At 40.6% G+C, this 144,179-nt stretch overlaps 1 protein-coding gene and 1 pseudogene across 1 annotated transcript; one reads left to right on the forward strand and one right to left on the reverse strand.

Moving 5' to 3' along the window:
- Positions 1–6,078: 6,078 nt before the first annotated feature.
- MSN (moesin) lies at positions 6,079–70,924 on the forward strand. Its single transcript, XM_007094653.3, has 13 exons — positions 6,079–6,305; positions 47,058–47,141; positions 55,554–55,649; positions 57,030–57,304; positions 59,110–59,193; positions 59,677–59,823; positions 60,847–60,943; positions 62,693–62,856; positions 65,668–65,798; positions 66,058–66,218; positions 67,529–67,621; positions 67,971–68,195; positions 68,714–70,924. The coding sequence occupies exons 1-13, from the start codon at positions 6,294–6,296 to the stop codon at positions 68,876–68,878; spliced, it is 1,734 nt and encodes a 577-aa protein (XP_007094715.1). The 5' UTR covers positions 6,079–6,293; the 3' UTR covers positions 68,879–70,924.
- Positions 70,925–125,705: 54,781 nt separating this feature from the next.
- Positions 125,706–126,161, reverse strand: LOC102965352 (annotated as a pseudogene).
- Between the last annotated feature and the right edge of the window lie 18,018 nt (positions 126,162–144,179).

Genomic DNA, 144,179 nt, shown 5'->3' on the forward strand with positions numbered 1-144,179 from the left:
TTTTGTCTCCTAACAGAAGAATTTGAGACAGTGTAAGTGGAAACTTGGGACCTTCCAAATCTGGACATAATACAACTTGATAGACCAACAGTGCTGGACATGAGAATGGTAGATCCCTCTCTTCCTCTGGCTTAGCTGAGCAATTTGTCCTGAGCTCCAAAGATATGCCTGGAAGTGTGCTGAGCTCCTTCTGCATGGATCACAAAATTTTATCACTTTTCAGGAACAACTACAGCCAGCCTGGAATGGAGGAAAAGAAAAAAAAAGGCAGCAGTTGACAAGACAAAGCAAGATGTGTGTGTGGTGGGGGGATACATGAGCACTGCAGACCTTGGGCACTGCAGGAGCTGGGGATAAGCAGAGAGCACAAGGAGGGCAGGAGAGATCAAGGGAGGGATTTGTACAGAGATAAGAATGAGCATGCTCTACTGTGTACATGTAGTGGGAATAGCCTGGCTCCAGGGGAAGGGCTGTGCTGGGGAGCTGTGGGAGAAAGAGAAGGCTACAAAGGTTAAGTGTGCATGTTGGGCACAGGAGGTCACCTGACGACTCTATGCACAGGTGATGGCTTCACTTCTAAAGATCACCATGATGCCTGTGATCCACAGATCCTAGATGGCCATGTGGAAGATAGCGTAGGTGGGGCATCTTGAGGGCAGGGAGACCAGGGAGCCACTGAAGGTTTACCTAGGGCACTGAATGTGAAGATGACAGGGAGAGAAGCCATGAAAGACAGACAAAAATCAGGGTCTGGTGGCTGGATGGTAGGAGTTGGGCAGAGGGGAGATAAAGATGATGATAGTGTGCACATAAAGGACGGTGCAAACAGCAAAACCACCAACAGACACAGAGCCAACAGGAAGGAGAGCTTCTGGAGAGAAAGAGGATCAATATCCCTTGTAGAGCCTCATATAGAACCAGGCACCTGGTCACTGCTGAAGGCATAGATGGAGTGGACAAATAGTTTCCTTCTAGGGGTATTTAGTTTGTGAACTGTGGGTCGTTCATGGAGGTTGCCATATGTTCAGCAGGCTATTTGACCACATATGGTCTCTGGTCACTGGGGGTAGGACTGGGAGCTAGTGACTCTACTGGGAGACCCTTTCTGCAGGGCTAATTTCGTATTCCAAGAGGACACTGGCTCAAACTGAACTGATATTAGCTGGCTGTGAGAAGCTCTTAAAAAGTTTCCAGGCTTTTGGGGGGAAAGGCCAGAGAAAAATTTGCTGTGGTCCTTTGATATGGTTAATAATAAATATTCCCAGGCACTTGATCTTGGCAAGATGCTGTATCATCACTGTTTATTATTGCCCACCTGCTATCTCAAGCTGTCTAGTCTGTCCACTGAAGTGCAGGGGTGAGATGAATCTTAAAATACATCTCCCTCCTCAAGTTTGCCTGGTCACAGGTCAGCTTGTGGAAAGGTTGTGGGAAGAATGTGGACTTTGGACTCACAAAACATGTGCCCAGATCCTTGTCCCATGATCAACAAACTGTGTGACTTTTGGATAAGTTGCTTCACTTCTCAAAGCTTCAAACTCTTCATTTGAACTTCTAAAGTTCCTTATTAGATATTGAAGTGCCCTCCCCACTGCTCAGCACTTGATAGGTACCTCATTAATGTTATCATGTCCCCTTTCACCTAGGTGCCTCATTAATGTTATTGTGTCACCTTTCACCCAAATCCTAGCTTTTGCTTCCAAGAAGTGGGTAGAAGTTTAAGGATGATTAAAAGCAGTATTTCTCGACTGTGGAAGTTTGTATTCTCAGCCATATTGTACCAGAAGGACCTATTTTCTTTGGGGAGACAGGAGTATATTCTTTTGCTTATTCTGTATTTGTTTAAAGGGTACAGCTAGCCTAGTGCTTAGGCTACTGACTCAGCAGAAGGAAGAGAGAGAGAGAGAAGGCTCCAGAGTTTGTGGCCTCAAGCTAATGTTTGCTGTTGTCTCTGTCATATTTCTCTTCTATGAATAGGGGAGAAGATCAGCTTCAGAGGCTTGGTTAATTCCTTCCCTAACAATCAGCCAAGAGCAATTGTGCTGAGTGAAACAGAAAAGATCTAATTTAGATGTAAAGAAGGACTTTCCAACAGTGATGAAAATGAAAAGCAGCCCTCAGAATGTTCTAAGTGATGGGGATCTTTCAACTATCCAATAAATGGGAGGGGGTTGCTTCTTTATTCAAAATATCACTGGATTCAGGACTCTTTCCTACCCAGTTCCTCTCTGGTATTGTCTCTCCTGCACTATTGTGTCCTCTGAAGGAGAAATACCATTTAGAGTGTAGGCTTCTTTATTGAAGTGAGTTTAAGTCTTGGGTAGGAGGTGATTGAAAGTCCAATCTCATTTTTCTCTTTAGCTTGGCATAGGCTTTCACACAAATCTGCATTATGCAATTCCTGCTTTCAGTTTCCTTGACTTTAGTATCCAGACTTGCCGCTACTCCAGAATGGTCTCGGCCTCTCAGGAATGCTGAGCCTTTCCATCTGGACCCCTTTCTGGCCCTAAGCCTCAGTTAAATTTTTCCCTTTGAATCTTTTATCCCTTGATTCAGATGCTCCCAGTTTCCTTGGACTCCAGCTCCAGAAATTTTCTGTGCCACCTTCTGTTCATACTAGCCCTTACCTACCTTTACTGTTTGAAAAATACTTCCCTATTCCTCACTGAACCTTTTGAATTCAGCTTTTCTGAAAATTCAAGTGTCTTTATACCTTTTACTTTCCTCACCCAGGGTAACCAATATGTTAGCCCTTATTCACATGTCTTCTCTCTGCAAACAGTGGCATATGTCTCATCATATCTAAACCTAAGTGTGGAGATTACTCTGATCCCAGGAAGATTGAACTAACTCTCAATTCACATGGGATCATTACAGGGAATGGGGTGGGGGAGATCAGAAGTTCTGACCATATAGGTAAAAAGTGTTTTACAAAGAGGTAAGAAACAAAGGTGTGTTTCTCTGACCATCTTGAAGAACAAGAGAGCACCTCAGCTGCCTCTACTTTGCTTTGGAGATGGGGGGATAGCTGAGATGGGTCCCTTCTAGACATAGGGTTTTGAATGTAACCTTCAAGTATGTCCAGATGCTTGACCATAATCGCCATACCCAGCTTCTGTCTGGTGAAGGTGGAGGGGTGTGGTTGGGACTACTTCCCTTGTTCTAGCTTTCAAAATTTCTTGCTTGTATTATCACAACAGCTTAACTGAGCTCTTTGTCCTCCCTATTATCCCTGAATCTGTCCTCTATGCTTGTTGCCCAATCTTGGGTAAGTTCTTTCCTCTTTTTGATCCTCAGTTTCCTCAACATGCATTGGGGCTGAACTAAACAGTTTCTGATCATCTATGCTTTCCTCCCTTTCCCATCCTTCTCCTCCTTAGTTTCTCCACTCTCTGACCTCCCTTTTTCCATTTAGACTCCTGTGCCCCTTTTCCCTTTTAATAGTGTGTTCAGCTGCTTGACATTCCCCAACCAGATTTCTCTTGTGTATTACAGGGAGTGTTGACATGGGACATGGGGAATGACACACAGGGGGTTTCCACTCTCCAGAATGGATAATGAAAGTTGAAGTCTCCAATCAACTTCCCCTCCTTTTGGCACTTAGCCTAGTTCAAGGCCCTAGTGGGCTTTAGGAGAACATAAATGAGTGAGTCAGTGAGTTCCTTGAACTTCTGGGGGAAAAGAGGCATGGTAATGTCAAGGAATGTGATTGGCCATTATTGCTATCCTTGCTACTAAGGCTTTCTGGGAAGTGCTGCTCTTCCTTGGAGGGTCAACTGCTCAGCTCAAGGAAATAGTTTGGGTAGATAACTTTTTTTTTTCAATTCTTTAATACATCTAAAATACTTTTATTTTTTAAATTTTATTTTAAATTCCAGTATAGTTAATGCACAGTGTTCTATTACTTTCAGGTATACAATATAGTGATTCAACAATTCCATACATCACCCAGTGCTTCTCACAAGTGCATTCTTTAATCCTCATCACTTGTTTAACCCATTTCCTCCATCCCCCTTCTCTCTGGTAACTATCAGTGTGTTCTCTATAGTTATGAGTCTGTTTCATGGTATGACTCTTTTTTTCACATATGATCATTTGTTTGTTTCTTAAATTCCACATATGCATGAAATTATATGGTATTTGACTTTCTCTGACTGACTTATTTCACTTAGCATTATACTTTCTAACTCCATCCATGTCATTGCAAATGGCAAGATTTAATTCCCTCTTATGAATGAATAATGTTCCATTGTGTATATATATATCACATCCTTTTTAACCATTCATCTATTGATGGACATGGGCTGCTTCCATAATTTGGCTATTGTAAATAATGCTGCTATAAATATAAGGGTGCATGTATCCCTTTGAATTAGTGTTTTTGTATTTTTTTTTTTTTGGTAAACATACAGTAGTGCAATTACTGGATCATAGGGTAGTTGTATTTTTAACTTTTTGAGGAAGCTTCATACTGTTTTCAAGAGTAGCTGCACGTTTGCATTCCCACCCCCAGTGCAAGAAGTTTCCTTTTTCTCCACATCTTCACCAACACTTGTTGTTTATTGTGCTTTTCATTTAGCCAATTTCTGACAGGTGTGAGGTGATATCTCCTTGTAGTTTTGATTTGCACTTCCCTGATGATGAGTTGGGCAGGGAACTTTGTATACCCTAGCACACATCAATGAATCTTGACAGCAGTGAGAGAAACTGAGGCACACTGATTCATTAACATTGGTGAGTTGGGAAAGCAGAGGAGCAGGGAATAGGACTGCTGATTCCTGAATGAAAATGCAAGGCCAGTCTTTATACAACCCTGCTAGATTCATCTATTGTCCTAGGGAATCTACTTCTTTTCTCATCCTTTTATAATGTCAGAGTGGGAAAGGAACTTGGAAGCCCAGAACCCAGTCATTTCTTGCTCCAGAAGAGAAAACTCAAGCTCAGATGGGGAAGGGAGTTACACAAGCCCATATAGTGGTCACAGAGTGAATTAATGGCAAAGCTACAACTAGAGGCCAAGTGTCCTGACTACCCCTCTCAAATATCCATTCCACTGTTCCAAGTTGGCTCATCATCCTTGAGGTATGTGATGCCCTCCTTTGTAAAAGATACTCAGACTATACTTTCACATGGTTGCCTGTGGATAGGAGAAAAAATAATTATGATCAGTCACTTTCAAAGTAAAAGACTTATCCAGATAACAGCTGTAGTCTTGAACTCTGTTGTCCTGGGATTCTGTGGCCTTAAGAAGTAGAATGAGTGCTGGCAGACAGACACATCTCAAAGGAGTGGACTGGGGGTGCATCCAACTTGAGCAATGATAGCCTTATTAGAAAGTAAACACATAAATCATGAATATGTTGGGGGAGAGGATGAAGCATCAAGGCATTGATCTGAAGAAGGTGAAGGCTGTGATTTGAAGGAAGGAAAATGAGTAGGGGACAGATATAGAAAAGAAGCCCAATTCTGTTGAAAATGAGGATTGAACAAGAATGGGGAGGAAATATGATGGGAAAAGGGATATAGAAACCTACAGAAGAGAATGAATGAAGTGTAGGAGGAGCTGAGGTAGTGTAGCCAAGAGAAGAGAAGTTTGGGGGGGGGGTGGCATGTAATCTTCAGACTTCTAAGGAATTATTAAGGACAGTAGATGATTTGTGTGGCCACAGGGAGCAAAGCTGAGATCCACAGGAGAAAAGGAGTTTGGCTACACACAAGGACTTTCTGAGAATCAGAGCTGTCCTCAGAGGGCACAGACAGTTTTGGTAGGTAGTAAGCTCCCCATTAGTGGACACTTACTGTCAAGGGCTCTAATCCTCTGCCAAGATTCAGCCCAGGGCCAGTCTCTGCTTGGGGGTGGGGCCAGATGGCCTGGATTCAAAGAGGTAGGGGCTGTGAAAGGGACGGGAGAAAGAGTGGGGCTGGGTCAGGGGTAGGAATCCCCTTTGGAGCTCCCAGGCCCAGCCTGAGCCCCACGTGGCTGCTGTGACCAGGCTGGGTTGGGCTGGGCGGGGCGGGGCCAGCGGCCGGCAAGAAGGCGGGCGCGAGGGCGGGGAGCAGCACGGAAGCCCGGCCACAGAAAGAAGCGGGCGACGCGACAGGGGCGGCTCTTTCCTGGGTGGGGTTTCTGAAGTCGTGGCCCGTTAGCAGGAAGCCGAGCAGTTGCCCTGACGCTAGCGAGGGACCCAATCCGAAACCCCAGTCCCGAGTCCGTGCTGTGTGTACTGTGTGCTCAGCGCTGCCCGACAGCTCCTAGCCGAACTTCCATCAACTCTGCCACTTTTGCAGCCACCATGCCTAAGACGGTGAGTCCTGAGGATGTACGCTGCCACCTTGGGGGCTCTAGCTGACTCTAGTAGCCCCTTGCTGGTGGCTAGGAGCTTGGCCAGCCAACCGCCCACTCAGAACGCCGAGCCCTCCGCCAAGACCTGGGTTAGGGAGGGGCGAGAATGGAGTCCTGGTCTGGTGCGTCCTCGGGTGTGAGTGGGTGCTGGGCAAGAAGTGTGGACTAGGTGGGACCTGCCTCTTTCTCAGATTACAGTTTCCTCCGTGTGGGATGAGGCAGTAAGGAGGGTTCCTTGGGAGCCCGAGGTCTCTTCTTGCCCCTGATGTGCTATGGGGGCAGGGGAAAGGAACACTTTTCTCCAGTTCATGAATTGGTGCCTTTCTGAGGGGCAAAGCTGCCATGGTCCAGGAGGGGTCAGGGGAACTGAGAAAGAAGGAGGGGGTAGGGAGCTGCAATGGGCTGATCCCCCACCCCCACTCACCTTTCTCATAGCTTCCCCTGGCAGCTCCAGCTGTTTCTCACTAATAGGGGAAGAAAGAGTTGGTGGAAGAGAGAGTTGTGGAGGGACATATCAGAAGCTGTTTGCTTTTACCCAGGATCACTAATACTTAACTGGGCACCAGTCTGAGGAGAGGTCTGCTTTACTTCTAGGGTAGAAGACTGGTTTCTTCCTCCTCTCCACCGACAGATCCTTGCCCTTCCCATTGCTTAATGGGTCTCTATCTCCCCCTATCCCCTCCAGACTTTTCTGTGAGGTGTGGATTCTCCCTTGTGGGGCTGCACCTTTCTAAAATGGTGGTAGCTTCTAGGATTTGGTCTCCACCCTGCTGGCTGTTATGAGAAGAGCAGAAGCGTCCTGGGAGTGGGGCCTAGGGAGGCCGGATGCCCAGAAGGGAGGGGTAGGGGAGGGGTGTGCCTGAATAATGAGTCCTGCTTGCTTTTGTGCAAGTCATGCCAAAAAGCTACTAGGGCCCTTTTCTTGTTCGGGAAGGCCTGGTGACCACACTGACAAGCAGCTTGTTGTGCTTACAGACCCCTCTCCTTAGAGGACTGTCTGAGCCTTGTAGAGCTGAGATAGTGACTAGTAGCCTTGAGAAGGGCCAAGGGTCCCTGGAGGAGAGGAGTGGGGTGCCTGATTCTTTGGGTGTATGCTGAATTTGGTTGCCACGTTGCTGTATTCCAGCCTTTCTGTCAAGTCATTCTTGACTTTCCAGAACGCTGTCCATCAAAACCACCAAGTTTTCAACAAGTATGTCCTTTTACCTTCTCTCCTTTAAATTGCTGTGGTGGTTTTATGACACGGGGTTTTCCCACACTTGGCTTCCCTTCCCCAACACACATAAAGTGAGAGAGAATGGTTTTGAAAAGAAAAACATGGAAAAAAAGCCCACTGTCTCTGCCAACACAGAGGATTATAAAGATCCTTTCAGGAGCCTCTTCTTGAGTTTAGCTCTCTGTGGGTGTTTTTACCTAAATAGATGGGTGGATCTCTGGGAACAGACTTTACCCTATGACCTCTCTTCACTAGTGGCATATTTCATAGTCAGTTCTAAGGTAGCTCACCTTTAAATGTAACTCGATGGGCCTAGAAATTGCCTCAGAGTTGCCTTAACCATCCCATCTCAGTCAGAAATGGCAAAGAAGATAGCGTGGTGATCCTTTTCCTGGGCATGGAGAGAGACTGGAGAATGAGCTGTTTGAGGTTCAGGCTAGGGTACTGAAGTTACCTAATACTGAAGGTATTTTTATGCAGATTGACAGAAACTTAAATCAGATTGGAAGAAGAGGGCTGAATTTTGATAGCCTGAAAACTTTGGAGAATTTTCCATGTTGTTCTGTTCAAGTAATGGTCAAATTTAGGAGAAACAACTATATCATGCTTATTAAGACCATAGAATCTTGACCTGAAAGGGACCTCTGAGACTGTCTAGTACAACTTTCTCCCCCTCCCCACCCAAATATTTCTTTTTTTAACTAATGAGGATATTAGGCTAACAGAAAGGAACCTACCTAAGGGCACATGGTGACAAAACCAAGATTGGGGTCCAAGGTTTTTGATGCTTATCCCATTGACCCTCTGTTCTGACTCAGTGATTGGGTTCTTGAAATTGAATCCCCTCTCCTGCCCAAAGCAAACTGCCCTCTGTTCTTAGGACTTCCTGGTCCTCAGATAAAAGAAAGTGGATAATTTAGGCAAAGTAACACTGGAATTTGTGTGTTCTCCTGGTGAGAGTTGAGGGTTTCACAAGGTGCCTCCTGTTACTTTTCTCATTCCTCATCACAATTCTGAGGCATCCAGGGACTTACACTAGTTCACTGCATGCCAGCTAGTAACTTTAGTGAAGGGAGAAAATTCCCTGTTTTCTGCTACTTCTTTACTAGTTAGGCTATTAGGCTATTTCTGGAGTATGACAGATAGGGAAGGGTAATGGAAAAATCAAATCTGTTCATTCATATGAACCATGTCTGCAGTCTGTCAAGGCTGGGTTTCATTTTTACAGCCAATTGTCTCCCTTAGCCCAACTTCCGTTAAATCTGTTAAAACATGCTCCTCTGTATCCTCTTTCTTCCAATTCTTGGATTATGCTTCTAGTTGCCAGTTTCCTAAGTCTGCTTTAGCAGCCAGAATGAAGAAGCTTATTAACTTGCTATCTACACTTTCTGCTGATAAGACAGTTGTAAAAACAAAGTATTTCTCCTTCCCTGCCCTCTTTAATTTTTTTTTGGTCACAAAGTCTTTAGGACTCCCTAAAAAGAGATTGTTTTTAATTTTCAAGGTTTTCTTGAGTTTTTGGTTTGTTAGAGTTGAAAAGGCTCTTCACAACTATCAAGTCTAACCCTTCTCATTGTATATATGGGAAAACTGAGACCACAGATAGGGAGGGGCTGACCTAGAATGATGTAGCATGTCAGTAGTAAAGCCAGGACTTGAATCTAGGTCTTGAACCAGTCTTGGTAAAACCTTTTTATTTTGCTGGATTTTTAGCCCTAGCTCAATAGGTCAGGGGAAAGGTGATCAAGTGGTCATTAATGTGACCATCCATGTGAGCAGATATAGAGTCCAGCTTCTTGAAGTATTTGAAGGCTTCTGGATCTGCATTCAGCTAAACTTTAACAGGGACTGTGTGGACTATTTATTCTTCTGCCATTCCTAGCATTGCTTGAGCCACTCGAGTGGCACTAAAATGGTACTTCATGAATAGGAGGCAGAATATCAATTTTTCAACCATTGAACCAGCCCTGCATACAGACTTTAGGGAAAGGAAAGGGATCAGGAATGGAAGTTATACATGAGAGCAGGTGATTCTTTGGATCCTGCATCTCTCCACTTTTTATTTCCCCAGTTTACTCTACCATTTGTGAAAGTGTAGATGATAGAGCAAGAACTATCTTGGGGATTTCCTTTAGACTTCTCCTTGAATAGCTTTCTGGACGGAGAGGGGCTGGTTAGGCAAGAGGATCCTTGAAGGCAACAAATAATCTATACTTAGGCTTGGAGCGGGGAAGGTTGTTCTCTGAGGGGGTTGACAGGTGGTATTGACCACTAGTCTGCTAACTCTCCATTATTCTCTAGCTTCCCATAATAGTAGCTTGTTTTAAGGGTGTTATTTTTACTTTTCCTTCTTTCTGCTCTCAAGAGAATGCTTTACTGGATGCTGAAGGGATATTTAGAGGTCATCTGGTCTATCTCTCTAGCTCCACATCCAATTCTATGGATGAGATAAGATGACAGCTACATTTATTCTGAACTCTGTTCTAATAGTGTTGCTTGGCAACTGTCTGTCTAGGTTCCTTTGTGTCTTCCTGGGAGTCCCCCTTACTTGAATTTTCAGAGTCAAGATCCCCAGAGGGGAGAATATCTGGTTACCAACATGACCATGGTTGGGCCTTTATGGCTAGAAGTTGCTGGAAATTGGCATTATTACAGGTTGGGAACAGTGTGTTTCTGATTTTTCAGAGATACAATTGAATTTATCATGTACATCTTTCCTAATTCACAATCTTTTCTTGCTGCTACCATACCCACTCTTCTGCCCCAAAAGAAAAAAAACAAAAAACAAAAAACAAAAACAGAGTACAAAGATGGTCTCCTTTGGGACAGTTTAGTGGTCAAGTAGAGAGGTGGTCTTATCATGATTGGCTGGCTTTGCTGTTCATCCTTCCCATTTCATGCTTGATAGAGCTGAAAAACTTTTCAATTCCAGGTTCTGATTTGTGTCATAGGAGCAGTCACTTGAAGGGTAGCTCAGGACTCCATTGGTTTGGAAAGTGGCAAGTAACACTAACTGGAGAATTTTTCTTCTCTTTTCATGTAAGAAAAACATCTTCCCTGCACTGGGTGTTGTATGGAAACCAATTTGACAGTAAATTTCATATATTAAAAAATAAAAAAAAAATAAAAAAAAGAATCAAAGTAAAAAAAAAAAAAGAAAAGAAAAACATCTTCCCTGTCCTTAATTAAGTGGTCCAAATGAAGTGAATAGTTAGGCAAGTCCTTTATTCAGTCTCTCAGTCTCTCCAATTTGTCATGAGGGTACTGCATTAGTAATAAATACACTCTAGGGATCTTGATGTCCTTGAGAGCCTTGATGATACAGCTTAAAGCCTCCCATTTATATGTTTTTTATTTCCTTAAGACATTTTTTCCCTCAAAATTTGAGTGCCTTCTTTGTACCAGGCAGTGTGCTAGAATTTTCTGGATGTAAAAAGTTCAGCAGCACTTGCTAAAATGTACTTTTTTGTCCCCTTACACCTCTGGGGGGAATGTGTTTTCCTGGGTACTGAGTTCAGAATGGAGAATTTTTAGCTTGGGAGTTGGTTTGTTTCATTAGTAGCTCTGACAAGAACACTGGTAAGAGTGTTCTTGGCTGCTTCTTCTTAAGTCTATGGAGGGAAAAGGACTATGTCCTTCCTTACGGAGGAACAAGAAACCAAATGACACTATATTGTGAAGGCTATGAGTTGACTGAAGAGCCTCAGACAAACACTGAAAATTGCATGGGTTTCCTTCTCACTCTCCAGTAGCATATACTCCCTGTAGTTCTGCTGAAATGCCAGGAAGCTGTTAGGTTATGTTTCAAATGTACTTTTAACCTTATGAGTGTGGTAGTTAGATATTGGTAAACTTTGAGGAACTGGTGGGCATAAACTAACCTCTCAAGATAACTACCACCAGTGAGCTGAGAGCTAGCTGTTGTGGGGTACAACATTTCAAATGCATCTCTATTTAGGATGACCCAGAGCTTCCTCATCCTTAACCTTCACTTCAGCTGATTGTTCTGGATTGTCTGGGTATCTCACAGGAGTGTTTTAAACCACAGAGCAAATGACCTCATCTTAAACTTTTTAGTTCTACCTTTATGTTTTGGATGAGGATAGCAAAGTCCAGAAAAGGGAAGTGATATGAGTGAACTGATAATAAGGCTGGGACTAAACCAAAATTGCCTAGCCCCAGTGTAGAGGAGGAACTTTTGTCTGCCTTCTAAATGGCACTTGGTGCAGGGTACTCAGTGTTTTCTCCCTCTGTGCTGGGGTGATTTGACCATAGTGTTATTATGGTCATGGGAAGAGCAAGTCCTTCTGAATGTGTAGAACTGACCTCAGAGGTTACTTTATTTGGAGATGATTAAGGCTCTGACAGTGCCTTTGGGACTCTGTAGCACTTCCCAGGAAGGTAAATGTTTTTTGCTTTGTCTGCAAAGGGTGGTAGAAAACAGATGCATGTGTGTTGAAGGGAGGTAAAGAAAGGAAACTAGCCACATTTTCCTGCTTGAGATTGGGCCTCAACTGCACTAAGAGTTTTTATGGACCAGAATTCTTTTCTGTACTCATAACTAGAGGAGTTATCCAGCTTGCTCAGGATCACATAAAGTTGGTAATAGTATTGAATGGAGAACTTGGCTTTCTTGATTACCAAGTTAGTGGTCTCTCACTGGACTTGCCTATCTTGGAAGAATGACTCTTTTCACCAAGGGGACACAGACTTCCAGAGAATTGGCTCTGTGGTGATTACATTAACAAGATGGCTGCAGTGGAGTTCCCCTAAATAGCTTCTGCTGTAGCAGATTTCAGTCAGTGGGCGACTCAGTTCTTCTGGGGCACCAGAATGACGTTTCTCTTTTCCTGCCCCCCTTCACCCAAATCCCTGCTTTCACTTTGCCTTTTTAAATTTATGACCTAGCAATAGTACTGCTAGGAATTTACCCAAGGGATACAGGAGTGCTGATGCACAGGAGCACTTGTACCCCAATGTTTATAGCAGCACTTTCAACAACAGTCAGATTATGGAAAGAGACTAAATGTCCATCAACTGACGAAGGGATAAAGAAGATGTGGTTTATATACACAATGGAATACTACTTGGCAATGAGAAAGAATGAAATCTGGCCATTTGCAGCAACATGGATAGAACTGGAAGGTATCATGCTAAGTGAAATAAGTCAGGCAGAGAAAGATACCATATGTTTTCACTCATATGAGGATCCTGAGAATCTTAACAGAAGGTCATGGGGGAGGGGAAGGGGGAAAAAAGTTACAGAGAGGGAGGGAGACAAGCCATAAGAGACTCTTAAATACTGAGAACAAACTGAGGGTTGATGGGGGTGGGGGAGAGGGGAAAGTGGGTGATGGGCATTGAAAGGCACCTGTTGGGATGAGCACCGGGTGTTATATGGAAACCAGTTTAACAATAAATTATATTTAATATAAAAAAACTAGAGTGTACTAAATTTAAAAAAAATAATAAATTTTGAGTTCTTCTCTTTCTGTATCTGACTCAGTCCTCAAGCTTGACCCGTTTCTTGAGATAGGGGAACGTTATGGTATTTTCATTAGTATTTTGGTGGAAGTATTTGCTGTTGTCACAACCATTTGAATTCAGAATAGTCTCTTGGCCTCAACCCTCACTACTCACTTCTAATTGTTGCAGGCCAAACCTGGGGCAGGTGGATAACCGAAACCAGACCAAACCAAACCAAAAGACTTTTAAGGCCTTCATAGAAAGCTAACATAGAGCAGTGGGGAAAAGCACAGACTCTGGAACCAGACTGCTTGGGCTCAAATCCTAGCTCTGTGACCAATTATTTGTATACCCTTGGGCAAGTTACTTAACTTCTGTGTCTCATTTTCTTCAACTGTAAAGTGAAGACAATAATAGTACCCATCTCATAGGGTTGTTTGAGGACTGAATGGGCCAATTTGTGTAAAGTGCTTAGAACTGTGCCTAGCATCTAATAAGTTAGATGCAAATGTCAGTTATTATAACTACTTATGGAACTGAACTACTATATGCCCAACCCTGTGCTAGGTAAAATGGTAAGAAAGAAGGCAGGCAGTTACATTCTCACCATTTATTGAGTGGTTACTAAGTACTCTTTACTATAAGGGATAGAAATAAATGAACTGAGTATATAGTTCCTGCATTTATAGATGTCCCATTTAATTGGAGATTTAGAGCTAACTCACTTAAAAACATTTTAAGAAAAAGAAATACTTCACATGACATTCTCTATAGATTTTGAGAAGAAGGGGGTTTAATGAACAGAACTTTGAAGGAAGTGTACACTTGGGAGCAGTAGCTGTTCTCGGTGGGTGAGTGACATGCTTTTGGTACATGGGCATAAACCCTAGGCCAGTGCTCTCTTGAAAGTGAGTTTGTCTAAAATGAAGGAAGCCTTGAGGTGCTAATTGTTTCAGGGGGAGCCACAAAGTACATGTGAGCATAGACCAAGTTACTCTTTCTAGGGTCAGTGACAGCCAATAATCCTGTCTCAAATGCCAAATGTTCTGAAGGGGTTTGTTGGGGAAGAACTGAACCTTGGGTTTTATATAATTGGGTTAGTTAACTGAAATAAGTTTTACTGTCTTTGTTGCCCATGTAGGTATGTAAGAGACTTCTTCCTTCACATTTCCGTATAAACTAAATCAAGGAATGGAGCTTAGTAATTACTTTTTAGGCCAGCAGCCTACAAACAGCTTTCAGTTTTCCCAATGGCTTTACTATGAGATAGGTATTTGGGAAAGATGGAAATGAGGGGATAATTTTTTAGTGTGTGATTGGAATAGGTTAAGGAGCATGTTATTTTCTGGCTAGGTCCCAGCTGCAGCATTTGGGCCTTAAACTTCAAGGAAAGACTTTTTGGGTGACTTTTAAAGCACAGTTCTTTGTGCCTGATGACAAAACCAGATCTGATGTTCCTTTCAGTGGACTTTTTGTGGCATAAGGTAAGTGTTAACATAACTCCTAGGCCACAGGTATGGTCATTTACCACTGAGCATGCTTAGTAGTAATGTTTTGTCAGGTAGGTCCTATAATTGGTGACTTTAATTTTTTTAACATTTATTCATTTTTGAGGGACATAGAGAGACAGAGCATGAGTGGGGGGAGGGGAGGAGAGTGAGGGAGACACAGAATCAGAAGTAGGCTTCAGCCTCTGAGCTGTCAGCACAGAGCCTGACTTGGGGTTCGAAACCATGAACTGTGAGATCATGACCTGAGCTGAAGCTGGATGCTCAACTGACTGAACCACCCAGGCGCCCCTATAACTGGTGACTTTAAAGGCCAAATATTCTTTCTGTGTTTGGTGACCCTTCTACTTTGTGAGAATTTGGTATTTTGTGTGGCAGAGTATCAAGCAGGTCCTAGTGATAGAGAAAAATTGAGGTGTGGGCATTTGGTCTCACAAAACAAGGAATAATCCAAAGAAATCCATTCTTGGATATGTATTTGGGAGGTGACAGGGGTCAGGGCCTAGTAGGGGGAACAATGCATACCTATCAGGCTTGGTCAGCATTTCCTTCCCTCTCTTTTAGTCTGGGACTCTCTTAAATAACTGGGAAGGATCAGGCTTTATTTTTCTCCAGTGTAGTGTGTTTAAATAAGATTCCTGATTTTGCTGTCTTGGTCTAATCTGCCCCCTACCACTCCCTGCCACACTCCCCAACTCCTTGTCCTTTTTCAGACATCTCAGCCTGCAAGTTGGATGAAGTACACCAAGATGTTCTTACCTGTTGTAATCTTTGACTGTGGTTGACTATTCTGTGGAATGAAGGTGTAGGGTAGGGGTCAAGGTAATAGCCAATTTGAGTGTCATCAGTTAAGTTGTACAAATCTTTGCTGTCTTCAAGGGTTTTAAATGAGCAAAACTCCTCTCCAAACATCCTTGCTGATCTCTTGGGAGATTAATAACTCAGAAATTCCCTTGCTGAGAACAAAAGCCACTTAGCCTGTTTGCCTTTGAAATTTTCTTTCTTCTAACATGAAACTATCAGCAATATCAGAAATATGTAACCAGAGTAGATCAAATCTGTCTTCCCCAGGTTTCTTACTCCTTCTGGAACCTGGGCAATGGTATGTCTAGCATATGCTTAGTGAGAACATCTGACATTTTTCTTCAGAATTACGCTATACCTCTCTGCTGGTACTTGGAGAGCTGTTCCAGCAGAGCCTGCGTTGGGCCTGGGGAAAATGTCTTTTGGTTGTCTTTCTGTCTGCCATAGCCTGGGCATTTTCCTAAGGTTGGGAGTTTGTCTCCTGGCCTTAGGCCAGTTGCCAGAGGAAACCAATGACTAAAAGCTTCCTCCCTCTGACGTCAGCTTTGGGAACCTTTCCTGATGATTCCCTACCAGTCAAGTATGCCTTATTTGGCTATTTTCTCCCCCCTCAAATGCCCTTTACCACCTCAACTAGTTCCCTGTTCTTCTTTTGGTACAGGGAACACATTTCTCAAGTTTATATAGTGCTACCTGCAAATTTTTCTTTTTTCCTAGTAGAGGGCTTGCTTAGAACAGGTGGTGAGGCTCTTTGATAGAGGTAGGGGAGAAGTGGGAGAGGAGAGAGAAAGATGCAAATGCTCTGGAATTACCATAATTTCTCCATCCTTCTTTCATTTCTCCCCCTTCTTTCTTTTTTTTTAAAGTTTTTAAATGTTTATTTATTTATTTTTGAGAGATACAGAGACAGAATGCGAGTGGGTTAGGGACAGAGAGAGAGGGAGACCAGAATCTGAAGCAGGCTCCAGGCTCCCAGCTGTCAGCACAGAGCCCGATGCGGGGCTTGAACTCACGAGTTATGAGATCATAACCTGAGCCGAAGTTGGATGCTCAGCCAACTGAGCCACCCAGGCGCCCCACTCTCCCCCTTCTCTCTTATCTCTCCTTGTCCTCTTGACTCAGCCTGGCCACCCCCCCCCCAGCTTCTTACTTAGATCTCTGATAACCTAGGGGTACTCTTGCTTGACCTAAAAAGGCTCAGAGTGTGGGGGTGGGCAAGGTGGTGCTGGGGCTTTCAACATCTTAAACTATTCCTTTGGAGTAAGTAAAACACTCCAGTTGGTAAATTCTTTGTGTGTGCCTTTTGTACGCCTAAACTTCTCACTTGGCTTTCCTGAATGGAATTGGTCCAATGTCTGTCTGCTTCCAATCCTCAGTCCTGAGCTGTCTAGCCCTAGGTTAGAAGACCTGAGCTTTTTGACATTTAAAGCTTGAAGCACCTGTCTGGATGTTTTTTTTTTTTTTTCCTAATGCATTTTAATAGAAATGATGCAATGGAAAGAATAATGTACTTAATCAGGATATCTGGTTATTTAGTCTCTGGCTGTGTGACCTTGGGCAAGTAATTTCTATGGGCCTTAACTTTGATATCTATAAAATGAGAACATTGGCTTTTTCTGTTATTATGATTTTTTTATTCCTATTCTTTAAGAAGATAGTAAGGGCTTCTTAGAAAGAGTGTAACAGAACAGAGAGTAGCAACTATTTGGAGAAGTTACCCTTTCTTTGCAACGGCATTGGGAACATTGTTTCTCCCCCCAGCTATCCATGTATAATTAGCCCTCTTTATTTCAGTGAGTTCTTCTTAGAGATATTGGATCCACCTAACACAGAGATCACTGTGGGCATCCTGGCTTGGAGAGACAACTGTTGACTGAGTGCCTTGGGTGGGGCCTTGGAGTCCAGCCTGCAAACCGCAATTGCTGGTTATTTTGGGTCATTGGTGACTACAGGAAGAATAGAAGACCCTGAATTGGTCATTGTTCAAGCAGGGAAGGGGAAGACTAAGAAATAAACCAAAACTGAATGCGAATGAGATTTGACTTCCTTTACCACCTTCCTCTACAACTCAGCTACCTTAAGCCTGTGAAGTTGCTTTTGGCCAAGTCTTAAATTGCTAATGTCCCCTTCCTCTTCCTCTGTTTGAGTCACTGATGTCTATGTTGCTCTTGGATGGGGAGAGCTAGGTGATGTGGGCTTGGAATAAAGGGGAGGAATTTCCAGTGAGAAAGATTGCCACATGCCTAGTGTTAAGCCTTCAACTGATTTTGCATTTTGTGAATATGGCTTCCTTTGGTGTTAGACCTGCAGATCAAAGGAGAGTGATTTCTGAATTTCCTGTCAAGGCCTAATAGGGTGATGGGGGCACAAGCAGGTTTCTAGAAATGATGTACTCTTGGCTGGATCTGTTTTCACGCATCTTCTTCTTCCTCTTTACTGACATTGTGTAGTTCTACTTGTGAATCAAGGATCCCAGGCTGTATTTCAGCCACCTAGGAGTTGGCCATGAGTTTGATCTTCAACTGCCCTGAGCCCTCTTGAGGGAGGGCATGATATAAGTATTCTTAGTATCTGTCTTCCTTCCTTTGGGAACAAGTTCTTATGGCAGTTTAACCAGAGAAGGCTTAGTTGGGTAGAGCTGGGCAGTGCTTTTGGGTAGAAGATTCTTCCCCAACATTGGGCTAGAATAGCCTCCGGGCCATGTAAGAACTTGCTGCTGGGTGCAGACACCTTGCTGGCAGTCTTTCCCTCCTATGGGCCTCGCATGTGTTATTAAGGATTCCAGCTGAAGGTGGTATATTAGAATGACTGTTGGTGAGGGAGGGTAAGTAAGCAAGTGGATGAGTGAAAAGGGGAGAAGGAAAGAAGAGTAGTAGTTATTTTTGTATTTCCCCTTTTTATAAAACCCAACATGGCATCATATGGCAAAGTTTAGTAAATAGAGGGAGAAATCTTTCATAAATCCACCATTTTAATAGAGCAATTATTATTTATGTATATTTCTTGTCATAGCTCATATGTGTATTATAATTTTCCATTGTGCATAGTGTACATAGTGTACTACATAGTAATAGTGTACTACTTCTTTTTTTAAAAAATAATGTGTATTTATTTATTTTTGAGAGAGTGAGAGAGAGAGAGTAAGTGGGAGGGGCAAGGAGAGAGAGGGAGAGAGAGAATCTCAAGCAGGCTCTGCACTGTCAGCACGGAGCCTGATGTGGGGCTCGAACTCACAAACCGTGAGATCATGACCTGAGCCAAAACCAAGAGTCAGACACTTAACTGACTGAGCCACCCAGGTGCCCCCAAAAAAGTCCTAGTTCTTTATCCTTACTTAATATATCACTAAATCTTAGGTAGATGCTTTTTAGTTTTTAAAATGAACACTTTAATGGCTTTATAAAATTCCATCCAATGGCTGTGCCATAATTTACCATTAACCTTTTGAGAGTCATTTAGATTACTCCCAGCATTTGCCAGTATTTATAACACTGCAGTAAATATGAAGAGGAGAAAATCTAAACTCCTTAGCATGGTATATAGAGAGAGCCCTTTGATACCTGGCTTCTAGCTCACTTTCCAGACATAGCTCCCCACATGTATGCTATACTGTGGCTTTGTGGGATCAAAGTTTTCCAAGTAAACCATACCTTTTATATCTTTCAGCTCTAGCATGTCTTTTCTTTCAGTTTGAAATGTCAAGGGTGTCTTTTTCACCTCTCCCCACTCCATGTTACCTCCACTGGAAACTTTCTTTAATACTCCTAGGTAGTATTAGTTGCACCATCTTCTATGTGCTGACTGTACTTCTCTCATAGGAATTTCTGTTATGATACTTACCACGTGATGTTGCAACTGTCTGGGATCCAAGACTTTCTCCTTCATTAGACTTGTTGTCTTGAAAGTTTATAATCCCCTTTGCTTCAAGAAGGGTCTCTTGTTCAGGCAGACGTGGTTAGGGATGGGTAGGTCTTTGAAGAATGCATAGTCAGTGACAGACATGGAGGGGGAAAAGCAGCAGTAATGTATGCAAGGGATTCAACAGTGTTGGATTAGCACCTGGTGGGATATACTAGGTGCTAGTAATAGAGAAAATATACTTTGGAGTAGGAAAAGGGGCATTAGCACCTGTAGGGATAAGAGGCCCCTGAGAGAGAGTCTTGTTGGTCTTGGCCCACCAGTGTAAGCTTCTTAAATCATTTCAGGTATCAGTTTCCTATCTGTAGTATGGAAAGAATGATAACACCCTACTTCTTAGGGTTATGGTAAACATTCAGGCGCTAATGCATCTGGAAGTCCTCTGAGAGGTATGGAGCACAAAAGAGGGAGGGTAGGCCCAGGACTCTCCAGAATTTTCTAGTTGTTCTATTAAAGTTCTTTCCTATGTGTGTTTCCTATTAAGCCTGTAAGCCCAGAATGCCAGATGCTATAGTTTTCCTGAGCAAGTCCCACAGCTTGGTGTTTTAGTGGAAGGTATGCAGGTAAGTCCCATCTCCCTACTCACCTGAGCAGCATTGCTCCAGGTAGCCTTCTTACAGCCTTCCTCAAGAATGGCCCCAAATGGCTAGAAAGGGAGGTGGCACCTTCCCCTCCCAGCTATTTAGCATCAAATGAATGGTACTACAGTAGAGGGTTTCCTAACAACCCTTCAGCTAGAAGCAGAAGTATTTATTTATTTATTTATTTATTTATTTATTTATTTATTTAAAAGTTTATGCATTTATTTTTGAGAGAGAGAAAGCACAAGTAGGGGAGAGGTGGAGAGAGAAAATCCCAAACAGGCTCTGTGCTGTTAGTGAGGAAGTCCATCACAGGGCTCAAACTCATGAACCATAAGATCATGACCTGAGGGAGATCATAACCTGAGCTGAAATCAAGAGTAGGACATTTGGCCGACTCAGCCACCCAGGCACCTTGGGAGGTGGAAGTATTTATACAAACTGCAGTGAAACTGGGTATCTTTCAGGCCTTGTGGTTAGAAGGACAAGCCTGCCATGGTTAGAAGAACAAGTCTCTGTGTCTGTCACTGACTATATGTTCTTTAGAGACTTGCCCATCCCACCTGTCTTGGGCAATTAGCTCATGGGGAACCATGAACCATGGCCAGATTTAAAGTCTTTGGATGGATATTTTCCTTCATCTAGTGTGCTTTTTGTTTTCTCCCCATACCACAATGGCTTCTTGATGCTGTCCTGGCCATTTGAAAACCCCTAAGCCACCCCAGGATTTTATGTTTTATAAGGGAAGCAAATGGTATGAATCTATGGAATATCCATTAACTATAAAACACAACAAGGAGAATGGACTTGCTCAAGATCCCATAATGAGTCAGGGACAGAATCAAGTCTTAAAGCCATGACTCTCAGGAATATGTTCTCTCCATCCTATCAGCCTATCCCACTAGGAATGTAAACTTCATGAGGACAGGGAAAGTTTCCCACTACTCATTATATCCCCAGTACCTAGCACAGTATCTAACATAGAGGAGGTACTCAACAAATATATGTTGAATAGATACAGTAATAGCTACTGTTTTCAAGTTGTATTGTCTTTCATAGACTTCTTTAGCTAAGTCTACTGGAAAGCCAAACAAAATTCCAGTGGCCCACTGTAAATTAGCTAATGTAGACCCAGCTGGACCCTGGCAGAATGGAGCTGTGTAGTACCAAGGAATGGGGAGGAGTTGTCCCTCTTGTGTACCTTGGAGAGTTTGTTTACCTGTGAGTGGCCAGCTTGTTCACAGCCAATTTCCACTCCCTTTTTCCATGTCTTCACACAATGTAGTAGCATTCACACAAAGGGAGAATATTTGAATCAAAATTTTTAGTGAATTATAACAGGCATTTCTATCTGCCTTTGTGAAGCAACTCACACTTTGGCCATAGAGTACATATTTGAAGCATTACCCAGTTTTTAAATTTATTTTTTTATGTGTGCTGGTAACACAGGTAGGGCTACATGGTGCAATCTAATCCTGAGAGGTATGTGCTCCTGAGGTTTAGGAATTGAGTTGACTCCTATGCTCAGGGATGGGCATGGCCAGGCACAGATCAGGGAGGACAGCAGGGAATCATGTTTGGGAACTCAGCAGCTGTGTTCTTCTACTGTTGCCACTGTTGCCACCACCACTGCCACCACCATCATCCAAGCTGCTTTAGGGCCCAGAGATGCATATCTTTGCAGATTTGGGCAAGTGTTAATCAAGGTAGGCTATGTTGGGAAACAAGAGAAGGTCTTTTTTCTACACATTCCCAAGAATGATGTGTGACCAGTATTTTGGAAGTATAGATTGAAGCCTACTAGATAGAGTTGGGTGCTCCAAAATAGTTAAGCACCTCTGAAGGTCATCTTGTTTTTAAATGCCTTCTCTATCTGTTTCTATACTGCTGAGTTAGACAACATATAGGGTATATTAACAGTCTGTGCTGTTTGGTAGGGCAGGCTTAAAGAAAGATTAATTTATTTTACAATTTGTGATTTGTTTTCTTCATTATAAAACTAAGACATATTTGCTGTAAGAAATGAAACAGTACTGAAAAATATAAAATTTTATGTCTTCTGCCCCTGACTATTCTTCAGAGAGAACCACCATTTACCAGTTATATTAACTTAGACTCCGTTATAAGTACATTTATACACATATATTTTCTTTTATTTCTCTAAAAAACATTTAATGTTTATTTTTGAGACAGAGAGAGGGAGACAGAGTGTGGGTGGGGGAGGGGCAGAGAGAGAGGGAGACAGAATCCAAAGCAGGCTCCAGGTTCCCAGCTGTCAGCACAGAGCCTGATGTGGGGCTGGAACTCATGAACTGTGAGGTCATGACCTAAGCTGAAGTCGGACGCTTAACTGTCTGAGCCACCCAGGTGCCCCTACACATATAATTTTAAACACACACGTAAAACAAATCCATACTGTTCTGCACCTTTTTTTTAACTTATTTTGTGATGACCATCTTCTCATGTCAAATCAGATTTTAATGTCTGTATGGGCTCATTAATAAGCAAGTTATCAAATGGGTGGAACACTTAAAATCTATACAAATGAAAAGGGCCCATATTCTTTTTTGAGTGGAAAATAAAGAAGACATTGTAAGTATTTGCCTTCCTGAGAGAGAAAGGCTTTATGCAGAAGGTGGGAATTGTGGACCCTTTTGTTAGCATGAAGGAAAACTATTTCCTTCATGAAGCATGAAGGGAAAACTATTTCCCTTTTCAAGTCCCACATCTAGAGATTGCTATTATTTCACCAGTGTCTAAATGATGTCAGTGGGATGATTGGCAGTAGGTAAACCACTTTCCTTTGCTTAATATGGACACTTCTCTCTCCTGTGGTTTTGCCAGTTTGGGATAGCTTGATTCCAAACTGAGAGCCCTGTTCACCAGAAGACCTCTGCTACCATAGATGTTTGAGGTTAAGGAAAGAAGCTGGTGTGTGCGTGCGTGTGTGTGTGTGTGTGTGTGTGTGTGTATGTGTGTTTGTGTTGGTGGTAGTGACGGGCATAGGCTTTTCCAGGCTTCTCCAGAGACGAGCAGTGAAGCTGGATTAGAATCCTCATCCACTATCCATACATATCAGGGATCTTGTCCAGGTGACAGGAAAGTAGATTTTTTTAGACTACTCAGCTGTAATTAAGCCATCCAGTTAAAGAGTTGAGGAGGATAGTGATTTGTGAAATACAAACAAATATACAATATATTTTGAAAAAAAATATCTAGCTTCTCCTGGTCTTAGAAACTTGCTAGCTTGAAGATATTGATCATGTTGAAAGGAACCAGGTCCAATGAAGACAAGTAGAATTACCAGAAATGGAGGATTTCTTCTGCCCACTCATGGCATGCCCCTCTCTTCTTGTGTCTCTTAGTTCCCAGACTTTCACAGTGGATGGGACAGAGCTTCTGCTTACTCAGTCTTTAATCCTGGAGCCTCTGCCACCAGAGATTGACCTTGATTGGGCCAGGCCTATAGGCCACTGCAGGCATTATTGCCTTCCTCTTTAGACAAACAGGAAACTGCCTGCAGATTATAAGTAATTGGAGCTTTTTGAATCTTGTAGGGCAAGGAGAGCAAGGCTCTGAGATCAGACTCCAAAAAAGGAAGGGGAATTACATTTTGGGATACTTTAGTCTTTGGGCTGCTTGAATCCAAAGTATCTCCAGGCACTTATTTAGGCCAAGTTTTCCGGAAGAACTGTGTTTTAGCATATTGGCTGTGTGACCTTGTGGGAAGTCCTTTAACCTCCCTGAGCCTCCTGTTCTTCACTGGTAAAGTGAAGATGATAACGCTAGCCTGAGTTGGTGGGAAACTTGGATAAGATAACACTGAAAAATCCTCAAATGTGAGTTCTGTGGAAAATGAACATACAGGCTTCAGGTGCTCAGAGAAGCTTAAGTCATGTTTTAACAGCCTCTGTCAATAAAGGCAGTAGAATGTGCCAGTGGATAAAAGACTTTCACTTCATCATTAAGAATGGTTATGATCCTGGGCACCTGGGTGGCTCAGTCTGTTGAGTGTCTGACTCGTGGTTTCAGCTTGGGTCATGATTTCACAGTTTGTGAATTCTAGCCCCACATCGGGCTCCACAATGCTGGTGTGGAGCCTGCTTGGGATTCTCTCTCTCTCCCTCTCTCTCTGCCCCTCGTGTGTGCTTTCTCTCTCTTTCTCTTAAGAATAAACAAATAAACTTAAAAAAAAAGAATGGTTATGTTCCTTAAAAGGATAAGCCTCAGGGGTGCCTGAGTGGCTCAGTTGGTTAGGTGTCCGACTTCAGCTCAGGTCATGATCTCATGGTTTGTGGGTTTGAGCCCCGCATTGGGCTCTGTGCTGACAGCTCAGAGCCTGGAACCTGCTTCAGGTTCTGTGTCTTCCTCTCTCTCTGCCCCTCCCCCACTCCCACTTTGTCTCACTCTGTCTCTCAAAAATAAATAAATGTAATAATTTTTTTTTAAATGATAAGCCTCAGTTATTAGGAAAAGTTCACTTCTGTGGAATAGCTCATTTATAGACCATTTGGGATCAGTGATGCATTGCCATATAGTTAGCTCTCAACTATCCATAACAACAGTTTCTTCTTCCAGTTACCTGTGTACTGCCTTTCCTAAGCCATCTGAGCCCAGGGAATGCAAATTATCTTGGCTCTTCTGACAGCCCAAACAAGAATAATTAGGGACATATTTTCTAAAAAAAAATTCCCAGACATAAAGTGGTTAGAGTGCTACTGCTGAGTTATCCATAAGGTATTACTCTTATGTTGATGTGGATAACTGACCTTAACTATAAGGAAAACTGAACTTTGGCTTTTGGAGCAAGGAAATAAATAGGCTTCTACTTCCCTGGTCAGAAAAGATGGTCAGTACCATCTTTTCAAGCTGTGAACTCAGGTAGTGGTGACAAATTTATGAGACTGGGATTGAAAGGGAGTCAAGCCTTCAAAGAGTGGAGGGAGGAGAGACCACGTATGAGATCATCCTACATAGACTGTTATTCTAACGGAGGGTTTGACAAGTTATCCCTCCCCCAATGTACTGGGATTTAGCCTTTGTTAGGAAGAGCCAAGACTAAAGAAATATTAAAAGAGCTCTTAGAGACCCCTCTAGGCAATTTCCCCTGGAGCTTCTAAGCTGTTGAGAAGCCCAGAAAATGGAATACTAGGGTTGGGAAGCTGGGAGGGAGTTATAAATTTAGGGGATAGCTGCCTGCTTTCCAAGTATTTCCCTGTTTAAAACAACCTTGAGATATGTGAATTTAAGGAATCCCTTTACAGGTTGGCTGGCATTGTCTTGCAGTCATTTTCCATTGTTCCTAGCTTTCCTTATCCCTTGGCTGGACAAAAAAAACAAACCAAACAAAAAAGTCTCCAACACAAATACTAATAATTCGATATGTTTGTGATATGCATCCTAGCTGTCAGAGCCCTTTCAAACACTATTATGATGTCATTTAATATTCATTAGCTCTCTCCAGTTGGCAGGTTAGGAATTATTATCCCCATATTTGCATATGGGGAAACTGAGGCCCAAAGAGGTTAAGAGACTCTACAAAAATTACTCAGTGAATGAATAAGGAAGACAGGAGTTGAATGGAAAACAGATGTGACTTCAGTTTTAGACTGTGGAGTATTGGAAGGGGAGATGAATGTTGTTTCACAAAGGCTTAGACTTAAGCTCTAGTCATGGTTAAGCCACATTGGAAGTGGTCAACTATCTGGTTTTTGGATGGCAGGACTTCATAGAAAGTCCTAGGAATGTTCAGGAGCATAACTGGGTGGAGAGAACGGCAGGAAGGGTGGCAAGAGTCAGTCTAGGCCTGATATGGGTGAAGAGGGAAGAGGTGCTTTGAAAGGGTAATTCATAGGGAGCCCACCAGAAACAGGTTATAGAATGACATCATGAGGTAGATGGTTTAGTATAATCCCTGGCCAGATAGTCCCTGGTCACAAATAGTTGGTAAGCCCTCAGGAATGTGACACTATCACATGGGAATGTGTCACTAGAGCAGCCAAAGCCTGTGGAAGCAAGAAGAGCAGATCTCCCTTGTCACCATCCCCTCTATGTAGGGTGTGAGCTCCTTAAAGATGGGCCATAGAGACCAGATGTGGCAAATGGAAAAACCTAGTTGATAATGGCAGATAGGCCTGGTCCTTTAGAAGGAAAAGTCATGTTTGCTTGATTTCGAAGCATGTGACATTGAATTTATCAGTTCTAATACATTTGTATGTATGTATGTATTTATTTATTTATTTATTTTTATTTTGTTTTTTTCTTTACAGATCTGAAGCAGAGTTGGGAAAAGGGGGAAATTTGAACTCCTGACTCTAGTAGCTCTAGGGGCCAGAATGAAGGTGGAGTTCAACTGTTAGAGCCGCTGTTCTTATAGTTGGTGACTGAGTTTTACATGGGGCCAGCTAGGTTCCTTACCTTCTGATCCACTGGGAAAGTCTAGCTTGCCTGTGCAGTTGGTCTCGGCCAGCCTGGGGAAGCACATGTAGACTGATTTATTGTTCTGGCTTAGGACTATGGGTGTCAGTATTTTTTTGTAATTTTTAAATATTTATTTATTTTCGACAGAGAGAGACAGAGCATGAGCAGGGGAAGGGCAGAGAGAGAGGGAGACATAGAACCCAAAGCAGGCTCCAGGATCTGAGCTGTCAGCACAGAACCTGACATGGGACTCAAACCCATGAACAGTGAGATAATGAATGGAGCTGAAGTTGGACACTTAACCGACTGGGCCACCTAGATGCCCCAGGCATCAGTATTTTTTAAGAGTTCTTCTAGTTTAATGTTGGGCTAGGGTTGATAACTCATACCTAATCAAAGCCTCTTCATGTTATATCCATAAAAAAGGATTCTGACAAAGGGGAGGCCTATGTCCATGCCCACACAGCGTGAATAGAGCTGAACTGAGTTGTGATTTGTCCAGGGCTCTTTTCACTTCACTCGTGTAGCTGGAGGTAAAAGGTGGCCCTGATAGCTCAATTAGGCTGTCCTTAAACTTAGTCCCTGGGCCTGGATGAGATGGAAATTATGTGACCCCCAAGTGCTGGAGGAAAGAGTGGGATTCAAAGTAACTAAGAGGGGGTATCTTGGTGATGCAGTCAGTTAAGTGTCAGACTCTTGATTTTGTCTCAGGTCATAATCCCAGGGTCATGGGATTGAGCCCAGCATTGGGCTCCATGCTGAGCATGGAGCCTGCTTGGGATTCTCTCTCTCTCTCTCTCTCTCTCTCTCTCTGCCCCTCTCTCCCACTCTCTCTCTAAACAAAAACAAAAACAAAAAACAAAACAAACAAACAAAACCCCACAAAGCAACTAACTGGGCCCAAGGGAAGTAAACAACTCTCTTTAGAGCAGGAATGTGCAGACCAGTTGTGGTAGGGGAGAAAGGACAGGACAGGATGGGAAGTGAATAATGCTGTGGGCTCTAAGGCATTCAGTTAGTGGGAACATCATAGGGAGTTGGTGTGTAAGAGCCCAAGGGCCCTGTGAATTCATTTTTCAGTGCCATTATAGAAGTGCTGGGCTGGGACCCTGCCCTGTGTCCACAGCAAGGTGCTTGGGAACTGGAGACTGCTTGTTGTCTGTTTCCTGCTTCGGCTACATGGCCTTTAGACCTGACTAGGCCCCAGCCTCTGCTGCTTCTATACTTTTAGAGTACATGAAGTTCTCCCGCAAGGCCTGGTACCATATCACAGTGTGCTCTTTAATTATGTTTTAACAGTTTTATATGGGGCATCCCAATTTGAATTGAGCTTTAGCATAAGCTTCTTCTATGGTAGGAAAGGGGTTTTTATTCTAAGACTTCCCTGGGGCACAAGAGAGTGTTTGATGTGGAGAACCAGGCAATTCCAGGAGGATATCTTGATTTCTTTTCAGCCATCAGCCTCCAAAGAAACTTTTTATTTGGAGAGAAAGGTGACTGGGAGCTTTAGGGTAGATGTAGCACATACTGCATTCTGTGGGACCCGATAATTACATCTTTTCACTACTAGATGGGAAACCCTTTGAAGTAAGGGCTTATGATAATCTTTGTATTTTTAGTGCCCAATACCCTGTCCCACACTTTTCAGGTACTCAATAGGTGCTGAATTTTCTTCTCTTGCTTCCTCCTTTGAGTCAGACTAGATTCTTCCCTTCCTGAGGGAAGAATCTGGAAGCTAACTGGGAGAAAAGGGCCACATCTGAGCATTGGCCATCAGTGGTATCCCTGTTTCTAGAAGTCCACAGTTCTTAACAGTAGTTGAATTTTAGGGTACACATGCTTTCACACATACATAGCTTTATTTTCTTTCTTTCTTTTCTTTTTTCTTTTTTTTTCTACAAGAGAGGTAAATGTGAGGAGTCAGGGCATGGAGTGGGAGGTTAGAAGGTGGGCACTCCTGAATGGTTGTTTTTTTTTTTTTTTTCCTCACCACTTCTTTATGAGAGAAGTGCTAACTGGACTCTGAAGATCCTAGACCTAGTCCAGAGGAGTGTTGACCACTAATGGAGATCTTTAGTGTTGGAGCTTTGTGGTTGGCACTAATTTCATTCTTAACTCTCCTTCCCACTGAGTTTGGCATCTCTGACTTTATTTCTTTTTATTATCCACACCTTTTCTAAATACATAAGGAGAGAAGTAAGCTATAGATGCCCCTTTGTTTCTTGAGCCCTTCATAGGCCAGCTGGGAAGGTCCTGTTCTTTTTTCTTCTTCATACATACCTCTTGTTCTTCAAGGCCTGGGGTTTGAGCCAGAAGCTTAGGCGCTAGGCACTCCATGGCTTAGCTCCTGGACTGGAGCATACTACTGAGGAGGGTCAGCATGACCCAGGGCCTTTCTGGTATGTGAATGAGCCTGTGGGAAGATGGCAAGTGCTCTAAACTTATTGCTTATTTTTTCCCAGTGCTTTTACTCAGGAAAGGAGTAGCCTACTGTTTAGGCCAGTTATCTTTAGATAACTTTTGGATCAGACCTTGCTGTCCATCTTCAATGGAAATTAGAATGTGAAGAGAGGTGTTAGACCAGATTTGAGGCCTTGTTGATAGTGGAGTGACTAACTTGACAATATTTGGCTTAGTCTGGCAGTTGACAAACTTGCTTTTGAGTCCTATGTTAGTAAAAATAGACTTCACATTAATTTTTTTAAGTTTATTTATTTTGAGAGAGACAGAGAGAGCAAAAGCAGGGGAGGGGCAGAGAGAGAGGGGGACACAGAATCCGAAGCAGGCTCTGTGCTGACAGCAGAAAGCCTGATATGGGGTCGAACCCATGAACCATGAGATCACGACCTGAACTGAAGTAAGACACTCAACTGACTGAGCCACTCAGGTGCACCTGATTTCACATTTCAAAAAACATTGTTAAAAAGAAAAATGGGAGAATATGCAACAGAGACCTTATGGGCCTCACAGAAACAGATTCCCAATCTTTAATAGTCTATTCTCTATACTACCAATTTATTATATACCAATTTCTTATAAACTCATGATACCTCTTTGCTGAGCTATGCACATGGTAGACCTCTGAATTCTGATTTGTGATAAGGCTGTTTGTAGCCAGCCCTTTCCATGTTAGTTACTAACTAACCAAACCTCTCTGTCTCCTTCTGGGGTACACTTGGGGTCTCAGTCACTGGGGTTAAAATTAAAATTGTATCCTTCTTGGAGTAAAAAGAACCTGGTAGATGATGATTTTCTTCCAGCTCACTGTTCCTATATAAGACTTAACTTTTCATCTCAGATGGCCCCAAATCTTGTAAGTACACAGTTGCTGTTGATCATAATTAAGGAGATTTGAAAATGAAAACACAAAAGTCCAAAGCTACATTCAATAGGGGATTCCAGAGCTGGGGTTCTTCCTTCTTCCTCTTCCTTCCCCCACACTTTATCCTTGGCTTTGCTGAGTCTCCTAAAATCAAGCCTGACTTTTTGAGAAGGTAACTCCTTTGTGTTCTTGCGAGACCATGCCTAAACAGAGGGGATCTTGGTACTTTTGGAGTATGACACCGTAACTGGAGTTATGGGATGGTACTACAATGTAGCTCTAGTGATAGGCTTACACAGACAGGGAAACATTCCAGCTCTATCTGTAGCCCTTACATCCAGTGTTCTGAGGGTTTCTACTATGTTAGCTGTTGTGTGTTTTTCTGGGTACGTGCCTATTCAGGCACCTATGCCCATTCATGATAAGTCTTTGGGAATCCTGGAATGGAGAGAGTGTGGTGTCAAGACTGAGTCACTCTTCTGGAAAGGTCAGAGTTCTAAGAGGAGTTGTATCAGATTTTCTAAGGACTTCTCCCTTCTGCTGTGACTACCCTTCCCCAAACACACCTAGGCTTGCAGATACACACCCAATTCCAGACTACTTGGGAGACTCAGTCACTGACCTTCCTGACCAGAGGTGACCAGGATACAAGGAGGTAAAGAGCACTCACCAGAGCTGCTCCTATTATCCCCTTCCCTAATGTCCTTAATGCCTTGCCTCTAACCCAACAATGTAGAAGACTTTGTGGAATATGCAAAGATGTTTCTGCCTTTAATGGCTGAACCATATTTGTGAATAGTCAGCGAGTAAGATTAGCTTAAATGGTTTTAATGTGACGATTAATAGTGAACATTCCAAGTAGAGTTGCCTCAGGTTTTTCCATGACTTTTTTGGGTGGGGGTCTCATCAGCATTGTTCAAGGTAACATGAGAGAAAGGATGGGTCTCAGCCAGAAGGTAAATAAAGTAGGTCAATTATGTGGCATCATTATCAGCTACTATTTATAGTTGTATGACCTTAGGTAAGGCATTTAACCTTTCTGAACCTTAGTTTTCAATTTTTGAAATGTGGATAATGATACCCACTTCCTTCAGATTTATGAGAGAGAAAATAGCTCACACGTGTAAAAGTACATCTAGAAGGGGACCTGACACATTGAAAGTGCTTGATAAATGCCTGTTTCTCTTAATTTCTTTCATGGTATTTTACTCTCTTTAAATAGTAATTTTAGGACCCTAGTTAGGCTTTGCTTGTAATTTGTAAGTGTGCTCCCTATGATAGTGTAATAGCACTATATCTGTATGATTTTTTTTAAATAAGGAAACTGATATTTGAAACAATGATGCCTAATTTGAAACAATTACTGGCCTACTTTGTGGTGAACCACGCTGTGCCTTCCACTGCAGCATATTGAGGGCGTGGTGAGAATCTGTGTGGGTGTATCTTACTTTGTAAAGAGGAATCCCAGCTCTGGGGAGCCTTGAAAATCCCAGAATGAGGGAGTGGGGGAAAAGAGACCCAGGTTATACTTGATGGGTATGGGGTGGGAAGAAGATAGGATGTGCAGAGAAGAAAATGATGAGAGGAACCCTTACTCAAGAGGGCACAACAGTTTGTGAAACCAGTGGGTCCCCACCTCTTTGCAGAAGCCAGGCAGCTGTGGCTGAGGCCCATCCCAAGCCCTTGCTGTGCTGGTAGCTTTCACTTCCTCTTTGTGAGTGTGTGTGTGTGTGTGTGTGTGTGGTGGGGTGTGAGTGCAGTGGAAATCTCATTCTAGTTGCCTTTCCAGGTCTATTTGTAGGTAGACAAGTTTTCCATATGGACTGAAAGTGGGTTGTGGTAGGCTCCCTTGAGGTCTGCGGAGTGGTTCCTCCCAGGTTTGTGGGAGCTAGGGTAGAGACTATTCATTAGGCTAAGCTGGTGCCTCAGTGGGGCTCTGTGGAACAGAGCCAGCTTCCTATCTATATCTTGTATATTAAGCCATCTTGTCTGGCTTTGTCTTCAGGAATTTCTCTCTCTGCCAGTGGAACACCTCTCCCCCAGATCTGGTGATCTGGTGCCTAATTCTGTGGTGGTGAAATGGTCTGTAATTTATTCTCTTCTGATGGATTCTGGGAGAAGAGTCTTGGAACTGGGATAGGAGGGCTTGATCCTTTGTATCTTAGGGATAGTTTTCACATGTTGGATATTTCACTGCAGCATTTGGAGGACATACATTGTGATTCTTGCCTCTGTGTCCTCATACATGCTATTTCTCTATCCAGAACACCATGAGCTTTCCTTTCCATTTAACATCTTTTTCCTGTGACAGTCTTCTATATCTCAGGACATGTCAGCCCTTCCTCTAAAAACCTTCTGCTTTCCTACTTCCTCCATTATGGCCTGAGTGTCCCTTTATGTTTCCACAGTTCCCTTTGATTACCTCTATTACTGTTCTTGCTGTGTACAGAATGGTAATTACCCACTCACTTGTCTGCAGATCACTGCCTACCTTCACCCCAAATCTCTCACATGCTCATTCACTCACTTTCACACACACATGTGCAAACATTAAAATCATCTCAAGACCTGGTCCATATTGGGCATCTAATAAGTTGGTATATGGAACCAGCATGTATGTCTATGTGCCTGTATCAGGAGTGCAGATCCTTTCTAAAACACCTAAGGTAGGTAAGAGGTGGCCTTATTTGTTTTTCTAACACTTACTAGCATTGTAGGTACAATTTTAAGGTTTACTTTGGATTATGGAATAAGGTCTATTGCCTGGGCCATTAGGGAGGCTGCTGGGTAATTACTGTATAAGTTCTGGTAGGCCTCTTTCCTGCTGCTGCTATCTGAACAAACTAGACCAAAATTAGGGTAGTGGGGAAGGAGACTTCTTACTCTACCCAAAGAACTCGTGTGTGTGTGTGTGTGTGTGTGTGTGTGTGTGTGTGTGTAAGGTGAGTGGTTTCGTGCACGCTCACTTCAGCATTAGGGGCTACAAAGGTTGTATGTTTGTGGTGGAAGGGGTGCTAAAAACCCTAGTGTTGGCCAAATAGGTTAAACAGTTTTTACCAGTCTCAGTAATTTGATAGCTGAGCTTGTAGTTTGAAAGGCAAGATGTGGCTTTATTAACTGAAAAAAAAAATACAAAGCCAGCTTTTAGAGAAGTTATATCAATCTACATAGGGACCAAAACTAATAAGATGGATGTCATGTCCCTGTTTTCTTACTGACCGCCCCTGCTCTGCAACTTCTCCAAAACAATCAGATCCACAGAGCTTGAGGGCATTATTTGGGCTCTTTATACCTCTGCTTCCAGGAAGATGACCATGACAAAAATGAAGACTATAAGCTATGGCAACAGAGATACCTAGCACATGTATGACACTACTCTTCAGCCTTCAGCACATCCACTGGAGGCAGGTTCTGAGAAGTCAGTATTTTCTTAAGGTCTGTGTGATAAACCTTGTTCCTTGATAGGGACAAGAGTCAGATTGGGCTGTAAGATTAGGTGTGGGTAAGTCGCAGGCTGGGTGGGACTGAGGACATCCTGCTTAGGGGCGGTCAGCCAAGGTCCCTCATACAAGCCTGGACAAGGATCATGTTGCACTGAAGGTCTGCACTTAGTAAGGCAGTTCTGTTAATGGTGAAGCCTCCTGACTTCATGCTGATAAATGAGGAGGTTCTCCCTGAATATTCAGATGGAATGTTCAGCCACATTCTTTGCTACTTATAGTTTGGGAAGTGAAGACCAGGGCGAGCCAGGGAGTCAGCTGATCAGAGAGGAGTGAAGGAAAATTGAACAATTAGTGGGTTCAGGCTCTGGTACCCTCTTTCCATCCCTTCCTTTGAGTGTGTTTGGGGAGCTCTTTCTTATGGGTCTGCAGTCATTTTCTTTTTCCTAGTGGCCAAAGCCACTCTAGGCCCATTAAGACTGCCAGCAGATCAAGCTGCTTTAGCAGAAATGTTGATACATCTAAAACTCAGGTATAGTGACTTGAGTAATGTTTGGGATACTTTTTGAAAAATAAGTTTATTGTATTTTTGCAGCTCCTAGTTCATTAATCAAGGGATAGCATTAGTATGTTGTATTCTAGTTTCCAAATGTAGGAAAAGTTAACAATTTGTGTTTTTCCAGAAAATTCATTTTTCCAGACGTACTTTGGATCATCACCATCTGTCTCTAGCATGGATCCTGTAATGTGGAAGGTGCTTTCAGTGTTAGCTTGTCACCCTTCCAGTCCCTGTCGGTAAAACTGGGAGATTTACTGCAGATTACTCAGCCTGATCAGGCAAAGAACTCCAGTTCCCTCCCCAGTCAACCAAAGCCTCCTCCAGGGAGGGGAAGTGTGGTAATGACATTATCTTTCCCCCAGGCAGCCACGTGTTCTCTGAGAACAGGATGTGGGGAAGGCTGGGCCCCAGTTACAGGGTTTGGGGAGGGCACAGGAAAGTGGGCTGGTGGTGTGGCCATGCGGGTTGGTACCTGCCTCCTTGGCTCTGAGAGGCAGGAAGAGCCCCTGTATTCTTAAGGGTTCACTTATGTGTACTTATGTGTATAGTTATGCATGCACATCTGTGTTTTTACTATAAGAAAGAACTGTAATAGCCTATGAATGAGGCCCAACTCTTCAGGTTGGAGAAACTCAGTTGGTAAGGAGTGGGTGGGCCTACGCTTGCCGTGTAACTCCTGCAGCCATATACCATTTTGGCATGGTTTTGTTGGGGAAGCTGGGCCCCAGTAGAGAATGGGGCTGCTTTGTTGCTCTTTCCTGGGGCCCTAGTCACACCTCTCCCCCCAGATGGCTCCCTAGCACACTGTGGCAATTTGCATGTTCAGTTTCCTTTCAAACCTCATCCTCTTCTTCTCCCTGCCCCCACTACTTCTTTTGGGGACCTTTGGAGATGTGCTGCCTGGGGTGGGGAAAAGAGGATGTAGCTAGCTTCCTGTGCAAGGGAGGGTGGGGTGCATGCCTTCCTGCCTGTCTGTCCACCCGCCCTGTTGCCATTTACCCAGTGCTTGAGGAACTAGTTGAAGAGTTCACAGTCACCAGAGGCTGAGGGGCTTTCCAGGGCAAAGGGATGGGGCTTTGCTTTTGTTGGTCTCTCTTCACAGTTCATCACCATGGGGGTTGATGGTCTTTCTTTTCCTGAATCCCAATGCTGAAAGGGCCTTTAGAGACCAATTGGTCCAGCTACCTTAGATGGGGAAACTGAGGCCAAGAGAGTCTTTTAAGTCCTATAAAGAATAGTGGCAGAGTTGAGTAAAATTCTAGAAAGTTATACCTGGAGCTCTCTCACTTTCCCTAAGGTGGTAGTCCAGTGGTTTGTATTTGGTTGAACTGCCTGGGAAGCTGCAGTCCCCCTTTAGCTAGAAAAATTCTACTTTTATGTACTTCAAATTTTGAAGTTTCATGTGGTTTTCTATCTGGAAGTGTGAAGAGGCAAGAAGCTGCTAAAAATAAAATAAAATTGAAAACCACTGAGCAAGACTTATGCAGTACAGTTTGAGACACTCTACCTAGAGGGGTAAGGGATTATCCCAAGGTTACTGGGACAGACCCAGAACCAATTTCTGGCCCACTGTTCTTGGCTGGTTTCTCCTAGATAATGGTGTAGTATCCTCTACCACAAGAAGACTGTTCCTACTCCATTGCTGCCTTGATTTTCTCCCATCTCATGGACAGTTCCTCTCATAGCAATCTGAGACAGAGCCAGAGACCAGAGGCCAGAGGCCACTAGATTTCTTGGATGAATTAAATGGCAATAAGTAAGCCATTGGACTCTCTTGTAACCTTAAATAGGATAAACTTGTAAGGGTAAAGAACAGTGTACTAGTAGCTAGGGACACCTGGGTTTTAGTCCTCTCTCCTTCACACTTGAGCAAATTGCTGTTTACTTCACTGAGCTTCCATTTCTCCCTGCTGTAAAATGGGGCTTGTCTATGCCCTGCCTTTCATATAGAGTTGAATTCAGTGAAAGAATGCATATGAACAAGTGTCTTTTAAGCTGTAAGGCACTGTGTATGTGGGATGGGATTATTATTGTTAAGGTGAACCAGGCACCCTGGAAGAATCTGGATTGAATAATGAGGCTGCAGGAGAAAAAGAATTAAAATTTATCAAATTTAATTTAATACATACATTTAATACATGCTAAATGTCAAGCCAGGTTCTTTCCTATAAGTAAAGGAGATGATGGTTGTCCTCACAACAATCCTGTGAAGTAGGCATTATTATTCCCATTTTACTTGTAGGGAAACTGAGGATTCAAGAGGTCTAGAAAGTTGCAGTGTCCCAGGCCCCCCTGCCAGAGACCACACTGTTGGATATTTGTGAAGAGACTCTTAGAAAGCCTTAGAAGCACTAGGGCTTTCTAACCCATTTCCTGCCTTATTCCAGTCTCTCTCCTTTGGTAGTGATGGGACTGTTTCTTGTTGCTTTCACATCTCAGTCTTGGGTCTTTACCCACAACTTTCCTTGGCACCAGGCATATTTAGGTGTCCTTGTTTGGCCTTTAGATGATGGAGGAGCCTTTTGGGTCAGCCACCTTTTTGCTGACAAGAAGGCTTTCCTGCTCCCTTAGGGTGCTGGTAGGTAGAGCCAGGAATTTGTTGCTAGTCAGACAGACTAGTTCTTGGCTATGGTGATGCAGCTTGAAGACAGCAGTTGTTTCCCTTCATTGGGACTTTGTTTCCTCATTTGTAAAATGGGGCTAAACATGCTTACCTAACGTGTATAATGTACTGGTAAATATTTAAAAACAAATTTCCTGGTGAAGTCAAGCTTTATACTGTTTAGTGATCCCTGTGGTGTAAATACTCTCACCATGGCTGATTCCAAGGTACCAATATGAGGTCCTTGAGGGAGGAATTGTAAAGAGATGCACATGATCAGGTCTAGTGTAAGCTGGTTCCAGTGCACCATTATTAATGACATCTATCTTAGACTCTCATTCTCATGTCCCCCACCTTCTCACATCTCTATGCAAATGTAGGACCCCCTCACCATATCTCTTCTGTTCTTCCAAGTTCTCAGAACATCTAAGAACAGGAAAATATTATTTAAGGTCTGCTCCTTGCCTGAAAGCTCTCCTGGGGAAGAGTGAATATAGAGTGTTTAAGGGACAGAGAACTCAAGAAGGCTTTGATTAGGACTGTAGTTAGAACATTTTGATCCGCGTGTTTTGGCTGGTGAGGTATCTGCATTGACTATTTCCTCCCACTGTCTGATTCTTAAGTAGATGGTAGGATGGTGGAAAGCTCTGGACAATGACCTGAATATTTGTTCATTCCAGAAAGCATTTAGCTTTCTTTTTGGAATTCCAAAGTCTCCTCCCTCTACTGCCTGCAGAGCCTGCTCTGCTGGGTCCTAACCTCAAGGTCCCTGTCATGAGGATATCTGAGCCAGACAGCAGTTTGGAAGACCAGACCTCTCTGAGCTAATCCTCAATCTCCTCTCAACAGTGTCTGTGCCAGGTGATGGTTCTTTAAATTTCCTAGGGAAAAGAATCAGCTGGGGCCAAAATGACTAATTCCCAAGATCCTCCTCTGGAGAGTCTATTTCAGTAAGTTTGGAATGGGGTCTAGAAATCTGAGTTTTTAAATTAGTGCCTCAAATGATTCTTATGATCAATTAAGTTTGGGAAACACCACATTAGTACTGCATAACATTCTGCCAGGTTGGCATAATTATGCCCATTTTACAGGTGGAAAGATCAAGAGCTCATAGATTATTATTGGTAGAGTTGGATCTTGCACTTAGGTTTTCAGAATACAAAGTTATGTTCTTTCTACAACAGAGACATTGTTTTAGTGCACAATAATGTTTGTGGTGGTGGGGAGTGATGATACTAGGTAGTGAGGGCCAAGGATAATCCCTGCTCTATTTTACAAATAGGGAGACCAGGTTGCAGAGGGGTTTGGAGGCAGTGGCAGGACTGATTGCATCTCTCATCTTTAGTGGAGGTGGGCTGCATTCAACTCTGGAGAGCCGTTCACCAGGCCCAGCCTAAATGTCTCCACAGTTTTTTTTGTTTTTTTTTGTTTTTTTTTTTACTTGTTGTGTTTCCCTTCCTTCAAGCATCATTCTAGCCATAATAACACCAGCACATGAGAGGCTGGCTGGTTCAGGGAACCGTATTCCATGCCAGAAGTTCCCAAATCTGGCTGGTCCTTAGAATTATCTAAAGCTCCTAACTTCAGATGTCCAGGTTCTTCTTCTTATATAGTAAATCTGTGAGTGGGTTTAGGGAATCTGTATTTAAAAAAAAAAAATTTCCCCAGGTGATTCTGATGAGCCAGTTTTCCGCCGAGTTTGTGATTTCGAGGTCCCAGTGAGTTTTGTTTATGGGGTGGAGGTTTGTGTATTATGGTGAAATATGATTGGAGAAAATGGCAAGGCAGAGCCAAGATTAGGAAAGATCAGGCAGTCTCTGAAAAGGACAAAGTAGCATACGTGCTCTGTTGTGTTCTACCTCCCTTCAGAGCACTGCTTCTTGGGGAAAATCCCCATCCTTCCAAGAAAGAAAGCATTTATAATAATGCATGTAAGGATATCTGTATGTCTACCTGATGTGCATGGCTTCGTATTGTATAACCAACTAGAAATCTAATCACATTTTAGAGTTTGTTCCCAAAGTGATAGTCCTTTGTGCTAGAAGGGATCTCTGGAGATCTTCTTGGGTAGCCCCAAGATCTCTACAGTTGAACACATTTTCATTTTAAATCATTCCTGAGAGGTAAGATATTTGTAATACTATGACTAAAAAAGGGGGGGGTTAGGAGTCCTCACATTCTACTTATGATGTGCCATGTATTTCCATGTCTATTATTTTAACTTAAAGCTCCCAATAACCCTGTTGTGAAGTTGATATTATTAGACCTATTTTTTTAGATTAGGAAACTGAGTTTCACAAAAAGGAAGGTCAAAGAAGCTCCAAAGCTTTTTTCTAATATACCATGCTCCACTCCTCTAAAGCTGAGATAATTATTTCTGGGATGAGGACTCCAATTTTGTGGGTTACCTAGATATGGGTTTAGCTGTTGACTTACCAGTAAGGTTGGCAGGCAGGAAGCTGACCCTAGCCTAGCTCTGGGGTTAAAAACAACTTTTTGACTTGGCATGGAAGCCCCCTCCTGCAGCTGCAGAGTTAACTGATCCTAGCTTCAGCAATTTTTAACACCCAGAAGTGCAAGACAGGACAGAAATCCCATGAGCATTGGATAGAACTCAAGCTGAGGCTTGGATCATCTCCAGTGTGCTTCAGAGCTGTGATGCTGGAGGTTGCTGGGGTGTGTTTCTGAGCAGAGAAAGTAAAGCCCTTATCTGGTGCTCTGGTGCCTGGCATCTCCAGGCAACTGCAAATGGTCTGTGTTTCCAGTCTACATTCTTGTGAAACTTGTAGGCAGGAAACTGGGTCAAGCAGGAAACTGATGTGAGAGAATGAAGTCCAGCTGGGTGTAGCCCCAGAGAGGGGCTTTGCCCATTTATAAGACTTACTTTATTAATGATGGATCCTGTCCCCTTTTGTTTCAGAAGCATCAAAGTTTTATGAGAATTAAAGAATCTGTTCTTCTTGGCTACTTAGATATAAATCTGTTCCTCAAATTCCCTGCCTCTTTCCCTACTGCATCTCACCCTCTCCCCACCAACCTCCAGCTTGGTTCTTGCCTGTGTCTTTTATCATGGAACTTCCCAATGAATTGCTATCCAAGTTTGTGCAAAAGAAGCTATCTTAGAAACAAGGGATCTTTGAATTTTCTTGTATGATGTGTTATGAAAGGTTTAGTCTCCCTAGAATGAGTGTTGATGAATGTCTCAGAGCCTGAAAGTTAGGCCTGCCCTCTGTTGAAACCTAGACTTCCAAGTCATGCCAGCTTGGAGTTTTTCACGGAGGCAAGGTGGTCCAGCCTCCTCCACATAGTCTTTTCAGCAGTGGTTCACTTGAGGTGTCTTCTGTTTCTAAGAGTCAGGGTGGTTCTATAGTTTATTAAATAGCCAGTGGATCAAGAGCCAGGTTTTCAATCCCTGATCTCATTCTGCCTAACAGCTGCATGACTCTGGGACAGTGTCTCTCCTTTCCCGGACCTCAGCTTCCCCAGCTGTATGTTGCAGAATTTAAATCAAGTTGTCTCTAAGGTTCCTTTCATCTCTGACAGTTTAGGATTCTGAACTGTTTATTCTCTTGAAGAAGAGGGATGAGAAGTTCCTAAGGATGTTATTCAGGAGGAGCCAGATGAGATTCTAGGTTTGAAATCTTGAGGAATTGTAAAGAGGCTATGGTAAGGAGCTAGTGGGCAGCCCCTGTAGCTAAGGAGAGATGAACTGGGGTGGGGGTAGAGAAGTATGTGTTGTTTTATTCTGGAATATGGTTTGGCTGAGCTGAATTTGAGAGTAACTCCTGGAGATAAGTGCAAATAGGGAGGAGCTAGTTTCCTTCCTGACTTTCATGTGTTGGGCGGGAGGTGGGGGGGGGGACTCTGCCTCAGCCTGAGGTTGATGTAATTAAGTCTGGGTTAATGGGGAAGCTGCAGCTTGGTAAGGTAGCCTTACTGTTCCTGACCTTTTCAGCTTTAGCCTCTGCTCTGAATTCTCATTCCCATAGTGGCAAGTTAGCTATGTTCTCATTGCTAAGAGAGATTAGTTACATGTGGAGGTTACTTTTCCAACTATATGGTGACTGGGGGAATAACACCCCATTTCCAACATACCCTTGTCTCCCAGTGCTTCTTGGGGAACTTTTGGAGGGCAGGACTGGGCCAAAGAAAGTAAAAGGGGAGCCTTGTCTCCCATGGCATTTGAAGCAATTGGAATGATTGAAGAACTACTGCTGACCCATTAAGATATGGGTGTCCGTGGGGTTGGATGTGGCTCTCCCTTCTAGAAACTACTGGAAAAAAAGACACAGGCATAGGAAGGGTTAACCCCAGGCAGGTCTTTCTGGATGTGTTAAGGGTATGGAGATGGGGAGGAAGAGGTCAGAACAGATAACTAACTGTTCCAGGTACAATGTCCAAGTCAATAGGGAAATGGCTGAGTTGCTGGGAAGTGAGTGAGTCAGTGGAGGAGGAAGAGGGGGAGATGGAGAATGCCTCCTAGGCTGGAGATTCAAAGCAACCCTTGTTTTTCCCCTTATGGAAAACAGCTGCTTGAGGCAGTGCTGTCATCCCAAGAGGCAAGACAGACCAGGCTTTGCCCTGCCCTGCCCTGCCCTTGCCTCAGTTCTGGCAGCAGGAAATGGTGGGTGCTGGAGCCTAAATAATGGAGATTAGGTAGTTCAAGTAACACTCTGGTGACTGTTCTTTGTCCAGGGGAGAGACTAAAGTTTTGGAGTTGCCCTGGTAAGGCTTGTCCTGCCTTTGTCCCCCTCTCTGACTTGCCTTTGTCTTCTTCATACCAGCAGTTCCACTGGAAGGATGGAGCATGTGGACTTTTGAGGAGAATGGGGAGGTGGCAGGTGGGGGTGAGGTCATTGAGCTCAGACCCAACTGGGCTGACTTGCAAGCTCTGCCCCTGCGAGGGGGCCTTCCCAAGAACTGCTTCCCAGATGTGCTCAGGCTTTCAATGCCAGAGTGTTTGGGCCTTGGCCAAAATAGTTGTCAAGGCAGTGTCTGAAGACAACAGTGAAATCAGCATGACCAGAGAGGTAGGTGGAGTCATGATAGGAGCTCCGGGAATGTCTAGAAGACCAGTCTCCCCCCACTTGGAGATGACTAAATTTGGTTTCAGTGATGTTAAGTGAGACTATGGGTGAAAGGGCTTGGCACATATTTGGTATTCAGTAAGCATTCATTTCCATCTGTTTGTCACGTGCTTCTATGTACTTCAGTTTCGTCATCCATGAAGTGGGACCAGTAATTTTAATTCTTTCTGGCTTACATGTCCATGCTTCAGGGAAATTATTTGTTGTTATTTGACTCTTTCTCTGCTTTCTCCCCTGTCTCCTCCAAACTCCTCTCCAGGAAGGGCCATCTTGTAGTTCAGTGATATGGGGCAAGTGATGGGAAACATTGTCCTGATCTCCTTGCTGTGGTCTGGCTATTGCTCACCTGTATGTTCTTAGCTCTAGGAAAAGAGAGAGCCAGTCCCTTCTTTGAAGCTGACCAGTCCCAGAGTCCAAAGTACCCCAGCTGCTACAGCCAAGGTAGCATCTGGCCTCGTTATTTTTGTTTTCTAGGCCAGCCAACTGGAGATCCCAGTTTGTTGAGGACTTTGGTTGGCAGACCACTGAGATAAGTTTGTTAGTGTCCAATGAAGAGCATTGGTGTGGGAAGTGTCTTGTGTTCAATTGTTCAATAAATAACAGTGTATTTGTTGTTCTTGGGCTAGAGGTGGGAGGGCTAGTGTATATGAGAGGGTGATACCATCCCCACCACACCCAGACTTTTTTTGTTCCCTAAAGCCTTAGTGGTCTCCAGAGACCCAATCTTTGACCTCAGCCTGTGCCTAGATCTGCAGGGACAGGGTTTGGAAAGGATTTAATTCTCTAAGTATGAAATGCTATCCTACATAGGCCAGTTCCTCCACTCTTGCCAAGCTGAGGGGCTTCCTGGGAACTTTCTGCTGACTTTGGAGGTTTTATTTTCAGGTTCTTGCCTCCCAAACTAGACCACCCTCTTCTCATTGAAATTGCAGGTGTCATGCCTAAAAGGAAGCCAGTGGGTGAGCCTTCAGTGAAGCTAGGGTGAGCATCCAGTGGGCCCTGTGAGCATCCACTGTGTGGAAGTGGGTCTGATCCTGCAGTTCATCTTACACACTAGGGTTCCAGAGAACAAGGGATCTTCTTTGATCAAGAATCCTACTCTACCTATAACCTTAAGGCCCCAGCTATATTTTTATCCTTATTTGCCCCTAACTCCAACATGCAGAAAACAGGAGAATACCAGACCTATGACCCTTGTCATCATGACTCACATTTTCTTCTGAGTTAAGTGGTGGCAAGAATAGAAGTTCCCTTTTGTTTGCTTTCCTTTCTAATTATTTTAAACCTAAGAGTATTTGTCTTCACAGTGAAGTTCAAGAGATATCAGGCTATATTCCCTGAAGAAACAGCCACTGTGGAAATGGCAGAAACTCTGAGCAGGGTTTCTGGAGAAGTAGGTTCCAGTTTGGTTTCAGCTGGACATCTTTGGATTTTAGGAGAGCCCTTGTTCTGGGGTGATGGTCTATTTAGGAGGAAGGAAGCATGGACAACATTATTCTTAACCCAGCCTTTTCTACTAGTTGATTTTTTTTAGCTTGCCTTACTTCTTTTTTTTTTAATTTTAATTTTAATTTTTTAAAATTTACATCCAAATTAGTTAGCATATAGTGCAACAATGATTTCAGGGGTAGATTCCTTAATGCCCCTTACCCATTTAGCCCCGCCCCCCTTCCACAACCCTTCCAGTAACCCTCAGTTTGTTCTCCATATTTATGAGTCTCAAAACAGAAGTTTTGTCCCCCTCCTTGTTTTTATGTTATTTTTGTTTCCCTTCCCTTATGTTCATCTGTTTTGTCTCTTAAAGTCCTCATATGAGTGAAGTCATATGATTTTTGTCTTTCTCTGACTAATTTCACTTAGCATAATACCCTCCAGTTCCATCCACGTAATTGCAAATGGCAAGATTTCATTCTTTTTGATTGCCGACTAATACCTCATTGTGTGTATATATATATATATATATATATATATATATATATATATATACCACTTCTTCTTTATCCATTCATCCATCGATGGACATTTGGGCTTTTTCCATACTTTGGCTATTGTTGATAGTGCTGCTATAAACATGGGGGTGCATGTGTCCCTTTGAAACAGCACACCTGTATCCCATGGATAAATGCCTAGTAGTGCAATTGCTGGGTCGTAGGGTAGTTCTATTTTTACTTTTTTGAGGAACCTCCATACTGTTTTCCAGAGTGGCTGCACCAGCTTGCATTACCATCTACTAGTTGATTTTATTCAAGAAACATTTATTTAACAAATATTTGACTTAAATATTTGGGCCTATGAGCTAGGCCCTGAAGATACTACATTGACATGATCTGTGATTGCCACTGGCTTATTTATTCTGAAGTTCTTCCCAATAGTGGAAATTAAAGGGAAATCTTAGGCTGTGGAATGTTTCCCTGGAGTCCCACCTCTTTTGTCAGTTTCCTCCCTGGGCACTTTCTTCCAAAAAGCCCTATTCTGATTCTGCCCCACTCTGCTCAGAATTTCAAGGCTATCTGGCTACTGCTAACAGGATAAGGCCCAGCTTTCTAGCATAGCCTTCAAGGCCCTCCACCTACCTTTTAGGCCTCCCTGCCTGTTTTTCACTATGCAGGCCTCATTCACACTGGAGTAGACCTGCATGTTTGCAGGTCTTAATGAACCATCTCCATCCCTGTCTCATTCTGGGCCATTGCACATATTGATTTCTCTACCTGAGACATTTGGGTGTTCTTACCTCCAACTCCTGCAGTATCCCTTCTTTTAAAATGAAGTTTATCCTCAGGGACCAGTGCAAATATCACTTTGAACTGTGGTTCCTTATTTCCACAAAAGGTTTCTTTTGTTCTGCTATGGCATTTCTCATGGTCTTCTTTGTATTCCTTGTATATTATAGTTTTCTTATTATTCAATAAGTGCCTTGGGATCAGGGACTGGTCCGATAGCTCTACTCTAACTATAGTTCCTTAAATATTGTGTTCCATTGATATTGGGTGAATTGAAATAAATTATAGGAAGCTCTTTAACCCGGAATCCTTAGGCCTCCATGAGGGTCCTTGGATATAATCTGAAGTGAGAATGATCCATGAACTTGGATTGGGAAAAATTACATATTTGTTTTTACTGATCTCTCATTGAGATTTAGCTCCTCCTTCAATTATGAATATAGGCCAAAAAAAACAAAAAAACAAAAGAAGTGGTAATAATGGCAGTACCTGTGACTTTGTCACTAGTAGAAATCTACAAAAGTTTTATATCACAATTTTTTGGTGATGTTTACTTTTTATTTTATTTATTTAAAAAATTTATTATTGAAGTATAGTTGATATACAATGTTATGTTTCAGGTGTACAACATAATAATTTGACAGCTCTATATATTACTCAATTCTCTAGTTATTGTAGATTTCTCAAAGTATCACTATGCTCAACACAATGTTGAAATTACAGTAGAAATAACTAATAAGATACGGTGCTAGACATTTACTTAATATCATAAAAAGCACATATTTTTATAACTATTTCAATATAATTGGTTTACTTATATCACTTTATTTCATGTATTTATAAAAATTCCGAAAAGGGGTCCATAGACTTTACCAGACTGCCAGAAGGGTCCATGGCACAGTAAAAAGGTGACCTTATATCCCCATGCTTAGAAGTGCTCATTTAACCAACATCCTTTGAGTACCTACTGAGTCTTTGGTATTGGGAAGTAAATCTAAGTAAGGCAGAAACCTTGAGGTGATAATGAAGTCCAGTGTACTAAAAGGCCCACTGTCTCTTTTTCACCCTGTCCTATCTCCTCAAGTCATTGGTGATTTGAAGTCTCCCTTGACCCACTTCAAGGGTGATTTGAGGCTAGATGTTGAAGCCATATTCTAGCCCATTGGGCTTCATTACCCCTATCTTATGAGGGCCCATTCTACAGAGGTCACTGGATTGGCAGGAAGCCTAGGATAACACCAAGTCAAGGTGGCTAATCTTGCCTGTTGTCTCCCACTGGGGTAACTTGCCTTACTTGTTCCTGCCTTCAGGGCCTTTCCTGTCCCATTGTCAATCTTGAAATAGATTTCCTCCCTGACTCCCTGACTTCCCCAGGCCTGGTCCTCATCAGAATTGTTTAGCTGGCAAAATGGCTGTTTGACCCCCTCTTCCCCGCTAACTGACCCCTATGGTCAGGAAAGACCCAGAGGTGTCAAAGACTGATAAGACTTAATGTCTTACCCACTCCATGGGGATTTGCATTTTTGATAATTCTGTTTTTAGTCTCCCACTCAATAGTACAAGTAGTATGTCAGCATATTAGAAAATGTGGATTAGTGGGTCTTTTTTTTTAATTTAAAGAAGAGGGAACACACTCATCACCACCCTAAAACCAAGCCTGACTAACACTTAGGCATGATTCCAATTACTATCTCTCTGTGCATACTTTTTATGGAATTGAGCTCATGCACTCTTGTTGCTTTCCCTTCCTTACTTAATATTACTGAACTATTTTACTTGGGAATGAAATAGTTTTCAGAATATTTTATATGACCTTATAACAAACCATCTTGTGGCTGTACCATATAGATTACTTAAGCAAAATGTCCTATAATTTAAAGAATTAATCCATCATTTATTTTCATGGGAGATATTTTGTACTTTGATGTATGAAGGGCTTAATGTATCAGTTTAAATTATGAGGTTTGGATTTAGATCAGAATTCAAACCCTATCTTCCCTACATCCTAGTGATATGACTTTAGATAACATTTATTTCTTTATCTTCATTATTTATTCAATATGGAGATAACATTATCTACTTCACAAAGTGATTGTTTATATTAAATGGGCTAGTGCACACGAATCGCCTTGTGAGTACCAAGTTTCCATACATGAAAACTACTGCATATTGCTACTAATATTACCATCAGTACCAAATTTTCAGCCAAAGTAAAAAATCTGTACTGATGAAACTTCAGCTATCATTGACCTGAGATGGGGGATCTACTCATAAAAGTGGAAGGTATTTTATTCCAGTGCCTATAAAATCATATATGTAACTACCTGTTGTTTTCATCAGTGCCTGTTTCTGTCCCTTATCCCTCTGCTGACTTGGCTTTGGTAACACTTCTGTGCAATGGACAACTACCTTTGCTGAGGCCCCTTTCCACTTTTGTTCTTAGGGAGACCAATAATTCAGGAGGTACTAACAATGCAAGTCAGTATATAGAACCATAGACAGTGGAACTGAAATGGTCATCACCTAGTGTAATTGACTTCTTTCCTTGCATTACTACTGTTGTACAGATGAGGTGAACTAAGGCCCAGGAAGGAGATAAGCCAGTATATTGAGCCAGGTACAGTGCTAGGCTTGGAACCCAGTGTTCTTTATCTTGCCCTTAACTTGCGTCTGCAAAGACCAGTGCTGTAGATAATTCAGGCTGTGGATCAGAGGTGGGAGGAGAATGGTGTGGGTTTACAGCTGGCTGATATAGGTGGGGAAGGCTTCCTGGAAGAAGTACAATCAACAGTTGCTTCCTCTTGATAGTAGGCTGATTTGCATTTATCTGTTTGCCCCTTGGTAAGCATTGCTCTGTGGCTATGTTTTTTTCTCTTCAGTAAGCTGCTTGGGAGCCAAGGCTGCGTTATTGTTTGTCTAAATATTCTCCTTTCCTTCCCACCAATATCTAAGTTGCTCAGGTTCTTAGCATACTACTAGTTCCCTCTTCTTGGTTGAACAGATACACTTGTCCCAGGCTCTGCTAAGCACAGACCCAGACAACTAACTTGCCTCCTTTGGTCTCATTCTAGATCAATGTGCGTGTGACCACCATGGATGCAGAGCTGGAGTTTGCTATCCAGCCCAACACCACTGGGAAACAGCTGTTTGATCAAGTAAGAGAGGGACTATTTGTTTCTTACCCTTTTCCACTTCTCCTAATAATTCCCACCACAATGCCCACTTCTTGGGAATCTCTTCTCCTACATGCTCCTCTAAGATAGGTCAAAAGAAAGGCTGACCCATGCCTTAATAATAAAGGCAAAGTTCAACTTTGGCAGCCTGCTCCTTGGATGTCCCCGATTAATCCTATCCTTGGTCCTGAACATGGAAGAAAAGAGAAGCAAGCAGGGTCTGACTCTGCTAGATGCTCTAAAAATGTTAACACATGGAGCCTTACTCTCAAGTTGGAAAGATATAAGTGATCTCTTCCCCCATTTTAATGACGAGACTCAGAAATTAAGTAGCTTTTTGTATCTAGCTGGTATTTGGCTGGGATTTGAATGCTACATTCTAGTCACTGCACCCCATGGCCCCTGTCACATATTTTTGTTTTTGTTTTGCTTCCTAGTAGAAGGAAACCAAGTTATTCTCCTTGAGGTAGTATGCCCTCAAAAGAATATTGGAACTTAGGGTACCACTGGGAGTGATGAATACATTATGAGGGTACTTCATAACCTGCAGTCATGCCATGGAGTTAATGTTGAAGTCTCATTCCCATCTCTAACTCAAGGGGTGTCCCTTCACTATTATCATAAGGGATGTGCTATATAATGTAAAAGCCAGGTGGGGGCCATAGAATCTTTCAGCATTCAAAGACTCTCCAAGGGCCAAGGGAATGTGCCATCTGTGACCAGACTTCCAGGAGTGAAATTGTATTCCCATTTCCAGAGGCTGAGATCCCTTTAGATGGGCCATTACCCCATTTCTCCTCCACTTTCTGGTGAGGTGGGGTCTGATATTGTCTAGGATGTTGGCACCACATCCTTGATGGATTTTCTAGGCCCTCTTGCTTCGCTTTCTCTTTTTCCCTCTGAGTTCCTCTATTGTCTAAGAACTTCCCCAGAGCTGGGGAGGGAAAGGAAGAAAGTCTCCTTTGGACTTTTCTCAGACTTCTTCCCAGATCCCTGGATCTACACATCACCCTTTTCAAGCCAAATGATGCCATCTCCTGATGTCAACATTGGGGGCTTTGTTCATTTGCTTTGGAGGGGTATAACTGTAGAGGGAGGGTGAAGAAGGCATAATTTAGACCCTAGGGCAGAAAAAATTCTTGAACAAAGAATTAACTTATTAACTTATTAACTTCAGAAAGCCAAAAGGCATGGTAATTCTTTGTTAGCGTTGGTTTGATTTGTGTACCGTGGGTGTTGTTCTGTAGGAAGCCCAGATGGTGGGGAACCCTAGCCAGATGGTATGATAGTTGTGAAAGCTACTACTTCCCAAACAAAACCTTTGACAGACTTGAATCTTTCATGCTGGCTGGGGAGAGGAAAGGGAGAAAACCAGGAAGTTCATAACTTCTCATTGGGAAAATCAGTGTTGTTTTGAGAAATATCATTTATTGAGCACTTACTATGGACTAGCCTTGGCTAAGTGCTTTAATCCTTACAATGATCCTGCCTATGAGAGATATAATATACTCTAGATTATGCAGTTTAGTAAGTTATAACATGGAGTTTTAAATACAAATCTGACTAAAAAACTGTAGTTTTCCCACTGCAATATTCTGCAGGGTGAATGAGGCTGTTTGGGTTGAGAAGACTCAAGAGAAGATGTGTTTTCTGCTTTGAGATCTCTGAAGGACTGTCATAGGAAGGAGGAAACAGTAATGTTCTGTGAGGTCAGATGGGGAAGAGCTGGGATCCCATGGGTGAAAAGGGGAAAAATATTTGAACTCAGACAAGAAGTTGAACATCTGGAACTCTTGGGGTTAGTGCAGGTCTGGATGGGGATCCACAGAGGTATGTTTCCACACGCTACTGGGGGATATGATCTTTTCCTTCTAACTTGATGAGTCATAAGGGAAGGTGTCCATTCCATCTGGGCTTTGAAACCCATTATTCAAGGAGGCCCTCCTGGTGGAATTGGGGCCTCAGAGGAAGGAGCTGGGAGGAATTTCTTGGGAGGAATTTACCAAAGCTCTGGAGCCATCTTGGAACCCAGAAGTTGTCTGGCCAGTGACTAGAGAGGAAGCTAATTAGAGAGGAAGCACCCTCTTTGGCACCAGTAATACATAACATGCAACAATGGGAAGTCATAGCTTGAGGAGACAGAAGACCTGATTGGAAAGGGAAGTGTAGCCCCTAGTTCCTCCGTTTACTTTTGTTTCTTCTTGTGAGTGTGCACAAGAGTGTGGGCAATTCTGTCACCTACCACCACTTCTAAAGCCTGAGATTCTTCCAAGGGCTCTTTTTTAAAGTTTGTTTGTTTGTTTGTTTATTTAGAGAGACAGAGAAAGGCAGAGAGAGGGAGCATGAGCAGGGGAGAGGCAGAGAGAGAAGGAGAGAGAATCTCAAGCAGGCTTCGCACTGTCAGCACAGATGTGGGGCTCAAAACCATGAACTATGAGATCATGACCTGAGCTAAGATCAAGAGATGGATACTCAACTGACTGATCCATCCTGGTGCACATCCAGAAAGGCTCTTGATTATGTAGGTGCCACTAAGGGGCAATGTTGTGACCATGAGTTCCACTTTGAGAACCCATTGCTGGCTCCACCCCAGCCAGGGCCTCTAGCTTAACCAGCCCCTTCTCTTTAAGATTTTGACCTCTGCAATAAAGGTGAAATCTCAGAGCATTAATTTTTAATTGACTGATTTACTATTGACTGAAAGTCTACTGTGTCTCAAGAAAAATCTCTAAACCTATCAAACACCATCTCTGTCTTTAAGGAACTTGGAGTTCTTTGCCTATAGAAACAGAGAAAAGTAAATGAAACTTTCTTTCCAGATAGAACAAAACACCCTTGAGGTTAAGGTTGTGTATAGAGGTGGTGCACAGTGTATAAAGCATGGGATTTGGTGTCAGCCTTGGGTTCAAATTCTGTCCTGCTTGAATGGCTCATTTAGCCTCTTAGGACTTTACTTTTTTCAGTAAAGTTGTAATCAAACTAATTTCACAAATTTTGTGGTCTTATTTAATCCTCAAATAAGTAAAGTGTCTGGCATACAGCAGACATTTGAGTGTTGGTTGTTCTTATTAAGGGCTAAGTAAGTAGTAGAAATTACCCTGGGAGTTCAGATAAAGAGCCATTAAATCAGGAAGATTTTCTGGCTCAGTAAATTCCTTAGGGTTTGTGGACTCTGCATTGAAGGCAACAACATTTTCTTCTCTTCCTTCCATTTTTAGTTTATAAAATAACTAACATTTATTATTATAATACTAATATCTCCATCTTATAGATGAGGGGCAGAGGCTTAGAGCAGGGGGGAAGACCTATTTAAGGTCAGATAGCTAGGAAGTGATATAGTGGCTTGAATCAAGGCATATATCTTTTCCAGTTTTCCCAGTGCTTTTTGTCAGCTATATCCTCTGAGACCTCCCCTTTCTTTACCTGTTCCTATTCTAAGTGGAGTAAATTTGTCCCTAAACTTAGATTCCTAGCTGAGTGTGGTCTATCCACTTGAACTGCCACTTGAACACAGGCAGTGTAGGGCAGCAGAAACAGCATTGGTAGCAACCCCTACTAGAACTTTTCAGTTTGTGTGTTGATTTGCTTTCAGATGGGTGGTTGATAGAGCTTCTGCCAAGCCTATAATGGGATCTCAGTGGGCTTCAGGTGTTTGGGCATTGACAGAATTTTGCACATAATTTTTCATGCAGTTTTCCTTTTGAAGCTCCAGTCTTGCTTCCCAATCCTGATCTGGGATTCTGAAGTGGCTGATTACATCACTTGTTGGTTTTCTCAGATAGATGCATGGGGGTTATTGAAAGGAGGGTTCTGGGCTCCAGAATTTACCTCATCTCCCCTCCCATCCATAGACCTCAGATGTAAGCAGCATTCACATGCAGAGGAGTGACAAAAGAGGGTTCTTTCTTACATTCAGATGCTCCTAGAAATTAGTGAGGATTTTCTCAGAGGCAAATCTCTTCTCCTCACTGGACCTCAGTTTTCTAGTTTATGAGGCTTGGACTCTATAATGCTGCACAGTCTGTTGTGGGAGTTTGTGTTGTGTGGCTCAATAGAATTCACAGTCAGTGTATATAACTGGTTTTAGGAGGTACACAGAGCTGTGAGATGAATTTGATTTAGTATCTTGGACCATCAATTTTACTTGTAGATGTTATCTATATCATTAGTAAAACATTTAAGGAGTAGATGTAAAATGTGCACATGTGATTAAGATTAAACCTGAGGCTACAAAGAAATTCTGGCTTGAAGCCATCTACTTACATCCCCTGGGATATACTACCCTTTTGTGTCCTCTGAGTATATGTATTTATTATTTTCTGCTGTTTATATATTTATTCCATGGCAGATTTGAGAAATGTTAGCTCAGGCCAGGTAAGTTGGCAGTCTGGGGTCAAAGGGAACCAAGAAAGATTTTTTTTTCTTTTTTTTATAAGAAATGGAACCATTTCTCAGAGTGGAATGGTAAGGACCCTAGTCACTGCAGCAGCAGATGTTGTTCCTGGAACCATAACCTAGATACTCTTTCCCACTAGAAGATGGGGTTTCCATTTTGTCTGGAGTGGAAGTCTCAGCTGGAAGCAAAGCTGGAAGCAAGGGAAGCTTGGCCTCATTTGGAGACAAGAGTTGCCTGAACAAATGATTCCCAGCACCCTGTGGACCTTAATTGGAGACTTCCTTATAGCCTGTAGTCTAGGGGTCATCTGTTTTATCCTTTGTTCTTTTTCAGTCTCAATTCTGACCTTAGATCACATTTCCTTCCCTCCACACCCTCATTTCCTCACTTTGGGACTTCATTGGAAGCCAAGAGATATTGCTCATTTCTCCAAAGCCTTGGAGCCTAAGGAAATGGAAAATTTATATGCATCTGATTTCTCTGTGTTTGAAAAGGAAAAAGCAGAGCTCAGAGAGATTAAAATTCCTTACTGATCCTGAAATCTTTTTTTGTTTTTGTTTTTGTTTTTTGACATCACCTTAGCTGTTATTTGTCCAACTTCTCCTCAGAGATATCCCAGATCCTAGAACTATTTTGAGTCCTGTGGTCTTCCTCTTATTACACTCCTACCCATCCTTCTAGTAAAACGAACAATGTGGTACAAAACAAGGCTAAGGAGTTCACTCCTGGGACCTCTACAACTGGCTATGTTGTCTGTACCTGCCTTACTCCCTTTTAATTCTGGTGTCTCTGAACCTCTACAGTTGGTAGACCCAACTTGCTGCCCTACCAGTTCTGTCCCAGTCTGCCACTCCATGACCTAGCATCCTGGCCCTAATCTTCTGCATCTTCAGTGTGTCTCTCTCTCTCCTGGGGCTGACCTACTTCTTCCCACCAATTGCATCTGGACCCACTATCATTCTGCAACCCTGTGAAAATCATCAGAACTGTTAATTGGGCTCTATCTTAGATGTAGGATTAGATAATAGTGCTTTAAATAATCTTTTCTGTCCATGCCCTGCCTCTATCCTCCACAAAAGATGCCAATATCACATTTCAACATGAGCATTTTGTATTCTACATCTAAAACCTATAGGGAATTCCTTTTCACTGTTAACTTAGACTCAGGGACTCACCTTGCCTTTGAATCCTGGAAGTCTTTTTATCTTTTCTCATCCCATGTCCCCCACAACTTATCTTTTCTAAACATGTTCATAGTTACCCAAGTCAGCAAGAGGTAGGTGGGAAATGGGACAGTATTTCTTAGTCATTTAAAAATAAACCTAATTAGTAGACTGAACTTGAGGTAAGAAAGAGACTAGTCAAGCCATATGAGTTGTAGTAGATGGAAAAGCTTGATAGATGAAGAAGCTAAGTCCCAGAGAGGGAAATGTGCTGCATAAAGATCACACACCAAATCAGAGACAGGTGAGACTTTCACTCAGGTTTATTCATGCCTTATTCAAGCTGTGAAAGGGAAGGTTGATCACCATGCATGCCCCAGTGAGCAATGAAATTTGATGACTGGGGGATATATATGGTTTCTCTCCAAAGTGGTTGCTGACTGAACCTAGTGGGAAAGCCAGGAACCATATCTAGCTGCAGAGATGGTCAAAGCTCATTACCTTGCTTGGATATGTGGACAAAAGAGAGACAAGGCAGTTAGTCATTTGGGAACCCCAGGGATCCTAAGCCCCTATGATTTCTTGTAATTAAAAGAGAGCATGCTAGAAAAGAAAGGGTTTTAGAGTCATGCATATCAGGATTCTAGTCTAGGCTTTATGGTTGTAGGCAGGTTGCCCCCTAAGCTTTTGTTTCTTCATTTATAAAATGGAGATAATAGCTATCTCAGGGTTTTTCAGTGTTCAGTACCTGGTACATAATAGTTACTTAATAGATATGAGACCCTTTTTCCTTTGGGCCTCTGAAGTTCTAGATTGTAAGCTTTGGGAGTGAATATGGGGCCTGGCTTTGGGTGCTAGTAGAAACTTTGTGGATATAGTGGAGGTGTGTACGTGTTTGTGTGTGTGTGTGTGTGTGTGTGTGTGTGTGTGTGTGTTTTGAGGGAATATATGATTTGTTCACAAGGAAGGGTATTATAAATATTGGGTTTTTCTTTCCTGTTTCTATCTCCAGGTACATTTCTTCACCTCACTCTCCTATCTCCCCTGCCCATGCCTCAAGGTAGTCAGCATAACCAATTAGGGTGTGGCTCAACTTTATTGCCTCCATCTCCAGTGATGGGCATTCTGGGTTCAGCTGCCAGCTAGAACCATTAACATGCTAATGTCAGGGACTGGAAAACAAACCCCATCTCCTGGCTGCTCTCCCTTTCCTACCCATTTCTCAGCCACAAGGCCCACAACACAAGGGGCCCCTTAGCCACTATACATACTGAGGTACTCACCATGTTTCTACCCTCTTTCCCACTCTCAACCTGTGTGAGTGGTAAGGGGAGTCATGAATAGCCTCAAATCAGGGCTGGAAAGAAGCATCTCAGCACCCAGACACAGCACATCTTTGGAGTATATAGATACCACAATGCCTGTTATGTCTCCCCAAACATTATTTCTTGGGCATTGTAAATGGGACTCAGTTAAAAGAGTGTGGGCATATTCGTACTTGCTAAAGATAAAGGAACAATCCAGCAGAACAAGATATAGGAGTTAAACCAACAATTTCTACTTCCAGCCTTTAATTCATCCTGGGAGTGGAAAGGCACATGACATCATAGAGGGAAGAAGTGGCAGAAAGCACTGGATTTGAATGTGTTTGGAGTCAAACAGACCTGATTCTGCTACTCACTAACTGAACTTTCACTTCTTGCAACCTTATTTTCACTATAAATTTGGGCTAATTGTAAATATATCACAGGGCTTGTGAAAATTAAAGAAGATAATGGATATAACGTTTTTGATGTGTGGTAGTGGTTATAAGTAATAGGCCTGTTCCCTACCTCAGCGGAAGTATCTTGTGCAAAAGAGATGCTGACATCATTTCTTGACTGCTGCCCAAGTGTATTTCCTTGCCAGACCCTGGACACCTTATGTACTTTAAAATCAGGGACCAGGGGCGCCTGGGTGGCTCAGTTGGTTAAGTGTCTGACACTTTGTTTTTGCTCAGGACATGATCTCATGGATTCATGAGTTCGAGCCCCATGTCGGGCTCTGTGCTGACAGTGCAGAGCCTGCTTGTGATTCTCTGTCTCCCTCTCTTTCTGCCCCTCCCCCACTTGTACTGTCTCTCTCAAATAAATATTTTTTTTTAATTAAAAAAAAATAAAGTCAGGGACCAATCAACTGATGAATGGATAAAGAAGATATGATATATATGTATGTATGTGTATATATATATATATATATATATATAATATATAGTGGAACATACATATACATATATATATATATATACACATATATACATATATGCATATATATATATAGTGGAATATTACTCAGCCATGAAAAATGAAATATTGCCATTTGCAGTGATGTGGATGGAACTAGAATGTATTATGCTAAGCAAAATAAGTCAGTCACAAAAAGACAAATACCATATGATTTCACTCATATGTGGAATTTAAGAAACAAACAGATGAACATGGGGGAAGAGAAGGAAAAATAAAATAAGAGAAAAACAGAGAGGGAGGCAAACGATAAGAGACTCTTAACTATAGAGAACAAACTGAGGGTTGCTAGGGGGGAGGTGGGAGGGGGATGGGTTAAATGGGTGATGGGCATTAGGAGGCACTTGTGATGAGCCCTGGGTGTTACTGTGTAAGTGATAAATCACTAAACTCTACTCCTGAAACCAATATCACATGGTATGTTAACTAACTTGAATTTAAATAAAAACTTGGAAAAAAAATAAATTCAGGGACCATGTTGGACTTTTTTATCCTCTGTCCCTGGCACAAAGTATGTATTCAATCAGTTGTTGCTTTTTATTTTCTTTTCTAGGTGGTAAAAACTATTGGCCTGAGGGAAGTTTGGTTCTTTGGTCTGCAGTACCAGGACACTAAAAGTTTCTCTACTTGGCTGAAACTCAATAAAAAGGTAACTGTTTACCCCATTGTTGGGTTTGGAATTCATTTCTCCATTACATCTTATTCATGGGGTAATATGTGCTAGCTGGAAAATTCTGGGCTGTGTTTTTCACTGGGTGGTCCATTGACCACTAGATCAGAATAAAGGCAGAGGACCTCAGCCAAGGCAGATCTCTTGCTCTGTCTCCACTTCGACTTCTAACAGTGAGAATGGCCAACGTCCAAGGATGGAGAGACCCTTTCTTTTTTCCTGGGAGCTCTGTCTTAAACTTTGACTTGTTTTAGACCACAGCCATTAATGCCTTTTCAAGAGGGGATTAGCATCCTATTTTTTCTTGCCAAACTCAAGGGCTTTAGGAGGATTGTTCAAAAGAGAATCACTGACTCTTGAACTAGAAAGAATCTTGAGGGTCTCCTAATCTTATTTTGTCTCTGCTCCACCTGTCGACTCATACCTAACTTCCATACAGATGCTTCCCTCTTTCTTGATTTTCTATTTTTCCTCTATAGGCGTCTACACATAAGTTTATTAGCACATATTTTTTCCTCCAAGTTCTTAAATTTCAGCTAGTTAACATACAGTGTAATATTATTTTCAGGTGAAGAATTTAGTGATTCATTATTTACATACAACATCTGGTGCTCATCACAAGTACCCTCCATAATACCCATCATCTATTTAACCCATTCTTTCTTCATTTTCTATCTCAGTCGAACTCCAAATGAGATGATTTGAGTATATGTCCATTCAAGCTCATCACCTCCATGCAGTATCTCTGCAGGAACACAGTAGTCCTCCATCTCAGTATCCTCAAACTTCCCAACTTTGTCTTTGGGGATTTCCAATGTCCTGTGGCTTGTGTTTCTGATTGTGTCTAGGGGATAGGTGCCCCACCCTCTGCTGGCAAAGTCTTCTTTTCCAGAGGAGTGGAGACATTTGCTGGGCAAATGTGGAGCTCTCAAGAGCCAACTTCAGGTTTTAAAAAGCATTCTAGTTTGTTATCTTGCTTAGCCAATTCCCAGGGCTCAATGATACATACTGGTTTTTACTTTGCTAACTTACAGTGTTGGGGGAGACTTAAAAGAGGAGCTTTCTTAAGCCTAACCTCAAAATTTGGGGGCAGTTGGATATATTGTCAGATGGTGGGATCTTAAAGGCTTATGATCATTAGTGGGTCTTAGGTCATTTCAGGAAGGAATCTCTGAAGGGAAGCAATTAGGGACATGAGATTGGGTCCCCAAGTGAAAGCAATGTGTCTCCTTTCTGAATTACCAAAACAATTGTCCCCTGGCTCTTTGGGATTACCCAAATTGATGATCGTTCAGTGTTTCTCCCCATCCTACAGCCAAAATATTTTTTTGAGAGCCCATAACCTCTTATTACCCCCAGGTGACTGCCCAGGATGTGAGGAAGGAAAGCCCCCTACTCTTCAAGTTCCGAGCTAAGTTCTACCCTGAGGATGTATCTGAGGAATTGATCCAGGACATCACCCAGCGCCTGTTCTTCCTGCAAGTGAAGGAGGGCATTCTCAATGATGATATTTACTGCCCACCTGAGACTGCTGTGCTGCTGGCCTCCTATGCTGTCCAGTCTAAATATGGTGACTTCAATAAGGAAGTCCACAAGTCTGGCTACTTGGCTGGGGACAAGTTGCTGCCACAGAGGTAAGGTGGTGCCTTTGGCGGGAGGGGGCTGCAGTCCATGGCTGACCAATCTCTATTACACAGGGACTGCCAGATCTGTTCCTTTCCACTAGGGTCTGTCTGAGGACCATCTTATGTTGCTCAGAGAGACATATGTGCATATGGCGCCATACCCTATTGTCTCTCTGACTCTCAAAATAAAAAGTTTTTTTTTTTTCCCTCTCTGCCTGATTACAGAACTTCTTTACTCTGGAAACAGGTGCTTGTATGGATTACCAGAGACGGCTTGACATATCCTATCCTGGTTCCATTTTCTCAATCCTTTTCACTGATTTAGACCTCTTGTATCAGAGGTTCATAGAGGAGAGAGAGAAATACCCAAGCCAGGATGTGGGGGAGTTCCAACAGTCTTTTAATATTGACAGCCAGTGTATAGAGATTTCTGCTTTTATAAACGTCAAAGCTGAATGCTCTCAAACATTCATTATTTTTGTTTTAGCATCGCGACAACACATAAAATGAATAAGGCAGGCATTATACTTATTTCCTGGCTAAGGAAATAGAGCAGGAGCACTCACTATGAAATGCCAGATCTCTCACAGCTCATTTGAAACAGAATCAGACCTGGAGCCCCAGTCTTTTGAATTTTTAACCCTGTTTTTTTCCCTACTGCATCCAATGGCCATTTTCATAAGCTTTTGGATAGAAGGGAAAGTTCTTGATTCTGGGATCCTCAGTCCCATTGGAGCTGTGGCATATGCACAACTTACCTGAAAGTGTTAGGGATAGTGGTTGTTCCCTGGAACTCTACCTGATCACTGCTTTGATGTCTGAGATGGCATATTTAAAACAAGTCTTGGGGGACCGGGGTGGCTCAGTCAGTTTAAGCATCTGACTTCAGCTCAGGTTATGATCTTGCAGTTTGTTGGTTTGTTGTTGCATCAGGCTCTGTGCTGACAGCTCAGAACCTGGAGCCTGCTTCTGATTCTGTGTGTCTCCCTCTCTCTCTGCCTCTCTCTCTCTCTGTCTCTCTCTCTCTCTCTCAAATAAACATCAAAAAAGTTAATACAAGTCTTGTTTATGATGTAGTAGATCTGGGAGGTTGAGCCTGTTAGTTTCTTCCAAAGCTATTTGAGCTCAGTTCTCTGATCACACGGGCTGTGATCTCATCCCTGAGCAATTTTCTCATAAACACAAACTATTGGTCCCACAGGGATCTAGGAGAGAGTGTCCTGACTCTTAGCCTCTCAATTCAGCACAGACTCTTGATACATTACTGCCCTACTTGGAGACCACAACATATTATTGTGTGTGTGTGTGTGTGTGTGTGTGTGTGTGTGTGTGTGTGTGTTTGAGAGAGAGAGAAAGAGAGAGAGAGAGAGAGAGAGAGAGAGAGAGAGAGAGAAGCAGGCAGAGGGGGATGGAGAGAGAGGATCTTAAGCAGGCTCCACTCCCAGCATGGAGCCTGACACAGGGCTCAATCTCACAATGTGAGTTTATGACCTGAGCCGAAATCAAGAGTTGGACACTTAACCAACTGAGCCACCCAGGTACCCCCTTAGTATTGGATTTTTTGGTTAAAACTACAAAGGAAGGTGTTTCCATTGTCTTTCTTTTCCACCCATTATTGTAACCCTCCTACATCTCAGGCAGTTCCCTATGTCTAATTAATACCTCCTGCTGTAATTTCCATCTACTTCTAATATGACTTCAGTGGGCTGACTTCCATATTTTCTTTGCATCAACCCTTCAGAGAGCTAAGTGAGCTCCCTTTTACTCCTTCATTTGGGTTTTGTGCTTGAAACTACTATCTGTTGTGTTTCCAGGGTCCTGGAGCAGCATAAACTCAACAAGGACCAGTGGGAGGAGCGGATCCAGGTGTGGCATGAGGAGCACCGGGGCATGCTTAGGTAAGCCTGCCCTGGAAACTATGGGTTCTACTGCTTTTTTTTTAAGGGAGAATGAGAGTATGTTCTGGGGGAAAAGAGGCAAAAGACTAAAGACACTGGAGATGTTGGAGATAAAAGGACAGGAATGCAATTTATAGGGGAAAGTAGAGATAGAAGGCAAATCAGGATTATTTTTGTGAATGATGGCAACTGTTAGCCCAAACAGTTTTGACTGTAAAGAAATGAAAGGGACCTCAGTATCTCTAGAGAACTTCTGGGGTACCAAGAACTTCTTCCCAACAAAGAAATGGGGAAGGAGCTCTCTAAACATGGTAAATCATTTAGGTGTTGTCTAGTTCAGGAATAAATCTTCTCATTTTGCCATCACCACACTATCTGGGCTCTGCTAAGAATATTCTTGTCAGAAGTGCAGAACAGGGATGCTGTCTTCCTGGGTCTAATTCATAGGCTCCCCTCTGTAACACCTCCGTATCTGTCATTTAGGGAAGATGCTGTCCTAGAGTATCTGAAGATTGCCCAGGACCTGGAGATGTATGGTGTGAACTACTTCAGCATCAAGAACAAGAAAGGCTCAGAGCTGTGGCTGGGGGTGGATGCTCTAGGTCTCAACATCTATGAGCAGAATGACAGGTATAGCTCAGAGGTCTCTTAGTTTATTTGGGCCACTCTGACACCTAGGGCTCATCATGAAGTAGGACTGTACCTCCTGGGTCCCACATGGGTCCCACCTTTTTCTACCTAGTTTAGATCAGCCCAAATGTTTGCACAACCTCCCAGGCCTCTAGATCTTGCATTGACTAGATTTGCAGTGTCCACTGCAGTAGTCACTGGCCACATGTGGCTGTTATGCACTTTGAAATGTGGCTACTCTTGAATTAAGATATGTTGTAAGTATAAACTATACACCAGACTTTAGAGACTTAGTGTGAAATACAGAATGTAGAATGTCTCATTAATATTTTTTAATATTAATCTACATGTTCAAATGATAGTATTTTGGATATACTGGGTTAAATGAACTGTTATTATATTTAATTCCACCCTACTTCTTTTTACTTATTTTCATATAGCTATTAGAAAATTTAAAATTACATGTGTGGTTCTCATTATATTTCCATTGGACAGCACTAGCCTAGAACCTACCTTGTGAGGGTTTATAATTAATCCCATTCCCATATGACGATTAAATACCTTTTGGCCTATAATCCCTCTTGCTACAGACATATCTCACTTGCTTATTTTTTCCCTTTTGTCTGCCCTTGGTGAGGATGGATATAATAAATTATTGTTCATGTAATTTCTGAATCTTAGAGCTCATTGTTTACATTCTCCCAGCTGTTACAACCTCGAGAGGAAGAGTCCCAATAAAATAAGGCTGGAGATTCTTGTGAGAGATTTTTATAAGGTCTATGCCTCAATAAAAAATACACACAAAAAAAAAAACAAACCTCAAAGATTGGGACAAGGAATAATATGTTGGTTGTAGTATCAGGAGGTCTTTTGTGCACCCTCAATACTGGCATCTGACCTCATGGCATAGGGTAACACTGGATCTACCTCCTTAAGGAAGAAGTTGGGCGCGTGGAGGGCAAACCACCAACCCTATATGTCCTTCTTGTCTTTCCCTTGTCCTGATGTTCTTGTTCTCTACAGACTGACTCCCAAGATAGGCTTTCCCTGGAGTGAAATCAGAAACATTTCTTTCAATGACAAGAAATTTGTCATCAAGCCCATTGACAAAAAAGCCCCGGTAAGTGATTCCTCCTACTGGCCAAGACAGGTACTTACCAAGACCTGGATAATGCTAGGAGCAATCATACCATCTTGCTCTCATTTTTCTGGCTTTTTTTTTTTTTTTTTTTTTTGTAGCGGGGAGGAGGCACAAAAGGAGATTGGCACCGGAAGGGGATTTTGATGCCAAGACATGGCTAAGAGGCATCCTGTAGCTGGTGCCGCCCTGCTACTTGTGTCTCAGGAGAAGCATGGATGAGGGAGAGCCATAGGCAATCTAAATGCTGCCTCTTAGCCACTGTCTTCTGCTGCCCTGATGCTCTAGGGGTGGAAACAGAGAGTGTATCTGTTTTTTAAAGCATCTAGGCTCCAGAAAGTTAAACTGTTCATGTACTTTGGCCTATTTTTAATTGTAAAGAAAGAATAGAGTCAGAAGTTCAGATCCAAAGATGATCCTCCAAACTTGTTTTTTGGTGTTACTTTGCTGCTGTCCTCTCAAGACTTATCGCCACAACAACCCAAGAACAAGAAAGGGCTTTGGGTCTATTCATTCCTTTAATATCCTCACTATACTTTTCACCCTTTCAGTTGCCTGTGGCTAATAAGACTGGAAAGCTGGTGATTGGGAGTAGGATAGAAAACAAAAAAACAAAAAAGAGTCTCCTCTTTTGGTGTACCTCATGTGCAACAAGGGTCAATGGCCATGCCCAGCCAGACCATTCTCATGAGGCCTCAACCATTCTTCTCCAGCCCTGAGGTCTCTGAACTTCTGCTGCTAGGCACTTTATATGTATATATATATATATATGTATATATATAATCTCATTTAACCCTCAACAGCATTGTCAGGTAGTAGCATACCAATTTTATAACTGATTAAACTGAGTTTCAGAGAGATGGAGTGATTTGCCCAAGATCACACAACTAAAATGGTAAATCTGGGATTTATACCTAAGTTATTTGACTTCTAAGGCCTGTGCTCCTTCCACTGCACACTAAGCTATATAGTAGCTTATACAGTAGTAGTTTGGGTTCAGTGGCAGAGGAGCTAGTAGTTAATCCATTATCTGATAATCTTGGTCCAGTGGTATCTGTAATAACAAACTCAGACTCACACAATTTGTGTGTGTGTGTGTGTGTGTGTGTGTGTGTGTGTGTTTATTGAAACTGCTGCTGTGTTCAACTTTCATAAGATAAAGGTAAGTAATAAAGCCAGCTGAGATCAAGGGCTTCTTTTAAAAAAAAAGGACAGCTAAGACAGTCAATGTTAAGGAGATTTAGGTATTCACGTATGTATTTACAACTTGCCTTATTCCAAAAATAATTTAAGGGGCTGTGTCTGGGATGTGCTTTTAGGAGATTACAGAAACAGTCCAGCCACCCATACTGCACTCACCAGTGTGTTATGTAGGGGTTATTGGGTCTCTAAAAGAGGCCCCTGAGATTCAGCAGGATCCCTGATTAGCAAATGTAGTCAGTTCCTATCTTTCAATTAGATTGAGGGTATTTTAGGATGCTTTCATAAGCACAAGTTGCAAGAAATTGTAGTTTGGTAGTTTTCAGAGACAAAAAACCTGGGTTCTAGTCCTGGGTCTGTTGCTAGCTTGCTATGTCACTTCAACACTCTGATAATTAATTTTCCTATTTCTAACATGAGAAAATCGGGCTAAAAAACCTTTCCTATGCTTTTGGACTTAGCTTTTCAAAAAGCAAAAGCTTATCTTCATCTGTCCCTTAAAATTCATTTTTATTATTGGTTTCCCATCAGGACTTTGTCTTTTATGCTCCCCGGCTGCGGATTAACAAGCGTATCTTGGCCCTGTGCATGGGGAACCATGAACTATACATGCGCCGCCGCAAGCCTGACACCATTGAGGTGCAGCAGATGAAGGCACAGGCCCGGGAGGAGAAGCACCAGAAACAGATGGAACGGTAGGTTCTGTGGAACTGGAGTGGAGTGGAGGCTGGAGCTGGGGAAAAGAAACTTCTCAAAGGTGTCAAATTATAAAAAACAAAAACAAAAACAAAAAACAAAGATATGAAGCCATCCTTGGATAGGTAGAGAGAGGGAGCTGTACAGGGCTGACACTTTCTCAAGTCTCAGGCATCCCTTTACCCAGGAAGCAGGCATTAGAAACCTAGGATTTCAGAGGCTCATGAAGGATTTCATAGTTCCACATTGTCTTTAACCTTAATGTCGCTGCTCTTCTCTGCAGATTCTGGGTTGCTCCAGATTATCTGACCAGTGTGGTGGCATTAGCAGAAACTTTCATGCACATTTAAACATGGATTCTGTAGGGATTTTTGAGTGGAATTAGGAAGAGCCACCAGAATTTTCCTTATGAAGCCCCTGTACTCTCTCTGTAACCCCTTTGTTATTGAAAGTGTAGCAAGGCTCAGCCACATCAACATCTACTTGGGAACTTATTAGAAAGTCAGAATCTGAGACCCTACCCCAGATCTACTGACTCAGAGTCTGCATCTTAAGATGCTAGGTGATCAGTTCTCCAAAGAAGCCACCAGGCACATGAAAACATCCTTAGTCTATTAGGGAAATGCAAATCAAAACTACAATGAGGTAGCACTTGATAACTCACTAATATAGAATAAGTAAATAAATCAATACAGAAAATAATAGCATTGTCAAGCATGTGGAGAAATTGAAACTCATGTAAATTACTGGTAGAAATGTAAAATGTTTCAGCTACCATGGAAAATAGTTTGGTGGTTTCTCAAAAGATGTAACATAGAATTACCACATGAGGGGCACCTGGGTCGCTCAGTCGGTTGACTCTCTGACCTCTGCTCAGGTCATGATCTTGCGGTTCATGGGTTCAAGCCCTGCATTGGATCCTGTGCTGACAGTTCAGAGCCTGGATCCTGCCACAGATTCTGTATCTCCTTCTCTCTCTCTACCCCTCCCGTGCTAACAATATGTCTCTCTCCCTCTCAAAAATAAATATTTAAAAAAATTAAAAAATAAACAGAATTATCATATGATCCCACAACTCCACTACTAGGTATATACTCAAAAGCGTTGAAAAGAGTACATGTGGGTCGCCAGGGTGGCTCAGTCAGGTAAGCATCTGACTCTACACTAAGAGCGTGGAGCCTCCTTGGGATTCTCCCTCTCTCCCTCTCTCCCTCTCTCTCTGCCCCTCCCCTACTCACACTTTCTCTCTCTTTCCCTCAAAAGTAAATAAACTTAAAGAGTACATGTACACAAGTGTTCATATCCAAAAGGTAGAAACAGTCCAAATGCCCAACCAATGAATGGATACACAAATTGTACAACCATACAATGGAATATTATTCAGCTCTAAAAAGGAATGAAGTACTGATACATATTGCAATGTTTATGAACCTCTGTAACATTATGCTAAGTGAAAGAAACCAGACACAAAGTTCACATACTGTATGATCCCATTTATATGAAATATCTAGAATAGATAAATCTGTAGAGGCAGAATGCAAGTTGGTAGTTATTAGGGGCTATGGGGAGGAGAGATAGGAAGAGACTTGGTTAATGGGTATAGGCTTTTGTTTTGGAGTGATGAAAATGTTTTTGAACTAGATAGAAGTGGCAAATATACAACATTGTGAATGTACTAAATGCCACCAAATTGTTTGGTTTATAATGGTTACTATTATATGAATTTCACCTCAATAGGTTTATTTAAAAAATGAGATCCCAGGTGATTGCTATACATTTCAAGGTTTGAGAGCACTGCTCTAGTAGGTACTCTGTCATAAAGAGTTTGGAACCTCAAGAAGCTTCTAATATAAATCAGTTCATGTCTGAGACGTTAGACACCATGGTTCTTATTCAAAAAAATTTTACTGAGATTGGGGGCAGTTCACAGAGCTGGATCTGACAGTAACCTTCCCTCAAGGACCTTATTTATAGTCTTGTAGGATAAAGAGAAAAAAAAAAACAGTATGTACATAACTGTTGAAGGTACAAAGGCTGGGTCATCTTTTCACTCAATAATTATTGAGCAGTGAAAAAAAAACACAAAAATATCTGCTCTCAGGAAGCTGATATTCTAGTGGGAAGAGGCAGAACAAATAAGCAAATTAAACAGTATGTGAGATGGTAAGAAGTGATGTGGAGAAAAATAATAAAGAGGAAAGATGGGGAGAAGGATAGGACAAGTATTCTGAGGGCCCAGAAAAAGAAAAGACATCTAGGCTAGAGTGAGAAGGCAACCTCTTTAAAGAGGTATTGGGACAAGAAAAAGTGAATACTTGTTCTAGATTCGCAACACATTCTGGGGAAAAAAAGAGCCTACAGCTGGGCTTCAGAGGGCAAGCAGAGTTAGGCCTAAGGACTGATACCCTAGCCATAGAGATTATTGGACTTGAAGCACAGTATCCTAGCAGAGTCAAAACTTGACTCCCTATGAGGTAGACAAGGCAGGACAAATAGGCCATTTTACAGATGTGATACTGAGAACAAGAACAAAGAAGTAACATAGCTAAGGTTACCCACTGGTTACCCATTGGTTACTAGTAGAGCTGAGAGTCCAGGTTGGATCTCCTGACTCAGGGACGAACTGACAGGGTCCTGAGTATACTGGCCCACATGGGGCTATGATGTGAAGACAAAAATGTGGAGATAAGGCAATGTGTTCCCAACTCACAAGCCCTAAGTGTGGTAGGGGCTGAGGGTCAAGAGCAAGGGAGACTTGGGGCCTTTCCATGTAACCTTGATATACTATTCCATCCTTTCTCTGTTCTTAGTGCTTTGCTGGAAAATGAGAAGAAGAAGCGTGAGATGGCAGAAAAGGAGAAGGAGAAGATCGAACGGGAAAAGGAGGAACTGATGGAGAAACTGAAACAGATTGAGGAACAGACTAAGAAGGCTCAGCATGGTGAGGCTTAGAGTCATTTTTGAGACTGGGTTTTCCTAGAGCCTGACTTTATGAGCTGGAGACCATTCTGCCTGAGCTGCAGACTCAGGCTGTATAATCCATATATGGCTACAGATAGATGAAAGATTGGGCAAGAGGAAGAGTGCCTAGAACTTTCTGCCAGCTGTGCTCTAGGGTGAAGCATCTCCAGAAAGGAAACTAGGTATTTCTTCTTCATATCTGCACTCTTCACCACTTTTCCCCCTTCTTTTCTTTCCAGAACTGGAAGAACAGACCCGCAGGGCTCTGGAGCTTGAGCAGGAGCGGAAGCGTGCCCAGAGTGAGGCTGAAAAACTAGCCAAAGAGCGTCAAGAAGCTGAAGAGGCCAAGGAAGCCCTGTTGCAGGCCTCTCAGGATCAGAAGAAGACCCAGGAACAGCTGGTAAAGCTACCAAATGGGCCAGGATTGTGGTACCTGAATTTTCTTCTCTGTCTGCCTACCTATTCACAGTTACCCTTGCCTGCAGGGCTGGCTTCTTCCAGCAGGGTGCCAGTGTATGGACCCCCAGCAGATGGCTTATTCAGAAGCAAGATGCAAAGTCATTGGTGTGGCCCAGAAATCTTTGCAAACTGTCTTCCATAACTCTTACTTTTATTCTACTTTCTTCTTAGCCCTTGGGTATCTGAGCTGATGACCTGACAAAGGAAAGGGAGGGAGGAAGGAAGCAAAGGGATTTACACTTAATTGACTGCCTGTGTGTTACAAGCTATGCTCGTGACTTTTCCTTTCCCCTTATTTTCTTATTTCCTCTCCAATAACCCTATGAGGTTAACCCATATGGATACTATGCCCAGATAAGAAAATTAGGGCTCAGGGAGGTTTAAGAGACTTGTCAAAGGTCACACAATGTCACTGAATAAGGATGAGAACCCATTTTTGCCTCTCTTTGAAGGGTTTGCTCTCTAAATCATATGTAAGACTATATGTCTATGCATTTATCAGGGAGGAGGGTTAGCATCCTTACTTTTATCATGTTTCCAAGGGTTCTGTGACTCAGAAATTAAGAACCTGTGGCCCAAATTCCTTGATATATGTTCTTCCCTTGTACTGTTTGGAATGAGAGTGCAGGAACTAAGACCTAGTTAGCAGAGGGAAGTTTCCTCTAGGATATCTGTCCAAGGTATGAGGGTGTGCATAAGCTTTTTCCCTTGTTCAGATCGTCTTGTGACACTACAGTGTCTTTCCTATACTTGTCCTGGGAGGAGTCTTAGTGGAAACCCTGAGCATTCTAGGAAAACAGGAAAGGTTCTGGTACTTTAGGTAGTGACACAGTGATCTCCAAAGCTTTATGGAGGCCCTAACTATGCAGTGGGCAGTAGGTGTATGTAAGAGAGATTGAGAGGGAGAGGGATAGAGGGAAGGAGGGAGAGGGGGAGAGAGGAAAGAGAGAGAGAGAGAAAAAGAGATAGATGAGGAAGAGAGAAATGACATGTTTGTCTTTAGGAGGTCTATAGTCTAGATGGGGATCTCTGACTTATATGGAAATTATTTGGAGTTAAAGAATAGTAGATCTGAGAATAGGAGTGGTCTTCCAGGCTTCCTGGAGGAGGTGTGGTAAAAAGAGTCTCCAGAACAGCAAGCAAGTGGAACAGCAGGTTCCCTATTTGTTCCCCAGGAGAACTGGTGTTGAAGATACCTGGGGCCTGAGGACCAGAAGGCTCAGCTCTCACAACCTTCCAATTTATCCATAGGCCTTAGAAATGGCAGAGTTGACAGCTCGAATCTCCCAGCTGGAGATGGCCCGACAGAAGAAGGAAAGTGAAGCTGTGGAATGGCAGCAGAAGGTGAGACACAGTGCCCAGAGCAAAGCATTATGGCAAAGAGTACTATATGAATAAGTTTCAGTTCCTTAGATTCCTCAGATTTGGGCTCCTTACCCCTTCCATCCCTCCTTGACAGCAGGCATCATGGGAGAAAGAGCTCGAGGCTTTCTCAAATACTTCCCAGAATTCTCTAATACACCAGGACGTTAGTAAATTGCTCCTTATTATACAGCTGCTGAAACTGAAGACAGACAAAGTGACTTGGGCTACCTGGTGCCTGCCTCCTTCTGGGCCATTCTATGCACATGTAGGATGCCACAAGTTAGCCTGGTCTGACTGCTGGTCTTTCTTTCCCTCTGTTACTGGACAGGCTCAGATGGTACAAGAAGATTTGGAGAAGACCCGTGCTGAGTTGAAGACTGCTATGAGTACACCTCATGTAGCCGAGCCTGCTGAGAATGAGCAGGATGAGCAGGATGAGAATGGGGCAGAGGCCAGTGCTGACCTGCGGGCTGATGCCATGGCCAAGGACCGCAGTGAGGAGGAACGTACCACTGAGGCAGAGAAGAATGAGCGTGTGCAGAAGCATCTGAAGGTATCTAGGCAGGGCCAAAGGGTCAAAGATACCATGTGCATTCTCTAGATCATCATGGGAGTTAGGTAGAGGAGCCTGTCTCAGTGGAGCGTGGGAGGCTGAGCCTTTCTCTAACAAGAGCTTTAATGGTAGGCACTCATCACTTAGTCATCAGACCTGGCCCCCTATTCCTTGTTTTTTTCTTTTTGCCACATACTCCATTTAACTTTTGTATTCAGAAAATACCCCGACCCGATTTCTACCATTATTCTACTCTTAGAGAATACCTGCCATCAATCAGTTGGTCCCCTAAGTTTGTGGGGGGTTTGTTTTATTTTTGCTCCACTGCAGTCCCAACAGGGCTGAAAATGGTCCTCAACAAATGTGTGTGTGTGTGTGTGTGTGTGTGTGTGTGTGTTAGTGTATATAGAAAGAGAGGGGTGAATGTGTGTGGAGGGGGGTTAGAGAGAGAGAATCTGCTTAAGGGAAGGTAAAGTTAGATCAAGCCATTAACCCCTCATCCCCTTACACCTGCACAGGCCCTCACTTCAGAACTGGCCAATGCCCGCGATGAGTCCAAGAAGACTGCCAATGACATGATACATGCTGAAAACATGCGACTTGGCCGAGACAAATACAAGACCTTGCGTCAGATCCGGCAGGGCAATACCAAGCAGCGCATCGATGAATTTGAGTCGATGTAATGGTCACCCCAACTGTAGGGACCCCTCCTCCCTTCTTCCTTGCCCCCACACTCTTTTACTCTTGCCTAACTCACACTGTGCTGAAGCCACTAACTAGAACAGCCCTGGAGTCATGCCAAGCATTCAGTGTAGCCATGGGACCAAACCTAGCCCCTCAGCTCCCACTCACTTCCTTGGACAAGTAAATGGCCCACAATGGTGCCAATTGGACCCTCTTTCCCTCTGTCCCATTTAATATAGCTTACAGGAAAAGACCACTTCCCTAGCCCAGAGGCACTTCGCACTTGATTTGAGAAATACCCCCTCATTTACTGTTGTTCTGTAGGGGTGAAGTGTGGTATTGGTTGAAAAATAACCCCCACATCCCTGCCACAGACTGCCTTCCTTTTCAGGGTCCTGTGATTTGCAGAAAATCACATGGTTTAGGAAAGGAGGCACGGCCCTGAGTATATGCTCTAGGATGTCAAATGACCTAGGGTTAGCCCTTCCAATTCCCATTTCTTCTAGAGTTATTTAGGCTTTATAATGATTGGAAGCTAAAAAGATGTTCATTCTTCTCTATGCCTTCCAGATGGGGCCTGTTACAAACTCAGTTCTAGTAAGTTTTATCCCTGAGTTTAGGAATTCAGTTTCTCCCCATGGTGAGATGGCAGGAGACAGTACCTTCAAGAGACTTCACCAATGTTTTAGAAGGCTGTTGGCCATTCACTTCAGGCAAGGCTGGATAGGAGAGCCTACCCTAATGTTTTATAGGAGCCTAGGCTTGTTTCAAGTGAGCTTTATGGGCGGAAAATGTATTATTCTGAGTTCCTTCCTTCATGAGATCTGCCCCTCCCCACTCCAACCCCCAAATTCCCTCCAGCTAGAATGGTAGGGATGGTTACCCAAAAACCTAGCCAGTCCCATCCAGCACTCTTGCCAAAGGGAGGAAATGTTCACACTGGGCTTCAGTATTTTTTCTTCCAGGGTTCTAAGGTCACTTCTTTCATCAGAGCTTCCATCAGAGCTATGTGGGCCACCATTCCTGCTTCAGGGCCATCCATGCCTTAGTATGGTGAGCTCTGGAGCTTGATGCCAGTTGGTTCAATTGGTGAGTGGGTAGAAGATGCTGAGTGTGGTGAGAAAAGCCTTCAGCCTGGATCCCACTGTTTACTTGACCCCCTGAGATCCCTAATAGCTCCTTTCCCTCACCCCCTCCAAGGTGATGAATGGGCCCTGCTTCTGTTTAACAAACCTCTACCCAAGTCTTGCCCCAGCTGTGCTGCCCCTTGAAGTTGTAAACCAGAGAGCTGTTGGGGTCTCTGGTCTGGTCCCTTCTACACTCCAACCTCTTTCTTTCAACCCAGGATTAACCTCCCCTTCCTCTATGTTTCATGTGTGCTCTTTTTTTTTTTTTTACAAGTATTATATATTCTAGTGGCATCTAATTCAATATTGATTTCTGTGTTTCTTGCTAATGCACTCTTAGAAGATATTAGTCTTGAGGCAGGATCATTTTGGCCTCATTCCCTTACCATCCCCACACCTGGGAAGCATCTATTATATTATTAAAGAATATTTTGCCAGAAACATTATTGCAAGAAGCTTTCAGTATTAGTGATATCACCTGTCACTATAGGTCCTAAAGTCCCTTCTTAAAATACTTGGTGTTTGTTTCATTGTTTTTATTTTGCCTTCTCCCAAGAGTTCAGTTCCCAAGGGGTTATACTGTCCTTCCATGCAATGCCCCTAGCCCAGAGCCCTTGGCTTTGATCCCTCCCTGACTTCATTCTGACTGACCTTGGGGAGTCATGTGCATTTCTGTGAATTATATTGACACTCTCTTGGTGATATGCCCTATACTAGCTAAATTCAAACCTGAAATTGTAGGGCAGTTTAGCTGCCTTAAGGGCAATAACCCATTCACAGGGAGGCTGGGAAGAAAGGTTAGATTTTGTATTTAGGTTTTTGTGTGTATGTGTATTTTGGGGGGTTTTAAAAAAAATTTGGAGGGGTTTATGCTCAACTCATGTTCTGTTTCAGTGCCAATAAAAGTTAGGAAGACTTCTCTGTGACTTCATATTTTGTTGTAGTATGTATGAGTGGGTGGTTGTAAGATACTTCACTGTAATTTACATTCTGTAGACCACCTTCCAATCCTGGTCTCATTTCATACTCATTTCACTCCTATGGAGAGTGGATATTACCATCCTCATTTTAGGAAGGAAGCAATGGACTTGAAAAAACACTACCCAAGTGACAAGACTGTCTGACTTAATTGCCTACACAGTTTCCAGGACTACAGGTCTTTTCCAGTGTAGGTGGGCCCTGAATTGATAATGGGATGCTCCTGGGCTCACTTGGACTTGGGGCTTTGGAATTTCTTGTGAAGGGTCACTAGACTCCTCCTGGGATAGTCAGGCCCTGTCCTGCTTCCTTACTGGGAAGTACTCCAGGCTTGCCAATTTCCTACTACTTATTGCAGTTCCAATAAAGGTCAGAGAAATTACCTTGAACTCTGTTGCAAAAGGCAGTGAGGAGTGGAGTGTGAAGTGAAGATGGAGTGTATATATGTACAAAAGCTGTTGGGAAGTACTTTGTTGCTTATGAAACATGTCAATTTTATAACCTAAATGTAGTTATGCTAGTTTTACAGATGAGGAAACAGACCCAGGTAAGACTTCCAGGCTGTCTTGAACCTAGCACACTGTCTCATTTACCAGTCTCCTTCTTGGCGAACCACACTTGCACAGAAAAGTAAACCATGGGGGCGCCTGAGTGGCTCAGTTGGTTAAGCATCCGACTTCAGCTCAGGTCATGATCTCACGGTCCGTGAGTTCGAGGCCCGCGTCAGGCTCTGTGCTGACAGCTCAGAGCCTGGAGCCTGTTTCAGATTCTGTGTCTCCCTCTCTCTCTGACCCTCCCCCGTTCATGCTGTCTCTCCCTGTCTCAAAAATAAGTAAATGTTAAAAAAATTTAAAAAAAGAAAAGTAAACCATGTATTATGTGGGCTTTAAATCCTTCACAAGAAAACTTTCAGCCAGTGGTGCCTAAATTGGTCTGCACATTGGAATTGTAAAAGTTGTTTTAAAAGACCAGACCTCATCCTCAGATAAAATTACAATCTCTAGTAGTGGGATACAGCCATCAGTATATTTGATGATTCCAATGAGTAGCCAGACTTGGGAACCACTGCTCTGAGGACATACTATTTTTTAACTTTTTTTTTTATTTTTAAATTTTATTTTAATTCCAGTATAGTTAACATACAGTTATATTAGTTTCAGGTGTACCATACAGTGATTCAACAATTCCATACATAACCCAGTAGTCATCACAGCAAGTGCACTCTATCAATGTCACCAATTTCACCCATCTTCCCTTTGCAATGTTATTGCAAATGGAAAAATTTCATTCCTTTTTATTGCTGAATAATAGTCCATTATATGGTAGGAAACACAAAAGCAGCAAAAATGAATATTTATCTAAAAAATCGATCTCACAAAATAAAAGGATATAAAATATGACAGTATATACCCAAAATTTAGGGAGGAGAGGAATAAAGAATGAGTTCAAACTTAAACAACCATCAACTTAATATAGACTGCTATATGCAGAAGAATTTACACTCAAACCTAATGGTAACCATATATCAAAAATGGAAAGAATAAAGAGAATGAAATCCAAATATATTACCAAAGAAAACCAGGAAACTGAAGAGAAAGACAAGAAATAATCAGAGAAAATCTTCAACCACAAAAGAAATAATATAATAATAAATACATATGTATCAATAATGTTGAAAGCAAGTGAACTAAATGCTCCAATAAAAAGACATAGGATGACAGAATATATATATATATATATATATAGAATATATATATATATATAGAATATATATATATATATAACAAGCTCTATATGCCACCTACAAAAGACTCATTTTACATCAAAAAACACCTGAAGATTCAAAGTGAGGGGGTTGAGAAACATCTTGCTAATGGAGGTCGAATAAAAGCTGTAGTAACAATACTTATATTGAACTTAGATTAAAAAAAATTAATGTTTATTTGTTTTTGAGACTGTGAACAAGAGAGGGGCAGACAGAGAGGGAAACACAGAATCTGAAACAGGCTCCAGGCTCTGAGCTATCAGCACAGAGCCTGACGCAGGGCTCAAACCCACAAACTGTGAGATCATGACCTGAGCTGAAGTCAGACGCTTAACCGACTGAACCACCCAGGCGCCCCTGAACATAGTAGATTTTAAAACAAAGTAACAAGAGATAAAGAAGGGCACTATCATAACTATTAGGACAATTCATCAAGCAGATATAACAAATGTAAATACTTATGCACCCAACATGGAGGCACCCAAATACATAAAACAGTTAATAACAAACATAAAAGAATGAATTGATAATGACACCATAATAGTAGGGGACTTTAACATCCTAATTACATCAATAGAGCCTCTAAGAATATAAACAAGAAAACAGTGGATTTGAATGACTCACTGGACCAGGTGGACTTAACATATATCTAAAACAGTTCATCTGAAAACAGCAGAATACACATTCTTTTCAAGTACACAGAACATTCTCCAGACTAGATCACATATTAGAACACAAAACAAGCTTCAACAAACTCAAGAAGATTGTAGTCATACCATACACTTTTTCTGATCAAAACACTACGAAACTAAAAGTCAACCACAAGAAAACATCAGGAAATCCCACAAATACATGGAGGTTAAATAACACGCTACTAAACAATGAATGGGTCAACCAGGAAATGATATAAAAATTACATAGAAACAAATGAAAATGAAAACACAATGGTCCAAAACTATTGGAATGCAGCAAGTGTGGTCTAATATGGAAGTTTATAGTAATACAAGCAAAACTCAAGAAGAAAGAAAAATCTCAAATAACTTACCTAAGCTTACACCTAAAGGAGCTAGAGAAAGAACAACAAACAAAAGGTAAAAACAGTATAATTAAGGAAATAATAAATTTTGGAACACAAATAAATGATATAGAAAGTAAAAATACAGAGGGAAGATGGCGGCATAGGAGGACGCTGGGCTCACCACGCGTCCTGCTGATCACTTAGATTCCACCTACACCTGCCTAAATAACCTAGAAAACCTCCAGAGGATTAGCAGAAAGGAGTCTCCAGAGCCAAGCGCAGATGAGAGGCCCACGGAAGAGGGTAGGAAGGGCGGAGAGGCGGTGCACGCTACACGGACTGGCAGGAGGGAGCCGGAGCAGAGGGGCAGCCTGCCGGCCAAGCAGAGCCCCCTAGTCTGGCTTGCAAAAGCATAGGGGCCGGAAAGAGTGTGTTCCGACAGCAAGTGGGACTTGACATCTGGAAGGTTATAAGCTAACAGCTCTGCTCAGAAAGCGGGAGGCTGGAGGACAAAGGGAGGGAGAGGTGTTGAGCCCCGGGACGACAGAGGTCAGCTTGGCAGGGAACAAAGGCGACATCTCCTTCGCCCATCCCCCAGCCAAAATCCCAAAGGGAACCAGTTCCTGCCAGGGAACTTGCTTACTCCGCGCAAATACCCAACACTGTGCTTCTGCGGAGCCAACCCTCTGGCAGCGGGTCTGACTCCCTCCCGCTGCCACACAGCCCCTCCTGAAGTGGATCACCTAAGGAGAAGAGAGCTAAGCCGGCCCTTCCTGCCCCCGTGCACCTTGCCTACCGACCCCAGCTAATACGCCAGATCCCCAGCAACACAAGCCTGGCAGTGTGCAAGTAGCCCAGACGGGCCACGCCACCCCACAGTGAATCCCGCCCCTAGGAGAGGGGAAGAGAAGGCACACACCAGTCTGACTGTGGCCCCAGCGGTGGGCTGGGGGCACACATCAGGCCTGACTGCAGCCCCGCCCACCAACTCCAGTTATACACCACAGCACGGGGGAAGTGCCCTGCAGGTCCCCCACACCACTCCAGGGACTATCCAAAATGACCAAACGGAAGAATTCCCCTCAGAAGAATCTCCAGGATAACAGCCAATGAACTGATCAAAAAGGATTTAAATAATATAACAGAAAATGAATTTAGAATAATAGTCATAAAATTAATCGCTGGGCTTGAAAACAGTATAGAGGACAGCAGAGAATCTCTTGCTACAGAGATCAAGGGACTAAGGCACAGTCAGGAGGAGCTGAAAAACGCTTTAAACGAAATGCAAAACAAAATGGAAATGACGACAGCTCGGATTGAAGAGGCAGAGGAGAGAATAGGTGAACTAGAAGATAAAGTTACGGAAAAAGAGGAAGCTGAGAAAAAGAGAGATAAAAAAGTCCAGGAGTATGAGGGGAAAATTAGAGAACTAAGTGATGCACTAAAGAGAAATAATCGACGCATAATAGGTATTCCAGAGGAGGAAGAGAGAGGGAAAGGTGCTGAAGGGGTACTTGAAGAAATAACAGCTGAGACTTCCCTGAACTGGGGAAGGAAAAAGGCATTGAAATCCAAGAGGCACAGAGAACTCCCTTCAGACGTAACTTGAATCGATCTTCTGCACGACATATCACAGTGAAACTGGCAAAATACAAGGATAAAGAGAAAATTCTGAAAGCACCAAGGGGTAAACGTGCCCTAACATATAAATGGAGACCTATAAGACTCCTGACTGATCTCTCTTTTGAAACTTGGCAGGCCAGAAAGGATTGGCACAAGATCTTTAATGTGCTGAACAGGAAAAATGTGCAGCCGAGAATCCTTTATCCAGCAAGTCTGTCATTTAGAATAGAAGGGGAGATAAAGGTCTTCCCAAACAAACAAAAACTGAAGGAATTTGTCACCACTAAACCCGCCCCACAAGAGATCCTAAGGGGGATCCTGTGAGACAAAGTACCAGAGACATCACTACAAGCATAAATCATACAGACATCACAATGACTCTAAACCCATATCTTTCTATAATACTGAATGTAAATGGATTAAATGCGCCAACCAAAAGACATAGTGTATCAGAATGGATAAAAAAAACAAGACCCATCTATTTGCTGTCTACAAGAGACTCATTCTAGATCTGAGGACACCTTTAGGTTGAGAGTGAGGGGATGGAGAACTATTTATCATGCTACTGGAAGCCAAAAGAAAGCTGGAGTAGCCATACTTATATCAGACAAACTAGACTTTAAATTAAAGGCTGTAACAAGAGATGAAGAAGGGAATTATATAATAATTACAGGGTCTATCCACCAGGAAGAGCTAACAATTATAAATGTCTATGTGCCGAATACCAGAGCTCCCAAATATATAAAACAATTACTCATAAACATAAGCAACCTTATTGATAAGAATGTGGTAATTGCAGGGGACTTTAATACCCCACTTACAGAAATGGATAGATCATCTAGACACATGGTCAATAAAGAAACAAGGGCCCTGAATGACACATTGGATCAGATGGACTTGACAGATATATTTAGAACTCTGCATCCCAAAGCAACAGAATATACTTTCTTCTCGAGTGCACATGGAACATTCTCCAAGATAGATCATATACTGGGTGGCAAAACAGCCCTTCATAAGTATACAAGAATTGAAATTATACCATGCATACTTTCAGACCACAATGCTATGAAGCTTGAAATCAAACACAGGAAAAAGTCTGGAAAACCTCCAAAAGCATGGAGGTTAAAAAACGCCCTACTAAAGAATGAGTGGGTCAAACAGGCAATTAGAGAAGAAATTAAAAAATATATGGAAACAAACGAAAATGAAAATACAACAATCCCAACGCTTTGGGACGCAGCAAAGGCAGTCCTGAGAGGAAAATACATCGCAATCCAGGCCTAGCTCAAGAAACAAGAAAAATCCCAAATACACAATCTAATAGCACACCTAAAGTAACTAGAAGCAGAACAGCAAAGGCAGCCTAAACCCAGCAGAAGAAGAGAAATAATAAAGACCAGAGCAGAAATAAACAATATAGAATCTAAAAAACCGGTAGAGCAGATCAACGAAACCAAGAGTTGGTTTTTTGAAAAAATGAACAAAATTGACAAACTTCTAGCCAGGCTTCTCGAAAAGAAAAGGGAGATGACCCAAATAGATAAAATCATGAATGAAAATGGAATTATTACAACCAATCCCTCAGAGATACAAAGAATTTGCAGGGAATACTATGAAAAATTATATGCCAACAAATTGGACAACCTGGAAGAAATGGACAAATTCCTAAACACCCACACTCTTCCAAAACTCAATCAGGAGGAAATAGAAAGCTTGAACAGACCCATAGCCAGCGAAGAAATTGAATCGGTTATCAAAAATCTCCCAACAAATAAGAGTCCAGGACCAGATGTCTTCCCAGGGGAGTTCTACCAGACGTTTAAAGCAGAGATAATACCTATGCTTCTCAAGCTATTCCAAGAAATAGAAAGGGAAGGAAAACTTCCAGACTCATTCTATGAAGCCAGTATTACTTTGATTCCTAAACCAGACAGAGACCCAGTAAAAAAAGGGAACTACAGGCCAATATCCCTGATGAATATGGATACAAAAATTCTCAATAAGATACTAGCAAATCGAATTCATCGGCATATAAAAAGAATTATTCACCATGATCAAGTGGGATTCATTCCTGGGATGCAGGGCTGGTTCAACATTCGCAAATCAAACAACGTGATACATCACATTAACAAAAAAAAAGAGAAGAACCATATGATCCTGTCAATCGATGCAGAAAAGGCCTTTGACAAAATCCAGCACTCTTTCTTAATCAAAACCCTCGAGAAATTTGGGATAGAAGGAACATACTTAAAGATCATAAAAGCCATTTATGAAAAGCCCACAGCTAACATCATCCTCAACGGGGAAAAACTGAGAGCTTTTTCCCTGAGATCAGGAACACGACAGGGATGCCCACTCTCACCGCTGTTGTTTAGCATAGTGTTGGAATTTCTAGTATCAGCAATCAGACAACAAAAGGAAATCAAAGGCATCCAAATTGGCAAAGATGAGGTCAAGCTTTCACTTTTTACAGATGACATGATATTATACATGGAAAATCCGATAGACTCCACCAAAAGTCTGCTAGAACTCATACATGAATTCAGCAAAGTGGCAGGATACAAAATCAATGTACAGAAATCAGTTGCATTCTTATACACTAACAATGAAGCAACAGAAAGACAAATGAAGAAACTGATCCCATTCACAATTGCACCAAGAAGCATAAAATACCTCGGAATAAATCTAACCAAAGATGTAAAAGATCTGTATGCTGAAAACTATAGAAAGCTTATGAAGGTAATTGAAGAAGATATAAAGAAATGGAAAGACATTCCCTGCTCATGGATTGGAAGAATAAATATTGTCAAAATGTCAATACTACCCAAAGCTATCTACACATTCAATGCAATCCCAATGAAAATTGCACCAGCATTCTTCTCGAAACTAGAACAAGCAATCCTAAAATTCATATGGAAACACAAAAGGCCCCGAATAGCCAAAGTAATTTTGAAGAAGAAGACCAAAGCAGGAGGCATCACAATCCCAGACTTTAGCCTCTACTACAAAGCTGTCATCATCAAGACAGCATGGTATTGGCACAAAAACAGACACATAGACCAATGGAATAGAATAGAAACCCCAGAACTAGACCCACAAACGTATGGCCAACTCATCTTTGACAAAGCAGGAAAGAACATCCAATGGAAAAAAGACAGTCTCTTTAACAAATGGTGCTGGGAGAACTGGACAGCAACATGCGGAAGGTTGAAACTAGACCACTTTCTCACACCATTCACAAACAAAAATAAACTCAAAATGGATAAAGGACCTGAATGTGAGACAGGAAACCATCAAAACCCTAGAGGAGAAAGCAGGAAACGACCTCTCTGACCTCAGCCGTAGCAACCTCTTACTCGACACATCCTCAAAGGCAAGGGAATTAAAAGCAAAAGTGAATTACTGGGACCTTATGAAGATAAAAAGCTTCTGCACAGCAAAGGAAACAACCAACAAAACTAAAAGGCAACCAACGGAATGGGAAAAGATATTTGCAAATGACATATTGGACAAAGGGCTAGTATCCAAAATCTATAAAGAGGTCACCAAACTCCACACCCGAAAAACAAATAACCCAGTGAAGAAATGGGCAGAAAACATGAATAGACACTTCTCTAAAGAAGACATCCGGATGGCCAACAGGCACATGAAAAGATGCTCAACGTCGCTCCTCATCAGGGAAATACAAATCAAAACCACACTCAGATATCACCTCACGCCAGTCAGAGTGGCCAAAATGAAGAAATCAGGAGACTATAGATGCTGGAGAGGATGTGGAGAAATGGGAACCCTCTTGCACTGTTGGTGGGAATGCAAATTGGTGCAGCCGCTCTGGAAAGCAGTGTGGAGGTTCCTCAGAAAATTAAAAATAGACCTAGCCTATGACCCAGCAATAGCACTGCTAGGAATTTACCCAAGGGATACAGGAGTACTGATGCATAGGGGCACTTGTACCCCAATGTTTATAGCAGCACTCTCAACAATAGCCAAATTATGGAAAGAGCCTAAATGTCCATCCACTGATGAATGGATAAAGAAATTGTGGTTTATATACACAATGGAGTACTACATGGCAATGAGAAAGAATGAAATATGGCCCTTTGTAGCAACGTGGATGGAACTGGAGAGTGTGATGCTAAGTGAAATAAGCCATACAGAGAAAGACAGATACCATATGTTTTAACTCTTATGTGGATCCTGAGAAACATAACAGAAACTCATGGGGGAGGGGAAGGAAGAAAAAAAAAAGAGGTTAGAGTGGGAGAGAGCCAAAGCACAAGGACTCTTAAAAACTGAGAACAAACTGAGGGTTGATGGGGGGTGGGAGGGAGGGGAGGGTGTGTGATGGGTATTGAGGAGGGCAACTTTTGGGATGAGCACTGGGTGTTGTATGGAAACCAATTTGACAATAAATTTCATTAAAAAAAAAAAGAAAGTAAAAATACAATAGATGGGATCAATGAAACCAGGAGGTGGTTCTTTGAAAACATCAACAAAATTTTTTGAAAATGTTATTTATTTTTGGAGAGTGTGTGTGAGTGGGGTATGGGTAGAGAGAGAGGGAGACAGAGAATCTAAAGCAGGCTGACAGCAGAGAACCCAATGTGGGTATCTGAGCTCACGAACTATGAGATCATGACCTGACATGAAGTCGGATGATTAACCAATTGAACAACCCAAGTGCCCCCCCAATCAATAAAATTGATAAACCTCTCACCAGACATCAAGATAAAAGAGAAAAGACTCAAATAAAGAAAATCATAAATGAGAGAGGAGAAATAAAAACCAACACCAAGGAAATACAACAAATTATTAGAGAATATGATGAAAAACTGCATGCCAACAAATTGGACAAACAGGTAGAAATGGATAAATTCCGAGAAACAAATAAATTACAAAAACTGAAACAGGAGGAAATTAAGAATGTGAATAGACCAATAGCCAGCAAATAAACTGAATCAGTAATAAAAAAACGCCCAACAAACAAAAGCCCAGTGCCAGATGGCTTCACAGACAGAATCTAGCAAACATTTAAAGAAGAGTTGATACCTATTCTGCTCAAATTATTCCAGAAACTGGAAAGGGAAGAAAAACTTCCAAATTAATTCTATGAGGCCAGCATTACCCTGATACAAAAGCAAATCAAAGCACCACTAAAAACAAGAAATATAGGCCAATATTCTTGATGAACATTGATGCAAAAATTCTCAACAAATTACCAGCAAACCATTTCCAACAATACATATTAAAAAATCATGAATCACGAGCAAATGATATTTATTCCTGGGTTGCAAGTGTTGTTCAGTATTCACAAATCAATCAACATGATACAGCACATCAAGAATCAGAAAGGATTAAAAAATGTATGATCATTTCAATAGACACAATAAAAGCATTTGACAAAGCACAGCATCCATTCATAATGAAAACCTTCAACAAAGTAGGTTTAGAGGGAATTCACCTCAATATAATAAAGGCCATATATTAAAAACACACAGTTAATGTCATTCTTAGTGGAGAAAAGCTGTGAGATTTTTCCCTAATTTCAGAACAAAGACATGGATATCCACTCTTACCACCTTTAGTGAACATAGTACTGGAAATCCCAGCCACAGCAGTCAGAAACAAAAAGAAATAAACGCATCCAAATTGGTAAGGAAGAAGTGAAACTGTCACTATTGCAGATGACTTGATACTCTTTACAGAAAATGCAAAAGACTCCACCAAAACACTATTAGAATTGATAAGCAAATTCAGTAATATTTCAGGATACAAAATCAATGCACAGTAATCTGTTACATTTCTATTCACCAACAATGAAGCACAGGAAGAGAAATTAGGGAATCAATCACATTTAAAATTGCAGCAAAAGTGGTAAAATACCTAGGAATAAACCTAACCAAATAAGTGGAAGACCTGTACTCTTAAAAGTATAAAACACTGATGAAAGATATAAAAAATGACACAAAGATTGAAGCATACTTCCTGCTCATGGATTGGAAGAACAAATATTGTTAAAATGTCTATACTATCCAAAACAATATACATATTTAATGCAATTTTTATCAAAATACTAATAGTATTTTTCACAGAGCTAGAAAAATCCTAAATTTGTAATCAACCACAAAAGAACCTGAGTAGACTAAGCAATTTTGAAAAAGAAAACCAATGATGGACATAATCCAATTCCAACTTCAAGTTATATTGCAAAGCTCTAGTGATGAAAACGCTTTGGTACTGGCACAAAAATAGACACATAGATCCAAAGAAACAGAATAGAAAACCAGAAATAAACCCACAAGTATATGGTCAATTAATCTTCAACAAAACAGGAAAGAATATCCAATAGGAAAAAAACAGTCTTTTCAATAAATGGGGTTGGGAAAACTGGACAGCAACATGCAAAGGAATGAAATAAACTTACACCATACACAAAAATAAATTCTAAGTGGACTCAAGACTTAAAGTAATACATAAAACCATAAAAATCTTAGAAAAGAACAAAGGCAGTAACTTCTTTGACATTGATTGTATGTAACAACTTTTTTCTATATATGTCTCCTAAGGCAAGGAAAACAAAAGCAAAAATAATCTATTGAGACTACATCAAAATAAAAAGCTTCTGCACAGCAAAGGAAACAATCAACAAACTAAAAATCAATCTTTAGAACGTGAGAAGATATTTGCAAATGACATATCTGATAAAGGGTTAGTAACAAAATATTAAGTAACATATAAAAATCAACACCCAAAAGACAAACAGTCCAATTAAAAAATGTGCAAAGGACATGAACAGACATTTCTCCAAAGACATCCAGATGGTTCACAGACACATGAAAAGATGTTCATTATCTCTTATGATCACAACTACAATGAGATATCACCTCATACATGACAAAATGACTAAAATCAAAAATATAAGAAACAGTGGGTGTTGGCAAGGATGTGGAGAAAAAGGAACATTCGTGCATTGTTGATGGGAATGTAAACCGGTACAGTCACCGTGGAAAGCAGTAAGGAAGTTCCTCAAGAAATTAAAAATAGAACTACCCTATGATCCAGGAATTGCACTATTGGGTATATACCCAAAAAATACAAAAACACTAATTCAAAGGGATATTAGCACCTCTATGTTTACAGCAGCATTAATTACAATAGCCGAACTATGGAAGCAGTCCAAGTGTCCATCAATAGATGAATTAGATGAGTAGATAAAGAACTGGTACACACACACACACACACACACACACACACACAAGAATATTGTTCAGCCATCAAAAACAATGAAATATTACCATTTGCAATGACGTGAATGGAGATAGAGACTATAATGCTAAGTGAAATAAGTCAGAGGACAAATACCATATGATTTCACTCATCTGGCAATTTAAGAAACAAAATAAACAAGCAAATGGGAAAAAAAGAGGGAGAGTCAAACCAAGAAACAAATTCTTAACTGTAGAGAAAAAACTAAGGGTTACCAGAGGGGAGCCGGGTGGGAAAATGGGTTAAATAGGTGATGGGATTCAGGAAGACACTTGGCCATGTTGAGCCCTGGGTGATGCACGGAATTGTTGAATCAGTATATTGTACACGGGACACTAAAGTAACACTATACGTTAACTAACTGGAAACAACATAAAAACTTTAAAAAAAAACAATAAGAAAGCAATTAACAAAACGACAATAAATGCATTCCTATCAATAATTGCTTTGAATGTAAATGAACTGGAGACGGAGGGAAGATGGCGGCGTAGGAGGACGCTGGGCTCACCGCGCGACCTGCCGATCACTTAGATTCCACCTACACCTGCCTAAATAACCCAGAAAAACTCCAGAGGATTAGCAGAACACAGTCTCCGGAGCCAGCGCAGACGAGAGGCCCACGGAAGAGGGTAGGAAGGGCAGGAGGCGGTGTGAGCTCCACGGACTGGCGGGAGGGAGCCGGGGCGGAGGGGCGGCTCGCCGGCCAAGCAGAGTCCCCTAGTCTGGCTGGCAAAAGCGGAGGGGCCTGACGGACTGTGTTCCGACAGCAAGCACGACTTAGCATCTGGGAGGTCATAAGTTAACAGCTCTGCTCAGAAAGCAGGAAGGCTGGAGGACAAAGGGAGGGAGAGCTGCTGAGCCCCCGGACGACAGAGCTCAGTTTGGTGGGGAACAAAGGCGCTTGCCAGCGCCAACTCCCCCACCCATCCCCCAGCCAAAATCCCCAAAGAGAACCAGTTCCTGCCAGGGAACTTCCTTGCTCCACACGAACACCCAACTCTGTGCTTCTGCGGAGCCAAACCTCCGGCAGCGGATCTGACTCCCTCCCGCTGCCACAGGGCCCCTCCTCAAGTGCATCATCTAAGGAGAAGAGAGCTAAGCCTGCCCCTCCTGCCCCCATGCACCTTGCCTACCCACCCCAGCTAATACGCCAGATCCCCAGCACCACAAGCTTGGCAGTGTGCAAGTAGCCCAGACAGGCCACACCACCCCACAGTGAATCCCGCCCCTAGGAGAGGGGAAGAGAAGGCACACACCAGTCTGACTGTGGTCCCAGTGGTGGGCTGAGGGCAGACATCAGGTCTGACTGCGGCCCCGCCCACCAACTCCAGTTATACACCACAGCACAGGGGAAGTGCCCTGTAGGTCCTCACCACTCCAGGGACTATCCAAAATGACCAAACGGAAGAATTCCCCTCAGAAGAATCTCCAGGAAATAACAACAGCTAATGAACTGATCAAAAAGGATTTAAATAATATAACAGAAAGTGAATTTAGAATAATAGTCATAAAATTAATCGCTGGGCTTGAAAACAGTATAGAGGACAGCAGAGAATCTCTTGCCACAGAGATCAAGGGACTAAGAAACAGTCACGGGGAGCTGAAAAGCGCTTTAAACGAAATGCAAAACAAAATGGAAACGACGACAGCTCGGATTGAAGAGGCAGAGGAGAGAATTGGTGAACTAGAAGATAAAGTTATGGAAAAAGAGGAAGCTGAGAGAAAGAGAGATAAAAAAATCCAGGAGTATGGGGGAAAAATTAGAGAACTAAGTGATACACAAAAAAGAAATAATATACGCATACTTGGTATCCCAGAGGAGGAAGAGAGAGGGAAAGGTGCTAAAGGGGTACTTGAAGGAATTATAGCTGAGAACTTCCCTGAACTGGGGAAGGAAAAAAGCATTGAAATCCAAGAGGCACAGAGAACTCCCTTCAGACGTAACTTGAATCGATCTTCTGCACGACATATCATAGTGAAACTGGCAAAATACAAGGATAAAGAGAAAATTCTGAAAGCAGCAAGGGATAAACGTGCCCTCACATATAAAGGGAGACCTATAAGACTCGTGACTGATCTCTCTTTTGAAACTTGGCAGGCCAGAAAGCATTGGCACGATATCTTCAGTGTGCTAAACAGAAAAAATATGCAGCCGAGAATCCTTTATCCAGCAAGTCTGTCATTTAGAATAGAAGGAGAGATAAAGGTCTTCCCAAACAAACAAAAACTGAAGGAATTTGTCACCACTAAACCCGCCCCACAAGAGATCCTAAGGGGGATCCTGTGAGACAAAGTACCAGAGACATCACTACAAGCATAAAACATACAGACATCACAATGACTCTAAACCGGTATCTTTCTATAATAACACTGAATGTAAATGGATTAAATGCGCCAACCAAAAGTCATAGGGTATCCGAATGGATAAAAAACAAGATCCATCTATTTGCTGTCTACAAGAGACTCATTTTAGATCTGAGGACACCTTTAGATTGAGAGTGAGGGGATGGAGAACTATTTATCATGCTACTGGAAGCCAAAAGAAAGCTGGAGTAGCCATACTGATATCAGACAAACTAGACTTTAAATTAAAGGCTGTAACAAGAGATGAAGAAGGGCATTATATAATAATTACAGGGTCTATCCATCAGGAAGAGCTAACAATTATAAATGTCTATGCGCCGAATACCGGAGCACCCAAATATATAAAACAATTACTCATAAACATAAGCAACCTTATTGATAAGAATGTGGTCATTGCAGGGGACTTTAACACCCCACTGACAGAAATGGATAGATCATCTAGGGACACGGTCGATAAAGAAACAAGGGCCCTGAATGATACACTGGATCAGATGGACTTGACAGATATATTTAGAACTCTGCATCCCAAAGCAACAGAATATACTTTCTTCTCGAGTGCACATGGAACATTCTCCAAGATAGATCATATACTGGGTCACAAAACAGCCCTTCATAAGTTTACAAGAATTGAAAGTATACCATGCATACTTTCAGACCACAATGCTATGAAGCTTGAAATCAACCACAGGAAAAAGTCTGGAAAACCTCCAAAAGCATGGAGGTTAAAGAACACCCTACTAACGAATGAGTGGGTCAACCAGGGAATAAGAGAAGAAATTAAAAAATATATGGAAACAAACGAAAATGAAAATACAACAATCCAAACGCTTTGGGATGCAGCGAAGGCAGTCCTGAGAGGAAAATACATTGCAATCCAGGCCTATCTCAAGAAACAAGAAAAATCCCAAATACAAAATCTAACAGCACACCTAAAGGAAACAGAAGCAGAACAGCAAAGGCAGCCTAAACCCAGCAGAAGAAGAGAAATAATAAAGATCAGAGCAGAAATAAACAATATAGAATCTAAAAAAACTGTAGAGCAGATCAACGAAACCAAGAGTTGGTTTTTTGAATAAATAAACAAAATCGACAAACCTCTAGCCAGGCTTCTCAAAAAGAAAAGGGAGACGACCCAGATAGATAAAATCATGAATGAAAATGGGATGATTACAACCAATCCCTCAGAGATACAAACAATTATCAGGGAATACTATGAAAAATTATATGCCAACAAACTGGACAACCTGGAAGAAATGGACAAATTCCTAAACACCCACACTCTTCCAAAACTCAATCAGGAGGAAATAGAAAGCTTGAACAGACCCATAACCAGCGAAGAAATTGAATCGGTTACCAAAAATCTCCTAACAAATAAGAGTCCAGGACCAGATGGCTTCCCAGGGGAGTTCTACCAGACGTTTAAAGCAGAGATAATACCTATCCTTCTCAAGCTATTCCAAGAAATAGAAAGGGAAGGAAAACTTCCAGACTCATTCTATGAAGCCAGTATTACTTTGATTCCTAAACCAGACAGAGACCCAGTAAAAAAAGAGAACTACAGGGGCGCCTGGGTGGCGCAGTCGGTTAAGCGTCCGACTTCAGCCAGGTCACGATCTCGCGGTCCGTGAGTTAGAGCCGCGCGTCAGGCTCTGGGCTGATGGCTCGGAGCCTGGAGCCTGTTTCCGATTCTGTGTCTCCCTCTTTCTCTGCCCCTCCCCCGTTCATGCTCTGTCTCTCTCTGTACCAAAAATAAATAAAAAAACGTTGGAAAAAAAATTTTAAAAAGAGAACTACAGGCCAATATCCCTGATCAATATGGATGCAAAAATTCTCAATAAGATACTAGCAAATCGAATTCAACAGCATATAAAAAGAATTATTCACCATGATCAAGTGGGATTCATTCCTGGGATGCAGGGTTGGTTCAACATTCGCAAATCAAACAACGTGATACATCACGTTAACAAAAAAAAAGAGAAGAACCATATGATCCTGTCAATCGATGCAGAAAAGGCCTTTGACAAAATCCAGCACTCTTTCTTAATCAAAACCTTCGAGAAATTTGGGATAGAAGGAACATACTTAAAGATCATAAAAGCCATTTATGAAAAGCCCACAGCTAACATCATCCTCAACGGGGAAAAACTGAGAGCTTTTTCCCTGAGATCAGGAACACGACAGGGATGCCCACTCTCACCGCTGTTGTTTAGCATAGTGCTGGAAGTTCTAGCTTCAGCAATCAGACAACAAAAGGAAATCAAAGGCATCCAAATTGGCAAAGATGAAGTCAAGTTGTCACTTTTTGCAGATGACATGATATTATACATGGAAAATCCGATAGACTCCACCAAAAGTCTGCTAGAACTCATACATGAATTCAGCAAAGTGGCAGGATACAAAATCAATGTACAGAAATCAGTTGCATTCTTATACACTAACAATGAAGCAACAGAAAGACAAATAAAGAAACTGATCCCATTCACAATTGCACCAAGAAGCATAAAATACCTCGGAATAAATCTAACCAAAGATGTAAAAGATCTGTATGCTGAAAACTATAGAAAGCTTATGAAGGTAATTGAAGAAGATTTAAAGAAATGGAAAGACATTCCCTGCTCATGGATTGGAAGAATAAATATTGTCAAAATGTCAATACTACCCAAAGCTATCTACACATTCAATGCAATCCCAATGAAAATTGCACCAGCATTCTTCTCGAAACTAGAACAAGCAATCCTAAAATTCATATGGAAACACAAAAGGCCCCGAATAGCCAAAGTAATTTTGAAGAAGAAGACCAAAGCAGGAGGCATCACAATCCCAGACTTTAGCCTCTACTACAAAGCTGTCATCATCAAGACAGCATGGTATTGGCACAAAAACAGACACATAGACCAATGGAATAGAATAGAAACCCCAGAACTAGACCCACAAACGTATGGCCAACTCATCTTTGACAAAGCAGGAAAGAACATCCAATGGAAAAAAGACAGTCTCTTTAACAAATGGTGCTGGGAGAACTGGACAGCAACATGCGGAAGGTTGAAACTAGACCACTTTCTCACACCATTCACAAACAAAAATAAACTCAAAATGGATAAAGGACCTGAATGTGAGACAGGAAACCATCAAAACCCTAGAGGAGAAAGCAGGAAAAGACCTCTCTGACCTCAGCTGTAGCAATCTCTTACTTGACACATCCCCAAAGGCAAGGGAATTAAAAGCAAAAGTGAATTACTGGGACCTTATGAAGATAAAAAGCTTCTGCACAGCAAAGGAAACAACCAACAAAACTAAAAGGCAACCAACGGAATGGGAAAAGATATTTGCAAATGACATATTGGACAAAGGGCTAGTATCCAAAATCTATAAAGAGGTCACCAAACTCCACACCCGAAAAACAAATAACCCAGTGAAGAAATGGGCAGAAAACATGAATAGACACTTCTCTAAAGAAGACATCCGGATGGCCAACAGGCACATGAAAAGATGTTCAACGTCGCTCCTTATCAGGGAAATACAAATCAAAACCACACTCAGATATCACCTCACGCCAGTCAGAGTGGCCAAAATGAACAAATCAGGAGACTATAGATGCTGGCGAGGATGTGGAGAAACGGGAACCCTCTTGCACTGTTGGTGGGAATGCAAATTGGTGCAGCCGCTCTGGAAAGCAGTGTGGAGTTTCCTGAGGAAATTAAAAATAGGCCTACCCTATGACCCAACAATAGCACTGCTAGGAATTTACCCAAGGGATACAGGAGTACTGATGCATAGGGGCACTTGTACCCCAATGTTTATAGCAGCACTCTCAACAATAGCCAAATTATGGAAAGAGCCTAAATGTCCATCAACTGATGAATGGATAAAGAAATTGTGGTTTATATACACAATGGAATACTACGTGGCAATGAGGAAAAATGAAATATGGCCTTTTGTAGCAACGTGGATGGAACTGGAGAGTGTGATGCTAAGTGAAATAAGCCATACAGAGAAAGACAGATACCATATGGTTTTACTCTTATGTGGATCCTGAGAAACGTAACAGAAACCCATGGGGGAGTGGAAGGAAAAAAAAAAGAGGTTAGAGTGGGAGAGAGCCAAAGCATAAGAGACTGTTAAAAACTGAGAACAAACTGAGGGTTGATGGGGGGTGGGAGGGAGGGTAGGTTGGGTGATGGGTATTGAGGAGGGCACCTTTTGGAATGAGCACTGGGTGTTGTATGGAAACCAATTTGACAGTAAATTTCATATATTAAATAAAGAAATAAATAAATAAACATTAAAAAAAATAAATGTAAATGAACTAAATGCTGCAATCAAAAGAGATAGGATAACTAAATGGATAAACACCACCACCAACAACAATAACAAATGAGATCCATCCATATGCTACTTACAAGTGTTGCCTCAGACCTAAAGACACATTTAGACTGTAAGTGAAGGTACATAAAAGATGTACCATGCAAATAAAAGTGAAAAAAAACCCAGTCAAGATAGCAATACTCATATTAGACAAAATAGACTTTAAAACAAAGATTGAAGATTATGAAGTAAAATGGTGATGTAGAAAGACCCTGAACTCCTCTTCCATGGAGCACATCATATTACACCTATTTATAAAGCAATTCCTCCTGAAGAAGATCTGAGGGGTGACTGAACTGCTTCTGCACAAGAAAAGGTAGGAAAGAATGGTGAAAGAAAACAGTTAAGTGAGACAGAGACACAGTAATGAAGGAAGCTCCTATCCCTGATGCTACAATCTTCAGTGGGGAGGGATAGTACTGAAGGACCAGGAGCAGATTCCTCTGTCCTTGGGCACAGAAAAAGGTGGCAATTTAAAAGCAACCAGCATATAAAGGAGCCAGCCCTAGAATTCTGCCAAACAGTGGGAGGGCTGCTGGAACTCTCTTTTGGTCACAGGGACCAGAGAATGGCAAGGTTATTATCCTCCCCTCCACCTCGGAAGTGCAGACCAGAACAGGGTCCAGATTCCAAAATTGCATGCCACCTCAGCAAACACCTGGTCCCTTAACCCACACCAGTCTTGGACACCCTGTCACATAAAAAAAAAAAAAAGGCATGGATTAAAAGAAAAACTATGCATCAGCACTCCTGTATCCCTTGGGTAAATTCCTAGTAGTGCTATTGCTGGGTCATAGGGCAGTTCTATTTTTTAATTTTTTGAGGAGGGCACTTAGGATGAGCACTGGGTATTGTATGTAAGCGAATTTGACAATAAATTATATTTAAAAAAGAAAAAGTAGCATATAAAAAAGTCACTACCACAACTCCACCAAATTACCAGGAGGCTGCTAGAAATCTCTCCTGATGGAAGAAACTGAGAAACACAGTCTATACTCCTCCTCTACCTAAAAAAGCACAGACCAGTGCATATTTTGAGTGCCTAACTAGCCTCAGTGAGCCCTGGGCCCATAGCCTATACTATCTCCAGCCATCTTACCAAAATGGCCACAAAGTGGTGCACAATGAGACACCACTGTTTAGTGCCCACTACAGCTCCAGCCTTTGCACTAAGGTGACACCAGCATGAAGCACCCTTGAACATGCCAGGCTCACACCACTTTTGCTTCAGGTGTTTTTCTGGGGCACCCCTAGTATATACCTAGTATGTAGCATTCCGGAACCTTCCAGGTGATATCTGCTTCATATCCAATCACCCTAAAAAGGCACACCTTGCATGGAGCACCCCAGACATCCCTGTCTGCACCAGCACTGGCTCCAGTCACCTGACCAGGGCAACCTAAGTGCTGAGGATCCTGGGACACCGAGGCTTGCATACAGTTCAGCTTCAGCTTTCCTTCCCATTCACCCTCAATGTGGAGAGTCCCAGAACAAGACAGCTTGTCACCACTTTAGCATCCATTGTCCTGCTAGAACACGTTTTGCATGGAGAGCCCAGGGAACAACACCAGTGCATTCCATATTAACTTTAGGCACCCCCTTCATGGAATGCCCCAGAACCCTGTAACTTGTATCCCACCTCAGCTTCTGTCACCCCTCCAGCCATACGTCACCCTGCATGAAGAATCTTAGAAAACCCTGGCTTGTACCTACATTGGGGGCACCTTCTGCAAAATGAGTCCAGTCCTACACACTGCCTTAGCTCCAGCCACCCTGCCAAAGCAACCCCTGCACAGAGCACCCTAGGACACACAGGCTTTCACCCATTAGAACTTTAACTCTCCTCCAAGTTCTGCACAGTAAGGACACCTCAGCCTACACCCACTTCAGCTTTAGTTTTCCTGATAGACTGCCTGCTACACAGAAAGGCCCATGACCAGGGATGACTAGGGAAGATGGTGGCAGAGTAGGAGGACCCTAGGCCCATCTTGTCTCACGAACACAACTCAATAACGGTCAAATCATCCTAAATACCATAGAAATTGACATGAAGACTGACAGAACAAACTCCACAACTAAAGGGAAAGAAGAGGCCACATTGAGGAAGGTAGGAAGTGTGGAGACATGGTTTAGGGAAGAAATGGATCATGGGTGCTGTGGAGAGGAGGGAGCTATGGTGATGGAGAAGGGATGGAGAGAGGGAGGAGTACATAGGAGAATGCACAAGGAGAACATTTCCCCCAAAGCCATTGGCTTGGAAAATGAGAAGGGCTGAATTTCATAATTTCTTACAACCAGCAGGGCTTGAAGACAGGAGTTTTAAGGTCAGTGGGCTTGACTTGGATACCACCTGAAAAGCACTGCAATACTAGATAGAAGGCAGGCAAACAAGCAGGAAAGGGGGAACAGACAGCATGGAAACAGTGATCTGAAAAAATGCTTGGGGCAGAGTGGGGAGATTATTCAGTCTTCTTGGAGAAAATCCCTGAGAGACAGCATTCACAGGGATACCTCACTGGGAACAAAGGAGTTGGCTGGAGCCATTTACCTCCCACACCCATCAGCATAAACACAGTCACTTGACTTGTTGACACTGGCTGACTAAATTGCTTACACAAAACTCCATGTCCCTGTGCTCTGATGAGACTGCCTTTCTCAGTCAAAGTTGCCTTAGTCCCAGCATGGCAGGCCCTTCCCCCAGAAGACCAGCACAAACTGCATCCTACACCACCTCTCTAAATCCTGGAGTTGTAAAGGTCAACAAGCTTGACTGGGATAGAGCCAGGAAAGCACTGCACTGTTCCTGGAGAGAAGGCAGGCAAAAAGCCCTGAGACAGATAGGGTGCAAACTGCAATTTGAAGAACACCTGGGGACCGCAGGAGACTATTCTTTATTCCAGAAGCACTTCCCTGTCCCCGAAAGCCTTCAAGAGACACCTCTCTAGGAACAAAGGAGCTGACTAGAAACATTTCCCTCCCCCATCCCTAAGATAAACATAGATTCACCTGGGAGAAGCAGCTCAGTACAAACATAAGCTGCCTAACTTGCTTACATGAAACCACATAGCCCTGTGTTCTGTGGGACTACCCTTCTCAGTCAAGCTTGCCTCAGTCACAGCACATTAGGCCCTTGCCTCAGAAAACTAGCACAAACTTTTCCCCACACCACATCTCCAGAACAGAGTGTTCTGCAAAGCCTCAGTTCTGTTGGAGTTGATGTCAGGTCTCATTTCAGAAGCAGATAAGAGTACACTTAGTTAAAACATACCACATTAAGGCCATGAACCACACATTGCCCACAACAGGCAAGGAGACAACTGCAGACGACTGGTCTGAAGGATAGAGCAGTCACAACACAACGTGTGAGTACACACAGCACAAACCAGAGACACTCCCTGAAGCACCAGGCACTGGACACTACACGACCTTTTCTTCATAAAGCCATTATGTTCAGAACCAGGACACATAACTGGACTTTATAATGCAGAGAAGAAAGCTGAGACTTAGACAAAATGCCAATATGGAGAAATTTATTCCAAATTAAAGAACAAGATGAGGTTACAGTGAGAGATCTAAGGGGAATAGTTATAAATAACATGCTCAAGGAAGAATATAAAGCAAAAATAATAAAAATCATAAAATAATCACTGGGCTCGAGAAAAGAAAAGAACACATCAGGTAGACTTTTACCACAGTGATAAAAGAGTTAAAAAAGAATCAATTGGAAATGAAGAACACAATAAATGAGTTTAGAAACAGACTCAATGCAATCAGTAGCAGGCTAGAAGAAGCATAAGGATGACTTAGTGACCTAGAAGACAAAATAATGGGAAAAAAATGAAGCTGAACAAAAGAGAGATACAAGAATTAGGCAACATAAGAATAGACTTAGGGAACTCAGCGACTCCATCAAACATAACATTTGTATTATAGGACTCCCGTTGGAAGAAGAGAGAAAACAGGGGTGAAGGGGGAGGACCTGGGTGGCTCAGTTGACCGGGCATCTGACTTTGGCTCAGGTCATGATCTCATGGTCCACAAGTTCCAGCCCCATTGGGATCTGTGTTGACAGCTCAGAGCCTGAAGCCTCCTTTGGATACTGTCTCCCTTTCTCTCTGCCCCCCCTCCACTCTCTCATTCTCTCTCTCTCTCTCTCTCTCTCTCTCTCTCTCAAAGGTAAATACACATTTAAAAATTAAAAAAAAAGAGAGAATTTTATGAAAAACCATATGCCAACAACTTGGACAACCTGGAAGAAATGGATAAATTCTTAGAAATATATAAACTACCAAAACTGAAACAGGAATAAATATAAAACATGAACAGACTGAACATGAGTAAAGAAATAGAATAAGTAATAAAAAGTCTTCCAACAAACAAAATTCCAGGGCCAGATGGTTTCACAGCCAAATTCTACCAAACATTTAAAGAAGAGTTAACACCTATTCTTCCCAAACTATTCCAAAAAAATAAAAAAATGTAGGGAAAACTCCCAAATTCTTTTTATGAGGCCAGCATTGCACTGATTCCAAAACCAGAGAAAAAAGTCCACTAAAAAAGAAACCACAGCCTAATATTCCTGATGAACATGGATGCAAAAAATCTCAACAAAATATTAGCAAACGAAACCCAAAAGTAAATTAAAGGAATAATTGGGGAAGAGAGTGAAGATGGCGGCGTAGGAGGACACTGGGCTCGCCGCGCATCCTGCTGATCACTTAGATTCCACCTACACCTGCTTAAATAACCCAGAAACCACCAGAGGATTAGCAGAATGGAGTCTGGAGTCTCCGGAGCCAAGCGCAGACGAGAGGCCCACGGAAGAGGGTAGGAAGGGCGGCGACGCGGTGCGCTCTAAGGACTGGCGGGAGGGAGCCGGGGCGGAGGGGCGGCTCTCCGGCCAAGCAGAGCCCCCGAGTCTGGCTGGCAAAAGCAGAGGGGCCTGACTGTGTTCCCACAGCAAGCGCGACTTAGTGTCTGGGAGGTCATAAGTTAACAGCTCTGCTCAGAAAGCGGGAAGGCTGGAGGACAAAGGGAGGGAGAGTTGCTGAGCCCCCGGATGACAGACCTCAGCTTGGCGGGGAACAAAGGCACTCACAAGCGCCATCTTCCCCACTCATCCCCCAGCCAAAATCCCAAAGGGAACCAGTTCCTGCCAGGGAACTTGCTCGCTCTGCACAAACACCCAACTCTGTGCTTCTGCGGAGCCAAACCTCCTGCAGCGGATCTGACTCCCTCCCGCTGCCACAGGGCCCCTCCTAAAGTGGATCACCTAAGGAGAAGCGAGCTAAACCTGCCCCTCCTGCCCCCCGGGCACCTTGCCTACCCACCCCAGCTAATACGCCGGATCCCCAGCACCACAAGCCTGTCAGTGTGCAAGTAGCCCTGATGGGCCATGCCACCCCACAGTGAATCCCGCCCCTAGGAGAGGGGAAGAGAAAGCACACACCAGTCTGACTGTGGCCCCAGCGGTGGGCTGGGGGCAGACATCAGGTCGGACTGCGGCCCCGCCCACCAACTCCAGTTATACACCACAGCACAGGGGAAGTGCCCTGCAGGTCCTCACCACTCCAGGGACTATCCAAAATGACCAAACGGAAGAATTCCCCTCAGAAGAATCTCCAGGAAATAACAACAGCTAATGAACTGATCAAAAAGGATTTAAATAATATAACAGAAAGTGAATTTAGAATAATAGTCATAAAATTAATCGCTGGGCTTGAAAACAGTATAGAGGACAGCAGAGAATCTCTTGCTACAGAGATCAAGGGACTAAGGAACAGTCATGAGGAGCTGAAAAGCGCTTTAAACGAAATGCAGAACAAAATGGAAACAACGACAGCTCGGATTGAAGAGGCAGAGGAGAGAATAGGTGAACTAGAAGATAAAGTTATGAAAAAGAGGAAGCTGAGAGAAAGAGAGATAAAAAAATCCAGGAGTATGAGGGGAAAATTAGAGAACTAAGTGATACACTAAAAAGAAATAATATACGCATACTTGGTATCCCAGAGGAGGAAGAGAGAGGGAAAGGTGCTGAAGGGGTACTTGAAGAAATAACAGCTGAGAACTTCCCTGAACTGGGGAAGGAAAAAGGCATTGAAATCCAAGAGGCACAGAGAACTCCCTTCAGACGTAACTTGAATCGATCTTCTGCACGACATATCATAGTGAAACTGGCAAAATACAAGGATAAAGAGAAAATTCTGAAAGCAGCAAGGGATAAACGTGCCCTCACATATAAAGGGAGAACTATAAGACTCGTGACTGATCTCTCTTTTGAAACTTGGCAGGCCAGAAAGCATTGGCACGATATCTTCAGTGTGCTAAACAGAAAAAATATGCAGCCGAGAATCCTTTATCCAGCAAGTCTGTCATTTAGAATAGAAGGAGAGATAAAGGTCTTCCCAAACAAACAAAAACTGAAGGAATTTGTCACTACTAAACCCGCCCCACAAGAGATCCTAAGGGGGATCCTGTGAGACAAAGTACCAGAGACATCACTACAAGCATAAAACATACAGACATCACAATGACTCTAAACCGGTATCTTTCTATAATAACACTGAATGTAAATGGATTAAATGCGCCAACCAAAAGACATAGGGTATCCGAATGGATAAAAAAATAAGACCCATCTATTTGCTGTCTACAAGAGACTCATTTTAGATCTGAGGACACCTTTAGATTGAGAGTGAGGGGATGGAGAACTATTTATCATGCTACTGGAAGCCAAAAGAAAGCTAGAGTAGCCATACTTATATCAGACAAACTAGACTTTAAATTAAAGGCTGTAACAAGAGATGAAGAAGGGCATTATATAATAATTACAGGGTCTATCCATCAGGAAGAGCTAACAATTATAAATGTCTATGCGCCGAATACCGGAGCACCCAAATATATAAAACAATTACTCATAAACATAAGCAACCTTATTGATAAGAATGTGGTCATTGCAGGGGACTTTAACACCCCACTGACAGAAATGGATAGATCATCTAGGGACACGGTCGATAAAGAAACAAGGGCCCTGAGTGATACATTGGATCAGATGGACTTGACAGATATATTTAGAACTCTGCATCCCAAAGCAACAGAATATACTTTCTTCTCGAGTGTACATGGAACATTCTCCAAGATAGATCATATACTGGGTCACAAAACAGCCCTTCATAAGTTTACAAGAATTGAAAGTATACCATGCATACTTTCAGACCACAATGCTATGAAGCTTGAAATCAACCACAGGAAAAAGTCTGGAAAACCTCCAAAAGCATGGAGGTTAAAGAACACCCTACTAACGAATGAGTGGGTCAACCAGGGAATAAGAGAAGAAATTTAAAAATATATGGAAACAAACGAAAATGAGAATACAACAATCCAAACGCTTTGGGACACAGCAAAGGCAGTCCTGAGAGGAAAATACATTGCAATCCAGGCCTATCTCAAGAAACAAGAAAAATCCCAAATACAAAATCTAACAGCACACCTAAAGGAAACAGAAGCAGAACAGCAAAGGCAGCCTAAACCCAGCAGAAGAAGAGAAATAATAAAGATCAGAGCAGAAATAAACAATATAGAATCTAAAAAAACTGTAGAGCAGATCAACGAAACCAAGAGTTGGTTTTTTGAATAAATAAACAAAATCGACAAACCTCTAGCCAGGCTTCTCAAAAAGAAAAGGGAGACGACCCAGATAGATAAAATCATGAATGAAAATGGGATGATTACAACCAATCCCTCAGAGATACAAACAATTATCAGGGAATACTATGAAAAATTATATGCCAACAAACTGGACAACCTGGAAGAAATGGACAAATTCCTAAACACCCACACGCTTCCAAAACTCAATCAGGAGGAAATAGAAAGCTTGAACAGACCCATAACCAGCGAAGAAATTGAATCGGTTACCAAAAATCTCCTAACAAATAAGAGTCCAGGACCAGATGGCTTCCCAGGGGAGTTCTACCAGACGTTTAAAGCAGAGATAATACCTATCCTTCTCAAGCTATTCCAAGAAATAGAAAGGGAAGGAAAACTTCCAGACTCATTCTATGAAGCCAGTATTACTTTGATTCCTAAACCAGACAGAGGCCCAGCAAAAAAAGAGAACTACAGGCCAATATCCCTGATGAATATGGATGCAAAAATTCTCAATAAGATACTAACAAATCGAATTCAACGGCATGTAAAAAGAATGATTCACCATGATCAAGTGGGATTCATTCCTGGGATGCAGGGCTGGTTCAATATTCGCAAATCAATCAACGTGATACATCACATTAACAAAAAAAAAGAGAAGAACCATATGATCCTGTTAATTGATGCAAAAAAGGCCTTTGACAAAATCCAGCACCCTTTCTTAATAAAAACCCTTGAGAAAGTCGGGATAGAAGGAACATACTTAAAGATCATAAATGCCATTTATGAAAAGCCCACAGCTAACATCATCCTCAACGGGGAAAAACTGAGAGCTTTTTCCCTGAGATCAGGAACACGACAGGGATGCCCACTCTCACCGCTGTTAGTTTAACATAGTGCTGGAAGTTCTAGCTTCAGCAATCAGACAACAAAAGGAAATCAAAGGCATCCAAATTGGCAAAGATGAAGTCAAGCTTTCGCTTTTTGTAGATGACATGATATTATACATGGAAAATCCGATAGACTCCACCAAAAGTCTGCTAGAACTCATACATGAATTCAGCAAAGTGGCAGGATACAAAATCAATGTGCAGAAATCTGTTGCATTCTTATACACTAACAATGAAGCAACAGAAAGACAAATAAAGAAACTGATCCCATTCACAATTGCACCAAGAAGCATAAAATACCTCGGAATAAATCAAACCAAAGATGTAAAAGATCTGTATGCTGAAAACTATAGAAAGCTTATGAAGGTAATTGAAGAAGATATAAAGAAATGGAAAGACATTCCCTGCTCATGGATTGGAAGAATAAATATTGTCAAAATGTCAATACTACCCAAAGCTATCTGCACATTCAATGCAATCCCAATCAAAATTGCACCAGCATTCTTCTCGAAACTAGAACAAGCAATCCTAAAATTCATATGGAAACACAAAAGGCCCCGAATAGCCAAAGTAATTTTGAAGAAGAAGACCAAAGCAGGAGGCATCACAATCCCAGACTTTAGCCTCTACTACAAAGCTGTCATCATCAAGACAGCATGGTATTGGCACAAAAACAGACACATAGACCAATGGAATGGAATAGAAACCCCAGAACTAGACCCACAAACGTATGGCCAACTCATCTTTGACAAAGCAGGAAAGAACATCCAATGGAAAAAAGACAGTCTCTTTAACAAATGGTGCTGGGAGAACTGGACAGCAACATGCAGAAGGTTGAAACTAGACCACTTTCTCACACCATTCACAAAAATAAACTCAAAATGGATAAAGGACCTGAATGTGAGACAGGAAACCATCAAAATCTTAGAGGAGAAAGCAGGAAAAGACCTCTCTGACCTCAGCTGTAGCAATCTCTTACTTGACACATCCCCAAAGGCAAGGGAATTAAAAGCAAAAGTGAATTACTGGGACCTTATGAAGATAAAAAGCTTCTGCACAGCAAAGGAAACAACCAACAAAACTAAAAGGCAACCAACGGAATGGGAAAAGATATTTGCAAATGACATATCGGACAAAGGGCTAGTATCCAAAATCTATAAAGAGCTCACCAAACTCCACACCCGAAAAACAAATAACCCAGTGAAGAAATGGCCAAAAACACGAATAGACACTTCTCTAAAGAAGACATCCGGATGGCCAACAGGCACATGAAAAGATGTTCAACGTCGCTCCTTATCAGGGAAATACAAATCAAAACCACACTCAGATATCACCTCACGCCAGTCAGAGTGGCCAAAATGAACAAATCAGGAGACTATAGATGCTGGCGAGGATGTGGAGAAACGGGAACCCTCTTGCACTGTTGGTGGGAATGCAAATTGGTGCAGCCGCTCTGGAAAGCAGTGTGGAGGTTCCTCAGAAAATTAAAAATAGACCTACCCTATGACCCAGCAATAGCACTGCTAGGAATTTATCCAAGGGATACAGGAGTACTGATGTATAGGGGCACTTGTACCCCAATGTTTATAGCAGCACTCTCAACAATAGCCAAATTATGGAAAGAGCCTAAATGTCCATCAACTGATGAATGGATAAAGAAATTGTGGTTTATATACACAATGGAATACTACGTGGCAATGAGAAAAAATGAAATATGACCTTTTGTAGCAACGTGGATGGAACTGGAGAGTGTGATGCTAAGTGAAATAAGCCATACAGAGAAAGACAGATACCATATGGTTTCACTCTTATGTGGATCCTGAGAAACGTAACAGAAACCCATGGGGTAGGGGAAGGAAATAAAAAAAAAGAGTTTAGAGTGGGAGAGAGCCAAAGCATAAGAGACTGTTAAAAACTGAGAACAACCTGAGGGTTGATGGGGGGTGGGAGGGAGGGTAGGTTGGGTGATGGATATTGAGGAGGGCACTTTTTGGGATGAGCACTGGGTGTTGTATGGAAACCAATTTGACAATAAATTTCATATATTAAAAAAAAAAGGAATAATTCACCATGATCAAGTAGAAGATTTATTCCTGGGCTGCAAGTGGTTCAATATTCACAGATCAATTAATGTGATACATATTAATAAAATAACATATAAGAACTACATGATCCTCTCAATGGGATTCAGAAAAAGCCTTTGACAAAATACAACATCTATTCATTATAAAAACCCTCCACAAAGTAGAGATAGAGGGAACATACTTCAACATAATAAAACTAATATACAAAAAAAAAAAAACAGCTAATATCATCCTCAGGAATAAGATAGGGATGACCACCCCTGCCATTTTTTATTTAACATAGTACTGGAAGGCCTACCCTCAGCAATCAGACAACAAAAATAAACAAAAGCATCCAAATCAACAAAGAAGTCAAACTTCACTATTTGCAGTTGACATGATACTCTATATAGAAATCCTGAAAGGCTCCACCAAAAACATGGTAGACCTGATACACAAATTCAGTAAAGTTGCAGGATACAAAATTAACGTACAGAAACCTGTTGCGTTTCTGTACACCAACAATGAAGCAGCACAAAGGGAAATATAGGATTCAATCTCATTACAATTACATTAAGAACAATAATATACTTAGGTAAAAACCTACCCAAAGAGGTGAAAGACCTGTACTCTGAAAACTATAAAACACTGATTACAGAAATTGAAGATGATGCAATGAAATGGAAAAACATTCCATGCTCATGAATTGGAAGAACAGATATAACAAATATTGTTAATATGTGTATACTAACCAATCTTCACACCTCATGCAATCCTTATCAAAATACCAACAGCATTTTTCACAGAACTAGAACAATCCTTAAATTTGTATGGAACCATAAATGACCACATATAGCCAACGCATCCTTGAAAAAGAAAAGAAAACCTGCAGGCATCACAGTTCCAGACTTCATGTTATAGTACAAATCTGTAGTCATCAAAACATTATGGTACTGGCACAAACATAGACACATAAGTAAATTGAACAGAATAGAAAACCCAGAAGTTAACCAACTACCGTATGGTGAATTAATCTTTGACAAAGAAGGAAACAATATCCGATAGAAAAATAACAGTGTCTTCAACAAATGCTATTGGGAAAACTGGAAAGCAACATGCAAAAGACTGAAACTGGGCCACTTGCTTACACCATACTCAAAAATAAATTCAAAATAGGTTAAATACCTAAATGTGAGACAGGAAACCATAAAATCCTAGCAGAGAACAAAGGCCGTAACCTCTTTGACATTAGTCATAGAATTTTTCCTACATATGTCTCTTGAGGCAAGGGAAATAAAAGCAAATGCAAAGTATTGGGACTTCATCAAAATCAAAATCTTTTGCACAGCAAAGGAAATAATCAACAAAACTAAAAGGCAACTTTTGAAATGTAAGAAGATATTTGCAATGACATATCTGATAAAGGGTTAGTATCTAAAATATATAAAGAACTTAAAAAACTCAACACCCCAATATTTAATAATCCAATTAATAAATGGACAGTAGACATGAATAGAAATTTTTCAAGAAGACATAAACGTGGGCAACAGGTATACAAAAGATTATCAACATCATTGATCATCAAGGATATACACATCAAAACTACAATGAGCTACCACCTCACAATCGTCAGAATGGCTAAAATAAACCACATAAGAAAGAACAGATCTTGTCGAGAATGTGGAGAAGGGGAACCCTTTTACATTGTTGGTGGGAATGCAGACTGGTGCAGCCACTCTGGAAAACAGTATGGAGAGTTCTCTAAAGTTTAAAAATAAAACTGTCCTACAATTCAGCAACTGTATTACTAGGTATTTACCAAAGAATAAAAATGCTGATTTGAAGGGATACATGCACCTCAGTGTTTATAGCAGCATTGTCAATAATGGTCAAATTATGGAAGCAGTCCAAGTGTCCATCAACTTATGAATGGATAAAGAAGAGTTGGTACACACACACACACACACACACACACACACAGAGTATTCCTCAGCCACAAAATAAGAATTAAATCTTGTCATTTGCAATGATGTGGATGGAACTAGAGAATATTATGCTAAGTGAAATAAGTCAGTCAGAGCAAGACAAAAACCATACAATTTCACTTAATATGTGGAATTTAGGAACAAAACAAAAAAATCACAACATGAAAAGAGAGAGGTGGGGTGAGGGGGGGCAGGAAACAGAGTATTAACTGTAGAAAACAAACTGATGATTACCAGAGGGGAATGGGTGGGAGAACCAGTTAATTAGGTGATTGGTTTAAGGAGTGCACTTGTGATGAGCACCAGTTGATTTATGGAAGTGTTGAATCATTATATTACACACCTGAAACTAATATTACACTATATGAACTAACTGGAATTTATATAAAACTTTAAAAAAGTCCCATAACCTCTCAGCTTGCATTACACCTCAAGCCCAGAAGCTGTCCCAGGGCACCTTCTCTGTGGAGAGTCTGGGGACACCCTGGATAATACCCTTCAGCTTCAGCTACCTTGGAAAAGTATCTTCTCTGTGTAGAGTCTTGGGACATCCTGACTTGCCACCATTTTATCCTTGGTTGTCCTGCCAGGGCATCAGCTGTGTGAAGAACCCAGAAACCACACGGATATTCACACACTTCAGCTTTAGCTGTCCTTACAGGGACACTGTGTGGAGGGCCCCAGAACCCACAGCTCATGCCAGCCACTGCTATTATCAGAAAACAAAAGTAAGCAAGAACACAGTCTATATAGAGGGTGGTAATACACAAGACCATTACTTCAAGCTTAAAAGGAGTAGCTGTTTAAAAAAAAAGTGAAGTTTTCTCACCTAAGTGAAGTTGTTTCACCTAATCCTTTGAAACAAGCACACAAAGTCAAGCAAAACGTGGAGACAGAGGTATATGCTCAAAAAGTAAGAATAAGAAAAAAAAAACTCAGAAAAGGGACTAAATGAAACAGATAAAAAATATGCTTGAGAGAGGATTTAAAGTAGTGATCATAAAAATATTCACCAGGTTGGAGAGAAGAGTGAAAAAACTCAATAAGACCTTCAATAAAGAGATAGCAAACATGAAAAAGAACTAATCGGAGCTGAAGAATACAATAATTAAAATTTAAAAAAAGAGCACTAGAGAATATCAACAACATTAGCAGATGGCAAAGAATGTATCAGAAATCAAGAAGACAAGGTAATGGAAAGCACCCAAGCTGAATGACCAAAAGAGAAAATAAAAGCTTCAAAAAAGGATAAATTAAGGGATCACTTGGAAAGCATCAGTCAAACATTCACATTGTAGATATACCAGAAAAAAAAAAAAAAAGAAGAGGCAGACAAAGGGGCAGAAAAGTTATTTAAGGAAATATTAGCTGAAGCCTCCCAAACCTAGGGAATGAAATATATATCCAGGTTCAAGAAGCACAGAGAGTTCCAAATAAGATAAATATAAAGATATCCACAGCATGACACAAAATAATTAAAATGCCAAAGGTTAAAGATAAAGAGAACATATTAAAAGCAGTAAGAGGGAAAAATTTAATTACAAAAGGTTAACTACTAGGAAAACCCTATAAGACTATCAGCTGATTTTTCAGAAGAAACTTTGCATGGCGGAAGGGAGAGGCATGATATACTCAAGGTTCTGAAAGGAAAACAACAACAGCAACAACAAATACTCTAGCTGTCAAGGATATCATTTATATAGGAGGAGAGATGAAGAGTTTATATCATTTATATAGAAGGAGAGATGAAGAGTTTCCCAAACAAACAACAGTTAAATGAAATTACCACCAACCAAGTCTTACAAGAAATGTTAAAGGGATTTTTTATAGGTAGAAAACCATGGCCATACTTAGATGTAACAAAATTATAAATAAAAATATGTCAAATATGACAACATATGCATAAAATGTTGATAAGGGAGTAAAGAAGAAGAAATAATTTTTGTTTAGAATGTGTTTGAACTTAATTGACCAGCAAGTTAATATAAACAGGTATATAATTTGGATATCATATATGAACCTCATGGTAACCATAAACCCAAAACCTATGATAGATACACAAATAATAAAAGGAAAGAAAGCCAAAAATAATACTGCATAAACTCATCAATAACAAAAAAAGGAGAAGAGAAGAACAAGGAAAAAATACAAAAAGAAACAATATAAATAACAAAATATCAATAAGTACATACATATCAATAATTAGTTTAAATGTAAATGGCCTGAGTACTGCAGTTAAAAGACATACGGTGGTAGAATGGATAAAAACCAAGACTTATTTATATTCTAACTACAAGAGACTCATCTCAGACCTAAAGACACATCCAGACTTAAAGTGAAGGGACAGAAAAACATTTACCATGCAAATAGAAGTGAAAAACAGCAGCCAGGGTAATAATATTTATACCAGACAAAACAGACTTTAAGAAAAGAGACTATAACAAGAGATAAAGAAATACATTCCATAATGATAAAAGGATCAATCAATCAAACAAGAGGATACAGCACCCAGCAGCAGAACATCCATACACATAAAGCAAATAATAAAGGAGATATAAAGAAAAATAGATGATAACACAATAATATTGGGGGGCTTTAACACCTTACATGTATGGATGATCATCCAGGCAGAAAATCAATTAAAAAAAAAACAAGTGTTTTATGATGACACCTTAGAGCAGATTGACATAGCACATATATACAGAACATTCCATCTTATACCAGCAGAATATACATTGTTTTCAAGTGCACATGGAATATTATCCAGAATAGATGACATGTTAGTAAAAAAAAAAACAAGCTGCAATAAATTTAAGAATATTGAAATAATAAGCTTCTTTCCTACCACAAGAGTATGAAACTAGAAATCAATCAGAAGAAAAAAACTGGAAACAACACAAACACATGGAGGCTAAACAACATGATACTAAACAACCAATGGGTCAGTAAAGTAATCAAATAAGAAGTTTTTAAAAATACATGTAAACAAATGAAAGTGAGAATCCAACAGTATAAAATCTTTAGGACACAACAAAAGCAGCTCAAGGAGGGATACAGGTCTACTTCAAGAAACAAGAAAAACAATCAAGTAAACAATCTAACCTTACTCTTAAACAAAATAGAAAAAGAAGAAAGAAGCCCAAGGTGAATAGAAGTAAAGAAATAATAAAGATCAGAACAGAAATAAAGACTAAATAATATTAAAAAAATAATGTAACCAAGAGCTGGTTCCTTGAAAAGATAAATAAAATTCATAGACCCTCAACTATGAGAGAGACAGAGAGACAGAGACAGAGAGAGAGAGAGAGAGAGAGAGAGAGAGAGAGAGAGAGAGAGAGGCAGAAACAGAGAACCCAAATAAGTATAACAAACAACAGGGGAGAAGTAACAACTGAAACCACAGAAATACAGAGGATTATAAAAGATAGCTGTGAATGATTTTTTATGGCAACAAATCAACCTTGAAGAAACCAAAAAATTCCTAGAAACAATCTTACAAAAGTGAATTAATAAAAAATAGAAAATCTAAATGAAGCAATTACTAGTAATGAAATTGAATCTGCAATCAAAAAAACTACCAAAAAAAAAAAAAAAATCCAGGACTAGATGGATTCACAGGTGGATTCTGCCAAACACTTAGAGAAGAGTTAGTAACGGTTCTCCTCAAACTTTTCCAAAACATAGAAGAGAAATAAAAGCTTCCGAATATATTCTATTAGGTCAACATTATACCATCCAAGCCAGACAATGACACTACAAAGAAAAAAAAAAACTATAGGCTCATATCCCTAATAATCATAGATGCAAAAATTCTTAATAGAATATTAGCAAACAGAATTCAACAAAACATTAAAAGGATTATTCACCATCATCCAGTGGAATTTATTCTGGTACTGCAAGGATGGTTTAATATTCACAAATTGATTAATGTGATACACTATAATAAAATGAAATAATCATATGATCACTTCAACAGATGCAGAAAAAGTATTTTATAAAATTCAGATATTCATTCATGATAAAAATTCTCAACAAAGTGGGCTTGTAAGGAACATACCTCAACAAAATAAAGACCATATATGAAAAACACATAGTTAACATCACAATCAATGGTGAAAAATGAAATTTGTTTCCTCTAAAACCAAGAACAAGACAAGAATGTCCACTCGTACTCCTTTTATTAGACATATTAGTGGAAGTTTTAGCCACAGAAATCATGGGAAAAATGAGGCATCCATATTGGTAAAAATGTTAAATAGCCATTATTTGCAGATTACATGACACTATACTTGGAAAATTCTAAACACTTTACCCCCCCCCCAAAAAAAAACTACTAGAAGTAATAAATGAATTCAGTAAAGTTTTAGGGCACAAAATTAATACTCAAAAATCAGTAGCATTTTTGCACACTAATAATGAAGTAGCAGAAAGAGAAATTAAGAAAACAATTACAATCACTCTTGCACCAAAAGAATAAAATACCTAGGAATAAACTTAATTGAGGAAGTGAAAGTCCTCTGAACTCTTAAAAGTATAAGAAGCTTTTGAAAGAAATTGAAGGTGACCCAAATAAATGGAAAGATATTCTATAGTAATGGTTTGGAAAAATTAATATTGTTAAAATGTCCATACTAACCAAAGCAATCTACAGATTTAATGTAATCCCTATCATAATGTCAACAGCATTTTTTTTACAGAACTAGAACAAATAATACTAAAGTGTGTATTGAACAACAAAAGACCCCGAATAGCCAAAGAAGTCTTAGGTTGAGAAAGAAGAATAAACCTGGAAGTATCACAACTCCAGATTTCAGGATATACTACAAAGCTAGTAATCAAAATAGTATGGTATTGGCACAAAAGTAGACACACGGATCAATGGAACAGAATAGCCCAGAAACAAACCCATCCTTATATACTCAATTTATGACAAAGAAGGCAAGAATATACAATGGTTGCCAAAAGACTGTCTCTTTAATAATTGATGTTGGGAAAGCTGAATAGCTAAAATGAAAGAATGAGACTGGATCACTTTATAACACCATAAGCAAAAATAAACTCAAAATAAATTAAAGACCTAAATGTGAAACCTGAAACCATAAAAATCCTACAGAACAAGCAGTAATATCTCTGACATCAACCATAGCAACATTTTTCTAGATATGTCTCCTACATATGGGAAACAAAGCACAAAAATAAACTACTGAGACTACATCAATTAAAACACTTTTCACAGCTAAAGAAACCATGAACAAAATAAAAAGACAACCTACTGAATGGGAGAAAATATTTGTAAGTGATACATCCAATAAGGGGTTAATATCCAAAGTATATAAATAATGTATACAATTCAACACCAAAATAACCAAACAACCCAATTAAATGATGGTTGGATAACTTGAATAGACATTTTTTTTAATTTTACTTTATTATTTTTTAAGTTTATTTATTTTTGAGAAAGAGAGAGAACACAAGCAGGGGAAGTGCATTAAGAGAGGGAGAGAAAGAAAATCCCAGGCAGGCTCTGTGCTGTCCACACGGAGCCCAACATGGGCTTGAACTCACAAACCATGAGAACATGAACTGAGCTGAAATCAAGAGTCCGACGCTTAACTGACTGAGACATCCAGGTGCTTTGAATAGACTTTTTTTTTTTTAGAAGAAGACATACAGACAGTCAACAGATGTGGAGGCTCATAGAGCTTGGCTGGCTAAGATTTAAGTAAAGAATGTTTACAGCCTGGGAAACAGCTGGTTGAGAAGCAGCAAAGCAGACCAGGAAAACCAGGTCTCCTTTTAAATGTCAAGGCAGAAGACAGCCTTACCTTGATTGTGGATCAACATGTATTCCCACTCTGTAAACGCTTAAGCTAAAAGTAGTAAAATAACCCCATTCCTGTGACGTATACACTATCCCTGTGACATATGCCTGCACATCACTACCCTGGTTGTACTGTTACTCTCATAATCTATGAGTATGCTTTGTTCCTGCTTTTGAAACCACACATTCCTTTCCTCTGCATCCCCTTGAAATGTACTAATAAGATTCTCAATAAAAACTGTAGAAGAGCTTTGCTCTGGGCCATCACCACTAGAGCAGTTGGACCCTTGCCCTCTCCTTTCTCTGATTCAGGAATCTGGAGTAATCTGCTATCCACAGCCCCAAGGTTTGCTGGGGAAACAGACATATGAAAACATGTTCAAGATTACTAATCATCAGGGAAATACAAATCAAAACAATAATGATATATCACTTTATACCTTTCTGAATGACTATAATAAAAAAGACAAATAACAAATGATGGAGAGGATGTGCAGAAAAAGGAACTCCTGTGCATTGTTGGTGGGGATAGAGATTGTTTCAGCAATTGTGGAAACAGCATGGAGGTTACTCAGAAATTTTACAATAGAAATGCCACATAATCCAATAATTCCAATACTGTGTATTTACCAAAAGAAGAGAAAATACTAATTTGAAAACACAAATGCACCCCTGCTTCTTGCAGCACTATTTACAAGAGTCAGGATATGAAAAGCAACCTAAGTGCCCATGAGTAGGTGAATGGATAAGGAAGATGTGGTATATATATATATATATATATATATATATATATATATATGTGTGTGTGTATATATTTATAAATATAAATAAATTATTTATATATAAATAAATATATATATACAATGGAATATTACTCAGCCTAAAAAACAGATGAGATCTTGCCATATGCAAGACAATGTGGATGGACTTAGAGGTTATTATACTAAGTTAAATAAGTCACCAGAGAAAGGCAAATACCACATGATTTCACATATAAGTAAAATTTTAAAAAACAAATAAACTATAACAACAACAACAACAACAACAACAACAAAAGGGAGAACCAGATCTATAAATACAGAGAAGAGACTGATGGTTTTGAGATAAAAGGGGATTTTGGGGATAGGCAAAATGCATAAAGGGGAGTGATGGATACAGGCTTCCAGTTATTGAGTTAATAAGACACAGGAATAAAAGGCACAATGTAAGGAATATAGTAAATGATGCTGTAATAGTGTTGTATGATGACAAATTGTAAATTGAATCCATATGTTTTACACTTGAAGCTAATGTAACATTGTGTGCCAACTATACTCAAATTTAAAGAATAAATAAAACATAGCTTGTAGCAAGAGAAAAATAAGGGCACTGCATAATTAAAAATGAATCAATCAAGAGGATATAACTATTTTAAATATCTATCTACCCAACATAGAGCAACTAAATACATAACAGCATAAAAAAAAAAGAATTATTCACCATGATCAAGTGGGATTCACTTCTGGGCTGCAGGGCTGGTTCAACATTTGCAAATCAATGTGACACATCACATTAATAAAAGAAAAGAACTATATGATCCTGTCAATCGATGTAGAAAAAGCATTTGAAAAAAATTCAGCATATTTCTTAATAAAAACCCTAAAGAAAGTCAGGATAGAAGGAACATACTTAAACATCATAACAGCCATTTATGAAAAGCCCACAGCTAATATCATCCTCAATGGGGAAAAACTGAGAACTTTCCCCCTGAGATCAGGAAGACGACATGGATGTCCACTCCCACCGCTGTTGTTTACCATAGTTTTGGAAGTTGTAGCATCAGCAATCAGACAGCAAAAGGAAATCAAAGGTACCAAAATTGGCAATGATGAAGTCAAGCTTTCACTTTTTGCAGATGACATGATATTATACATGGAAAACCCGACAGACGCCACCAAAAGTCTGCTAGAACTGATACATGAATTCAGCAAAGTCACAGGGTACAAAATTAATGTACAGAACTCAGTTGCATTCTTATACACTAATAATGAAGCAACAGAAAGACAAATAAAGAAACTGATCCCATTCACAATTGCACGAAGAAGCATAAAATACCTAGGAATAAATCTAACCAAAGATGTAAAAGATCTGTATGCTGAAGACTATAGAAAGCTTATGAAGGAAATTGAATAAGATATAAAGAAATGGAAAAACATCCCGTGCTCATGGATTGGAAGAATAAAAATTGTTAAAATGTCAATACTACCCAAAGCCATCTACACATTCAATGCAGTCCCAATCAAAATGGCACCAGCATTCTTCTCAAAGCTAGAACAAGCACTCCTAAAATTTGTATGGAACCACAAAAGACACCGAATAGCCAAAGTAATTTTGAAGAAGAAGACTAAAGCAGGAGGCATCACAATCCCAGACTTTAGCCTCCATTACAAAGATGTACTCATCAAGACAGCATGGTACTGGCACAAAAACAGACACATACACCAATGGAATAAAATAGAGACTCCATAATTGGACCCACAAAAGGATGGCCAACTAATCTTTGACAAAGCAGGAAAGAATATCCAATGGAAAAAAGACAGTCTCTTTAACAAGTGGTTCTGGGAGAACTGAACAGCAACATGCAGAAGGATGAAACTAGACCACTTTCTTACACCATTCACAAAAATAAACTCAAAATGGATGAAGGACCTGAATGTGAGACAGGAAACCATCAAAACCCCAGAGGATAAATCAGGAAAAAAACAAAACAAAACAAAACAAAACTCTCAGACCTCAGCCGCAGCAATTTCTTACCTGACACATCTCCAAAGACAATGGAATTAAAAGCAAAAAGGAACTATTGGGACCTCATGCAGATTAAAAGCTTGTGCATTATAAAGGAAACAATTAACAAAAATAGAAGGCAACCAATGGAATGGGAAATGATATTTGCAAATGACATATCAAACAAAAGGCTAGTATCCAAAATCTATAAAGAACTCACCAAACTCCACACCTGAAAAATAAACAATCCAGGGAAGAAATGGGCAGAAAACATGAATAGACACTTCTGTAAAGAAGACATCCAGATAGCCAACAGGCACATGAAAAGATTCTCAATGTCGCTCCTCATCAGGGAAATACAAATCAAAACTACATTCAGATACCACCTCATGCCAGTCAGAGTGGTAAAATGAACAAATCAGGAGACTATAGATGTTTGCAAGGATGTGGAGAAATAGGAACCCTCTTGCACTGTTGGTAGGAATGCAAACTGGTGCAGCCGCTCTGGAAAACAGTGTGGAGGTTCTTCAAATAATTAAAAATAAAAATACCCTATGTCCCAACGATAGCACTGCTAGGAATTTACCCAAGGGATACAGGAGTGCTGATGCATAGGGGCACTTGTACCCCAATGTTTATAGCAGCACTTTCAACAATAACCAAATTATGGAAAGAGCCTAAATGTCTATCAACTGATGAATGGATAAAGAAGTTGTGGTTTATATACACAATGGAATACTACTTGGCAATGAGAAAGAATGAAATATGGCCTTTTGTAACAACGTGGATGGAACCGGAGAGTGTGATGCTAAGTGAAATAAGTCATACAGAAAAAGACAGATACCATATGTTTTCACTCTTATGTGGATCCTGAGAAACTAAGCAGAAGACCATGGGGGAGGGGAAGGAAAAAAAAGTTAGAAAGAGAGGGAGGGAAATGATAAGAGACTCCTAAAAACTGAGAATAAACTGAGGTTTGATGGGGGATGGGAGGGAGGGGAAAGTGGGTGATGGGCATTGAGCGGGGGCACCTGTTGGGATGAGCACTGGGTGTTGTATGGAAACCAATTTGACAATAAATTTAATATTAAAAAAAGCAAACATTAACAGTCATAAAAGTAGAAATTAACCGTAATACACTGGTAATATGAAGATTTTGAAGACCCAAATTACAGTAATGGATAGATCATCTAGACAGAAAATCAACAAGGAAACAGTGGAATTGGATGCTACATTATATCAGATGCACTTAATCGGTATATACAGAAAATTCTATCCAAAACCAGCAGAATACACATTCCTTTCAAGCACACATGGAACATTCTCTAGACTAGATTACACATTAGGTGACAAAACATGTCTCAATAAATTTAAGACTGAAATCATATCAAGCATCTTTTCTGGTTACAACTATATGAAATCAATTACAAAAAACTGAAAAAACACATGGAGGCTAAACAACAAGCTACTAAGCAACTACTGATCAATGAAGAAATCAAAGAAAAAATAAAAAATAATACATGGAGACAAATAGGAATAAAAGCATAATGGTCTAAAATCTTTGGGATTCAGCTAAAGCAGTTCTAAGAGGGAAGTTTATATAGATAGAGGCCTACCTTCTAAAAAAAACCAATAAAACATCAAAGAAACAGTCCAATCTTACACCGAAAGGATGTTAGAAAAGTAGAACAAAAAAAGGCCCAAACCTAGCAGGAAGAAGGCAATAATAAAATTAGGGTGAAAATAAATGAAATAGAGGCTAAAAAAAAAATAGAAAAGATCAATGAAACCAAGAGCTGATTCTTTGAAAAGGTAAACAAAATTGAAAAGCCTCTTACAGACTGAGTTAAAAAAAGGAGAGTTTAAGTAAATAAGAAACGAAAGAGGAAAAATAACAACTGATGGCACAGAAATTCAAAATATTTTAAGAGAATAATTTGAAAAGCTGTATTCCAGTTATTTGGACGACCTAGAAAAGATAATTAAATTTCTAGAAACATACAATATTCTAAAACTGAATAAGGAAGAAATAGAACATTTGAACAGATAAATCATAGTAATAAAATTGAATTGCTAGTCAAAAAATTCCCATAAAACAAAAGTTCAGTATCACATGGTTTCAGAGGTAAATTATACCATTTGTGTGTTTACAGGAGTCAGTTCCTCTGTACTTTGCTTCTGGGGACACCTCATGTTCTCCTGTTTCTTGCACCTCTAGTTTACTGTGAGTAACTGGCCAATCTGGCCCATCAGCCCCTCTTTCTATGACTTGGTGTTATATCCACTGCACCTATGGTGTTGAGAGAGACAGAAAGTATGAAGGAGATGCCTTGTGTCTTTCCGTTGGTGACATGGAGTGAGCTATCGCGGGTCTGCAGGTTTTCCCTGGTGTCCTCAATCCAGAAATATCACAACACTATGTACTTGCCATACACAAAATAGGCTAGGCTAGAGAGTTCCTGCTCCTGTGAGTCCTCATGAAATTTGGTCTGAGATCTCAGGAGATTTGACCTTCGATCTCAGGAGATTTGCTCCTAGATCACTGGAGTTCTGTCATCAGGGAAAGGTTTGCTGTTTTCTTTGGGGTCAGGACAGACACAGAATGTTCTGAAGGTTCCAAAGCATGGAAGAATAAATTTGAGCCTGCGTGTGTGTTCAGAGGAGCTGGATTCTGTATACATTTCTTCTCCCCACACCTCCTGACCACTGATTACTGTCACCTCTACTCAACCATGCATGATGGACCACCCAGCCAATTCATCCCTATTTCAGTGGTCCATTTTTACCTTCACTGTGCCTAGAAGGCTGGAAGTATGAGGGAGGCACCTTGTGTCATTTTCATGGTGGCATCTGGGACCATTTGTGGGACCCCACGTTTTCTCAGTTGTCCCCAGTCCAGAAACATCACAGCCTGCCTATTTACCCTGCACAGAAGAGTCTAAGCTAGGAAGTTCCCACTCCTGCCAAGTTCCAATGAGATTTGGCTTTAGATATCTCCAGATTTGGCCCATTTCGTGCAAGGTCTGCCAATAGGGTAGAGGTGGCTGTTTTCCTCAGGGGCAGATCAGACAGACTGCCCTGAGGTCCCAAAGCCTGAAAGGATCATTGGGAGCCTGCCTGTATGTTCAGAGGATCTGGCTCCTGTGAATTTGACTTTTTGCCATACCTCCTGACCTCTTGTTTCTATCACCTCTCAGTTAGGGTGAATAACCGGCCACTAGGTTCATTTGTCCCTATTGTAGTCCTCCATTGTTAACCCTACTGAACCCAGGATGCTGAGGGAGGCAGAAATTATGACGGGAACATGCAATTTTTCAGTGTTGTTGGCATCTGTGGGAGTTCGTGGGACCCTAAGTTATCCCACTGTCCCCTATCCAGGATAGTACCAGCACTGCCTAATTACCCTTCACAAAGGCGGCTAGGCTAAGGACTTCCTGCACCTGCCAAGTTCCTGTAAGATTCCACCTGAGTTATGAGACATGGCCTTAGATCTCATGAGATTTGTCAACAGGGAAGATGTGGCTCCATTTTAGGGGGTCAGGACAAACACAGACTGCCCTGAAGTGTCCAACATCTGGAAAAACTCTCTGGGAGTCTCCTCGTGTATTCACAGGAGCCAATTCCTGTGCACATTGCTTATCTCCACACCTTCTGCCCTCCTGTTTCTTGCACCTATAGTTTACTGTGAACAACAGGCCAGTCTGGCCCATCAGTCTCTCTCTCTCTGTGGCCTGGTGTTTCAAAAACTGCACCCAGGATGCTGAGAAAGATGGGAAGTATAAAGGAGACACTTTGTGTCTTTGTGCTGGTGACATGGAAGGTGCTATTTTGGGATTACAGATTTTCCCAGATGTCTCCAATCCAGAAATATCACAGCCCTAACTACTTACCCTGCCAAAAAGAGACTAGGCCAGGAATTTCCCATTCCTGCAAAGTTCCCATGAGATTTGATTCACATTCTCATGAGACTTGGCTTAGATCTCTAATGATTTGCCTTTATATCACCCGAGGTCTGTCAACAGGGAGGAAGTTGATGTTTTCTTTTGGGGCAGGACATAGACTGCCCTAAAGGTTCCATGGGCTGTAAGAATCAATGGGAGTCAGTCTGTGTGTTTGAAGGAGTCTGATTCTGTACACTTTGCTTCTTCCCACACTTCATGCCCTACTGTTTCTATCACATCTAGATTAGGGTGAATAACAGGCTACCCAGCCCATCCATCAATATTTCAGTGGTGTGTTGTTACTCCTACTTTACCCAGGATTATGAGAGAGGCAGGAAGTATGAGCGAGACCCTTTGTGTCTTTGTGTTCATTCTGACTGCTGGCATTTGTGGAGCAGCAGGTATTCCTAGGTGTTTCCAATCCAGGAATTCCCCAGCCCTTCCTACTTTCCTTGCACAAAGGAGACTAGGCAAGGCAGCTCCTGTTAGAGCTGAGTTCCAATGAGATTTGGCCTTAGATGTTTTGAGATTTGCCCCTGGAGCACACGAGATTTGGCAATAGGAAAGATGTGGCTACTTCTTTGGGAACAGGAGATACATAGACTTCTCTGATGTGTCCAAAGCCTGAAAAAACTCCCAGGGAGTCTGTGGGTTCAGGTGCTCCCAGGTGTCTCCAGTCCAGGAATTTCCCAGCCCTACTTACTTACAATTCACAAAGAAGGCTAGGCTAGGGAGGTCATTCTCCTGCAGAGTTCCTGCAAATTTTTCTCATGGTATTGTGAGATATGGCTTTAGGTCTAATGAGATTTGCCCCAAGATCAAGTGAGATCTGGTAATAGGGAAGGGGTGGCTGCCTTTTGGGGTTGCAAGACACACACAGATAGCCTTAAGGTGTAGAAAGCCTGAAAAAGCTGTCAAGGAGACTACCTGTATGTTCAGAGGAGCTGGCTTTTGTGCACATTGCTTCTCCATACACTATTCTTCTCATACTATTCCAGAGAAGAGAAGAAAAACTTCCAAATTTATTTTACAAGATCAGAAATACCCTGATACCAAAATCAGACAAAGACACTACCAAAAATAAACAAACAACAACAAAACAAGCCAATATCCCTGATGAACATCAATGCAAATTTCACAACAAAATATTAGCAAACATAATTCAATAGTACAATAAAAGGATCCTTCTTCATAATCAAATTGAATTTATTTCAAGATTCAAGCATACTTCAATATTTGGAAATGAATCAATGTGATATATCACATTAATAAAAGAAGATTAAAAATCATATAATCATGTAAACAGATGCAGAAAAAGCAATTGACTAAATACAATATCCATTCATGATAAAAACTCTCAGCAAAGTGGGTTTAGAGGGAATATACCTCAACATAATAAAGGCCATGTATGGAACACCCACAGCTAATATCATACTCAATGGTGAAAAACTTAAAGCTTCTCTTCTAAGATCATGAACAAGACTAGGATGTCTACCATCACCACTTTTATTAGACATAGTACTACCCATCCTAGCTGCAGTAATCATACAAGAAAAAGAAATAAAAGACATGCAAATTAGAAAAGAAGTAAAACTATCATTATTTGCAGACATGATGCTATATGTGGAAAACCTTAAAGACTCCACCAAAAAAAAGTATTAGAAGTAATAAATGAATTAATTAAATTTTAAAGAAACAAAACAAATATACAGAAGTCTGTTGTGTTTCTATGTACTAATAAAGTAGCGTAAAGATAAATTAAGAATAAAAAAATTTCATTTACAATTATACAAAACAGAGTAAAATACCTGAGAATAAATTTAACCAAGGAGGTGAAAACTTATCCTCTGGAAACTATAAGGCATTGATGAAAGAAATTGAAGATGACACAAACAAATGGAGAAATATATCATGCTCATGGAGTGGAAGAATTAATATTGTTAAAATGTCCATACAACCCAGAGCGATATACAGATTCAATGCAGTGCGTATCAAAATATCAATAGCAATTTTCACAGAAGCAGAACACACAATCCTAAAATTTATATGGAACCACAAAGGACCTCAAATAGCTAAAGCAATCCTGAGAACAAAGAAGAAAGGTGGTATTAAAATCCCAGATTTTGAGTTATAACACAAAGATATAGACATTAAAACAGTATTATACTGGTATAAAAATAGACTCCTAGACCTGTGGAATGGATAGAGAGCCCAGAAAGAAACCCACATTTATATGGTCAATTAATCTATGAAACAGGGATATACAATGGGGAAAAGACAGTCTCTTCAATAAATAGTGTTGGGAAAACTGGATAGCTACATACAAAAGAATGAAACCAGAGCACTTTCTCACATTGTACACACAATAAAACTCAAAATTAATTAACAACATAAATGTGATACCTGAAATCATAACAATCCTACAAGATAACATAAGCAGTAATTTCTTTGACATCAGCCATAGCAATATGTTTTTACATGTATCTTCTCAGGTAAGGACAATGAAAGCAAAAATAAACTATTTGAACTATGGACTATGCCAAAATAAAAAGCTTTTGAACAGCAAAAGAAACCATCAGCAAAACAAAATGGCAACCTACTGAATGGGAGAACATATTTTCAAATGACATATTTAATAAGAGATTAATATCCAAAATGTATTAAGATCTTATACAACACAACACCAAAACACCCGCAAAGAATTGGAAGTTAAAAATGGGCAAAGGACCTTAATAGATATTTTTCCAAAGAAGACATATAGATGGCCAACTGATACATGAAAAGATGCTCAGCATCATTAATCATCAGGGAATGCAAATCAAAACCACAATGAGATATCTCCTCACACCTGTTGGAATGACTATTATTGAAAAGAGAAGAACTAACAAGTGTTGGTGAGGATGTGTAGAAAAAGGGAACCCTACTGTACTGTTTGTGAAAATTTAAATGGGTACAGCCACTCTGGAAAACAGTATGGAGGTTTTTCAAAAAAAATTAACAACTCAGGAATCACCAGTTGTTGCTGAGAATGCAGAGAAAGGGGAACTTTTTTGCACTATTGGTGGGAATGCAAAATGGAAAACATTATGGAGGTTCATAAAAAAGATAAAAATAGAACTACCCTATGACCCAGCAATTTCACTACTAAGCATTTATCCAAAGGATGCAAAAATGCTGATTCAAAGGGACATATGCACCCCAATGTTTATAGCAGCACTATCAACAATAGCCAAAGTGCAAAGAGCCAAAATGTCTGTATGTCTATCAACTTATGAATGGATAAAGAAGATGTGGAATATATATATATATATATATATATATATATATATATACTTGGCAATCAAAATGAAAGAAATATTGCCATCTGCAACAACGTGGATGGAACTAGAGGGTATTATTTATGCTAAGTGAAATGTCAGTCTAGAGAAATAAAATATAATATGATTTCACTAATGTGTGGAATTTAAGAAACAAAACAGAAGAACATAGGAGAATGGAAGGAAAAATAAGATAAAAACAGAGAGGGAGGCAAACCATAAGAAATTCTTAAATACAGAGAACAAACTCAGGGTTGCTGGAGGGGAGCTGTGTGGGGGATGTGTTAAATGGTTAATGGGTGTTACTGAGGGCACTTTTGGGATGAGCACTGGGCGTCATATGTAAGAGACTAAGAAGATGTGGCATATATATACAGTGGAATATTATTCAGCCATCAAAAGGAATGAAATCTTGCTATTTGCAACAGCATGGATGGACCTAGAGGTTATTATGCTAAGTGAAATAAGTCAAAGAAATACAAATACCATATAATGTCACTTATATGTGGAATATATAAATCAAAACAAATAAATAAACAAGCAGACTCAAATATAGAGAACTGGTAGATTGCAGAGAGGAGGTGGATGGAGAGATGGGTGAAATAGTAAAAGGGGATTAAGAGGTACACAGAGGTAACTGTACATTACAGAGGTAACTGTAAAGTTATAAATAAGTCAGAGATGAAAATTACAGCATAGAGAATATAGTCAATAATATTTTAATAATGTCGTATGGTGACTACACTATTACGGTGAGCATTGAGTAATATATAGAATTTTCATGTTAATATTTTGTAAACCTGAAGCTAATACAAGGAATATATTCCAGCTAATACACCTGGAATCTATTTCAAATCTATTTCAAATTTTGACTCAATGAAGTCCAGTTCTAAAAGATTAACAGTATTTTAACCTACTCTTTTTACATAGAGGAGGGTGGCAGCTAGTTTTCTTTTCTACAGACACTGTTAGAAAAGAAATGAACTTTGAGGCACCTGGGTGGTTCAGATGGTTAAGCATTGGATTCTTGGTTTCAGCTCAGGTCATGATCTCACAGATCCTAAGTTGGAGCCCCACGTTGGACTCTGCACTGACAGCGCAGAGCCTACTTGGGATTCTCTCTCTTCCTCTCTCTCAGTCCCTATGCCCTTCTTAAAAATAAATAAACTTTTGGGGCTCTTAGGTGGCTCAGTCAGTTAAGTGTATGACTTTAGCTCAGGTCATAATCTCATGATTCATGGGTTCGAGCCCTGCATTGGGCTCTGTGGTGACGGTTCAGAACCTGGAGCCTGCTTCAGGTTCTGTGTCTTCCTCTCTTTCTGCTCCTACTCCGCTTGCACTCTGTATCTTTCTCTCCCAAAAAAAAATTAAAAATTTAAATAAAAGTAAATAAATAAATGTTAAAAAAGAGAAAATAAATGAACTTCGACTAGAGTATGATACATTGAGTCAGACTTGAGGGTAAACATCCTGAACGTGAAGAATACTAAACTCTGCAGGAAGCTGTGACGTCATGTTTTCCAGAGACCCTAAAAGGCCATCATCCATTTCTCTTCTTTTAGTGCATCCAGGGCTAACGAGCAGAGTAAGAAGTTGCAATGACTTTTCTGGCTTTGTAGTTGAAGATCTTATGAAACTATTTATTTATTTATTTACTTACTTACTTATTTTAGTTTTTATTTTTTAATATAATTTATTGTCAAATTGGCTAACATACAGTGTGTAATGTGTCATCTTGGTTTTTGGGGTAGATTCCCATGGTTCATAGCTTACATACAACACTCAGTACTCATCCCAAGTGCCCTCCTCAATGCCTATCACCCATTTCACCATCTTTCCAAACCCCCATCAACCCTCAGTTTGTTCTATATATTTAAGGTCTCTTATGGTTTGCTTCCCTCCCTCTCTGTTGCTATTATTTCCCCTTCCTTTCCCCCATGGTCTTCTGTTAAGTTTCTCAAGATCCACATATGAGTGAAAATATATGATATCTGTCCTTCTCTGACTGACTTATTTCATTCAGAATAGTACCTTCCAGTTCTGTGCACGTTGCTGCAAATGGCATGACTTCATTCTTTATAATTGCCAAGTAGTATTCCATTTCAAATAATTAATGTGCCATTCAGAGGCCTTCATGAGAGGACAACTGGCCTGGCCAATCCCAGTCTAAGATCTACTAGAGGGAGGAACTGAGGTGGGAAGAGTGAGAACAAGGAACATCTTACCAACTCAGAACTGGAAACCAGTACTCTTTGGTTTCTGGAAAATAAATAACAGCAAAAACAAACAAACAATAAACAACAAAGAAACAATAACCCAGAATGATTATTTGGAAGGGGTAATGGAAATAGTCTTGAGTAACTCGTTTCTTTTGAGCTCATTCTTTCTTTATGAGCAAGGACATGGAGAGAATATTTGGGAAGGAGTGTGTGTGTGTGTGTGTGTGTGTGTGTGTGTGTGTTGAAGTAACTGTGTGAGTGCATATGTTCATGGAAATATGTATGTGATAGAGAACTCATATGTGAGTGTGTATATAAGCATAGGTAGGTTTAGGTTTAGGTTTAGGTGATGTGATAAGAGGCATATATGAGTGCATGTCCATGGATATAGCTAGGGGCTAGAATGTAGCTGTGCTTATGAATAGAAGTGTGTGTGTTTGTGTGTGTGTGTGTGTGTGTGTGTGTGACAGAGAGAGAGAGAGAGAGAGAGAGAGGGAAGGAGAGGGAGAGAGAAAGAACATATGTGTGTGCCTGAGCTTGTATATGGGCATGAAATGTAACTGTGTGAGCTTAAGTAAAGGGGTGTGTGGTGTGTATATGAGCATAAGGGTTTTATGTGTGATTGCATGTGAATGTTGGTGGAAATGTATGTGGATATTGATGCACACACATGTGTGTGGTGTGTTGTGGGAATGGTATGTTGTGGGAATAAAGTAGAAGCATAAGTGAAAGTGAGTATATAATGATAAAAGTGTAGGAACAGAGGTATGCACATCCAGAAATGTGTACATGTGAGAGCATATGTAAAGATAGATATATATGCCATGTAAATGTGTGTGAGAAGGCATTGGAGTGGTTGTGCTATGTGAGATTGTTAAGCAGCAGCATATAGAGTAGGTCTTTGTGTTCCTGTGTGAGATGCATGTCTGAGTCTATCTTTTACTCTGTTTTGGTTTTTAACCTTCTAAAAGCATTCATTGAATATTCACTATGTAAACTGCCTTGGTGGGCACTCAGTAATCAAATGTGTGTGCGTGAAAGGGGGGAGATCTGTGTAGCCCTTAAAAACCTACTATTAGTGCATATTTTTGTCTCCTTTTCCTTATTTAGCCTGTCTTTTCTTAAAAAAAAACATTATTTATTTAAATTTAAGTTAGTTAACAGACAGTGTAGTCTTGGTTTTAGGAATAGAACCCAGTGATTCATCACTTACATATGACACCCAGTACTCATCCCTACAAGTGTCCTCCTTAATGCCCATCACCTATTTAATCCATCCCCCACCCACTTCCCCTTCAGCAACCCTCAGTATTTAAGAGTCTCATGGTTTGCCTCTGTCTCTGTTTTTATCTTATTTTTTCCTTCCTTTCCCTTATGTTCATCTGTTTTGTTACTTAAGTTCCACTTATGTGTGAAATCATATATTTGTCTTTCTCTGCCTGCCTTATTTTGCTTAGAATAATACACTCTAGTTCCATCCACGACGTTGCAAATAGCCTGTCTTTTCTGATGCATGGAATTCCTAAAAGTTAGACATGGTGGGGCAGAATGTTCCATAGGTTTTCAGTTTATAATTATTCATTAAATTTCACATAATTTATACATTTTTGTATAAGGTAATATTTCATAATTGTGTAAATAAAAATACTTTTTTAAGAATTTAAAAATAAAGAATAAAGAAGGTGTGGATGACAGAGAGGAAAAGGGGACACCCACATAGCTGCCTTCCAAGAAAGTGACAATAGTGTTGGCCATAGCCCAATAAATCATGAAGGAAGCGTGGCAGAAGTTTCCTTCATTGTCATTTTGTTCAGGCAGCAGGTAAGTTACACCTTACTCAGACATACATGCTTCTTAAGTTTCAGGCTGTTGACAAGCCTAGGATTTATGCCCATGGCATTTCAGACTTGGGTCTGCCCAAAAGAATTTGATTGTCATTACTGACCAAGCCTGGGGCAGGCCTTGGGTGCTCAAGCTAATGGAGCAGGCCTTGGGTGCTCAAGCTAAAGGATGGTTTTCTGCTGGATAACTTCCCTCTCCAATTCTGATGAATGCCTGGAATCTGTGTTTCTATTGCCTAAAGTTTGAGGCTTTCTTTCTGTATCTTCCCTACCTAAAATAAAACAGAATGGTGTCTCTATTCTAGGCATATTAGAGAGAGGGAATTGTATATATAATGAACCTTAGCAAGACTTGTATAGGCAGCTTTGCCTTATTCCAAAAGCCCCTTGCAGAAGGAACCGCTCCAGTCTCCGCCATCCCTGTCCATTCCCATCATAATGAGGGGTGGAGATGTCCTACTTGGGCTTGGCAATAATGAGAGTATCATTGTAGAAAATAAGGTGTCATAACTGGATCTGTGTTCCATTGCTAAGTTTGAGCCTCATTTTCCATGAGGAAGGTGGAGTTGGGCCCATGGAGAGCTTCCACCAGGGACCTGGCTAACCAGCCTCCCAGAGTTTGTCCCAGGAGGGGTGAAGTAGGAGAGGAAAAATCTGTAAGTCGTGAACTGGTGAGACAAAAACTGCAGAGAACCTCACTTGCAGACCACATTGCTGACATTTTTAGATGTGTTTTCATCTTCTGTCTAACCTTCCATTCTGATCATGTCACTCTCCAGCTCAAAAGCACTCGATGGCTCCCCTTTGTCTACAGGATAGTCTAAAATCATTTACTAGACTCTAAATTGCCATTCCTGATTTACCTCTTGTACTTTCCCTCCTTGTACCCTGTACTCCAGTGATTCAATGTTTTCTGAGAGGCACCTGGGTGGCTCAGTCAGGTAAGCATCCAAACTTGGCTCCAGTCATGATCTCACAGTTCGTTAGCTAGAGCCCTGTGTCGGGCTCTGTCGGATTCTCTCTCTCTCTCTCTCTCTCTCTCTCAAACAAACATTAGAGAGAGAGAGAGAGAGAGATCGTAAGAATATCTGAGGGCTAAGGTGATGCATCCTGAGCCCTGGGATATTTCCTAGGAACCTGGAAGGCATAGAGGAGCCCTTCAATTTTAATTGCCCTTCTGACTTTTAAAGAAAAAAGTCATTTATTTAAACAGTAATGCACAGAAACCCAATATATTTAACAGATAAAAGCAAACCCTCTTTTATCTCCCCAGTTTGGCCTGACACAGGAACAAAGTATCCCAGAACACTCTAGGTCCACACCACCTTGGCTTCAGATAGTTTGCTAGGGCACCCCTGGTGCAGAGAGCTCTGGGACCTCCATGCTGACCCTCGCTTTGGATCTAGCTGCACCACGAGGGTGTTCCTTGTGCAAAGCCTCACAGGAACCTCCAGCCCATGCCTACCTCAGTTCCAGCCACCCTTCCAAGTTACCCCTGCACATGATGCCTTAAAACACCCCTGCCTGTGCAGGCCTAAGCTTTAATCATGCAGCCAAGGCATCTCCTGTACTATGTGTCCTGGGAAATCCCATCTTGCACCCACTTCAGTTTCAGGTATTCTGCCAGGGCACCCTTAGTGTGGAGTGTCCTGGGACACCCTAGCTTGCTTCCACTTTGGCTTGAGATGTCCTGACAGGGGACACTTTGCATATAGCCCAGGGACCACACTGACTCTTGCCCAGTGAAGTTTTGACTATCCTGCTAGGGATCCCCCTGTGTAGATTGACCCAAGAACCCTTAGCATGAATCTTGCTTTTGTTCCAACTGCCCCTCCAGGCCATCCTCTGCCGTGAGTCCTGGAACACACTGGTTTACACCCTCTATAACTTCAACTATCTTGCCAAGGAACTCTCTGTGTGTAAAGCCTCGGAACCTACCTAGTTTGCAACTATTTCAGCTTCAGCTGTCCTGCCAGAGCACTCTCTGCATGGAAAAGACCAGGACCACCCAGCTTACACAATTCCCCAGGTCTTGATCCACTAGGGAACCCCCTCTGCAGAGCACCACGGACACCTGACTTGAACCTGCATCAGTTTCAGCTGTCTTGCCAGGGTGCCCTCAGCACATAGAACCCCAGAAAACCCCTGACCTGCACGTATATAAATGTTAGCTGACCTACCAGGGTGTCTGCTGCATGGATAGTCCTGGGATCCCTGAATTGCAACCACTTCAGCTTCAGCTCTCCTGCTAGGGTGCCCTCTGTGCATAGAACCCCAGGACTATCTGACTTGTACCCACTTCAGCTTTTGCGACTCTGCCTGGGTGCTTACTGTGTGGACAGCCCCGGGATCCCCCTAGATTGCACCTACTTCAGCTTCAGTTGTCTCCCAGAGTACCCTCTGTGTAAAGAAACTCAGGACATCCTGGCCCACAATGTGCCTGATCTTCTGCTGCCCTGCCAGGGCACTCTCTATGCAGAGCCCCCCCCCCCAAAAAAACCCCTGGATTACACCCACTTCAGCTTCAGGTATTTTGTGAAGATCCCCTCAGCATGTAGAGCCTCTTAACATACTGGCTTGCATACCCTGTAGTTTTATCTTTTCATTCCAGAGCACCAACTATGTGGAGAGCACTGGGACTCCTCAGATTGCACCCATTAAGGTTCAGCTATCCTGCCAAGGCACCTTCTGAGAGTAGAGACTTAGGACCACACTGGCCCAGGCCCACATCTGCTCTAGCCATTACACTGGGACAGCCTAACCCAGATTGCTGTACAACTTCCAGCCCACACCAGCCACAGTTCTGGTAAGACAGTAAAAGTCACCAACACACACAGTCTACATAGGGGTCAACTGTAAATAAGACCATTTATTTAGAAGAAAGAGCATTTCTGCCTAATCTATAGAAGAAAACACAGAAAGTCAAGCAAGTGTGGAGACAGGAATATGTTCAAAAAGAAAGAAAAATACAAAACCTCAGAAAAAGGACTAGATAAAATAAAGGTAAGCAATATCCCTGATAAGGAATTTAAAGTAATGATCACAAAGACACTCATCAGGATGGAGAGAAGAGTTGAAGTCCTCACTGAGACCTTCAACCAAGAGATAGAAAATATAAAAAAACACAATTAATTATAGTTGAAGAATACAATAACTTAAATGACAAATACACTAGACGGAATCAGCAGTAGATTATCAGATGCAAAACATACCAACTATATGAAAGATAGGACAATGGAAAGTACCAAGCTCAACACCAAAAAGAGAAAAGAATACAAAAAAGTGGGGATAAGTTAAAGGTCTCTTGGACAATATCAAGCAAGCAAATATTCACACTACAGGGGTCTCAGAAGAGAGAAAGAGGAAAAAAAAAACTTACTTGAAGAAATCATAGCTGCAAAATTCCCTAACCTAAGGAAGGAAATAGACGTCCACATTCAAGAATCACAGAATTCCAAACAAGATGAACACAAGTGAGTTTACACCCTGACACATAATAATTAAAATGCCAAGGGTTAAAGGTAAATAGAGAATCCAAAAAGCAGCAGGAGAGAAGCAAAATGTCATGTATGAGGGAAACCTAATAAAAACTATCAACTGATTTTTTTACCAGAAACTTTGCAGGCTAAGGGAGTGGCATGATACATTAAAAATGCTGAAAGAAAAAATATATATAACAAATAATAGTTTACTTGGAAGGGTTATCGTTCAGAATTAAAGGAGAGATAAAAATTTTCTCAGACAAACTAGAGGTAAGGAATTTACCACCATTAAACTGGCTTTATAAAAAATATTAAAGAGACTTTTTTAGTTCATATCTTTTATTAATCCATATACAATTACTTGTCTTCTGGTTTGTTAAAGCAATAGATCAGACAACATTTGCCACAATAATGTCTGTCAAAGTGTCTGATATTAAGAACTCCAGTACATTCATCTGAATGGCACTCCTGATGAAGGCTACTGATTTTGCCATTTTCATCCACCTTATAGTACTTCAGGACAACCAGCTTAACTTTCTTTATGTTTTTTTCTTCTTGGGAGTGGTGAAAGACTCCTCTTCCTTTTCTTAGTAACACCACGAAATCTCAACACAAGATGAAGAGTGGGCTACTTTTGAATGTTGTAGTCAAAGTACATCCATCTTCCAGTTGCTTGCCAGTGAAGAGCAGTCTCTGACGACCAAGAGGAAGTCCTTTATCTTGGATCTTGGCCTTTACATTTTCTATTGTATCCGAGGGTTCAATCTCGAGAGTGATAATCTTCCCCAAAAAAGTTTTCATGGAAATCTGCATCTTGCCAGCGGTTCCACCTGAGGTTGAGGGAAAAGAAGAGAAGGATCAGGCCCAGGGACACAGGAGAGGGCACTGAGTAGGCTGCTACCTGGAGAGTGGCCAAAGCACACGTAAACATTTTTAAGTGGAAAAGAAAAGTCCATAATAAAACATAAAGACATTTATGAATGAAAATATGTAACATATGACAGCATACACATAGAACATGGAAGAAAGAGTTTAAAAAAATTTTTTTAATAATGTGTTTGAACTTATACGACCATCAAACTAAAATAGACTGCTATATACTTAGAATGTTATATACAAACTTCATGGTAACTGTAGACCCAAAACCTATAATAGATACACACAAAAAAAAAAAAAAACAAGGAGAAAGAAAACCAACATAACACAACAGAAATTGATCAATTACAAACAAAGAGCAAGAGAAAAAGAATAGAGAAAATCTACAAAACAATCGGAAAAAATAAACAAAATGTCAAGAAATACTTACCCATAAATAATTAAATGTAAATTATCTAAATGCTCCAATCAAAAGCCATAGGGTAGAAGAATGGATTAAAAAATACAGGACTCATATTTATACTGCCTATACTGTTTTTCATATCTAAAAACAAATACAGACTGCAAGTAAAGGTATGAAAAAAATTCATTTATTATGTAAATGGAACTGATAAAAAAGGGAAGGATAGCAATATATCAGGCAAAATAAACTTTAAACCGAAGACTGTAACAAGAGACAAAGAATTGCACTACTTAATAATAAAGAGATCAATTCAAGAAGATGATATAACAATTGTGAATATCTATGCACCTAACATTAGAGCACTCAAGTACATAAAGCAAATAATAAAGGACATATAGAGAAAAAAAATACATTAATAGTAAGATATTTTAACACCCCACCTACATCAATGCATATATCATTAAGGCAGAAAAAGAAAATATAAGGAAGTAGTCTTTTTGAATGACACATTAGACCAGATGAACATAACAAACATATACAGAACACCCCATTTAAAAATAACAGAATACATATCCTTTTCAAGTGCACATAGAACATTCTCCAGAGAAAATCACAAGCCTAAATGAATTTAAGAAGTTTGAAATCATAGCATGCATCATTTCTGGCCACAGCAGTATAAAATTAGAAAGCAATCACAGGGGAAAAAATGGAAGCAACACAAACATGTGGAGGCTAAACAACATACTACTAAACAACAAAAGGGTAAATGAATAAATGAAAAAAAAAATACATGACAACTTAAGAGACTCTTTTTTAATGTTTTTATTTATTTGTGAGAGAGAGAGAGGGAGTGAGAGAGAGAGCGAGAGAAAGCAAGTGAGCACGAGTGGGGGAGGAGCAGAGAGAGAGGGAGACACAGAATCTGAAGCAGGTTGCAGGCTCCTCCAAGCTGTTAACCCAGAGCCTGATGCAGGGCTCAAACCCACAAACCACAAGATCATGACCTGAATGGAAGTCAGATGCTTAACAGACTCAGCCACCAAGGTGCCCCCATAAAAGACTCTAAAGTACAGAGGAAAAACTGAGGATTGCTGGAGACGAGGTGGGTGGGGAGATGGGGAAAATGGGTGATGGGTATTAAGGAGGGCACTTGTTGGGATGAGCATTGGGTGTTATATGTAAGTAATGAATCACTCGGTTCTACTCCTGAAACCAATACTGCACTGTATGTTAACTAAATTGAATTTAAATAAATAAATTAAAAAAAAAATACATGGTGACAAATGAAAATGAAAACGCAATGGCCCAAAATATTTTGGAAGGAACAAAAACAATTTTAATAGGGAAATAAATAATAATAAACGCTTACCTCAAGAAAGATGCAAAAAGCTCAAGTAAAGATCTAAGTTACATATAAAGGAACTAGAAAAAAGAAGAATAAGCAAAGCCCAAGATGAGTAGGATGAATGAAATAATAAAGATCAGAGCACAGAGAAATGAGAGACCAAAAAAAAAAAATCAATGAAATCAACAGCTAATCCTTTAAAAAGGGTAACAAAATTGATAAACACTTAGCCAGACTCATCAAATAAAAAAAAGAAAGAATAAAGGAAAAATAAAGAAAATGACTCATATTAAAAAAAAAAAATCAAAGGAGAAGGGGGCACGACTGTGGAACAGCATGGAAGTTTTTGTGCATCTCTCATCCCTGAAATGTAACCAGATCAACACCAAACTATCTTGCACACCTAGAAAACTGATTTGATTTGAGGATTAACACATCAATCTTCACAGCTTGAACCACAGAACCACAGAACTTGGCAGGTATGTGGCATAGAGAGGTGAGCTTGGGGACAGAGAAACCATGGAGGGCAGGGAACTGTTTTTGCCTGTGGAGAGATGACAGAGATGGGGGAGAGTACAGGAAATGCAGCCCCCTAACCTCCCTGAAAGCAGCTGGAGAGGAAGAGGAAGAGTGGACACAGCCACAAGGGACTGAAAAAAGGTAGAAAGGAGAAAGGAGAGGGTTTAAATTCCACTAAGGCTCTATAAACAGGGGGAGTGCAGAGTCTGAAACTCACAGCTTGATACCTGGTGGTTCTCTGGCAGGAAGGGTGAATCCCCAGGATCAGAGAACGAGGTTCTTGGGTGTCCTTGGGCCACACAGGGAGAATCAGTTCCCCAGCTGGGAGGACACTTGGTAGAGGCTGTGTGGCCTTCCCACAGCCAAAGTTCCCATTGGATGATGGAGAACAAGCACATTCACTGGTGTTTGAACAAGGATGTTAAGGTTGAAGCCTGGAGCCAGATGTGTGTTGTGATTTACCATAAACCCTGAAATGCAGCTGCTACAGGATTGTGTGAACTTTTTCTGGGGCAGGCTGGCACCTCGCCACAGTCTTTGGACATTGGCAGCAGCACAGTCACATGAGTGTTCGTGGGGGCAGGCCAGCAACTGGCCATTGCTAGGTGAGACCTTCCCCCAGAGGCTCTGAGTGGGTCAAAGCTGCAGTCCCTCAGAAGTGAGGGGTAGGGAAACACAGAATTATCTGAGATAAAACTTAGGAGGCAGGTGGCAGTCTGATGGCTTCATCAGTGTAAATGGGGGGAGTGGATGGAAGCTGGAGACAAAGGAGGGGTGCTTGATTACAGGTGGGGGAAAGCACAGAGTCCTGATACTAGACTGGGTGGCCTGGTGATGCCATTTGCACTCCTCCGATGCAAGTGCATATATGCCTACATGCACCACAACAATCCAACCCAGTAAGGTAAGCAGCACCATCCAGTGGAGAAAAGAGCTGCCCAACTGGGTCAACCATGCTCTTGAGGAACACCACAAATCTCTCTGCCTGCTTAGTTTACAGACTATAAAGTGCTACATAGTTTGATTTCTAGGGGAAATTGGGTGCAATTTCAATCGTATTTCATTCTGTTTGCTGGTCCATCTATTCAATTATTTTTCTCTTTTTTTCTTATTCTTGAATACAGAAAAATAAAAAAATATATTTTTATTTTCCATCTTTATAAAAATAATTTTTCTTTAATTTTTTCTATTATGTTTTTCACTTTTTTGTAAATTTTTTAAATTCTAATTTACTTTCATTTCATTTTATTCTATTTTATTGTATTCAGTTTTTTGAATTTTCAAATGTTTTCTTTCTTTTTTCCTTTCCTTTTTTCTTTCCTTTCCTTTCCTTTTTTTTTTCTCTACTCTATCAAGCTTCTTTCATCAAACAGATCAAAACACACCTAGTATCTAGCATCTTTGATTTGTGTTTTTTTAATATTTAAATTTTTATTTCTTTAATTTATTAATTCCTTTTCTTCCTTCAAAATGATGAAGTGAAGGAAGTCAACCCAAAAGAAAGAACAGGAAGAAATGACAGCCAGGAACTTAATCAACACAGATACAAGCAAGATGTCTGAAACATAATTTAGAATCATAATAATAAGAATAGTATCTGGAGTTGAAAATAGCATAGAATCCCTTTCTGCAGAGATAGAAGAAGTAAAGGTAGTCAGGATGAAATTTCAAATGCTACATCTGAGCTGCAATCTCGAAAAGATGCCATGGTGGCAAGTATGGATGAAGGAGAGCAGTGAATCAGCGATATAGAGGGCAAACTTATGGAGAATAATGAAGCAGAAAAAAGAAAAAGACTTAGGCGAAAGAGCACAATGTAAGATTTGGAGAATTCAGTGACTCATTAAAAAGGAATAACATCAAAATCATAGGGGTCCCAAAAAATGAAAAGAAAGAAAAAGGGGTAGAAGGTATATGTGAGCAAATCTTAGTGGAAAACTTTCCTAACCTGGGGAAAGACACAGACATCAAAATCCAGGAAGCACAGAGAACTCCCAGTAGATTCAACAAAAACTATCAAGAAGGCATATCATACTAAAATTCACAAAATACTCAGGCAAGGAACGAATCATGAAAGCAGCAAGGAAAGAAAAAGTCCTTAACCTACGAGGGAAGAGAGATCAGTTTCACAGCAGACCTATACACAGAAACTTGGCAGCCAAGAAAGGAGTGTCAGGATATATTCAATGTGCTGAATCAGAAAAATATGCAGCCAAGAATCCTTTATCCAATAAGGCTATCATTCAAAATAGGAGTAGAGATAAAAAGTTTCCCAGATAAACAAAAGTAAAACAGTTCATGACCACTAAGCCAGCCTGCAAGAAATTTTAAGGGGGACTCTCTGAGGGGAGAAAAGAAGAAAAAAAAAGACAAAAGTAACAAAGAGTAGAAATGACCAGATAACACCATCAGAAACTCCAACTCTACAGACAACATAATGGCAATAAATTAATAATTTTCAGTACTCACTCTAAATGTCAATGGACTCAATGCTACAATCAAAAGATATAGGGTAACAGAATGGATAAGAAAACAAGATCCATTAATATGCTATTTACAAAAGACCCATTTTAGACGAAAATGCACCTTCAGATTGAAGAGGATGGAGAACCATCTCTCATGCTAATGTCAACATAAGAAAGCTGGAGTAGCCATACTTATATCAGACAATCTAGATTTTAAAATAAAGACTGTAGCAAGAGATGAAGAAAGGCATTATATCGTAATTAAGAGGTCTATCCACCAAGAAGATCTAAAAATTGTAAACATTTATGCTCCAAATGTGGAGGAACACAAATATATAAATCAATTAATCACAAACATAAAGAAACTCATTGATAATAATACCATAAAGCAGGGGACTTCAACTCCCTACTTACAGCAATGGACAGATCATCTAAACAGAAAATCAACAAGGAAACAATGGCTTTGAATGACACACTGGACCAGATGGACTCAACAGCTGTATTCACAACATTTAATCCTAAAGCAGTAGAATATACATTCTTCTCCAGTGAACATGGAACATTCTCCAAAATAGATCACATACTGGGACACAAATCAGCCCTCAACAGGTACAAAAAGATTGAGACCATACCATGGATATTTTCAGGCCACAGTGCTATGAAACTCGAAATCAACCACAAGAAAAAATTTGGAAAGCTAAAAATTCTTGGAGACTAAATAATACCTTAGTAAATAATAAATGGGCTAACCAAGAAGTTAAAAAGTAAATTAAAAAGTACATGGAAGCCAATTAAAATGATAACACCACAACTACAAACCACTGGAATACAGCAAAGATGGTCATAAGAAGGCAGTATATAGCAATCCAGGCCTTCCTAAAGAAGGAATAAAGGTCTCAGACACAACCTAACCTTACACCTTAAAGAGCTGGAAACAGAACAGCAAATAAAACCTAAAACCAGCAGAAGACCGGAAACAATAAAGATTAGAGCAGAAATCAATGCTATTGAAACAAACAAAAAAACAGAAAAAACAACAACAAAAAAACACACAGTAGAACAGATCAATGAAACCAGGAGCTGGTTCTTTGAAAGAATTAACAAAATTGATAACCCCCTAGCCAGCTTGATCAAAAAGAAAAAGGAAAGTACCCAAATAAATAAAATCACGAATGAAACAGGAGAGTCACAACCAACACAGCAGAAATACAAACAATAATAAGAGAATATTATGGGATATTATATGCCAATAAAATAGACAATCTGGAATAAATGGACAAATTACTAGAAACACATAAACTACCAAAACTGAAACAAGAAGAAATAGAAAATTTGGACAGACCCATAACTAGCAAAGAAATCAAATTAGTAATCAAAAATCTCCCACAAAAAAGAGTCCAGGACCGGATGGCTGTTCAGGGAAATTCTACCAAACATTAATGAAGGGTTAACACCTATTCTTTTGAAGCTGTTCCAAAAAATAGAAATGTAAGAAAAACTTTCAAACTCATTCTATGAAGCCAACATTACCTTGATTCCAAAACCATACAAAGACCCCATTAACAGGAGAACTACAGACCAATTTCCATGATGAACATGGATGCAACAATTCTCAAAAAGATACTAGCCTACCAGATCCAACAATACATTAAAAGAATTATTCACCATGATGAAGTGGGATTTAAACCTGGGATGCCGGGCTGGTTCATTATCTGCAAAACAATATATGTGATACCTCACATCAATAAAAGAAAGGACAAGAACCACATGATCATCTCAATAGATGCAGATAAAGCATTTAACAAACTGCATCCTTTCTTGATAAAATCCCTCAAGAAAGTAGGAATAGAAGAACCATACCTCCAAATCATAAAAGACATATATGAAAGACCCATCGCTAATATCATCCTCAACAGAGAAAAACTGAGTGCTTTCCTCTTTATGGTCAAAAAAAACGACAGGGATGTCCACTCTCACCACTGTTATTCAACATAGTATTGGAAGTCTTAACCTCTGCAATCAGGCAACACAAAGAAATAAAAGGCATCCAAATCGGCTAGGAGGAGGTCGAACTTTCACTCTTTGCAGATGACATGATACTGTATATGGAAAACCCAAGAGATCCCACCAAAAAACTGCTAGAATTGATTCACGAATTCAGCAAAGTTGCAGGATATAAAATCAACGCACAGAAATCGGTTTCATTCCTATACACCAACAATGAAGCAACAGAAAGAGAAATCAAAGAATTGATCCCATTTACAGTTGCACAAAAAAACATAAATACCTAGGGATAAATCTAACCAAAGAGGTGAAAAATCTATACACTGAAAACTATAGAAAGCTTATGAAAGAAATTGAAGAAGACACACACAAAAATGGAAAAAATAGTCCATGCTCCTGGATAGGAAGAACAAATATTGTTAAAATGTCAATACTACCCAAAGCAATCTACATATTCAATACAATCCCCATAAAAATAACACCAGCATTATTCACAGAGTTAGAACAATCCTGTAATTTGTATGGGACCAGAAAAGACCCCGAATAGCCAAAGCAATCCTGAAAAAGAAAACCAAAGCTGGAGGCCTCACAATCCTGGTTTCCAAGATGGAATACAAAGCTGTAATCATCAATACAGTATGCTACTGGCCCAAAAATAGACACTCATATCAATGGCACAGAATGGAGAACCCAGAAATGGGCCCACAAACGTATGGCCAACTAATCTTCGACAAAGCAGGGAAGAATATCCAATGGAATAAGACAGTCTCTTCAGCAAATGGTGCTGGGATAACTGGACAGCTCCATGCAGAAAAATGAACCTGGACTGCTTTCTTACACCAAACACAAAAATAAACTCAAAATGGATGAAAGGCATAAACATAAGACAGGAATCCATCAAAATCCTAGAAGAGAAAGCAGGCAAAAACCCCTTTGACCTTGGCCACAGTAACCTCTTACTGAACACATTGCCAGAGGCAAGGGAAACAAAAGCAAAAATGAACTATTTGGACCTCATCAAAATAAAAATCTGCACAGCGAAGTAAACAATCAGCAAAACTAAATAAAAGACAACCAAAAGAATGGGAGAAGATATTTGCAAATGACATATAAAGGGTTAGTGTCCAAGATCTATAAAGAACTTATCAAAGTCAACACCAAAAACAAAAAACAAAAAAACCAAATGATCCATGAAAAAATGGACAAAAGAGAAAATAGACACTTTTCCAGGAAGACATCCAGATGGCTAACAGACACATGAAAAAAAATGCTCAACATGACTCATCATCAGGGAAATACAAATCAAAACCAGAATGAGATATCACTTCACACCTGTCAGAATGGCTAAAATTAACAACTCAGGCACTGACAGATGCTGGCAAAGATGCAGAGAAATCAGGGAAATACAAATCAAAACCACACTGAGATACAATCTCATGCTGGTCAGAGTGGCTAAAATGAACAAATCAGGAGACTATAGATGCTGGAGAGGATATGGAGAAATGGGAACCCTCTTGCACTGCTGGTGGGAATGCAAACTTGTGCAGCCACTCTGAAAAACAGCATGGAGGTTCTGAAAAAGTTAAAAATAGAACTACCCTATGGCCCAGAAATTCCATTACTGGCTATTTATCCAAGTGATACAGGTGTGCTGTTTCCAAGGGACACATGCACCCCAATGTTTATAGCAGCAGTATAGACAATAACCAAAATATGGAGAGAGCCCAAATGTCCATTGATAGATGAATGGATAAAGAAGAAGTGGTGTATATGTACAATGGAATATTACTTGGCAATCAAAAATAATGAACTCTTGCCATTTGTAACTACATGGTTGGACCTAGAGGGTATTATGCTAAGCGAAATTAGTCATAGAAAGATAAATATATGACTTCACTCATATGAGTATTTTAAGATACAAAACAGGTGAACATAAGGGAAGTGAAACAAAAATAATATAAAAACAGGGAGGGTGACAATGCATAAGAGACTCAAATATAGAGAACAAAAGGGTTGCTAGGGGGATTGTGGGAGGGGCATGGGCTAAATGGATAAGGGGCATTAGGAAGACACTTGTTTGGATGAACACTAGGTGTTATACATAGGGGATGAATCACTGGAATCTATCATTGTTGCACTATATGCTAACTAAATTGGATGTAAATTAAAAAGTAAATAACTAAATACACAAATATTCAGAGGAAAAGTAACAACTGGCATCACAGAAATACAAAGAACTTTAAAAGAATACCACAAAAGTTATATGCCAACCATTTGGACAACCTAGAAAAAAATAAATACCTAGAAACATCCAATCTTAAAAATTGAATCAGAAATAGAAAATATGAGCAGACCCAATTCTAACAGCAAAATTGATTCAGTAATAATAATAAAAATCTACCAAAAAACAAAAGTCCAGGACCAGATGGGTTCAGGTGAGTTCTACGAAACATTTAAATAATAGTTAATACCTATTCTCAAACTATTCCAAAAAATAGAAGATAAATGAAAGTTTCCAAATATATTCTAGAAGACAGCATTATCCTGATACCAAAACCAGACAAAGAAACCCCCCACCACACACACATATACACAGAGCCAATATTTCTAATGAACATAAATGCAAAACTTTTCAACAAAATAATACCAAACCACATTTAACAATAATAAAAAGGATCATTCACCACAGTCAAGTGGGATTTATTCCAGGGATGCAAGAATGGTTCCCCATTCAAAGTAAATGTAATAAACTACATAAACAAAATGAAAAAATAGAATTCAGGTGAAAAATCTCAATAGATGCAGAAAAATCTTTTGACAAAATTCAACATGTTTTCATTGTAAAAAATCTCAACAACGTGGGTTTAAAGAAAACATACCTCAACATAATAAAGGCCATATATTAAAATCCCAAAGCTAACATCATATTCATCGTGAAAAAAATGAAAGCTTTTTGTTCTAAGATCAGGAATAAGACAAAGATATCCCCACTTGCAACTTTTATTCAACATAGTATTTGATGTCCTAGCCACAGAAATCAGACACAAAAAATGAGGCATCTATATTGGTAAAGAAAATTTAAATGATCACTTTTGGCAAAGGACATGATACTATACATAAAAAAAAAACCAACAACCCTAAAGGCTCCAGACACAGACACACACAGACACACAGAGACACACACACACACACACACACACACACACACACACACTAAAGGAATTAATGAAATCAGTAAAGCTGTATGATATAAAATGAAATCAGGAGCATTTCTCTACACTAATAACAAAGTAGCAGAAAGAAAAAAAAATTAAAATCCATTTACTATTGCACTAAAAAGTTAAATACCTAGAAATGAACTTAACTAAGGAAGTGAAAAACCTGTACTTCAAAAATATTAAATGTTCATGAAAGAAATAGCACATATTCCATGCTCATTGATTCAATAAAATTAATATTGTTAAAATGTTCATACTATGATATTAATATACAGACTCAGTGCAATCCAAATCAAAATACAAAAAGCATTCTTGACAAAATTATCACAAAAAATACTAAAATTTGTATGGAAGCACAAAAATACTCGGAAGTCCCAATGTTATCTCAAGAAAGAAGAACAAAGTGGGAGGTACTGCAGTCTCAGATTTCAAGGTACACTACCAAACTGTACTAATCAAAACAGTGTTATACAGGCACAGAATTAGACACATTGATCAATGGAAGAGAATAGAGAGCACAGAAATAAACCCACATTTATATGGTCTATTAGAAATGAGACAAGAATATACAATGGGGAAAAGACAGTCTTTTCAATAAGTGGTGCTTAAAAAACTGGACTGCTGCATGCAAAAGAATAAAACTGAACACCTTTCTACTAAGATACACAGAAATAATTTGAAAATGTATTAGAGACCTAAATATGAGACCTGAAACACTAAAAATCCTAGAACATAGGAAGTAATTTCCTTGATGTTGACAATAGCAACATTTTTCTAAATGTGTCCTCTAAGGCATAGGAAATAAAAGCAAAAATAAACTATTGAGACTACATAAAAACCAAACGTTTTTAAACAGCAAAGGCTGCCATCAACAAAACAAAAATGCCAACTACTAAATGGGAGGAGATATTCGCAAATGATATATCCCATAAGAGTTTAATATCCAAAATATCTGAAGACCTTATAGAACTAAATGCCAAAGAGAACCCCACAAATAATCAGATTAAAATAGGCAAAGGATCTGAATAATAATTTTTCCAAAGAAGATATAAAGATGGTCAGCACCCCATGAAAAGATGTTCAGCATTCTTTTTTTAAAATTTTTGTATTTTTTATTTTAGAGAGAGGGTGTGAGCGGTTCTCTTATTTTAGAGAGACGTGAGGGTGGTGGTGGAAAGAAAGTGAATCTTAATCTAAGCATGGAGCCTGATGCAGGGCTTGATCCCGTGACCCTAGGTTCATGACCTGAGTCGAAATCAAGAGTCAGATGTTCAACTGGCTGAGCCACCCAGGCGTCCTAATGCTCAACATTCTTAGTCATTACAAAAGTGGAAATCAAAATCTCAATGAGATGTTATCTTACACCTGTGGAAATGGCTAAAATAAAAACGACAAAGAATAACAAGTGTTGGTGATGATGTGGATAAAAAAATAAAAACTCTCGGTACTGTTAGTGCAATGTAAATTGGTATAGCCAACTGTGAAAACAGTATGGAGTTTCCTTAAAAAAATAAAAAATAGAAGGACATCTGGGTGGTTCAGTTGGTTAAGCATCTGACTCAATTTCAGCTCAGGTCATGATCTCACGGTCCATGAGTTCCAGCCCTGTGTTGGGCTCTGCGCTGACAACTCAGAACCTTCTTGGTATTGTCTCTCTCCCTCTCTCTGCCCCTCCCCTGCTCACATGAGATCTCTCTCTCTCACAAAATAAATAAATAAATAAATAAACACACACACACACACACACACACACACACACACACACACACTTTGGGGGGGGAGAGAGAGCATAAGCAGGGGACACGCATATAGATGGGGGACAGAGGATCTGAAGTGGGCTGTGCAGTGACAGACTGGCAGCAGTGAGCCTGATGTGGGGCTCAAATTCACAAACTTCGAGATCATGAACTGAGCTGAAGTCAGGCGCTCAACTGACTGAACCACCCAGGCGCCCCCGCTTTTAAAAATTAAAAATAAATATTGTATCCATGCACTGAAGAAAAAGTTGTCAGACACTTTGAGAGGATGTGCAGAGCTGCCTCTGCTAGTGAAACAGCGGCAGCAGCAGCAGCAGCAGCAGACTGCACATAGTCTTTATTTCATGTTTGCCAGGTATATAAACATTAAAGAATGTCAAAGCTTGGGAGGAAAACACAAAAAGCCTCCAGACATAGACTAAACACACATCTGGTGTTTACATGAAAAGATGCAAGGAATATGTGCAGTTTCAAGGACTGTTAGGCAATTACGGTGAGTCTGTTCCCTAAATGGCTCCTGGGGGATCATGGGGCTCTGGATATCATGGTGCTATTGTGTTCAACAGCCTTGAGACCAGAAAATTGCTGACATTTCAGCAGTTAGCCCATTTACTTTCCCAGGGCTTACAATACACTCTTTAAAGATAAGTCCACAAGGGTGCCTGGGTGGCTCAGTCAGTTGAGCATTTGACTTCGGCTCAGGTCATGATCTCAAAGTTTGTGGGTTCGAACCCCACATAAGGCTCTGTGCTGACTGCTTGCTCAGAGCCTGGAGCCTGCTTCACATTCTGTGTCTCCTTCGCTCTCTGCCCCTCCCCCACTCACACTTTGTCTCACTCTGTTTCTCAAAAATAAATAAATGTAAAAAAAATTTTAAATAAAAAAATAAAGATAAGTCCACAAAATATCATATGATCTAGTAATTCCACTATTGGGTAATGATGCCTATAAAAATGAAAATACCAGTTCATAAAGTTATATGCACCCCTATGTTTATTGTAGCATTATATAAAATAGCCAAGATGTGGAAGCAATCTAAGAATCTAAGTGCCACTATGTATTTATCCAAAAGTTACAAAAATGCTGATTTGTAGGGGCACACACAGCCCAATGTTTACAGCAGCACTATTGACAATAGCCAAATTATGGAAGGAGACCAAATATCCATTGGCTAATGAATGGATAAAGAAGATGTGGTATATATATATATATATATAACCATTGAATATTACTCAGCAATGAAAAAGAATGAAATCTTGTCACTTGCAACAACGTGGATGGAGCTAGAGTATATTATTATAAACAAAAAAAGTCAGTCAGAGAAAGACAAATATACAATTTCACTCATACGTGAAATTTAAGTAACAAAAGAGATGAACATATAGGAAGGGAAGCAAAAATAAGAGAAAAACAAGAGAGGGAGACAAACCATAAGAGACTCTTAAACACAGAGAATAAACTGAGGGTTGTTGGAAGGGTGTTGGGTTGGGGGGGATGAGCTAAATGGGTGATGGGCATTAAGGAGGGCACTTGGGATGAGCTCTGAGTGTTATATGTAAGTGATGAATCACTAAATTCTATTCCTGAAGTCATTATGACACTATATGTTAACTGACTTGGATTTAAATTAAGAAAAAAGAATCTAAGTGCTCATCAGTAGATGAATGGATAAGAAAGATCACATATATTATAGCATTACATTTATATATTTATATTTACAATGGAATATTATGCAGCCATAAAATGAATGAAAACTTTCCATTTGTAACAACATGGATGAACTTAGAGAGTATTATGCTAAGTGAAATAAGTCAGACTGAAAAAGACAAATACTATATGATTTCACTCATATTTGGAACCTAGGATACAAAACAAATGAATGAACAATTACAAAGAAGAATCAGACCTACAAATACAGAGAACAAGCTGTTACCAGAGGGAAGTGGGTATGTAGTTGGGCAAAATGAAAGAAGGAGAATGGGAAATACGGGTTTCTCATTATGTAATGAGTAAGTCAGGGGAATAAATGGTACAGCATAGGGAATATACTCAATTATATTGTAATAGCTTTGTATGGCAACAGATGGTAACTACACTTGTAGTGAGCCTAGCATAATGTGTATAGATGTTGAATCACTATATTGTATAGTTGAATCTATTATAACATTGTGTGTGAACTATACTCAAATTAAAAAATTAAAATTATGTAATAATTGTTGATAGATATGTACTAATTGCCATTTGGTGAATTGTTTTATGGCTAAGGTTTTAGTACATCTGTGTTCCTTCCATTTTCTTTCTCTTTCCCTGTGCTTTGATGAAATTTTTTACTGTTATGCTTAGGTTCATTTCTTACTTTTGTGTATTTTTTGTGTATTTGTTATGTATATTTTTTGATTTGTGATTACCACATGGTTTATATATATTGTTCTATGTATTAAATGATTTAGATTAAATTGATCACAGCTTAAATTTGAGTACATTCCATATGTCTACATTTTTATCTTTCCCCATACATTTTACATTTTTGATATCATATTTTACATTTTTTAATTTAATTTTTTATTTTTTAAAATTTACATCCAAATTAGTTAGCATATAGTGAAACAATTATTTCAGGAGTAGATTCCTTAATGCCCCTTACCCATTTAGCCCATCTCCCCTCCCACAATCCCACCAGTAACCCTCAGTTTGTTCTCCATGAGTCTCTTCTGTTTTGTCCCCCTCCCTGTTTTTATATTATTTTTGTTTCCCTTCCCTTATGTTCATCTATTTTGTCTCTGAAAGTCCTCATATGAGTGAAGTCATATGATTTTTGTCTTTCTCTGACTAATGTCACTTCGCATAATACCCTCCAGATCCATCCACGTAGTTGCAAATGGCAAGATTTCATTCTTTTTGATTGCTGAGTAATATTCCATTGTGTGTATGTATATATATATATATACCACATCTTTATCCATTCATCCATCAATGGACATTTGGGCTCTTTCCATACATTGGCTATTGTTGATAGTGCTGCTATAAACATGGGGGTGCATGTGACCCTTTGAAACACCACACATGTATCCTGTGGATAAATGCCTAGTAGTGCAATTGCTGGGTCGTAGGGTAGTTCTATTTTTAGTTTTTTGAGGAACCTGCATACTGTTTTCCAGAGTGGCTACACCAGCTTGCATTCCCACCAACAATACAAAAGAGATCCTCTTTCTCCTCATACTCGCCAACATCTGTTGTTGCCTCAGTTGTTAATGTTAGCCATTCTGACAGGTGTGAGGTGGTATCTCATGGTGGTTTTGATTTGTACTTCCCTGATTATGAGTGATGTTGAGCACTTTTTCATGAATCGGTTGACCATCTGGATGTCTTCTTTGGAGAAGTGTCTATTCATGTCTTTTGCCCATTTCTTCACTGGATTATTTGTTTATTGAGTGTTGAGTTTGATAAGGTCTTTATAGATTTTGGATACTAACCCTTTATCTGATACATCATTTGCAAATATCTTCTCCCATTCTATCGGTTGCCTTTTAGTTTTGCTGATTGTTTCCTTCTCTGTGCATAAGCTTTTTATTTTGATGAGGTCTCAGTGGTTCATTTTTTGCTTTTGTTTCCCTTGCCTCTGGAGACGTATTGAGTAAGAAGTTGCTGTGGCCAAGATAAAAGAGGTTTTTGCCTACTTTTTCCTCAAGGATTTTGATGGCTTCCTGTCTTACTTTGAGGTCTTTCATCCATTTTGAGTTTATTTGTGTATATGGTGTAAGAAAGTGGTCCAGGTTCATTCTTCTGCATGTCGCTGTCCAGTTTTCCCAGCAGCACTTGCTGAAGAAACTGTCTTTATTCCATTGGATATTCTTTCCTGCTTTCTCCAAGATTAGTTGGCCTCACGTTTATGGGTCCATTTCTGGGTTCTCTATTCTGTTCCATTGATCTGAGTGTCTGTTCCTGTGCCAGTACCATACTGTCTTGACGACTGTAGCTTTGAAGTACAACTTAAAGTCTGGGATTGTGATGCCTCCTGCTTTGGTTTTCTTTTTCAAGATCGCTTTGGCTATTCAGGGTCTTTTCTGGTTCCATACAAATTTTAGAATTATTTGTTCTACCTCTGTGAAGAATTCTGGTGTTATTTCGATAGGGATTGCATTGAATATGTAGATTGATTTGGGTAGTATTGACATTTTAATAATATTTGTTCTTCCTATCCAGGAACATGGAATCTTTTTCCTTTTTTTGTGTGTCTTCTTCAATTTCTTTCATAAGCTTTCTATAGTTTTCAGTGCATAGATTTTTCACCTCTTTGGTTAGATTTATCCCTAGGTATTTTATGGTTTTTTTGTGCAACTGTAAATGGGATTGATTTCTTGCTTTCTCTTTCCGTTGCTTCATTGTTGGTGTATAGGAATTCAACCAATTTCTGTGCATTGATTTTATATCCTGCAACTTTGCTGAATTCATGAATCAGTTCTAGCCATTTTTTTTGTGGAATCTTTTGGGTTTTCCATATACTGTATCATGTCATCTGTGAAGACTGAGAGTTTGACCTCCTCCTGGCTGATTTGGATGCCTTTTATTTCTTGGTGTTGTCTGATTGCAGATACTAAGACTTCCAATACTATGTTGAATAACAGTGGTGAGAGTGGACATCCCTGTCTTGTTCTTGACCTTAGGGGGAAAGCTGTCAGTTTTTCCCCATTGAGGATAATATTAGTGTTGGGTCGTTTATATATGGTTTTTACGATCTGCAGGTATGCTCCTTCTCTCTGTACTTTCTTGAGGGTTTTTATCAAGAAAGGATGCTGTATTTTGTCAAATGCTTTCTCTGCATCTATTGAGAGGATCATATGGTCCTTGTCCTTTCTTTCATTGATGTGTTGAATCACGTTAATTGTTTTGCAGGTATTGAACCAGACCTACATCCCAGGTGTAAATCCCTCTTGGTCATGGTGAATTACTTTTTAATGTATTGTTGGATCCAGTTGGCTAATATCTTATTGAAGATTTTTGCATCCATGTTCATCAGGGAAATTCATCTATAGTTCTTTTTAGTGAGGTCTCTGTCTGGTTTTGGAATCAAGGTAATGCTGGCTTCATAGAAAGAGTTTGGAAGTTTTCCTTCCATTTCTATGTTTTGGAACAGCTTCAAGAGAAGAGGTGTGAACTCTTCCTTAAATGTTTGGTAAAATTCCCCTGGAAAGCTATCTGGCTCTGGACTCTTGTTTTTTAGCAGATTTTTGATTACTAATTCGATTTCCTTACTGGTTATGGGTCTGTTCAAATTTTCTATATCTTCTTGTTTCAGCTTTGATAGTGTATACGTTTCTAGAAATTTGTCTATTTCTTCCACATTACCCATTTTATTGGCATACAATTGCTCATAATATTCTCTTATTATTGTTTTTATTTCTGTTGTGTTGGTTTTGATCTCTCCTCTTTCATTCTTGATTTTATTTATTTGGTTCTTTTTCTTTTTCTTCTTGATAAAACTGGCTAGTGGTTTATCAATTTTTTAATTCTTTCAAAGAACCAGCTTCTGGTTTAATTGATCTGTTCTACTGTTTTGTTTTGTTTTGTTTTGTTTTGCTTTTTGGTTTCGATAACATTAATTTCTGCTCTAATCTTTATTATTTCCTGTCTTCTGCTAGTTTTGGGTTTTATTTGCTGTTCATTCCCAGCTCCTTAAGGCATTGCTGTTCTTTTTACACCTCCTTAAGGTGTAAGGTTAGGTTGTGTATCTGAGATCTTTTTCCTTCTTCAGGAAGTCCTGGATTGCTATATACTTTCCTCTTATGACTGCATTTGCTGTGTCCCAAAGGTTTTGGGTTGTGGTGTGTTCATTTTCATTGGCTTCCATATAGTTTTTAATTTCCTCTTTAGCTTATTGTTTAGCCCATTCATTCTTTCGTAGGATGTTCTTCAGTCTCCAAGTATTTGTTACCTTTCCAAATTTTTTCTTGTCGTTGATTTCAAGTTTCATAGCGTTTAGGTCTGAAAATATGCACGGTATGATCTTCATCATTTTGTACTTACCTAGGGCTGATTTGTGTCCCAGTATATGGTCTATTCTGGAGAATGTTCCATGTGCACTGGAGAAGAATGTATATTCTGCTGCTTTAGGATGAAATGTTCTGAATATATCTGTTAAGTACATTTGGTCTGGTGTGTAATTCAAAGTCATTGTTTCCTTGTTGATTTTGATTATATGATCTGTCCATTGCTGTGAGTCGGGTGTTGAAGTCTCCTACTATTA

Source organism: Panthera tigris, chromosome X (assembly GCF_018350195.1).
Source record: "Panthera tigris isolate Pti1 chromosome X, P.tigris_Pti1_mat1.1, whole genome shotgun sequence".
In the NCBI taxonomy this organism is placed as follows: domain Eukaryota; kingdom Metazoa; phylum Chordata; class Mammalia; order Carnivora; family Felidae; genus Panthera; species Panthera tigris.

What these genes read in the sequence shown, in the direction of transcription:
- MSN (XM_007094653.3), top strand. An exon ending in GACTAAGAAGGCTCAGCATG is followed by an intron (nt 65,799 to 66,057) that starts GTGAGGCTTAGA and finishes TTTTCTTTCCAG; the next exon opens with AACTGGAAGAACAGACCCGC. An exon ending in GTGTGCAGAAGCATCTGAAG is followed by an intron (nt 68,196 to 68,713) that starts GTATCTAGGCAG and finishes ACACCTGCACAG; the next exon opens with GCCCTCACTTCAGAACTGGC.